Raw genomic sequence first — 144,179 nt, 5'->3', positions numbered from 1 at the left:
AGAGAGTGTCCTAGAAGACTTTAATTCATTGAATTGCTTCTTACAGCAGCTTTTCTATACAGAAATTAGTTGATCTATTTAAGCGTAGCGTGCGACTTGAGGAAAAAAGGGATTGAAAGACCAGTCAAGATGTTTGACAAGGTATCAACACATTTTGATATGTCCTGTTTTTCTGGTCACTGCTCCAGCGGCTGGGCTTATTTTAAACTTCGACTTCCGAGTGAGATACTTGGATTAGCCTGCTACAGGAATCAAACGAGATTGGCTGAAAAGTCTTGCTGTGTTTTTCTATGTTCTTACTTCTCCATTATAAATAGATAAGATTCCATGGTTGGATAATATTATGATCAGTAATCGGTAATGTTGAATAAAATCCGTTTCTACCTTTAAGTTTACCACTACCACTATAGACCATTCAGATTAAAGTTATAGTTGTGAGTTTCGCACGCAACATCATCTATAGAAGAGGTATTTGACATTCAAAAGATAAGCATTGGTTATATTAACACAACTACCCTGTGTAGCTGGGAAAAAAGGAATTTTTCATTACCAGCGAGACTGTTTTCCTAAAGTCGTCTGAACATATACAGTAGGTATGCTTTTTAAATATTTGGCCCTTTTTACCACAAAACTTGTAGCCTTCTTGTCATATTGTATTTGATAAATGCATTTTTTGAAGACAGAGAAAATGAATATAATACATTTATACTGAACAATACCCTCTCTTCCATGGCAAGGAACATCACAGTTTTTATACTCCTCAAGGGCTGAGCCATGTTCCATGAAGGTCTTTAACTGTAACCTTAGCAATTTTAAATGTTGCAGCTTATTAAGGTCCTTCCTGAAGCTTACCTCACTGCAGATAATTTTCTGCTAAAAAATAAAGTACATTAACAAGTACTAATTACTGAAAGTATTAATAAACACTGTCTATCATTTGGAAAAGTATTAATTGCAGAGTTCTTTTATAATGTAGTCATTTTTCTATACAGCTATTTGACTTGTAATATAGATTTTAGCAAGATGATTTAGAACTTTAGAAAGCCTAGAAATAGTTTTGCTTCGAGTTCACATGTTGTTGTAGGATTCACCATAGCTATTTTCTGTGCTCAGCATCATCAAGCTACACTTCCAAAAGGTCTCCGTAATTCTGAGATGATTCAAACATACTTCTCTGTTCCAGTCTGAAGCTATTTGTACTTGTATCCTGCTTTGAAGTGTCTATCAATGCACCCAGCAGCTAATTTATATGGAATGTCTTCAGCAGTGTAGAGTAGTTTGAATTGCTCAGAAGTACTCTCTCTGTCTTTTGCCTTTAGTCTTTTGTTTTTAACATGCTTTTAGACTACTTTTTTATCAGTCCAGGGCAATTATTTAAGTTTACGATTGGAGGGTCAGTGCTCTGACACTATTCAGTATTGGCTTTTAAAAATCAGGATGATTTACTTTGATATTTCATGATTTGTTTCGATTCTAGCTACATCCTGTGTTCGGATGTTTGATACCTACGTTAAGAGTATGCCTCCATCATCAACTATAAGCAAATTATAGCCATTTTGTTAAAAATGAATTAAAAGATTAGAAGAAAGCATTCTAAATTATATTTTTACATAGAAAGGTTGATTCCTTTTAGCTTCTCAGTGTATCTTTGGATGCATCTGAATGGATCTGGTTGCTCTTTTCTAGACTGATTGCAGAGCAGCAATATCTTTTCTACAACTCAGTGACCCAAAGTGGACACAGTATTTTAAAATCATAATCAATCCAGCACCACACAAAAGGAGTAGGGAGGATCTGTCAATGAACGAGAAGTGGCAAGGCATTTGTTTGGTCTGCTAAAATACAAACTTGATATGGCCAGCATGTGTAAAAGGAAAATTCTTCATAGAAGAACAGCTGTTCCATGTTACACCTTGCAACACACTTCCCACTACAGGAGAGACAGGAATCCAAAGAGATTCAAGAAGAATAAGAGAATCATTGCAGTTGCTTTGGTCCTATATTGCAGCAGGTACTGTAACTACTCCTTTTGGGGTGATGTTTAAAAAGATATTATAGGGGTATATTACCACTTTAGTTTATTAACCCCATTGTGCTACAGTTGACAATAGGTTATATATATATATATTTTTAAATACAGTACATACACAGGGACACTGCTAGTAATAAGTACCCTTTTGTTGTTACAGTCTCCTTTGAATGACTAAAAGACAAACAGCTCTGTTATTGAACTCAATTTCTCTGCTTTACGATTTTTATTTTGCACACATGCATACGAATCTGTAATGTCTTTGGCAAACACTCCCCAACATCTACTTTCTAAGCAGATATTAAGCATCTTTTATGTGTGAGCTTTGTAAAAGATTGTAAGAATGAATAATATAATTTCCTGTGGGTAACTTCAGTGTTAAGAAATATGTTTCTGCCAAGTGGCACTCCTCCATTCATGTGATAGTCTGTTGTGTTGGGGGGATCGTTATTACTGATAAACTAAATGCCTGGTGGCGTCGTGCAGCTGTATAAACATGAGCCTCAGGTTGAAGGAGAAGCTGAAGAGTAACCAGAACCACTGAATTCCTGAGTTGGACAATTTGGCAGTCTAAGGGCTGGCTGTTATTCCATCTGTAATTTTATAGATATAAACCATTAGCCTGAGAAGGAATTATAATTGTAATAGGCCTCCTGAGCCATAGAAAACAATCTGCCGCAGATGGTCACAAGCAAGGATGCTTTTTATATTTAGTGACTGGAAAATTCCACTTACTTTTGCTTCATATATATGAAATGCATGTAATTAGATTGTGAAAAAATACTGAAAGCTGTGGAACATCTCTGATACTTAATAATAACCAATAATAACTTCAGGCTTGTGATGTCTATGCGCACGGGGTGATGACAACAGTATTTTCCACCAGTTTTATGCCACCTTTATCATAATATTGACGCACAGTCCCACCCTTCATCCCCTCCAGCATTTGCCGGTGTTGGACACTCAAGGGAACAGAAACTAAAATCAAAGCCCATATTAAAAATGCAAACTGAGTAATCTGTTGAAGGTACAGGGACATCTTATCAAAGAGCTGGTGGAGGCACCTAATGAGAAAGAGCTGTAAGCAACTTCATCTGATAGAAGAGTGAACAGTGTCCAAACATTCATTGTTTTCTTATCCATTTGTAGAAATAAAACCGACATTTCATCAATACACTGCTGAACAATCATGTACAGTATGTGCAGCATTATGTCCCTGCTATTAATAGGATTTTTCATTTTTTTACGTTATTGTTTGTACACTTTGTACCTATTCGTCAAAATTTAAAATATTAAGTACCTTGACAATATGCAGAATATGCAATTTAGAGGTTACAAAACTGTTGTGAAACCTGTTGTGAATAGAGGTTTGTTTATAAGTTTGCATTTTCAATTGAAAGCCACCAAAATATATTTTATTGTCCTTCTCTTGAAAGAGCTGTGTTTCATTGTTTTGGAACCAAAAACATAACAACTTTCTTGTTTCTGCTTTTCTGAAATGTCTTCAGATTACAGTTTCTCCTCTGCCCCTTAACTTCCCTGCCCCTGGAGTTTTTGGTGTAACTTGTGTATCACTCTTATCTTATTTTATTGTTTGTTGTTCGGGTTATGTTGAATGTTGTAATGAAAACAAAATTGAAAATGAGTAGCTTACAAACTGGCATTCGTATTAATTTCTGCCTCCTTAATGTCATTGTTGGCCATGGTGATTTAACCTGAGAACTGCATTAAAAGGTTGTGCTGGTTCAGCAGACAGCACACTGCAATAGTGCAAGAGAGTTACAGTACAGTGAAAGTCTGGGGAGCTATGGCCAGCTTGATTGTTCTGGACATAACCCTCAAAGAAAAGTTAGACAGTAGCTCTTTATAAAAAAAATATTTTCTACATAACATATTTTCCAGCTGCAGAAGCCACTGCACTGGGACTGCATGACTAAAACAGGCATTCTTCATCTTCACAGGAGCCTTGTCCTGCCTGCACAGGGGTGGGGTGGCCAGTGTGGCAGTGCTGCTGCAGCCCTCACTGTCACCAGCCAGCCAGCCTCTCAGCATGTCTTGGAGATGGCAGAGAACCAGAGCCAAGCCACAGACCAGGAAGGCCATGCCTCCTTTCTGAATACGCAATGCTCGTCTGAAATGTGCTACAAAAGCTGTGAGTATCTGGGCTAGGAGATTCAGTCAGTGACCACAAATTATTCTACTAAGCTCCAGGTGCAGCACATGAGGTTATGCCCTTTTCAGTTTTCTTTGGAGAACTTTTTGGTTAGCTTTTGCTATTTGATTAGAGTTGTATTAGTAAAAGCTTCACATGATTAATTATATTATACCACAATTGTTGGCAACTGAGAACAAAACTCCAGTACCTCTACAGGCAGGATCCTGATTTTACAATCTGACATTTACTTTTCAAGGTGTGTAAATGTCAGATTGGGTCAGTGGGGTGTTGATGCAATGTGGATGTTATTTCGTGGTCTGGATACACCAGAGTGACTTCTCTGCTTGACCTTGTCTGCAGTCAAACAGCATGAGTGATGTTCACTAGGATATTAAATGTGAGTTGCATTGCTTATAAGTAATTGAGTGTGGTAACATTAGAGTATTAACTATTTATTATTTAAAATGTTGAAACGTATCTACTGTATTTCAGTTTTCTTGTTGAATAATATTATGGTAGTGCTTTGTTTGAAGGCTGCGTTATGTAGGCAGTCCTTTAGAAAAGTCACATATGATGCTATAATAACATTCAGAATCCCAAGGAAGGTATATCAAGTTCATAATTATTCATAATGTCCCTAAGCTGAACTGTAAGGCAAACTCAAAGTTCTGCTACGAAAAATTATATACATTATTACGACTGTTTATGAACCTGATAGATCTTTTGTGACAAAAGATATTATTTTAGCAGCATTTATAGCCTTCATGAATTTTTGATGTCTTATGCTGTCTATCTTTGCACTTAAGTATTCACATTTAAAATGTTTTGTGTGAACATAAGCCTATAAAAAGATATTAGAGAGATATACTTGTCCGTTAAAAAAAACAGCCATCATTTGGTAAATTAAAATTTCAAAAATATTTATTTTTGTTACTACTTTTAACAAAATATTCAAGATATTCAAGAAACAAGATATTCTTAAAACAAACACATTAAAACCTCATACAGATTATCCAAAAAATAAATGACCTTGGGTTGACCCAAATGAGTTGAGTCTCAAAGTATACTGGCTCCTTAATTCATGACTCCTTGAACACCAATATTTGAGACTAAGTGTCTTGGTATTCTTGTCTCCTATTCCTATTTGATAGTTTTCTTGATAGATAATGCCTTTTAAGTGCTAAGTTCCTTTCAAGGGGCATATCTGAGATACCCAAGGGTTTGACTGCTAATGTCTGTCTTGTTCGTCCCTGGCACCTATTGTCATCAGATATCAGCTCAGTGGAGTATTGGTGTGGTGCCAAAGGTCTCTTTTTACCTACATTTTTTTGGCATTTGTCTAAAACATTGACTGTGATTATATAACCCATTTCCAAGGGGGAATATGCTGAAGATTTATAAAGAAAAATTGGATAACTGTAGATGGTTGTCTGGGTATTTTTGTGTCAATGAGAAAATCAGTTTTACCTTTAGGCTAGCTCATGATAATCCCTGACTGATTCTTTCTCAAACAAAGGTGGGACCTTTTTCCTTTGTCTTTGAAGACTGGATGTCCATTGAAAAACATTTGAGTAGCCAAACAGTTAAGTTTTGTGTAGAACTAATTGAAGAGAAACAGTGCCATTCAGATTTTTACATTGAAATCTACATGTTAAATGTAGAAATGATGTCAGTGCAATAAGCCATAACAGTGAACGATATGCTTTTCTCCTATCACTTCTCAAACAAACTTAAAATTGTATTATTTAAAAAATCCAATGAGAAAGTAAAGTATGGAAGTCAGGGTATTGTCATTTTAAAACATTGTCTTTACTCTGATAATATATTGACAGAAAACATGGATATATAGTTATTGTTCAACTTAAAGGGCTTTGAAATATAATCTTTCATAGTTGATTCTGCTGCTGTATCAGTCATGAGAAACCATACATGCAGATTTAAACATGTTGATGTCTAGCCAACAAAAATTTTTAAAAATCTGAATTTAAACTTCAAAAACTTCTGTTGTAAAATTTAACATTAAATAAATCACAATCTTGTAACACATTTCCTCAGAAGCTAAGGCATTAATAAGGAAGCCAGTTCTAATAAATATAATGATTTCAAAAGGTTTTGTTTTCTTATATGTAAATTTACTACAAGTCGTCTTTTTGCACAGCAATTTGTAAATGCAAAAGCTGAGCATTACATCCATAGATATGTTTCCACAGAACTGTTCAAGTAAGTGGATTAATGTGAGGAAAAGAAGATCTCGTTCACAAAAAGACCAATTAGAATTCGCAGAGAGTCTGGGGCTCTCTAATCAGCCAGGAGATTTACAGTGCAGCTCTGATCCATGTAGTCAGTTGCCACTTTCAAATTCAAGCCTAAGGGCTGCACTTGAGAGAATTCAAGTTCAGCTTCATGAAAGGGACAGGGGCGATTGCCATAATAGTCTGACAGAAGAATACAAATCTGTACGGTCCATTGAGTCCATGTGACCCGGTGCTTTATGCATTAGGGGTAACAAGTCTAAGACCAGGCGAGAACAAATCCGTTTTAATAGTAGATGGTTTCGTCACATGATAGATAGAAACAAAGGTTGGGATCGGTTAACCACTAACCAGCCCAAAACTGTTTTACTCTCTTTATCTGCCTGAGGTGACCGTTGCCTGTTTTACAAGCCCTATCATCTTAGGTAAACAGATTATCAATATTCCTCAAAACCCTTCAGAAAGGCTAAGGTGCCAGGGTTTGTGGAGCCCTATTCAAAAGGGTAAATCATACATTTATAGATTATTAAGAAGAACACATTTTGTACATGCAGATTTCCTTGCTGGAGCTCCATGTAAATCTCATTGGCTTTATTTTACAACTCAAACAGCTGTTTAAGCTCAACGATTGTAGTTATTTTATTGAGTCCGTGAACTAATTGAATGAAAGCTAAATTAAGGCAAACTATATTTCAAGAAAAACTGACTTTGGTTAAGTTCTATACAGCCTGGCAGATACAGTATAATGTAGTGTAACTATTTCTCAAACAGAAATATTGGGCACTAATGCCTGAAAGATGATGCATGTAAAAATAGGTGTGATCTGTGCATCAAAAGAGAAGGAGACACTAAAGCCTGACATTTTGAATGGGATTGCATCTTGGGAGAGAATTATTATTATTGTCATCCTGAGTCCAGCTCTCACAGCAGTTTCACCCACAAGTCCTCTTCCTCTCTGAGGGCAGCGACGAGTATACAGGGATTGGGAATGCACCAACATTTTGGGGATCCTTTGTATGTTGGTTGAGGAGTCATAACAGCTTCTGGATTTACGAATGTTAAAGGTTTTTGTTATGCTTTTCTTTATGCTGCACATGTGTTAATTTGGTTCATTTAACCCACTAATTTCTTTCACTTTGTTTTTGTAAAGTTTGTGAACATTAGGCCTTAGCTATGGCACTGATCAGTGTCTTTGTTTATCCTTTAATCAGTATTTCACTGTTTTTGTGGAGGTGTGCTGGTAGTTTTGTCTGAGAATCATTTCTCTGTCCCTAAGAACATGCTTGCCCTTTAGCTTGTGCTCTCTGCAGATATGAAACTTGACAAACTTTCATTTTCAAGTATTATGTTTTTGCCCATTCTATATTTCTTTTCTTTAAATATCAGAATGACTAAAATACACAGTGTTCCTTTGCATGAAGGTCACAAGATTTATCTTCAATGTCATTTTAACTTGACACGATGGTAGTTTACCTGGAAAATGACTGGCTAAGACATGCATTACATCAATGTTGAATGCAATGCCCTAATTAGTTTTATGACTTGTCATCTTATCAAATGCCACAACGAAATCTCAATCTTGTAATAGATTATCATGTTTACAATGATATCAAAGGGCACTTTAGGATTATTTCATTCCATTTAACTCACTTTTAGTATGTTGTATATGCTTTACAATGAGTCATTTCCTCCAAAAGTAGAGACTGCAATATCAAAACAGACAAAAACAGACAAGAAGTTATCTCTTACTGAAGCTTCAATGAATACATAAAAAAGATTGTTTACTATCGGTGTTACTAAATTGAATGAAAAAGATGTATACAAAGTTCACATAAAGAAAACTGAAAGAAAAAGCTAAGGCTAATCCTTTCCAAACCAGCACACAACTATCTACCAATTATAATCCAGCGTCATATCTCTGCATGCCACAGGCTGCATTTAAGAGAGTGACTGATGGCAGATGTTGCACTTGCTCATAGTAGAAACCCTACAAACCAACATCTCAGTGCAAACCTACAAACCAAGGGATTGGTGAGCAATGCAACAGAAAACCAGAGTTACCGACAGGCAGAACAATTTTGGAACTTTCCTGTTCCACAAGAAATGTGAGACGAAAATCTGCTGAAAGATGTTGTTTGGAAGGTGGTCGCCTGAAGAAAGGTGTTGTTATATAAGAGCGCTGTCATTATTCAGCATCATAAATTACACACCTGTGAAATGAGGCCAAAGGCTTTTTGTCGCTTGATCTCTACCCGGAGACAACATGATGTACGGTACCTACATCAGAAACATTGAAAGTCCTGAGGAAGACCCGTGTCCCTGTCACACACCTCCTATGACCTCTGATATTAAACCTGTTTGTGTTGTAATTGGGTGATTATAGTACATAAGTGAAAAGAGAAAAAAGACTGCAAGCAGGTAGCATATGCTGTGGGAGATTAAATTGAATGTGCAAAGTAGACAGTGATGCACTGTTCTAGTTGTGTGACAGAAGGCCTAGAGAATGGAACTGTGGGCTGATTAAAAAGGGAGATGGGCTCATTAAAAAGTTTGCAACACATTTTACAAATTTAAAAAGTATCCAACTCTATGTTTTTATGTGTTTAGAAAAGAAGTATGAAGTTTAGATAAAAGTATGAGAGGATTCTCTAAATCAGTTAAAGGCTGGAAGCTTTCATGTCTGTTTGAGGTCACACAGCTGTAACTTGATCTGGCTGTGGTATTCATCAAGATTCCAGGCTCAGATGCTTTTGCTCTAGGAGTGGACCTGCAGTAGGTGTGTAAATATTCTGAGTTTCTCACTAATTCTGTGCAGAAAACACCATTTTATTTGTTGTAACAACCACAAATTTGTGCATTCATTTTGAAGCATTTATTAAATTATATGAATGCATTGAAACATGCTTTTTAAAGATTATTCTATTAGCTTCAACAAATATGTTAACTTGTCTTTTATGCATTCATCTTTTATCATTAATGCTTACTCCTGACCTCAGCACAATGACAAGATAAAACAAATGAAATAGGTCTGTAGAGGTCTGTTACATTTGTAATTGTAAATTCTCTTTGATTTTGTAGGATCCCTTTGAGAGGGATTAAATAGATTAAATATCAACGATTATGATACATAAAATCATTTGTTTTTCTTATTAGCAGGTTTTGGCAAGTAAATGGTTTGAGAAAACACATTCCAAAGAATAACACACATTTAAAGCATTTCTTCGGGGAAGCATGATTGCTGAACACCAATCCTATATTTTAAAACATGTATTTTGTATCTACAAATTAACCAAAAAAGAAAGAATTACATTAACAATGAGGTACCTTAGGAAAATCCATAATTGGCAACCAACAGTAAATTGCATATAATACTTGTTCCAAAATAATAAGCAGGATATATTCGAAGGAAAGAGAACAATTGTAAATAATTGTTTAAATCTAGAGATTGCATACTTTTGAGATAAAAAAATCAATAACTTTTTTGTTATGTGGTGACCAATATTGTACCCTAATAAGTTTAAATTCTAGACTTTTAATGATACATCCTAATATTCTGTTTAAAATGTTATTGCTTCCTCAATTTGCCTAGAAGATGTCTGTCTTCTTTATACAGTATGTAGCTGCTTCAGCTTCAGTGTCTTGTATCTTATATTTATAGCTTTTATAGGTACATGCTGACATGAATGATAAAATGAATAGTGCATCAGCTACACTAGAGAGGGCATCTGGATTTTTGCCCTGTCGCAGTGGTGAGGAATACATCAGATATCTCCTTTCTCTTTGTCATTTGTCGCTCATCTCCGGAAATTAATTAGAAAGTGAATATGAAACAACATGCAGTGATGTAGCTTTCCATTGCTCTTCACTCCTTGCTTTCCAAAACAATGGTTATAGAAATAATGTCAAGGTTGAAACTGAATTCTCCTTGAATTGCAGACAATCACGCTCAGGCCCAGTATTAATGAAAGAATTGAGTTATAAGGAGTAATAAATCGAATGATTCCTCTCTCACGACAGGTGGGGCTCTGCACTGAGCCACACTATCTGTGGTCTTACAGCATACAGATCCCCAGGTCCTCAGTTTCAGCTTCAAATTTTGCTGCATCCCGTGAAAGTGCAATTTCTTCATGTGATCTGCTATTTTTTTCTTTCTGTTCATTGCATTGCTGTCCTAGATCCTAGACCCCCCTCCTCAGTCAGAATGTCGGGGTCTGCATGTCCTTGCAGAGAGGAACGAGCTGAGAAAGGGATTCCAGGTGCTGTAGGCGTGGGGATCCCTCTGCACCAGATCGTCAGTAATGTGTTTTCATGCTTCCAGCCGCTGGGCACATTATACCTCATCTGTGGTAAGAAACTAGATCTCAGAAACAGGCAGAAAACATCATCGTGAATAATTCATGCCTTTCTCACCCACTACTAAGAGAGATTCTGACAGGTTCTGACGTCCCCTAAGCATTTCCACCCGTCTTCTGAAAAACGAGCCCCATTCTGTCACCCCGCCATCAGCCTGTGCGTTAATTTCCAGAACATGTCTCTTACAGTGTGCACCGTGCCGCTGCTCAGAGAGGGACCACACAAGAGCTCATGTTATCACATTCATTTGTACAGGTGACAACAGAGAGAGCTGAATCCTGGTGTCGCTTTCAGCTGCATCTTTTGCAGTTATAAAAGTTTAATGCAACATCTGTGACTTTATATTTTAAAGGGACTTTTTATAGTCAAAAACAAAAAATGAAACCTGGTTACCTTTTGCGATGAATGCATGTGACTCAAATAATGTGGATTAATGTGTACATCAAAACCTAGAGAAAGAAAATCATGTTTTACACTGAGATATTATATATAATTTATTGGTTATCTTGACAATAATGCTATGAATCATAGTGTAAAACAATTCCAATTATATGTTATGCATAATTACAATTCATGTTTTTATAATACATTATTCAGACAGGTGTTATTTTAAGGTGCTAAAAATAATTACTGTGCATGATTGTGAGTTAAGCTCTAATAAGGAATCTTGTCATTTGTTTTGGGGTCTCTACAAGGAATTGTTATATACAGTAGTTGTTTCTGAAGATTAGTTGATGCGGTCTGTTGTATAGAAAGAGCAATGTTTGAGATAATTAAACAGAGCATGTACACTATTTCACAGTATACCCACTTACCAATGGACTGCTGGGAAAAGCAAATAAAACCCAATATATAAAAAGCATCTTTGGGTTCTGCCTCTACACCAATTACCATAGACATACTGTACCGTAATAAAATAATTTAACTGCTTTCCAATCACACAATAATGTTTTCCCACAGTAAAATAAAATCTAAATATTGTACATAAGGTCTTAAAGATGGAGAGATCAAGAGTCAGTACGAATTGGCTTAAAGAGCAATATTGTGCCTATGAACATCAGGAGAATTGACAGGAGACAGGAGAATGTGCTCTCCGCACAGCAGCTCATTTAGATAAAACCCTGAAAAAGATACTGGCTTTGTAGATGGGTCTGACGAAACTGTTTAGACAGTGTAAATTTGGACCAAGTAAGATATAAAAATAAGAACACAGAGAAAAGTAAAATTAATTGAGTCATTATTATAGTTATCAAATATTATCCCTTTTTCCAGGGTTCCCGAGCGTTGTGTGTTTGGGGCAAGCTCAGGAACAGACACAGGAAAGGAGGGAGCAGTCATCAAACAAGTCTCTCCTCAAATTTGACAGCAGAGCTGGTGAAGAGCTTTAACAGCCACTCAGAAGGAGAAGTTAAAAGTAAAAGAAGATTCTTTTTTATTTTTATTTCATCTTTTACTTCTTGAGTGTTCTTGGTTATCTGCTTAGAATATTTTTGCAGGTCAGCTTTTCAAACTACTTTAAGTTTTAACATAGTTTGCTTTCCTTGTGAGTAACAGCAAAGCACAACAGGCAACAATTAAACACATCTTTTTACCCATCGAGATAATTTTCCAAAATGTTTCTGCTTTTTTGTTGCATTTTTAGATATTTAACCTATGTTGCATTTGACACTCCTAGCATTAATGTCTGTATTAATGTTGCATTTATGTTCTGACAGTATTTTTGTGGCGGTACTCAGTACTTTCATACATTTAATGAACAGTCAAATTCTGAAAGTAACATGACTGTGGGTTTATTTATCATAACCATCTGTAGATGTCCTGTCTTACAGAAGCCAGTCTGTTCAGAGCTGTTCTAATTGTTTCAGGTGAAAGACGGCAGTTGTTTCATTTTTGTAACACACTTCTATGAAGCGTTCAGAAAGTTTTGGAGAACAGAATGTTGAAGTTCACAGGAGGCTTCTGTCTTCATTTAAGTTTCTCATAACTTATTCCCAGCTGGATTTCAAAACTGCATGTGAAACCTTACTAAGAAACACTGCAGCTGCATGCCTTTCAGAACTACTGACGTTCAAACTTAATGTGTTAAACCTACTATAAAGCAAAAAGCAAAGTGAATACAGTATATATCCAGTGCAGTGCCTTGCAAAAGTATTCACTCCCTTCTCATTGATGTGTCATTTTTATGCCTATGGCCTCACAGTGGCCTCCCTTAACAGTGTCTTTGAATTCTTTTTACCCTTCTCCTCATCTGTACCTTTCTACAGCTTTATCCCTGAGCTGTAAGGTCTCCATAGTTTGATCTTTGCTGCAAATTCACTATTCACTGATTGGGGGACCTCTCAGAGACTGTATTTATTATGAAATCATATGACTCAATATTACTGCACACAGACTGAGGCCACTGAACTAATTGTGTGACTCTTACAAAGTAATTTTGTGCAACTTAAAGGGGAAATGCAACGCTATTTTCATATTACGGGGTTAGAAAGAATCAGCATTGAGTGCATTTCAACCTGCGATAAAAGTAAAATGTACACAGTAACTTGTAAAACCGCCAATTTACATCACAAGATAGACAAAATTTCAAGGTTCAGTATAGGCGGCACCATGTGCTGTGATTCATAATGAGGCAACAAAAGATCTTATGGAAAGAGGTTACCAGGAGAATGAATCCACTGTTAAAGATCGTGGAACAGAATGTCTTGAATCTCTGAAGCTGTGGTTGATGAAGAAGAAGTTAGGAATGAAAATTTATTAATAAATATTACAGCAAACTGTTGTATGTTAATGTATGTTCACACAACCGTATATGGGTTGTTCTGGCTCTTCCACTTACTGTATACAGTCAGATCGATTTCTTACAGAAACCTGAATAAGAACTGAGCTAGCAGATGCTGTTTAATCCATAATATCCATTCCCACAAGACTATGTTCTGTCCAGAGTACATTTTTTTTTTTACAAAAATGACTGTGTAAAAGGAATCTGATGTACGTTTTCTGTTACTGGTTGAAAACACGTGTCACTGTTGTCAAGCAGGAGAAACGTTATACAGCTGCTAATTGAATAATCCCTCTACAATCCTGGCTGGCAGCTACTGCAGAAATTGAGAACAATTAAAAAACATTTGAATGAGTTTCTTCCTTGTAAAAGATCTCAGCACGTACGCGCGAGAGTAAGAGTTTGTATGGTCTTAGAAGAATTTTCTTTATCGAATATTTCAGTTGTGACAATTCTATTTGAAATCAGTTACACATACAGGTTACTTGGGGTGAAATCTGATGCGTTTCTTTAATAATCATATTTCATTTTCACCTTGGTTTTGCTATCTGAAAAGAGAGGGGAGGGTAGGAGACTCATTAGATTTCCATCAGGGAATTGATGTCCCCCAGGGAAAGATATTTTCTCCCATAATTATATTACGATGATTTGTTTTGTATTGAAAATAATCTCCTCTTTTGAATGTACATTTAAAAACGTAATTATAGGTAATCATATAAACAATATATTTTAAAGCAATGAAACTCTTACTTTAGGCAAATAATTAGAGTGCTCACGATTATAGTGGTTGTCATTTCACAATATGGTAATTGTTTTTAGGAATGTATAAATGTACATTTTCCCTAATATTTCAAGCATTTCTTTCTGAAACAAAGAAAATTATAGTTATATTTTAGGTCTAATAACATACTTTATTTCTGGATAATTGTCACAATGCAAATACTAACGAACTAGAATTGCTTCTGCACCTTGAATGAAAAGGGTAACGAGCTGAAGAGAGTAGGGATCAGTCTGGAATCATAACACCTATGCTTATTGCAATTCAGGAGAAGGATGCCTTTCACTGCCATGATAATGGAAAATTGCAGTAAATGTCAAATCTAAGCTGTGAGTGTGATGCTCTAATATATAGAGGTGGGCTTAGTACTAAGTGGCCTAATTACATAATTTTTTCCTTTGAATCCAGGAGTCAGACTTCATATTAAATAAGATGTATTCAGCTGGTGTCTAATTGGTGTATTTCCCAGAGGAACAGTGAGTTGGTGGTCTACAATTTATTACCACTTGTATTCAGTGACGTAAATTTTGTGTTTGTCCCTTTTGTTTTCGAGCCATGAAATAAGCAAATGACCTTTGTTACAAGCTCTAGGAAATAATATATGATGTTGGCATAGCAGTATTTGGCGTGTTTAATTCGTTTCACAAATATTTCACAAATATGGAGATTGATAACCCCTGTTTAGAAGTGGTGGTACCACATGGTACCACATCCAGACGGTACCAAGGGGAACCTGGTCCCACGTACAAGGACAGTTCACTTTCAAGGGCACCCGTCCCATTATGAGGGCAATATGAAGGTGGATGGCATCGTGGAGCTTTGACAAGATAGCAGGCACTGCCCATTCGACAACAAACAGCATGAAGCGACATGGCAGGTCATAGGAGCCGGACCCATGGGAGTGGTCAAACGCGCATGGGCTCCACAGAGCCAATGATCCTCCAGTGAACTGACTCCTGAATCCACACGGCGCTGTCACCTTCGCAACGCCCGGTGGGTGGTTCTGTTGACCCTGTGGACTGTGGTCCTTCCAGATCTTGCAGTCGCAAGCTGGCCGTGAAATGTGAAGTGAAACTCAGCCACCCAGAAAGCCATCAGCCTAGATTTATATGACGATCTGTAGCAGAAAGCTTTACTGCGGCTGTTGGTTCCCAGGCAGCAGGTGCTTGTGACGTTTGTTTGTTTACAGGGATCCCTCAGCCCTCATCCTTCAGTTCAACAGGTTTTTGTCACCCTAAACCACCAATTTCTAAAGAAATAAAAAATTCCAAGGTTGTCCATTCAGCCAGTTATTTGTTAAATTCGGCTGATTAAAGATGACATTAGACTCAAACTTAAGTACTCTTCAGCCCTTAAGAACCACCGTTCCTTCAATTGAACAGTTCATGAGCTTGATGTATCAATAGTTAACCTGTTGTTTCTTGTCTTTAGAAACAAACAACCTACTGTACAACTGACTGAATTGGACTTCTGCAGGAAACCCCTGGTTATTGTATCACCTGCAGCACCTTGATCGACAGCAGTTTTCACATACTGTACGTTGCTGAGTATCTGCTGCAGGACAAATCATTGGTTTGTGCTACATTTTTTCCAATTTGTGCCGTGGAAACAAGCCATTTGTCAGTGATTTCACGCAAAACCTCTGAAAAACAATCCTCGATATCTCAGAAACAAAGCCACAAAAATGCTGGTTCAAACAGCACAAACCATCATAAAACACAGCAGAAATGAATGAGACTAGTTGGGGTCGCCTGTGCTTTTGAAAAGGTGCCGAGTGATGCCATCCTGATGTCATTCCTTAAAACAATATCCTTACTATTTTAGATATCAAAGCAGTATGGGTGCTGGTTTGAGCAGCACAGACAGAACAGTGCACAAAACTTCCCAGAGCTTAAATTTTCACTGACCCAGTCATCACATTATAATGAGACATACCATGCAGAGTAGCTGACATAATGGACAGTGTTTTTGCAATTGGAGATTGCCACGATTTTTATTTCTCAACCACTCGACTCCGCGGTTTTAATGCTTTGGATTGGGCTGAGTACTCCTGTTGCCACAAGATCAGTGTGCGAACATGAGTGAGAAGCAGCTGAGCTAAACCAAAGCTAGGATTCTGTTTAATAACTGAGTGAATAATTCTAACGGAATATTCATCACCAGAAAGCGCGTTCTTTTTCTCTGTGACAGTAAAAGCGATTCTCTGCCTGGGGGAGAGTGAGGGTGCTCTACGTGGAGTGAAGGTATTATGCCGATGCAGGCTGGGCAGGGATTGGTTAACCTGCAGTAATTTCCAGAGTGCTACAAGACAGGTCGCCCTGACTGCTGTGTGGAACAGAATATGTCAGGAGGTTCTCAATCTGCAGACAATTACATGTCATTATCCTGGTTGTCATTACTCTGTAACACTGTATTCCTTTACGGAGCATGTTGTATGAAGAGGACACTTTCATTTCAGGTGTAAAATTTAAAAAGTTTCTTATTTATTATAGCATATCTTTCTGTTATGGCAAAGATTATAATAGAGGAAAGAAACAAACTAGCTATTGTGTAATGCCTGCGAGCAATACTGCCATTCACATTGCACATCTGCTAATGCCAGGCTTGGGGGAGATGACATGGATTTTGGTTTTAAATTATTTTCTTCCTGACATTTTGGAAATGAGCTTTTTTTTTTTTTTCTAGTTGCTCCAATGTGATTACATTAAATTCATATGAAGTTTCTAAATAAATCTATCTTGAAATCCCATCTGAGAATCTTAAAAGTAAAAATTAGCTATACTGAAAATACATTTAATCTCCAGTTTTTTTCAAACTGGATTTCTGATCCTGACCTGTAATTACGAGAGGTGGAAAATTCTGAACTGTCAACTCACATCCAACCCATCGGAACTTGACATATCTTCAGGTTTTACACAACACTGGAAAAAGTATGGGTGCAGAGGACAATATGAGTACACAATACAAAGCACTCATGATAGAAATAATATATTTTGTCTAAAAATATCCTAATGTGATGATGTGTTAACATGGCATAACCTGATTTGTTTCATGACTCTTATTATACCAAACCAGCATGTGGCCTATATAATTATATGTAATGATACCATTTTAAGTTTTGAAATCTGTGGTGAACATGGTGGTGCCTGTGATTGATATCACCCATGACATGCATGTAGTAATTGAAGTTTTAGTTAAGCTAAACTACTGACAGACCACAGTCTGACTTCATAGCTGACCACCTCTGGAACTTAGACTTGATGGAATGTCTAAGCTCACTCTCAACAGACTTGTTAATGCATATCCATTTGTATTGAGCAAATCTGTTCAAAACACAACTGCTAGCTGATCGAGCCTGAATGAGTATCTCAACAGCTCTGCTCTTCAAATTCTTGATTGCTGTGTGTCCCCATGACAACATGAAAAGAGAAGAAAGAAAACAGAACGTTTTGGCCGTGGAGCCTTCTTCAGGTGTGAAGACACTGGTTAAACACAAAGACAGCCCTAGCGAAGAAGATGGTCAGGTACCAGGTGGTTCTGGTTGTAATGGACCAGTAGCTTCTTCCTGAGGGAACTGTCTGGAAAGGGGTGGTAATCTGGTGAAAGGGGTCTTCAGGAATCTATCCTGCTAGCTGCTTTGCTCTGGAATTGTACAGTTTGTGAGTAAAGCGCTGTGCAATTCCACAGCTCTTCAATGATAAGCTGTATGGGAGCAAGGGTTGTATACCAGATATTAATATTTTAAACGGTGTATTCTGTGTCTTTTAATTATCACTGTCATAATGAATTGTGCTCATGTTTGTATTTTTATCTTAATAGAACTCACTTTACCTGCATTGTCCTCTGATTTGATTTTTATTCCAGATGTTGTTATTGTGAAGAAAACAAGGAATTTTGCTGCAATTTAAATGGATGCAAATATGAATGTTTTTTATGTGCGTATTGTATAGCAACTGATTCATAGATTGTTTTTAGTATAGAAATATGTAAGGCTCATTTATGCGTAAAACAGTACGATATAATAAATTATCAGCACTGTGATGTCACTTTAATAAGCAGGTTAGTAAATTGCAAAACTTTTCATGTAAAAGCAGTAAATTAATTGACTTTTTCCAGCTGGAGTATTTTAAAATGCAAATTAAGTGTAATTTGTTTTACAAAATTCTGAATTACAATTCTGCTATTGTAATGCAGTTCTAATTAAACTGTGTAAATTTAGTGCAGAGAGACATTTAAAATGCAACAAATGAGCATTAGAAGTAGTGGAGTTTGTTGTGTTTTTATTCTACAGTATATCTCAGTATAAATACCTGTGTAACCTACATACAGTATATACTGTATTTTAACTTTGGTGACACCAAATTATTATACTACTTGACTTGAAATGTATAGTTAGTAGTTATGACTTTCTAAAAAACTTGTAGTTGATTAGTATGAGGTACATAATTTCCACGAAGTGTTTCCTAGTATGTAGAATAAATCAAATTTTCACAGAGATTAGTAAGAGAGCGTTAAAATAGACTCCGATTTTCTCTTATTGCAAGAAACTCATCTCGGGTTATTTCTTCAGGGATTTCATATAGGAAAACTTTAATATGGATGAGACTGAGCTCTTCAGCTGACTGGGGTAACCGATCCATGCACCACTGAATCTGACAGTCCTTGTGTTGTAATGAACTGTTTGTAAGAATTCATTTTCCATTAGAAGAGTGAGAACTTCAATTAATTTCAAGTGTCACTCTGGTACGGATTATCATTTATTTCCTATGAATGAGATTTAATTTGTATTTATTTGTTTCACGTTTCGTTAAAGGCTCAAATAATATCACTGAGAGCATTAGCTGCACATAGACCTTGGGGACAGGAATGGTCTTTCTGCTTCTCTTTAATGTTCTTGTGTCAGATAAGCATGAGTGGACCAAACCAAGGAATGAAGGGATCATTTTACATTTCCTGAAAATGAAAGAATTCTGCAGTGTATCCTCTTATTATTAATACATAGGATATATATTGGATCAGTCTGAGCCTGAATTAGAAATGTCCGCAATTAGAACACGAATGTTGTGATTTATTTTGTCCAGTAAGGGATGACACTGTATGTTTTTAATTTTGCAAACCAGGTCCAGCAGATCTTCTCTGTCTCTATTTCAGAATCAGTTTGGTCAATAGGCAGGACAAAGAATTTAAACAAGTTAAACAGGTAAAATTGGGAAGTGGTGCCAGATTTCCAGAGCAATGTCAACATCAGACATGTTCAATAACCACTTAGTCCAATACAGCGTCTTGGTGAGCAGATGAGATAATAATTAATAATTGAATTTGATAAATAATAAAATAGCTGTAGATGTCTGGAAGCTAAAAATAATTGCAGAATTCTCAATATCTCAAAGACTCAATTTTATTTTAAATATATTATCTTGTTTCTTGTTTTTTTATCTGTGTACTGCATAAAGAATTTTGTATCTTCTGCAATAAAACCAATCTTAATAGTTTATCTATCTTTAAATTAATTTTATCTCCATGCTTAAATTACTACTTAACTGAATTACAATCGTCTGTTCAGTTGTACCACTTGCGATCATTTGTGTGTCTCTAAGGAGAAAAACTATCAAATATGTAAGTACTTACACTGGGTTTGTGTCGGGGAGAAAGCAATTTTTTATAGAGTCTAATATTAAGAGACGGGTCTATGTACAGATACAGAGAGACGGTAGAAAGGGGGTTAAAACATTTCCGCTGACAGAGGTGGTTGCAGCTCATCATCCAGTCAACATCCTGGGTGTAGAAGGTCCCAGGAACATGCCACAGGAGTGCAGCTGTTGATTCATGATCTCTGCCTGACTCCTTCACTTCTCCCTCAGACACATCATGCACCCACCCAGCTCTGTCATGAGCAGCTATCTCCCTCCCTGGCCTCACAGCACTGAGCTCACAAGTCTGCTCTGCCTCCTCACAAATGCCTTTCCATGTTGGCAGTCACTCTGCGTTGGCATATGGCTGTTACTACTGAGGGCAGCAGGCTCATTCAGGTCCTTCCTGCTGCTGCGTGAGATCGCTGCTCAGTCTCGAGGGCGATACACAAGAGCTCAGTTTAAGTTAATTGCAAAACACTTCTACTACCACATAATTCTTGTTTACATTCGCTTGTTGAGCACTAAGACCTGTTAAAGACAGTTGTTCAGGGCTTCATGTAACAGAATATTTTTCCCCAGTTTTACACTGTGCTTGAAATATAGATATCTTGATTAATAATGCAAAGCACCCAAGTACATCGTGCTAGAATCACTATTCTTGTGGGGGAAAAGGAAATCAATTTATACAGCTGATAATTTAAGCAAAGTCTAAATGCTGTCTGGAGGTCTTGTTCCACCACTGCCTCCTAGAATGCAAATATTGGTCTGGGACGCTTCTCCAAAAAGACATTCCCAGTGAGGAGACGTCTTCTTCGGCCTGAAGGATAGGGAGTTAGGACACACAAATATCAAAGGAAAAAGAGTCCCCAGCTTCTCCTTTGAAGGGTTTTCATGCTGTTTCTGTCGCTGCTCTAGAGGCAAAACTGCAGCTGTCTCTTTAATCATTAGTTGCGCTGTACACTGTGTTTAATAATACATAGTCTGGATGGGAGGTCTCAGTGGAATCTGTGCGTCAAAGCCCCCACATACATTGCACAGTTTTGTGTCTTTCTATGTATTAAATATAAACAAATATGATCTGTGTACTATTATGTTCAATATAAGCAGGCACTGTAGAGATACTGGTTGTACTAATTGTAAAACAAATATATTTTTGTGTAAGCTAAGTTATTACATTTCTCTTCTCTGTGGCTGTTTCTTCAACCCAAATAACCACTGAACTCGTACAATAACAAAACAAGACCAGAAACGGTTTCTATTGGCAGAGTACCCTTAGCACACAGAGTTCAACGGCTAACACAGGCCCAGATAGCAGCTGTGGTAGTTCATTCATGTATGTTAATCAGTCTTTCCTTATCTGTAATGTTAGCCAAGTATTCTAAAATACAGTGCAGAATTTATTAAAATAAAATAAAAGAAAAACATTACATTTTGTAACAACACCTTTATATTTCCCAGTCCTGCACATTTTACAATAATAGTCCAGCCATGTTATTACCATGAATGGGGGTTTGAGAGTCCGCATCCTGCTTATGGTCCAGTGGCTATTCTTGATGATGTTGTCCCACCAGTATGCTCAGTTTTTTTTTTACTCCCCTCCCATGCGGGGGTCCATTTGTGGAGGTGGGTGTGTCCCTAAATTGGCTCTCTCTCTGTGGATTGGTTGAAGGCAGCGGTCCGGTTTTAAAATTCCGGTACGGGACGTCCAGAGAGAGGTAGAAGAGAGGTGTGGGATAAACTACGGCGAATTTTGGTGAGACTGATGTTGGTTTGTAGTTTTTGGTAAACGCAAGATCTGTCGGGTTTGTCTATTTGGCTGTGGTGGGGATTGGGACTGTTGTGGCTCCTGTGTGTTTTTTTTGTTTTCTGTTACAGCTCATATCAGTGTAATAAGTTAGCTTGCGGAAGACTTTTCTTTGGCTTTGCCTCTCCCTTTTCTCGGGAGACAGGTTTGGAGGGTATTGGGTTTTAGAAAAGTGTAGTTTTTTTTGTTTTGTTTGTTTGTGTATTTCCTTCTGAGGAATATGTTAGTCCCCCTTCGCCCCTAGACTGAGCCAAATCGGGGACGTAACACCCGCCTTCCAACTATTTCTGTGGTGTCACCTACAACCGCGGATGTCTGTTCAAAATTCTCTCCAGCCAGGTCAGGAGGTCAATGACCCCAGGCCAGAGCCAGATACCTCCAAATTAATTTCAGTAACAGGGTTTTTATCAGAGATGACAATTTTAATCTGAGTGCTGAGTGGCATATTGAGTACAAGCCTGATCAGCACTGCCTTCAACAGAGTTACAATGATGTCTTCTGCCTGTAACAGAGACAGGTCCTTAATTAATTCTAAAGGTCATTGCATACGTTCACTCTGTTATATATCTTCTGTTTGGTCCAAATGCCATTTGTCATGCGCATCAGATTCCCATCTTCTGCTCAGCGCTTTGCGTTGCTCAGTTGGACGCTATACAGTCATTGGATGTGATAGATTCCGTTTCATATTCCAGGCTCAGAGAATTAGAAGTGCTCTTCAGGAAATACCAAACAATGTTTAAACTGCCTCTCACACTGCAAGAACTGATTCTGAAATCCACAGATCAGATTTTGCATATTCATCAGGCTTCTTTTATTTTAATTGTCTTGTGTGGTTCAGGAAAAAAAAAACAAAGAAAAAAAACAGACCTCTCTGGTGGCAAAGAATTATAAAATGGAGGAGGAGGAGAAAAGGGAGTGGCTCTGTAAAATTGAGAGAAAAATGTACAACACATAGTACAAGATTTCAGAGACTTTTAATCATTTATTTAATAATAACTTCAGTGAGACCTTGTCAAAACTGTTGTGGACATTTCTCTCTGATCTCATGGATATTTACTAATATATTTACTGTCACACTAACTTTGCCTTTTGTTATTGTGTCGTTGGCCGTTCAAATTTCACACCTGAATGATTACGTCCTTGTATGTAGTGGGGTTACAACAGGTCACCTCATAATAATAAATCTACTATCAGGGATAAGAACCTCTTGCAAAAGAACACACTGTGATGTTACATTCGAATTTCACTTAATTGTATATCACTGTACATAAATTTTTCATTTATACTGAGCATCAAAAGGAACTTAATTGATAATTTATGACTGTGGATTCAGGCCTGGTGAAAGGTAAGAAAGAAAAACACAGAAAAGCACCTGTCTATTAAGAGAATAAGACCTCAGCGCTGTCAGTACAGTGGGATGAGGAGGTGGGAGCAGCACCTCAGCTGGACCCACCAGCAGTGTAGACAGTGGCTCTACATGTCACGGATGTTGGAATGGCCAGGAGAGCAATAAAGACCCTAGGCATGTGTAGCAGTAAAAGGGGCAACACGAAGGTTAGCCCAGGCTCAGGGGGTCAGACGATGTCGGTAAGAAACCTATGCCCTCAGGCCACGGAGTGACCTGGTGCTGCAGACATGCAGAACGGTGTTGTATTTGCTGTCTAGCTGACTTATTTATTTAGCTCTGCAAGTAAGGCAAGCACAGGTTTCCCCCTCCTGCTCAAGTACAAGTGGCTTTCTCGCGTGAGGAGAGTGCCACGCTAATGCCTCCGATGTCTGAGCCCCAGTGAGTGTGGCTGAGCTGGGATGATGTGGCCTCAGGGAGCTGTGAACGGACACATGAGTGTCCAGGGGCTACGAGAGCAACAGGGCAGAATCCCACAATACAGCGCCTGCCGCCCACGTGCTTCGCAGACGTCCACCTTGTACGGCATCACAGGGTGACTACCAGACCTGCCGTCTGAAGTGGACCGCAAACCCGTCTCCACCAGAGGGGCAACAGGAAAGAAGCGTCCACCCCCCGTGCGGGAGTTTTGGGCCATTAGGACCTGCTGTGAGAACGGTTTAGGAGAGAAACTTTGTTGCAGAAGATGTTTTTCAGGAGAGTCTCAGAGAAGGACTAGTGTTTTGGAGCCAGTAAGCAGCTCAGCTGCCTGGGCATTAGAGAGCAGGATGAAAAAAAAGGCTTTTTGTTTTGCACTGTGAGGTTTTGTTCCTCTGTGCTGTAAAAGAAAGAGCACTGTTTTTACCTTGAGGCCAGCTTTCCCACAGACCCACCTATTTACATTAGATCCCATTATAGCTCTTTGCCCCTGGTCATGCCACACTTTTTAATTCATGTGTCTGTGTCCTGTCTGTTCAATATACTGTCAGTGCACCTGCTACAGAAAGTTAATTTCCTTTATAACGACTTTGTGAACATCTTGCAGTAACAAATAATAAGTTTCTTTCGGTGCTCAGTATATAAAGGGTGGGAAGGAAGAGGACTTGCATTACAGGCCATTTACAGGTACTATATCACCAGGAAATGGTCAATGGTGTTTATCATAGTATGAAGAAAATGTTATCTCCATTTCCTGGGTCGGAAGCCAACGTCTGTGGCTACGATTTGCAGTGGGAGGTGGATACGAGATCGATGGGATACTCTACATTTTGGATGCAAATTAACATTGTTTCTAATGTCTTTTTTCTTCAATAAAAAAGCTATCCCTTGTGAAAACTGTGCTTTAATATAATATTTCTTGGATGTTTCAATTGTCCTGAAGTTTATTCAAAAATATAAGGGGAAATGCTTGGCATAGTGAAATATGATTCCATTTCAGCTTTCATCATACAAATCATACTTCCTAAAATAAGGTTGAGAGGCCGACACAGGTAAAGAAATGCTGTCATTTTGTGCAACTATTTTCAAGATAAACCAATTCAAACATATTAAAGAGAACTATATTCACCTTATATAAAAATGTGTATAGGTTTCCTGCATTTTTATTTGATAAAACCAGCTCAATTCAATATTTGAACTAGATCGTTTTGTATTCATAGGCAATGATTTTAAAAATGACTCGTAAAGTGGTATAAATTTCACTGGGATATTATGCATATTTAATGTTTGTGGATAAGTGCAAGTCAGACCTATTTAATTACACACACACTTCCCTGAAAACCTTTAATTTCCCTTATTGAAAGCATAGCTTTGTTTAGCTGTGTTTAAACTTAAGCTTAATGGATTTCAGAAATACATTTTTGGAAAAAAAAAGTTGCCAAGATGTATTTTTTCTACTTTTAAGACATAGCTGTGTATAAAAAAACAACCCTTAAGCCCACAAAGAAAAAATAAGTTACACTGGCCCCATAAGCAGACAGATTAAATGTGTCAGTGCACCTGCCAAATGATCATGCTCATTAAAACAATAGTCCTACTGAGAACACTTCACTGTTGGATATTCATCACAAAACATGTTTGCCAAAGTGTTGTTTTAAAAGGCTAAAGTTTGGGAAATGGTGGAACCAGAGTTCATTTTTTGTCATAACGTGCTTCATCATGGCTTTTGTCAGACCTCTGAGCACCACAGCTCTCCTGTCGACTAGACAGACGGTAGACGGTACAGTATGTACCTCTGTGCAGCGCCTGAAAGCTGGGGGCATCCACTGGAACTACGTACTGTACCGTTAGACTGTTCTCCTCTTGTCCAATGTCAATTCAGAGCAATACGAGCATTTGCTATCGCTATTTAAAATCCAATTTAAAAAGTAAAATTAAAAACACAAGAGGCGGACAAACAGCCCGCACTGCAGAAGGGAGCACATCTGTTGAGCTGCTCAGTATTAAAGACCCAGTGGCTCAGATAATTGAAAATGCTTGAGAGCTAGCAGCAGCGTCGCCCCCTTGTGGACCGGTCTCGCATGATCTCGGGAGCCGGACCAGCTGAGCCTGATCAGCATTTGAATGGGGGACCTTCAAGAAAAGCCAGATTCACCACTTAGCCACTAAAGCTCCCATGGAACTCCTACCTTGGAGTAGGAGTGTTGACCCCTGTGTCCTGGATAAATTGCACTCTGGGCTTGTAAGACCTTCCTGAAGTTCCCCACCAACCTGGCCAGTGAAGCAGCTTCTCAGCCTCCGCAGTGGGGCTGCAGGCACACAGTAACTCCTGACTGTTGCCACGGGGGCATTCTCACTCTCAGTCTTGCCACCAGCCGAGCGTGACCGGATTTGCTGAGCAGTCCTCCCAGCGGACGGCAGCTCAAGGGACGGCTGCAGGCTTGCCGTGACGTCAGTGGCAGATGTGCCTGTCCTCCAGTCAGTGTTGCACCTCCTGTCTGCTGGTGGGCCTGTCAGGGGAACGTGTCTGTGAGTCTCGGTGTCTCCCAAGAGCCGGCTCTCAGAAAAAAACAACTGGGGATTCCAAATAATAAAATAATAATAATAAAAAATAATCGGTGGGTCCAATTTTTCATTTAAAAAGATTCTTGCAGAAGTGTGATATTTATCATACTGCAAAGGAACAAGTAATAGGTTTATTCCATGCTGAAAAAAAGAAGAAAGAGAACACAACGTTTCGGCCGTGGAGCCTTCTTCAGGTGACAACTGAATAAAATGTAATTATTTTAGGTGTCACCTGAAGAAGGCTCCACGGCCGAAACGTTGTGTTTTCTTTCTTCTCTTTTCAGCATGGAATAAACCTGTTACTTGTTCCTTTGCAGCCTACGCATGCTGACGCAGCTCCCCACCTGAACTATTTATCATACTGTATGTAGTGACCAAATTGCCGCTCGTCACTAAAATCTTTATACAGACTTTTCGAAAGGAAAACCAAACTGGCACAGCCTCTATTTTCAAGAGCTCTGTGAACATGCCATTAAAGCTACAGTACATTAGCCTAAGTCATACTTTAACAGCTAATATAAAGTGACGTGGCTGATTGATGTAGCTTTTAACTATGGCAGCTCAAACCATAAAATATAAGTAATAAGAATAATCACAGTCTTCAACAAATTTTAAGCAGGGATTAAATAATTCAGTGCAAAAATTACAAGCAATGATTAAATACGTTTTGGATTTTTACTGACAAATGGAACGATTGTCATGATCGTAAGCCCCTCCTCTTAAGGAGGCTCCGGCTCTTTCTTGTTTCTCTTGATTTTTTTGCAGCTGCCTCCTGTTCCAGCCCCTCCCTACAAAAGCCAGACGCTCCCACCATTCCAGGCTCAGCTCTGGGAGAGGGACGCCCGGAAGCCCGCCTTCCAGCGCCTCCAGGAGAGGCTTGGAGTGCCTGGCCACGTTACCCCTTTTAATTCCCCCGACCCTTCGCCGGATCCCGCTCCGGCTTTTAACTCCTGTCTTGTCTGCCATGGATGGATTACCCGGCTCTGGACTTTTGCTCACCCTGGATTTGGACTTGTTCGCCTTGGCCACGCCCCCCCGAGCACCAGCGCACCGCCGACACGCCCCCCTGTTCTTCCAGCCCCGATCCCAGTCTTCTTTCCCGTGTTTGTGTCACTCCCTTCCGGATTCTGCCATCTGCACAGGGTCCTGAAAAACGCTTTGTGACGACGATTTCTATTCACAAAATTAATAGATAAACAATCTATGCAGTATGCATCCCTCCCTTAAGAGGAAAACGGGAAAAAATGAAATGTGTTAATTGCTCAGCTAAATTCAGTTCTCTGGCATTTTGTTCTGCTGTTTGCAAAGCAACTTATAGAGAAAAAATCTGCTTTTCCACTTCTTGCACAGAGAAATCTGACACTTACACAAAGCTGTAAACCTTTAAAAAGTCTGGAGATGGGGTCTATCAGTAATAAGAAACAGAATTGCATTTTATGTGTTAATTGAATCCCTTGTTATCATCCACACAACACAAATATGCCAGAATTATGTTTTCTTGTATTTGTGCTGACGTTGTTAAAGACAAGTGGTTTGCTTTGCTAATAGAGCAACACTGAAAACATTTAAGAAATCCGGGTATGGTACAGGTTTACCTTTGAATTTAGTAGCTCTGAACATCATAATGGTTACAAACAAGGGGAGTTCATTCAGCCCAATTAGATCATCTGGTGTTTAGGGTTCCTACCGTACTTTACAGAATGCATCACATCATTGCTCCTGAAAAATAACCAATGTTGCAATATACTCAATATTATGATTTTTATCCTGTTTTTTGAGAAATTGAGTAATTGTTCTGTATCTTCCTGAATAACTTTATCTGGTAATGCCTTTTTTAATCCATAATAACTGTGACTTTGTGTTACTTAAAATGCATTCTCCTGAGAACATACTTGAACATAAGATAACGAACTTATCTTTAAGAATAACTATTATGTAAGGATATCACTTTTTCACACCTCCTGATGTCACTGTATTTTGCCAAAAAGGAAATAGCCTATCAAGTTAATATATACTGAGAAGCATTAAAAATGGAAGCAAAAGCATCTGTTGTATTTTTAATACCCATCAATTTAAAATCCCTAGACCACATCACACTTGAGTGTAGTCTGGAAGCCAGGCATCTGAATATCTATGTTATCTATGCAACCAAAAGCTATGAAGCAGCTGGAAAATGAAAAATACAGCCCATAAGACTAAAAAAAAATCAAACAGCATAAGAAATCTGAAACACCAGCCATGAAATACTATTACATCTCTTCTAATATGTAAGTATTTTAAAAGTTAGTTCAGAAATAAATACTTTAAATTGTACAGTTTACATGTTTTTTTCCCACACATACACATCTCATCTTCTGGTTAACAAAAATTGCATAACAATCCTTGGTTCTGGCCTGTTTCATCTTGTGCTGCCTCTCATCTTCCACTATCTACTGTTCAGTGATTGACATTTTCCCCCTGAAACTTGTCTTCTGCCTCCTGAAAGCACTGGAAATGTATTGCGTAAGAAATTCAGAACTTGCGTCAAAGCTTTCCCATCTGTGTAAAGACACCCTGTTATTGACTGTGTTGTACAGATCTGCAGCTGCACTGCTGCTTGGAGTGATTTAGATTTTACAGAGCTGGGATGTTCAAACTCTGCTGTTTCTCCATTAGACAGGAGGCGATCAGATGTGTGAAGTATAATAAAGATAATATGTGACGCTGTCATAAAATTTAAGATGCTCTGCAGTACCACAGAAAGGTTTTTGCATTCAATCATAAAACAAAAGATTAAGGCCCTACTTAATGCTTTGTTTTTTATGGCCACAGCTTTTCACGTTAGTTTTTCATGCTTTTGTCCCAATTTGAATGACCAGTTTAGAAAAACTCACTATTACAGTAAACTGGGAGGAAATTACTGATTAAGGCATACTTTTTCCTTCATGGTCCTTGCCAATAGAATTGACATCAGTTACTTAGTTGAACTAATTAAGACCTTTTCACCTGCTCACTGCTCCTAAGTTTGCTGCCCTAATTTCCACATTTCTGTATATTTTTAGTTAATATTAATTGAAATATTTTAGTTAATTCTAATATCCCTTGCAGTTACAGAAAACACTCAAAACTGTTTGATTATTACATTATTTCTTAATTCTGAAATTTGATTTTATAATAAAGAGATCACCTGGATAAAAGCCAGTGGACACGGGGGGTTCTAAGACTTGGTTTGAAGAATTCCTTTTAAAATCCACTTTGCCAGTTTGGGGAGATGATAGGGGCTGATTTAGCCAATGGTCAAACACTGACATCCAATGGATAAAATAAAGTAATGCATTCTTATAACTGAAGTATCTCTTCAGGAACTCCAACTCATCAGGAGCAGATTAATTCTTTGTTTTTGCTGCAAATGCTAAAATGGCCTCATCTTCTCCAGGAGGCACACGGAGTCTGACTAGGGTTTGATTTATCACACAACACCAAGCTTCATTGTGTTGTGATTTAGCAATGTCCAGTGAGATCCTACAATTAATACACAGTATAATATGTGCTTTTGTATACTACTGTATACAGTATGTATGTATACTACTTGATCTATACTCTATATAGATACTTTTCATCTCATTAGTTCACATACGTATAGAAGGAAAGTCACTTCATCCACTACAGAAGTGCAGCGGCCTTTGTGAATTAAAGGGGCATGCTGGGCTCATGTTGGCCTGGTTGTGCCAGCACAAAGAGAAGGTCATACAGGACACCAGAATTCAGACTGCTACCCCTACGAGCAATGTCACAGGATCTATAGTGACCATGCACTCATGACCCCAGTTTCATATCTCACCTGAAAGATGACACCTCCTTCAAGACAGTGTGCCCAGTGACCACACTGAGCTGTTCGTGATTTTTTTTCACATTCAGATCCAGAAGGAAGAGTGCCGCCTACTGGTCCAGCAGCACGCAGGCCCAGCCTTCCTTAGCTCCTGACACCTGACAAGGTCCGGACACAAGACAGCAGCACTGCCGAGCCGTGGGTCCCCAGTGCCAGTTCTCCCTGCTGCAGTCTGAATTTGTGTCGTTTGCTACCTGCCTAGTGAACGGCTTTCATCGAGAGCTGGCACACTGCAGTAGCACTTCTTCTGAGAAGGGCCCCCAGCTGTGATTTATTCAGATTCTGAATGAAAAACATGAGCCCTTTTTTAAGTCATTGCTGGTATATTTCAGGGATTGATTATACAGGAACATTTGTATTGATACAACATCTGGTATAGATGACTGAAATTAAGAGGTTGCTAACTGGGAGGTGCTGTTAGGCATGCACCTTATTAGAAAAGGTATTACTCTGTTTTAGGGCTCCACGGTTTGTATTTGCATTGTTATTTTCAAAGACATTGATTTTTCTGTTTTTTTAAATACATCATTAACATATTTTGTAGCCGATTTCAACAGCTCATTTTACGATGTTACAAAGGAAAAGCATAAATTTACATTTTGAAACAGCTGTAATTGTTTGCATTTGTGGAACTAATAAAGAGACTCTGTTGATTAATCAGAGCACTATTTAGCTTGAGTGGCTGAGCCACATACAAATTGATTGTGTGACTGGTGTGGACTGAAGAAAATTGTTCAGTTACTGCAGAGTGTCTAAGCACTATGTTAGGCTCTACAGTCCATTGAATAATCTGTGCATGTCATATTGGAGTGCACACATACCAATTTAACATTTTACGGTTTCTACTGGGGAAAAATAAACTGCGCGGGCAGTTGGGTTATCTGGTGACAGGAAAAAATGTACTGTGAAAAAAAAAGAGTTTGGAGTGCTATTTTGTCTGCTGCATTGGCGGTTACAGGATGCATTTAACAAAACACAATAATACATTCTCATCCCCTTCAAGGACGTGCAAACCGAGGGGGAGTCAAGATCACAGTGCATTCGTTACTCGATGCTTAATTGGCCTTTTAATTGGACTTTTCAGCGTACTCCACGGCGACAGGCGTCGCTGTTGCGCTCCGCAGACAGACGACCCTGATGACGTAAATCTCTTGCGTCTGGGTGCGGGGGCGCTTGTGGGTAATTTTCATGGCGGACATCTGAGAGGGATTTGTGATTTGAAATTCCCTGACCGTCAAATCGCATCTCATTCCTCTTAAAGAAATTTTCTAAATGTATTTTGTGATTTAAAGGAAAGTAACATTTACAGTTTGCAAATTGGAACGCGTTTTGACTTGAAGACTTATAAACGCTCTGTAGCTTTGAGACGGTTATATTCTCAGAACGTAATAAGAATCCGTAATAGACAGCTGTCTGCACACTGGGTAAATAAACCGAGGAAATGACAGATAACACAACAGGTATATGTCTTACGACTTTGTATTAAAAGCACCTTTTTGCTCTATCGATAATGAAATATTTGAAGACATATTATGTTCAAAAGAACAGCTATTCTCTAGATGGGTAGATGAATGGTGATTTATGTGGAGTCAGTAATGAAGTGAAGCATATTTGTGTTTATCTTATGTTATGTATATCAATGTCTGTGGTCTTTTATTCAGGACATACTCTGTGTGTACAATTAACCAGCAAAAACGGATCTCGCTAAAACGTCTGGAAGATTCAGCTGCAAAGTCTGTTTAGGTTTTATACCCGGGAAGCATCTCCGTTGGCACAGCTATGCTTTAAATTTTCTCAGATTTTAAAATATTGCGTACAGCTGTGGAGATGACGGTAACGTTTGTGTCTTTCTCTCGTACCTTACTGCTCTGCGGTGGTCCCGCGCCGTCTAAAGTTTTTTTTAAGAGTTTAGATTAATTCTATAATTATGTGAATTGAGTTTGCACTTATGCGAAGAGCTATTTAAGGGATATCTTAAACGAACACGGGCAGATGTGCTGGTTCCTAAACTTAATCTTAAGAAAAGGGATAGGTACCGGCTCCTAGGCGACCTGTCGTGGAGAAAGCGGTTAGAAAATGTATGGATCATGAAGGTCATGAACAGAAGTGTGTTCTTTCTGCTGTGTTGCTGCTGTGGTGTTTGGTGAGAGAGAGCCCAGATGAAGTGCTGAAAACATGAAGGACATGATGGCCATGTACATCTCTAGATTTGCTGGGGGTTTATTTTCCAGAACCATGGATAAAATTATAGCTTATTTTTATTTAACGGTGCAGGTGAAACAAAATATTTTAAGTTAATCATAATTAACCCTTTTTGTCTTTTTTTTTTGTATAGAGCAAGGCAATGAGGCAAAACACGAGAACAATTCAGCTTCTTCTGGGATCACAGATCGGGAAAAAGAACTCGCTGCCAGTGCTTTTCAAGCATTTTCGGTAATGTGTGGTATTTGACAGAACTGTGTAATTGGTAAAAGAAGGGCTTAGGAAAAACTATTAGAAACAAATATTACATATTGCAGTGACTTTGATAAACGTTCAGTGCTCTTGCTCTCTTGATATATTGTTTAGATGTAACAGCATAATTTCACAGATTGTTACATGGATTTAGTTTTACATGCTGTATTGTGAAATTGTCCATAATTTGAAAATATAAACTGATGCTGAAGATATTAAGTGCATTGTGACTGAGCTATAGGCACGACCGCCCCTGAGTGTGTTGTTTAAGTGAGTTTGCAGTCATGTTTAATATGTTAACCTCCACTTGCTCCATGTTTAAACTATTTTCTGTGTTATACTAATACCGAGGTGGCTTCCTTATTGGCTGCCTTTTAGTTGTGAACATGTTCAGAGAGTTGTCACCTTTTCTGTAGATAAAATTAAAAGGTTTACAACGTTTCTTTATTTTTATCCAGCGCTGTTATTTGATTTCTACTTGACGGTCAATTTTTGCCTTTTCTTTTAGTCTGGAAGTTATGATGAATGCGTGAAACACCTTGAGCACCTTCAAGAATGGAACAAGGATGACTACAAAATTGCCATGAACAAGGCCATTGCTGAATTTTACAAAAGTGGCCAAACTACTACTGACACTTTAAAGCAGGCACTTGCCACAATGAAAAATCAGGTAATCTGCTGAAAGGAAACCCCTCTTCAACGGACTGTTTCCTCTGCACCTAAATTAAATTAAAGCACCTCTGTTTGACCTAGGTTCATGCTGCAGTAGAAGAAATGGACGGTTTGGATGATGTGGAAAACAGCATTCTTTACTACAATCAAGCCATTGTCCTATACCACATGCGTCAGTACTCAGAAGCTATTGCAGTAGGAGAAAAACTTTATCAGTTTTTGGAACCGTTTGGTATGTGTCTCGGTCGTTTTCTAAATGTGTGTATTTGTATGATATGAATATAACCTAGATTCAGAGGATGCAAATGGTTTTCATTTCACTTATATTATTCTTCAGGTATCATAGGAAAAGAGTACATAGAGTATTTTTTATATTTTATAAGAGTAAAAAAGAAACTTCTCACTGTTTTAATGCATGCATAGTTTTAGAAAATACCTTTTTGGTATAGATTATATGTTCAAAATTAAGATTAATTTGAATGGGCTCATGTGATGAGTTAATTTAACCTCAGGAATGTCAAGCCTAAAAGAAAAATATGGAAAGGAACCGATATACCTGCTAGCCTGTTAATTTTCCAGTAGAACTCAAGCTCAAGTTTATTTTCATATGTACCTATGTACAATGAAATGCTTACTTGTGTGTTTTCCTCACATGACAAATGGCATAACAGATGACATCACAATTCTTGGAGACGGGAACAGGAACAATCATTTTAACCAGCATTTAGATAGGAGCTTTATGCAAAATTCAGCAATGGCAGTATTTTCAGTTCCATGCAAAATACTACTGGTGGCAGTCTCCCACTGACAAATATAAATCATCCTATGTCAATTTTTTTCAATAACTGTCAGTGCATCTGCTTCAAATTATATCTGGAATTGTCTTTTGCCTAATATTAACTCTAAACTGTTTGCAGTTGTAAGTGATAAATATTCTGTTGATTCTAGGTATATGCATAATTCTAATATAACCTATTAAACACATGTATAATATGGATAGAAATGGAGTGCATGTAGTTAAACTGTTGTCTGTGTAGACAGTACATGTTTAAGCTTATAAATATGTATGCTGCTACAGGACTGCAACATTGTGATAGGTATCTTGACAATAAAATGGGTAATGCAGTAGTTTGGCTTGGCTTGATGGTGTTTCTTGTCCTAGAAGAGAAGTTTGCTCAGGCAGTTTGCTTCCTGCTCGTGGACCTGTATCTGCTGACATTCCAGCCCGAGAAAGCCTTGCACCTTCTTGCAGTACTGGAGAAACTTGCCGTTCAAGGAAACAACAAAAACGGCAAAACTGAGGTAGGCCTCTTAAAATTGGAATTTTAGACAGTAGAAAATCTTTGGTGTTTTTATATCGTTTCAAAATTCCTCCCTCTGGACCCGAATTTCCAAACCAGGGTCTCAGTAGTCTACCCTGTGCTGTAGCAGGTGCCATCCTTCAGAAAGATGAGACTTTAAATTGTGGCTGTGACTACTTGATCATTCATGATCCCCTGGCAGTATTGGAATGAGTAGACTACAGAGTCCTGGTTAACTTCAAACGTGCATAAAGTTACTCTTTAACTTCTGTAGCACTGTCTCATGTCTCCACCCAGTGCTGTTTGGTCAGACTGCTGGCATGTTATCGGTGTTGGGAATCACCCGTGCACCACCTGAGTGGTGGGAGTACTGGGCACACCCCACTGCACTTTGGGACCCCTGGGAATGAAAAGCCCTGTATAAGTGCAACTAATTTGTAAGACCTTGTTTAGAATTTTGTGTACCATTGAGATCAACACAATACAAATAAATGGCCCTTCTTGGGACTGAGTCCGCAGAAGAGCTACTGTCCTGCACTAACAAGCTAAAAAAAACCTGAATGTCACTAGTCTTGAGCAGAGAAGTCTGTGAGGGGACCTGATTAATGTATTAAAACCCTCACAGACATAAACAGTCAACACAGTGGACTTTTCCAAGCAAACATGATGCACAGAACATAAGCAGAAACACATTTGGAGCTGAGAACAAGCAGCAACTTTTTACATAGATCTGTTGGGAGTGCCGAACAAACCTCTCATGCATGCTGTCGAACCTGATATTGTTTAAAAACAGTGTCTGGTTGAGGTCCCTGGGACAAACCATAGGGCCCCGTCTGCTTTATAAGTCTTCTTATGTTCTTATCTCATTATGAAATTGTGTGTCCTGTCTGACACACGACCCTGGATTCTGTCAGACAGCGGTTCCCAAGCTATACCACACCTGCTATCAGTAGTACACAGATAACCTGCCAGTGGTGGTATGTTTGAAGTAATTCATTTTAGTCATAGAATGTGCATAGCTCTGCTTGATGTGCTTCCATTATAAACACACGTTTGCTCCTACATATTTTTCATGCTCATCTTCCCCCAAAGAATTTTGGCCTCATCTAGCAGTTGATTCAATTAATAGTAATTTAAAAGGTGGGTAGCAGTTCAGTGTACAATAACCACCACCATTTTATAAATCCCCTAGTTTGGGCCCTGCTGTTGTAGATTTGTGGAAAGCATGTTTTCATGAGACAGAATCATTGCATTTATTAGAGTTTCAGTACATGGGCTTTTGAACATGTTTGGTGTGCAAAGTAAGGAGACCATTTGGTTAGTTGCCAGTGTGTGAACAAGAGAATATAGCCAACCTCACATGTAGTGACTACGATTGTTTACATGGATTTCAATTTCATTCAAGCCTTCTTTTTATAGAAACAGCTAACTCTTTTAAGAAAACTACTTGTAATGTGTGCATAATGCCAGTATTACTTCCTCATTTATTTCCTTTTTAATTTATTTAATTTTATTTTATTCTATTTCCTTTTTAAAATCAATTTTGGTTACAGTTCACGAAGGATTTGAATTTCTTTGGAAGCTATCACCAGTCAACAATTTGCACATTAAAATTTGTGGTTAGTATCTGTTTAAACTGGAAGTCTTGTGCTACTGACATATCACATGCCTGGTTCTGCATCAGAAGCTGATAAGTCATCTTGTGTCAGGAACAGCAGCATCGGTATGTTAGTGCAAGTCAGAGACACTTCAACACTACATTGTATTTATCCATGTCCACAATGAATGTTGTGTTTCACTCGAGGTTTATGCAGGTTGTGGGGGTTGGTACTTTACAAGTATGGCCTATGTTATTAACCGTAATCAGCAGTGATATACAAATCTGGTTTCTTTCTGACAATCTAACAGGCTGCCAACAATGCAAACAAAGAAGGAGCAAACCAGAAGGCAGAATATATCGCTATGATTGAGGCAGCCAAGTCAAAAATTCACCAGGTAGGTGATATAAACATTTTTAAACACAGGGATTCAAAGGAATGTGATACACGAGTGTGGTTAAGCTGTCTTTAATGTAGTTCTGTGTGTGTGAACTACCTGACAGTCACAGTGAAGCATCTGCTGCCTCCACTTCTTAACAGGGAAAGTGCTCAGACTGTCACAGTGGCTAGAAATGGAGTCTTCTGTTATCTTAATGCTGTAAGTGTCAGCTGTGAGATGCAGTTTGATTTGACAGCTGAGCAGAGTAAATGGCAAAGCAGTTTGCTTAGTGTTGAGAGATGACCGCTGACTTTCTTTAGATGAGGAGTTGCTTAATCTGTTATGTTTTATTTTTCAGTATAAAGTAAGAGCTTATATTCAAATGAAGTCTTTGAAGGCCTGTAAAAGGGAGATCAAGTCAGTTATGAACACAGCTGGAAATGTAAGTTTATGCAGTGTTGTTTTTTCGTAATTGTTTTAACCCAAAACCTGAGCGTTTCATTTTGCTGTACAGAGGGGTGTATGAAGTGCACCTGTATTTTACTTCCTATTTTACTGCAGTAGCTAAGATTCCTTGATGGCGATAAGATTAGTTTACACAGTCTACATTTGTAAAGTGGTACGTAGTTCTCTGTTGATTTTTTTAACTGCGCAGATGCAGTGTCTTAAATGACCATTTTTGCACACTTTTGATATGAATGAAGAAAGGTTCCTGAAAAGAGCCATCCCCACTATAGAATAATACCCAGTTTTGCAGGTGAAGGTTTATTCCATGTTGAAAGATAAAAGGAAAGAAACACTGCTTTTTGACTGTGGGACCTTCTTTTTTAATCTACTGTGGTATGTTTTGGCCACCTTCAGGCTGAGTGCTTTTTACATTGATATTAACTGTTAAAACCTGTCTTTGATAACGTTTTTTCCCCTCCACCAGTCTTCCCCCTCCCTCTTTCTGAAGAGCAATTTTGAATATTTGAGGGGTAACTACAGGAAAGCAGTAAAGCTCTTAAATAGCTCCAACATTGCAGAACACCCTGGGGTCATGAAAACTGGTAACTGTTTCTTTCATTGACATATACTTTAATGCAGGTGAAATGTATAGATAAAGATGTTAGTATTATGTTGTATTTATTGTCATTAAGATGGTGTTAATTTGTCACACTTTGTTGACCATTGCTAAAACGTCTCATTTCATGTATTTTTCTATCCGCATGAAATCTGTTTGAATATTGAATTGAAAATGTTAAGACATTATTATGATATTAAGACACGTGAATGCTGCCTTTTCAGGGGAATGTGTTCGATGCATGTTTTGGAACAATCTCGGCTGCATACATTTTGCGATGGGAAAGCACAATTTGGGCATTTTCTACTTCAAGAAGGCCCTGCAGGAAAATGACCACACGTGTGCGCAGTTATCTGCCAGCAGCAATGGGCAGGGTATGTTTCTCCCAATTATTTTGCCGGCTGTATTTTTGAAAACCCGTGGCTTGTTTACAGAATAAATAATGGACTTTCCTCTCACTGGTCTTCTTTTATTTGCTTTCAGGTAAGAAGTTCTCCGGTATACCCATGTGCACTCTCCTGGCCAACAAACAGTACGAGCTGCTGTATAACTGCGGGATCCAGCTTCTGCACATCGGCAGGCCCTTGGCGGCCTTCGAGTGCCTGATTGAGGCCGTCCAGGTGTATCATTCTAATTCCCGGCTGTGGCTCCGACTGGCCGAGTGCTGTATCGCAGCCAACAAGGGGGTGAGAACACAGCGAGCGCGGTGGCGGCGCTTTGCTAACGTGCTGTTTGTTTTTACAAATCCAATAAAAGAAATAACAAAGCTTATCTAGTTTCTCAAAACGAATCCCCTTTAACATTGCTCCTTTCCTAGTCTTCCTGTGCTTCACACTTTCTGTCCTGTTTTCCTTTTCAGAATTCGGAACAGGAGACCAAGGGCCTTCCCAGCAAAAAGGGCATTGTGCAGTCGATTGTGGGGCAAGGGTATCATCGCAAGATTGTCCTGGCATCACAGTCTACACAGAACACCGTTTACAAGTAAAAAAAGTTTTGAAAAATCCTACTGTATGTTAAGAAAATCGGATCTTTATTTAAGTTAGCTTAAGGAACAGTTTAACTACAGTAAGCTGTCATTCTTTTGCTAGTGGGTGTAATATACTATTTTATATTTTCTTCTTTACTGACAGTCAAGGTGCTTTAATTTCCTGCCGTTATATAGCACATGAAAAGCTGTCTGAGTTGCTGTGACCCCCACAGTTTTAGTAACTATGATCAGAAAAGGTGGAAATTCTGCTTTATTGTGGTCAAGTAAGAGTCCTTTTCCCAGTTACGTTTTATTTCTCTGTTAGGACTTCGTCATAATTTTTACTCCTCCTTGTGCAAAGTACATGCACAGAAAATGTTTTGCAGGTCTAACTTAATCTTGATCGTTAGTATACGCCGACCAAGGTCACAATTTAAGTACAGTAGGTTAATACCAAAGAGCACTGGGCTGCATTTTGTCTTTTTGCCACTAGAGGGCGATTTAGCTCAATTTGGACTGGTTTCATTAACACTGATAAATGCTAATCCAGGGCTCGATTATCTGCGTTACAGATTATATAGTCCAAAACTCATGCTGAGCAGACAGTAGTTTCACAGAATCAGATGTTTAGTCTTTGTATGATTCCTATGTGAACCTGACATAATTTTGAAAATAAGCGACCTCTTATTCAGGACTCGGATCTCGAAAATAGAAGCAAGCTTGTATCTTGATTTCTATTTTCCTTTTTGGGAAGTGATGGTCAGTCTGCCGCGATTCCCGTGGCCAGCATGGAGTTCGCAGCGATCTGCCTGAGGAACGCTTTGCTTCTGCTGCCTGAGCACCAACAGGACGGCAAGTCTGATAACAGCTCCAAGAGTTCCAGCCAGTCGGGCAGTGTGGAGAGCAGCAGTGAGAGCAGCGAAGCCTGCAGGTTCGAGTGCTTTAAACCCTTCCCTCTGCTCGCCAGCCCCGGGCACCCGGCAGCCCTCTCGCGAGCCCTCAGGATCTCTCAGTGGTGTTGTTGGTGTACCGGACGTTGGGTTTAGCAGCTCGTAGAGCTACAGCCTCCTCGTTTGGGCAGAGCTGGGCAAGAGGATCCTCAGCCACGACGTGTTGGGGTTTTCAGATTCAGCTGGCAGCTGCAGTACCGCTCTGTCGTAGTCGGAGCTCGGACACTGAGCAAGGCTGGCACTGAGATATGAAGTACCAAGGAAAATTAGGCTCCTACCGCGGAGTGGTGCCTGGTGACCAGTAGGTGGCGATCTTCTCTCTGGGCCAGCATTTTCAAGGCCGATGTGGCAGTATAGTAACTGCAAAGAAAATTATAACCATCACCACATACTCTGCTGGCATTAGAAATAGCTCTTCTGTGAAGGAATGGTAGACTGTTTCAAAAGGTCTCCTCCGTAGACTTTTATCTGAGCGTTTGTAATCGAAAATATTTATGTTTGACGGGTAAAGCCTTTGTCACACTACAGGACTCGACACGACTTCTAGTCGGAGAGCATGTCAGATTTAACGACTGCAGTTGATGAATCTCGCAGCCTTTTCTGTCCTAGAGGGTGTCAAATTATAGGACCAGGAATCGCAGGGGGTGACTAATGACACGATTCCCTCACGACTTTTCATCACGGTTCCAATACTCATATTGCGCCACAAAAGTACTGCGAGGTCACCTCATAGTGGCAGCCAATGAATGTGGAGCACACCGGAATAAGAGGAGGAGCACCGCACGAAAGTAAACAAACGACAAACACTAAAGAACAAAACAGACAAACAGACATCTGTGCTGGCTCACCAGTTCGTCGAGCCGCTCCTCCATTTGCACAGTCCAAAAGACTCGCTTTCCTCCTTTCCTCGCAGCCGTGATGTACTTCCGGCTGAGCGCTCACTGGCTGTTGACTGTCGCAGACACAAGAGAAAATCAAACCTGCTTGATTTTGTTGTAGCGAGTCGCAGAGAGTCTTGTGGGCCGTTAAGATGGATAGAGATAGATACTTTATTGATCCCGTGAGGGAAATTGGAGGGGCGCTATGACTGAGTCGTTGGGGGTGTCACACTACACAACTGACGGTAACGGGCGCGCGCTGCGACTCTCTACAATCTCGCTGTGAATTTCTTACGATTATGTAAATTAATGTTACGAAATCCTAGGAAAAGTCGTGTAGTGTGACGCCGGCCTAAGGAACTGCACAGAAAACACTTCACCTGATGGTCCGAATTCTCTGGCTGATACCTCGTGTACAATCATGTCCGGTACCAAACATCACCGTGTGTTGTTTAAACAGGTATTTATCACATCCTGTCGGCAGCTATTTTTGTAAACCCTAATTTTCTTTCCTGCCCTCTTTTACAGCAGTAAAGGCCAGGAGGGAGATAAGTTCATTCCAGCTGCTCCATCTTCCCCACTCAGAAAGCAAGAGCTTGAAAACCTGAGGTGAGATGAGAACAGAAATAACTCTGTGAAGTGTAGTGACCTTTCCGCCATTGCAAGTCAGGCTGCTCGTTACAATGTCACAGCAAAACCACTGAGTCATAAGCTGATTTTAGGCCCCTTTATAATTAATATCATTAATACCACAAAACAATTCTCATCAGAATACTGATCATGCACCAGAGAGGTGTAAAAACCTCAACCTCGCCAGAATAAACAAAAATGTGTTTTTTTGTTGATTTAATATTTGTTTATAAACGTCACACCTTCCCCAGTTTCTAGCTGTTTTATAATGATACCATCACTTTCCTGGCTTGTGTTCGAATAGCTGTTTTCTGTAGATCGCCACATGCTGTTGAAGACAGAGTAGCGCGTCTCTAGTCATTGTCTTAATTGTTGAGATGATAGGCTTTCTCACTAGGTTCTAGATTTGAGAATAAAACAAAGTCATGTCTGAAAATCGTAAGATTATGTGAGACACTGCAAATGAGAGCAAGCCATTTGACATATCTAACTTATTTAGTGGCTTGTAGATGTGATGCTCGGACCAACCAGGCAGCCGCGTGTTGAAAGAAGCCAGGCTATCAGTTTTGGTCATGTGGCTGGTTCACTTATTCCATTTACTGTATGTAGACGTGTTTGCTGTTTCTCTTGTGTCTTACAGCCTGTCTTTGAGTGTTGATCCTGAAGAAGTTAATTAAGTAGACCACTCATGTCTTTTTGATTCAAAACTAAAAGAAGAAGATTTATTTTTGCCTGTTCATGTAGGACATTCCATTTAAGTCAGGAATGTATTTTGGTGCTCTTCTCTGGACTGGTCCTAGATTAGTTTTGTAACTAATTTTTGTAAACAGACTTTTGGAGCTCACCCCTCCTGCTTGAAAGGTGAAGAGCTGAAAATGGTTGAAGAGAATTTTGTTGCTGTTATATTGTAGCCATATGGTGATGGTGGCACGTTTTGGCATTCATACTGTGTTGAAGAAATAATCTATTCGTGTGTATTTGTTGGATATCTCACTAGCATATTGAGTGATGTAATGCATTTGCTGCATTTTTATAGGCATTGTGCAATGAAAAGAGTATCTGGGAAACGTTAGTAGAGATTTTCTCAGTGAACAGTCAAGTTTGGGCAATACTTACACAAGGAAAACGTATCGCACAGACTGCCTATTCTCTTTTTACCATGGCGTGCTTCCATGAAAGGAGTCTTTCCACACATCCTCGTGTAATTAAAAGATTTTTCTTAAACTTATTAAGAGAACAATTCGAATACTGTATGTGCAAGTGATGAATGCATTAAGCTGCGCGGACAGAGGAATTGAATCCTGTTTCATGGGCCCATTCGCATGCACATGACTTTAAAGACTTCCTCCGGGCCTAATGCATCAGGGAAGGAGGGTCAGCCTACCTGCTGGCACCCATTTAGTGATATGAGATCTTTAATAGTCCTCTCAAAGGAAGTGGTTTTAACTCGAATCTAAAGGCCACGCTTCAATCAGCATTGTCTCCACACAAATCCACCCACCCTGCTGAGACAATGATTGATTTAATGGGCTTATTATACCCCCAGGAAAGTTTTTTCACCTGGCAGATTTGGTCGGAGAACAGCCATTAATTGCAAATACTGGAAGATGTCCCACTTATCATTAGAAAAGGAGTTTGTCCTTTGTCTTTACAGTTCTTTATCTGTTGAATACCACTTGAAGCCGTTACTTACAGAATACAAAAACAAGCCTTGCAGTGTGCAAATGTAAATCTAGTTGACTGGAGCTTTGTTTAGAATAAATAAGAATGGTAATAAATAAGTGGAATATACAGTAACTGGTGTTTTGGGTTGTACAGGAGTCTTCTGTAGTGCGATCAGTGGAAGTTTTAATATTGCAATAACAATGATAAAATAAATGTAATAATAAAGAGTGTAATAATACACTCAAATCCACTTAGCATGTGTGGATGTCAAAGAAAATCTTGGCTTTTGCTTTGCTGTAAAATAGATAGATAGATAATACTTTATTAATCCCGTAGGGAAATTGATGAAAATACACATGTAAAGTTAAAATTTGTTTCTTTTTAGCTTGTATTGTTAAAAAGTATTAGTCGTTACACCTCCATTGTAACAATCTGTGCGCATTTACATTTACATTTACATACATAAAATGTATGTATTTAAATGTATTTAAAATTTTTTAGAACTTGTTTTCTGAGATTTTGTTTCTCTTTTAAAAGCTCAGTTCTCTTATTTCGCAGCCTTTAAACAGCCCCCCAGACATGCTTTATAGTGTAGTATAGTGTTTTATTGGGTATTTGTTACGGCCGGCTGTGGTTACCCAGTCACAGTGTTCTTTATCTTACACCTAGCGTTATGAAGTAATATTAAAACTCGCTTCAACCTGTAGCACAACAGCTTTTTTTTTTCCCCTTTCTCCTGTTTTGTTTCTATGTGAGCTTGATTGGAAAAAGGTTTCCCCCGCTGACAGTCTTAATTTCATCAGCCTCCTGTTGTAGTCGGCAGAGGTCTGGAATAAAGGGCTGACGTTTGGCCTGGCACCCTGCTCTGTGACAAGTTTATGAGGAGGCTGGTCCTTTGCTTCGGGTTGCTTTCCTGGAATTCCAGGGCCTGTTGTGTTACTGGCAGTGGGGGCTGTAGCTGCTGAGGCACCTTGTTTTCTACCTTTGAAAAAAAGGCTATTGTAGACCTTTGAGTTGTAAAACAAGAGCCTGTATAGCTGGGGGTTTCTGGTAATAGGGATTTCTGTGTTCTCGTTGGCGTAACATCTGTAGCCCTCTGAAAATGCTTTTCTAAGGTTTTCATTTTTTTTAACTGGAGTGTTTTTAGTATATTATATAACACTTTTAAAAAATAATAGCTGTTCATTTGCAGTCAATTATATATTTGTTTTTGTTGAACAAGATAAGGCGCACATTTATTTGCAGCATACAGTAGAGCCAAGTAAAAATATTGAATTTCTGACGTGTTGAATTGTAATGTGCTGGCAGTCTTTATGAATGGACTGATTGTGTGCATGTGTTATTTCAGAATTAAGGATATTCTGATTCATGTCCTTGATGGGGAAGAAAACAGAAATTACATTTTTTTAGATATAAAAAGAAAGGACTCATTGGTACTAGGACTGAGTCTTCTGCCTTCCATCAATAATGCATTAAATTTTGTTCCAGATTTTTAGCTTGATCTCCCTGTATCACATATAAAGAAAAGCTCACTCGTCTCACAACAGACAAGCAAAGTAAATTTCTTCTGGATTAATTTGGTTATTTTCCTGTAAAGACTAGGCTGTACTAATTATTTTTTTAATATAACAAATGCCAGTTTAAATGTGTAAATCTATAGTTTTAATTAATTAAAAAAATAATTGAATTGTAATTTTTTTGGTTTGTGATATCCAGAGCGATGGTGCCCATCTGTTGTGTCAAATGCTCAATCTTAAAACTCAACACTGCGAACCCCTCGTAACCCAGTTAGTTGTAAAAACTCGTACTCACTCCCTTTTTAAACAAACCAGGATTAAAGGACTAAAGATAACCCAGTTCTTCAGGACCTGAGATCCTGGAGCGGGAGTGACCTGCTCGGTCAGCACAGCTGCTGTGGCACGTCGGGCAGAAGCTTGTGAGACTTGCGAGGTGCCCGCCGGCCGGACTGGTGAGGCTGGCGCCAGCCGGGCGGACTGGTGAGGCTGGCGCCAGCCGGGCGGACTGGTGGCCGGACTGATCAGCTGCCACTGACCTGTGTTGTTGTTGGCAGGTGCTGCATCCTGGCCTGCAGTGCCTATGTTGCTCTGGCTCTGGGCGACAACCTGATGGCGCTGAATCACGCGGAGAAACTGCTGCAGCAGGCGAAGCTGTCGGGATCCTTGAAGTACGTTCATCCTGCGGTTGGTTTGTGCCTTATACGTATCCCTTTCTGTCTGTTCTTCTAATGGAGAGGGTGTTGTGAGACTTCCTGCCCCTGCCCCCATATCCCTGCTGTGATTGATGGGATACCAGCACACGCGGACGTCTTCTTAATGACTCGGGGATGATTTATTTGGTTTTACAAATTTACCCCTCCAGTGTCACCCCCTTGACCTATTATGTTATTAAGATGGGAGGCTGTTTCCCCCATTTCATGTAGGGAAGGAAAATGGTCCTTGATGTGCGCACTTTTGAAGTGGTGTCATTTTTTATAATTGCCTATGCAGATGTGATAAACATCTCATGTCACTCCCAATACTTGAACTCTTTTGATCATTTGAAGGGTTTGGTTATCTCTACCTTGAGCTTGCAGTGTTTCCTAAAACAGCTGTTCAGCTGTTTTACGCTGAAATTCTGTATTATTATGAATGCAAATTAGATATGTTTTGAAAAGCTGAACATATTTATTGGCTACATTTTTCTTAGTTTTGTCTTATTTCAGGTACTTGTTTCATTTGTGGGTTCTTTACTTAGCTCTCTTTTGGATTGACGTCCAACAGAAATAGCAAAGAAGCACAGAATGAGGATATTTTTAAAGTGTATTTTAATAACTTAATTCAGGGTTGAGAAGCACTTCTAAACTTCATTTTATTTTGTGTAGACAATTGAGGAAATAAAGTTAAATAAAGATGCATTTAAGTGCATTCATTTGGCTCTTCCAGACTCATATTGCATGTATAGTTATTATGTACAAAATATACACATATTGAAAACAGGACTTCAATATACGATTACAAAAATGAATTGTTAAAATCATTAGTAGCTGTAACAGTGGAACAGTAGTGAAATCTTAACTGTGAACAGATCCTTCGGCTGTTTGCGGGATGCATGCATTAGTGTGATACTAGACCCAGTCTTTGTCTGAAGAACTTGAAAGGGTCTCTTTAGTTGTTAGTGGGGATTTGCTGCCACATTTCTGTGTTGGCATAGGTTCCTGGGACACCTATATGCAGCAGAAGCGCTCATCTCCTTGGACAGGATCTCCGATGCCATCACTCACTTGAACCCCGAGAACGTCACCGACGTATCCCTGGGGATCTCTCCAAACGAGCAGGATCAAGGTTAATGAGTCGGCACTTGATTAAAACCGCTCGTGCTTCATACTACTTCCCTGACACAACCCTTAACTTACAGCACCTGCAGATTGTGAGCTTTGTTTGCCTCTATGTTTTTTCTCATTTTTTTAAAGAGATATCCGATTGTTGTTAAAGGTTTTATTTTTATTTCTTATCAAATTCTGCCCCATCACCCTTTGTCTATCAGATTTACAGACCTCTTCCTTTCATTGATCTACATCCCTTATAAGTATTTTAAACTTTGTGTGTTCAACACATCTGTTGTACTACGAGGAACTGTTTTTATCCATATTTAGTCAAGTTTTAATGTGTCAATATAAATAAAAGTTGAGGTTGTGATTACTTCAAACCACTATGAGAAACCATGTTAAATAATTACGCTGTTATATCCAGTATAAACTCTCATATAATAATAATATTTTAAAGTGTTTGTTACCCATTTTTAATGCACCTTTATACTGAGTTAGATATTATTAAAATTAAAAATAAATTCTAACACATTTAAAAATGCTTCTTGAAAGACCTAGATCAATTCATATCATAATTCAAATCATAAGTGCTACTTTCTTCCTGTAATAACAGAGCAGCTAGATTTTTTTTAACCTGATCTTCCCTGTGTTTTCCTGACGTTTTTATCAGTGAATTACACCTCATAATTAAAAATTACTCCTGCAAAATCTTCAGTGGTGGTGCGGAGATAAACCCTGTCGCTGAGGCTTTAAAATGTCCTGTTTTTATGATATTAATTTCTTTACAATTTAACTCTTGATCAGAGCATGTAATAAATGGGTTGAAAGGAAACTTATTAGTGAAACATTTATGAACTGATATTAAGAAAATATCAAGGTGGAGAACTTCTAGTAACGTGGAGCTGTTAAAGCAGATTTGATTTTTTTACTGTTAATTAACAGCTGCTGTTTTCTCGGTAGGGTCTGACAAAGGGGAAAATGAGCCAGTGGAGTCCTGTAAGTAATTCTCCATTCATTATTAGTTGCATTTGTACTGTATTCTCGTGCTTTAGTGAATTCCAACACTAACACAACATAACAGAATAAGCATATACAATGATTGGCAAAAGCATTCATCCCCTGCAGTGTTTCCAAGTTTTTGCTAAGATTATTTCTCTTTCAAATAAGGCTTAATATTTAGAATCTACTCTGAACAGATGAGGCCAAGAAGTGCTGATGATATGTACATTAGATTATTAAGGAAGACTAGAAGATACTGCATTGCTCAAGTATTCAACCCCTGTGCTACAGCAAGTTTACATCAGCTCAGATACAGAAGAGTAGTGTAAGTGGTTTAAACAGTGGACTGTTCTCTGTGTGTTTACTCTCAAGTGCCTGAACTTGATTTAAGAGTAAGCCATTACTTGAATCTTTGTGGCCAGGCTTGATAATTACAAACTGTACCCAGTACAATTGGAGCAATTGTTCTACGTTAAATATATAATTATACCATTCCATTGTGCAAAGCTAGTTAAGACCAAAAATACTGGCAGCACTTTTTGCTCCCAAAGGTGCTTAACCAAGTGCTGACTTGAGAGACTGAATACTTCAGCAGTTTGTGCATTTCGCTTGATTATTTTTGCAGGTTTTCCCACATGTTTCCATGTTCGTTTTTATCATTATAGTCTCAAAATTAATTTGAAAGTAATGATATATTGTAATTTATCAGAATGCAATATTCCTGTCAGGGAATGATTACTTTGGCGAGACACTGTAAACTGTTCAGGTGTTATAGGAGAATTTGTTACGTGCTTCATATTCCTTTAGAGAGCTACAGTTTCCACACAGACCACCGAGCAGCTCTGTAAGAATGTGAATCCTTCGCTCACGGAAAGAAGCCGTTCTCATGGCCGGCTTTGTGTTTTGCAGCAGGAAAGCAGACTCCGCTCTGCTATCCCAGCTCCGTGTCCTCCGCCAGAGCCATGGTGCTCTTCAATCTGGGCAGCGCCTATTGCTTGAGGAGCGAGTACGAGAAAGCCCGCAAGTGCCTCCACCAGGTACGGCCTCCCCTCCTGCTTCCAGTGTCGCTCTTACACCTGCAGTGCTGTTCACGTTGGGACCGCGTCCTAACGAGCTTCGCGAAATGAGCAAAGTCCACTGACGGATTACGGAGAAATGAATTGCAGGGCACCATGGTTTTGCAGTGACAATACATCAGCACATTAATAAAAGCCCATTTAAAACGAGCGGTTTTAGCTGGGATATAAGAATAGTGAGGGACGCTGGGTTTCTGATGCCATGAGGCAGTAAATTCCACAGGTCTGTTGTGTCTGTTGAGCAGCGCGTTGGTGCATCTTAGAGCTGTGGGTTCGATTCCCTCTTAAGGCACAAGTTTTATATCGCTAAGGATCCCGCCATCCTGGTTTCTCTCTGTTCTTCCCATTTCCCTCTGGTCAGCATTATAGGAGCATAAAGGCACGAACATCCAGATTCAGAGACAGTTTCTTGCCACAAGCTGTCAGATTACTGAACTCTACCCCTACCACTGGCTCACACTGATGTGTTTTTTAAAGTTTTGTTATTTAACTTGTTGCTGTTCTGTGTTTGTTTTTTCCTTAATGTCTTTGTATTGGAGCATACATGCAAGTAAGCATTTCATTGCACTAGTGCATATGGTAATAAACTGAACTGAACTGGTGTAGACCCTAAAAGTATTGTCACTCAGTGATTTATGGAGGACTTAAGAACACAAGTAGGTGCTGAAGGGACCAACGACTCTTCTATGCAAAGGTACAAAAATAAAATTCTACCCAGGAATGCACTGGAAGCCAGGGAAGAGAACACAGATGGGGGATGTGATGTTTCTATCTAGTATGATTGAGAAGTCTGCAGCTGCAGCCTTCTGAACTCATTACATCTTTCTGAGGGTTTTCTGTGGGTGTGCAGCTACATGCACAAGTCCACCAGTTAAGTCTACAAACAATAGGTTCGTTTGTGAAAAGGCACGCTGAGGTAGGAATGAAGGCAGGCCGCTGTGCACAGGTGGAAGGAAGGAGACTTCACCACCTGGTTGATCTGAGATTCCAGCAAGAGCCTGGAGTCTAATATAACCCCACTCTTCCATGCAGGTGGCATGGCTGAAATTGTTTTTAATTGCAAAAAGCTAATATCCTGCCGCTGCTTTTTATCAACTGGACGCGGCCTTCAAAAGCCATCTGCTCTGTATGAGGATTCAAAGGACGTCTAAAATTGTCAGCATGAAAATGAAAGGAGGTACTTGGTCCTGAAGAATATTAGCTAAAGGCTAGAAGGGCTTGGACAAAGAATAGATTCCTGTAGGAAGCCGGCCTTGATGGTGACAGAGGGAGAAAGTGTTTTACCTACAGAAGCAAAATAATGGTGATCAGCTCAAACCTAGACAGGGCTGCACTAGAAAGACCTAGGACAGATTACACTCAAGGCCAAGGTGTATGGTGCTAAACAATCTCAAAAGCTTTCATTAGGTAAAGAAGCCGTAAGCCAGATGAGAAGAGCAATAAGGAAAATTTAATCTGCGCAGTCTCCGTAATGTGGTTGTGCCTGGACCAAAGACAGCACAAGTGTTAAACTGCACCGTAAGGATGTGTACAGTGGCACAGTTTCAGTGATGTGCTCTAGAGATTTAGCAGTAAATGGTAATTAAACCAACAAGTTCATTTTTATTTTTCTCATTATATTATCTTAAGTCTTTCATGAACGATTTAATATGTGTTTAATGTTTTTTGCCCTGCAACAGGCAGCCTCACTGGTGCACACGAAGGAGATTCCTCCGGAGGCCATTTTACTCGCTGTGTACTTGGAGCTGCAGAACGGTAAATATGGACTATCATGGGGGGAAACCTCACTTAGGCATCACGCAGTATGCCAGTATATCTGCTGACGGCTAATGGCATGGTTAAAACAAAGTCTCGGTATAACGTGTTTCATTCCTTAAAATGATCTGTGTGCTATTGTAGTTTCTGTTGATGAATGTGGGGGTAAAAATGGTAGAGAAAATAACGTTAAATATCAACTAGTTCAAGTAGGGAGCTATGTACATGCGTAGGCTGCAAAGGAACAAGTAAAGGTTTATTCTTCAGGTGCGATACCTGAAGAAGACCCCACAGCCGAAACATTGTGTCTCTTCTCTTTCCAGCATGGAATAAACCTTTACTTGTTCTGTTAAATATTAACGTTAAGGAATTCTTGGGAGTTTGACGGCCTGGTATTAACAGGGTACATAAAAGTGGGATTTTCTTCTCAACAGAAGCTTTCCAAATTGAGGTACAGCAGATCCATTAGCACTTAAACCCACTGCCACAATGGTTTTGAGAGCTTCAAAGGTCCGGAAAAGTACAAGGTTGGAAAGGTTTGTGTCCAGTGCACCAGGCCTGTGTAGGCTCAAGCCTGAGTTGCTCCTTGGTTACAGGTTAAATAGTTCTTTGCGTTTTCCTCCGTGATGCTCAGCACAAAAAGACCACACAGGGGGGGTGTTTGCTCCTTGAAGGACACTTGATTTGTAGCGAACCCTGGCTGCAGTGCTGGCCCTCCCCTGCAGCGGGTCTCTCTCCCAGAGCCGGGGGTGGGAGTGCGGCTGGGGAGAGAGGCAGCTGTGCCTTTGTCCTCGACTCCCAACAGTGGGACGAGTCTGTTCACAATGAAGAAGTGTGACAGCCGCATGTGAATGAGGAGCCTAACAAGCTTTTTTTTTGGGGGGGGGGCTCTTTAAGGAAACACACAGCTGGCACTGCAGATAATAAAAAGGAATCAGCTCCTTCCCTCTGTCAAGACCCCGGCTCCTGATGTGCGGAAGAAACCCGGAGTCTTTCCGCAAATCCAGCCCCTTCAGATGCCAGCCTTCACCACCGTGCAGCGCAAATGAGAGCCTTCAGCCCTGCGGACTTGTGCTCCTAAGGAACAAGACTAGTACTTGTTTTTTAATTGCCCATTTAAATGGATTATTTATATGCTAATCCCCCCCCTCATAAAAAATGTAGTGGAATATTTAGATTTCCCACTCTGATGGAATTATTATGAATTGGATTATATGGTGAATAGATGTTTCTTCCCTGTGCAAAGAAAAAGGCATTAGAGTACTTTCACACAGACCTAAATGGTGTTGAAAATGATTTTTCTTTTTAGATAAACTTCTGAACATTTGACATCTGTTGAAAGAAGCTGTAACAAAAAAATTAAAAACATTTTACGTAGCATGCCTTTTTAATGACGAACTCCTATAATTCTACTGCAAGTTTCATTCAGCACAAGCAGCATCCATATGCCATTGAGGGAACACTTAAAAAGAACAAGATTTCAACCAGTGAAAGGTAGTGTAACTGTATAACGTGGGGCTGTACTGTGTTAGTGCACATTCAGCTCACCTGTTCACTTATAAAAGATATAAGCTTGATCTGATGATGTACGGGCTCTACAATTTCCATTCGTGCCTGTCTAAAGTGAAAAAAGAAATCATCAAGTCTTAAATGAGTTCAGCCATTCAAGGATAGATTGGACTCATTGCCACACAGGGACACAAATTTGAGTCTTGGGTGAAAGCATATAACCAGTTGTTGGTACCTAGAGAGTCCTCTTTTTTTCACGTTTTCAGTTCACATTTTGTCATAAAACAAACCAACTTGATTTTGTCCTTAAAAAGCGGAGTAATACAGGTGAAAGTCACCAGACAAGGCAGGCTGTGTGTGGCGCATGGAGATTAAAAGATCACCCAAGTCCAGTAAACGCCAAGTGGGAGAGGATGTATTTCTTGTGCTCAGGATGCGGGCTGTCTGGATTCAGCTGTCCGGCCGTGTGGTTGATGAGTCTTTGGTGGGATTTTCCCCCCCGAAAAAGGCTCCACAGCCGAAATGTGTATCTTTTCTTCTCTTTTCAGCATGGAATAAACCTTCACTTGTTCCTTTGAAAATTAGGGAGATGCAATTAGGGAAGTCCTGCAGGGATCTCTACTAGAGCCACTCTGCTCTTCTTAATTTGTGTCCACGAGCTAGATTCCTGACTGGTTAGTGAACTAGTCAAGTTTGCAGATGATGCCAAATGAGGAGGATTAGAAAATTTAATTTTAAAAGTTTAGGCAGCATTCAAGACTAGACTAGACCAGGCAGATGAGAGCTGGAAGACAGGGTGAGAACAAGGATGGATGGGCATGAATGTAGTAAAAAAAAGTCAGTTTGCAGATGTAAGTCCAATAGCGCTTGTGTTTAACTGAAGCCAGAGTAGCACCAGTGGGTACCAGGGTTGCCTACATACCACACTTGCAGTGTCTGTAACAAAAGACATGGCAGAGCATCCAGATGATTACAAAACAAAAAAAGGGGTTAGCTCAACACAAACTGCTTGACTTTAAAACAGATAAGTTAACGTTCTAAGCTTTAAGAATGTATTCATTAATGTAATTTTGTAAGCTTTTTTTGTTATTGGCCATGAACATAATTTAAATAGCTCCCTGACAAAGAAACACTATTACACCACATTCTGTTGAAATGCAACCTGATTCAGTGGGAAGTCGCCAGAGAATCGTCTCAACTCAGCAGGATTGTTGGACTCCCAGGCAGTGGCTATAGAGAAGGCAAGTTTACTGTTTCCAACCATCCATTTTCTAACGGCTTCACACAATACAGGATCGCTGGGGAGCCACAGCCTGTCTTGGCAGGCAACGGGCTATTTTCCAAACCCATACAATTCCAAATTAGATGACACACCTTTTCCCTCAGGTTTCCAATTCCACAGCCCCAGGGAGCACTATTGGGTAAAGAAATGTGTGAGTAGGTTGTCAAACTGTTAATAGTGCCTCAATGCATTGATGGATATGGTTCTCAGTTGTACTACCATATTGCTTAGTAGCAGGTAAGCACTTTATTGGATTAGCAGAGAGTTTTTTTTGTACACTGCCCTAATTACTAAGCAAATTTGTAAATAAATCTATAAACCCACCAATCACCTTAAGGACAGATAGAGGAACAGAATAAACAAATACTGTTTATGGAAATATGTTTCAACTGACGAATAATTACGAAACCAAATGAGCTCTTAAAGACTCCAGGGTATGATTCTATTGTACCAGCTTTGTTAAGTGTTTTATTTTACATTCCAGCCTTTGATTTTATTATTGTTAACTAAGATATGCATTTGATTTCAGTAATCGTGTTGGTTACTGCTTTTAATCAGGACTACTAGGCATTACAGATTAAAAAAATAACGTCTATATGCCAAAATAGCAGGAAGATGTGTATAATGAGATTAAATATTTAGAACTGAGTCTCTCGCACACACTTCCCATGCACACGAAAACATCATAACTGAAGTTTCAAAATACACAGAGCACTGCCCTTCATTAAAGACTTTTTCTTTTTAAGTCATCAGCCGAAAAGTATCATTATGTCCATACGCAGGCGTAAATACAAATTTAAATGTTTAACATGCATGAGCATTATAAGGTACATGATCCATTTTATTAAGACTAAAAATTACCAACAAATTTGAGACTAGAAATAACAAACCTTGAAACTGTTGGCAGAAAGCCAGTGATCAGCCATAAGTAGATTTTTTTTTTAATAGCAACATTTTGGCACAATGAACAAGACTGGAAGGAGATTGTTCATCCCATCTAAGCTTATTTGGTTGGGTTAAAAGTGTTGAAATTGACTTTTTGATTACATCCTGGAGAGGTTCTTCACAACTCAAGGAAAGGAAAAAAAACAGGTTGCTGTAAGATTTGTGTTCTTGTTGTCTGGCTGTAGATTTTTTTTACCAGGATTTCCCGACTCTCATCAAAGGAAACCCTGTGCCTGCGATGCCTCTTCTTCCGTGGCCTTGTCCAGGTCGCTTTTCACACCACCAACACCAGCGGCCAGTTCCTCAGACCGCAGGAGTTAACTCGCCTCGGTTGTGAAAATTGACATTTAAATAACTCCTGCTGGAAAATGCTCCATTACCGTAGGTAAACCATGCACTCCCATCAGAAGCTACCGATTTAAAAACGGGAACTTTGAAGTGTTTTTCTTATGAAACGGGATCTACTTACAGTGATCCCCATCTCCTCGCATGAAGGGAGACTTGTTTTGCCCCGTGATGAAGGTGCACCGTTTTGGGTTGCTCTGCTTCCCATTTAAAGCTGAATTATGCCCGTGCCCATCTTTGACTGAAGTGGGAGGAAAGAATGGTGGTTTAATACGGTCCTGTTACATTCTCTGTGTCAACAGGACCGCTTGACACACAACGTGCCGGAGATTTTGCATGAGAAAAGCCGCGTTCCTGGGAAAGTAGCCGACAGCTCTTGAGATGTCAAGACCACACAGTGAACAAAGAGAAGGCAGTGCGACCGCTGATCCCGAGAGCTTACTGGCAGGGCTCCGAAGGAAGTTCAGATGAGCTTTTTTCAACCCCTGAAAGCTGGGGAGCCTTTAGCTACAGTCAAATATCACACTCCTGCTTCAATAAAAAGGTTATAAGTCTGGAACATTTAAATACGATTGGACAGACTGATAACATACGTAAAGATTTAGTAGCTTGTACCAGTTTCCAGGCAGATAATAAAAGGGCTTTAAGGATTATTATCATGCTGTTAAACTCGCGCGTTTAGAGGATGACACGAGAAAACTCCATCACTTCACAACTTGTAGTTGCAGTTAAATTGCAAGTAGAACTTCATGCACACAAACTTAACACTTACATAAAAATTATTGAAAATCATTTAGTAAAAGGTAGAAATTCACTCTCACACACAGTGATTTTAATGGATTTCCTGTTGACGGAGAATATTATTTCAGCAACTACATGCAACTTGTTTTGCGACAATCTGGAAATTAACATCGGAAAGGGCCTTGCAGGAGCCCCGTCGGCCCACGAACGCTCGAGTCCTGAAGGATGAGTTCGCTTAAGCCGGGAGGGGAAGAGCAGAAACACAAATGAAGACACGAGGCCGAGATCCAAGAAATACAAGTTTTATTTAAGTGTAAACAAAAACAAAATCATAACTGCATAGGAAACGTTTAAAGTCCACAAAGACAACAAGTTTGTTTAAAGGCTGCAGGCAACCAATATATTAATGTCTCCTTAGCCTGATTTAGACAGTAGATGTGACACCAACTCTTAACAGGCAGCCCTCTGAGGCAGGACTGTGGCCCCCTGTGAGAACCCCCCTCGCTCCACAGACCCAGAGCTCAGAGCTGGACCTCCTCCACAGGACAGGGCAGCGACACCAGCCTCCATCTAAACTAAGCCAGTCACACAGGACAGCCTCTCTTCGTGGACTGTGACGAAAATACATTCAGTGAATATATGTTGAGCACCCAGCCACAAACAGAAAAGGAAGAAATGGGGAGGCACTCTGTCATGCATCGCCCTGTAAAGATTTACACAGCAGGAGTTTCCAAAAAAAACACAACAGGAAGATGGCTACATAAGCCAACCAACTTCTCCAGAAGAATCAAGGTGATGAAGGAATTCAGATTTTCTAGAGCTGTATCATTTAGCCACTGTGTATTACGCCTTCTTTTAACATGCGCATTATTAGACTTCAAGAGCGGGATTTAGCTTCTATAGAAATAGCGATCAATGTTTTTTCCTCATTCAACTTAAAATGACGAGTTAGAGGAACCAGGATTTCTACCAGTGATCGATAAGCATAGAACATTTGATCGCAGAGACCTTGGTCAGCACTGCGGCGTTTGAAGTTCACGGTCTTGATGGACAAAAATGAAAACTATTGTTAATCTAACAGACTATCAGGCCTGAGGAGATTTCTGGGTTTCACAGCCCAATAGGAACCACAAAGATACATTTTGTAAGAGCAAATTACCATCTTTCTAAAATCACTAGAGCTACTCTTCTTACTCTTTAGTAAATGTTGCTCAATTTTAGTTTTACACTGCGAAATCTATAGTATGGTTTATTCAGCTGTATTTTATGGGCAGTAAGCATATGGCTTTTCTTTAAAAAACGTGTTCTTTTGTGAACGCCAACATGACAGAACGCATCCCAATCCCCATTTGTGTCAGTTTGGGGGTGTCCTAAATAAACAGGAGAACTGTTCTCAAAATAAAACTTCCAAAAGGGTTGCCTTGAAACCTTCAGTTTTGCTGTTTGTTTTTTCAATGGACACAGGAACAAAAACAACAACAAAATAAACAGTAACCCCGCAGAATTTCAGAAAGCAACAATGTTCTTACACAGATCAAGAAGTATAGATGCTAATCAAAATCAAATACTAATCTTCTGAAGTTTTAACAGAAAGTCACTATTTCACTACAGGACACAACATTTAAGTTAAACAGGCTCCCAAAAACCAGGGCCCGTGAAAGCTACCTGAGTTTCTTTTTTTTCTTTTCTTTTTTTTTCAAGATTATACAATCATTAAAAGAGGTCTAAGACCATGCACTTAAGAACTGGTACACATTGCTTTTTTAACCATAAGAGGCAAAGCAAATGATGGAATACACCAAACTGGCTAGCAAACCCGTACAACAGGAAATCCGAGACCCACTCAAGGTAAAGCATAGCAAAAATAGCCACTGCCAACAACACATTCACTTGTTGACTTGTATCTTTTTTTACCTGAATTACATAAAGCATACAAAAAGGCTGGCATAATGTAATTTGGAGTGTGATCTGCAAAACAATATACAGCTGTCGAGACACTGCCCACACACTGAAGGTGCCTCCGATTCGTTAGGCATTCTCACTAAACTTTCATACTTAAATTAGCAGAGGGCAGAATGCGCAGGTCTCTGCTATGTAAATAATGATGAATAATTTGTTGCCTTTTTTCCCCTCTGTCGTTCTTTCCTCACAACATCTTCACTCCTCTCTGTACAGGTCATCAGACCACTTAAGACAGCTGTGTCTTTACCCCCAAAAGACATTATGCCATGTTTATTACATTCAACAGCGTTAAGACATAGGGCAGTCCCTTTCTTAGCAGCCTGAAATCCGCTATTTTTTCAAAACTATTTGTAAATCATCAGTGGACACCGAGAGAAAACCTTTTTGTTCTCGGGGATCAGGATCCCCAAGTCTTTGGTCCAGCCTGTCACCAGCACTGGCTGAGCAAGAGAGGAACACGTATATACTGCCCTGCAAGCGACTGCGCTTCCTGACTAACTGCCGGGGCCTCCGACATACTGTGACAGTCCATGTGTCCACAAAGCTTACTTCCATACACAGAGAACGCTGTATGCGCACTATTTTACACACCTCCGTGCATGTCCTTTAGCAAGAACGCAATGTTTTGATGCTAACAGTTCTTAAAAAACGGCAGCAGAAGCAGGGGACTCATTTTTAAACGCGTTCCAGAGTGACTTTGGCAGTTTAAATTGCGTATAAAGAAGTAAGCACTGGAAAGAAGTCAAACTACATTCCGATACAGCAGTGTTAAGGCATGTGGATTTCAACAACTATAATAATTGGATTACTGCAATACCTTGAATGGGACACATAAAGCTATTTAAAAAGGAGATACAATCTCATAGTCAAAGCCACTCACCGCAACCCACCAAACAAATATTTTGGTATAGCATAAAAATGGTAGAAGTTTCTTTTCAATACCAATCTCAAAGAAGCTTCTCTACTAGAACTTTTAAAGCATGCAAAAATTTTTAAAAAAACAAACATTTTTCTCTTATAGAGTTAAGACCTAAAGGTCTTAAAAGAGACAGAACTCTGCAACTTAATTTCAAATGATGTAAGCAGACTGAATGTTTTACATAATACTGAAACCAAAAGATCGTGTCGGTGTTGATAGTTTGTTTAAAGCAGCAGAAATACTGTTTCCATACTGGCTCACCCTTTTACACAATGTGCTAACAACTTGGTAAACAGGCTCTTTTTTAAATACTTTGTACTAAACTACAGTTTGAATTCTCAACACTTCTATTTGGATTTTTAAAATCAAGTTACGTCCTTCAGCCTTCCGAGTTGACACTAAATGCACATTTCTACAATCACTGCATTGAGGTAAAACGTGAGGTAATGAGGTAGGAAAGTGTATGACAGAGGGGCTAAGTGATTATTAGTCTTCCCTGTAAGGTTTATTTTAGGGCACAATCTGTAGTTAAGAAGAAAGGAGTTTAAATTGCAAAAACTATAATACGGGATACTAATGGTGCCAAAATTTTCAAGAAATGTTTCAAGATCTTCCTTCAGAAAACAATCGCGCATAAATCCCCCTATACTTCTTATTTTGGCACCCAGGTATTTTTACATATTTTTACAATATTTTTTGGCACATCTCTCAGACCTGTGCTGATCAATTTCCCAATATATAAAAAGGCACAATCATCGCATGATAAACTAAAAGAACTGCATCCCCTTCAAAGCTTAAAAAAAACAATCAACATGTTAGGATTTTCATGGGATTTATCTGTAGCACTTAAATCAAATAAATGATTGAATACTGCCAAAATAACCAATACATTTTGCACAGATAGCTGTGTTTCTACGAATTAGTAAACATGACTAAAATGAAGGAGAAAGGACATCAGAAACAATAGGCTATTCCAAGTGGATTCACCTGTGTGGAGCTTTTTTGCTTGTTTTAAGGTAAACTAAATTCAACAAAAGCATGCATTAATTTCTGTTACAACTAGAATGGTCAAGAAAAAATGTTTTTTAAGGGGATACAGTTCCTTTGTGTTCTTGTTAAATTTAGCATAACCCACAACTTGGTGTACATTTCTGACAGTGCAAAACCTGTCAAAACATTTTTCTTTTTGCTATGAGCTGTTTGCAGTCTTTGCACAGAGGCTTTGTTGAAACTCTTGCATATAGTTAGGAAGAGGGTCTTGCTAACTGCTTTTACAGACCTCTTTAATGGTGCCTCACTTACTGCTGAACACAACTCATAAAATGTGGTGTTGTTCAACAAGCTTCAACTCAACAGTCAGCTCGCCAGTCAGGAAATACTGCCCATTAATGAAACAAAACCCCAAAGGAAACAGGAATGTAATTAGACACTGCATTTAAACTGAGAAGAGTGGGGCTGAGAAAGGGTTTTTTTTTTAAGTTTTCTTTGATAAATCAAAAGGTGTTTTCTGGACTTAAAATTGCAGACCTTCAGATTCATAAAGAAAAGCCTTAAAGGACAATCTAATCTTCTTGTCATCTATTTACAGCTTTTTCTCATCTCTCCCCATTTCCTCCACTCTGCTCTCCGTCTCAGCAAAAGAAGCCTTATGTTTTGTAAACGGGACCTATTTGGAGTCGGAGCATTTGGGGGCCGATATCTGTTCATTGTGATGAAAATGAAGGAGTGCACACATGCATTTCGCAACTGTGGAACTTCATCTGCTTAAACTGCTATTGCACAGGGGCAGCCGCCTAAAGAGAACGGAACCAGACCGTTAAAACAGTAATCACAGAACTGTGTGAGAAACATTCCTAAATCCTATCAGGAAGAAAGCGTGTTTTCTGCAACATTCTGGTCACATCCTGCAGCGCTGGTAATAAGCGTCATTAAACAAGAATGTAAGTCCAAATCAAGTTCTAATTAAAGCTCTTGCTGAAGTCTCAAAACACAGCAAAAACGCAAATATGTGGGGGAGGTGATCAAAGGAAACAAACAGCACGCAAGCAGAACTGTCCGGATTCAATGCAGACTGGGTCCCTTCTTCTTGCTACTTCAAGTCCTGTGTTCAGAAAACAGGAAGAATCTTTACGATCAGATATGCAGATCTAATTTGGAAAAAAATGTTTTTGCATCACCTCTTATGGTAGATTGTGATATTTGTGGAGGCAAGATGACAGGAACCTGGAAACAGAACAGTAAAACTAATGTTTTTTTTCTGCTAACTTATAAAGGGGGGATTTTTGACAGCACAGACCAGCTAGCCTGCTTGGTGAGATCAGGTGAAGCGATTTGGCACATTTATTTTTTTTCAAGGGTTCTGGTGCAGAATCTTCTCCTGTCTTTCAATTACTTTCAAAGGACACATTAGAACCCGCAACAGGCACCATTAAAATTTCTCTAGAGAGAGATGTTGCGTCTACACTCTGTTAAGCGTCGTTTGCTTAATCAGTCCCTCGATCGAGACCGCAATGTGAGAGTTTTCAATGCTGTGTGACTTCGGGACTTGCCAGCAGTGACGATACAGACCAGAGACATCACTCCTGGTAAATTGTTCATGGTCTGCCATGTTAGTGAGGATTAAAGCAAGGACAGGGCTCCCGATCAAGGTGACAAGCTGCAGCACCCTTGGTATAAACAAGGATTTACTACAGCAGTAGCGCACTCTTTAAAAATCCTGCCACCCACCTGATGTAGACACACTGTTCACGTGTTAACCTACTGTGCTACAATCGTGACAGGCGTTGTGAAGCAATGTATAAATAAATGTCCAAGAAACGAATAATTGAATAAGAGACCAAATTCTACTGTGTTTGTGGAATTGTTGAGACATGAGGGGACTATTTATTCAGGTTGGTTCAGAATGCGAAAGCCGATTTTGATAAGTCACCAAGTAAGGGCAGGAAGGGAAAGCTGCTTTACCATCAAGACTGATGAGGACGCTGTCAGTACAACAAAACGGAAAAGCAAGATGGTAAAAAAACAATTTTAAAGGCCGAATTACTTTGCTCTGAGAGCGCTTCAGTCAGCAGAACCCTTCGTGATAAATGCCATACAGCACGGATGTCGCTTCTAGCATCTTTGGACCGGGCAATGAAATTGTAATCATTTAGTACTTTTTGTGGAAGATTTTCTAAAAAAGGCCCTAACAGACCAAACATGCTTTAAACATACAGCAGATGTTAGGAAGATGCGGAGAAAACTAGTGTCTGACACCCATTTTCAACGTTTGTCTGGGTCTACCCAAGACGTACAAACCATTTCAAGATTTAAATCCCAGTTTCAGTTTAACAGAATAACTAGTATGGTAAATGAACAAGGAATATCCTATTTTAAGAAGTCTGGGTTAACTGTATTCGTGTAATAGGTCTGTTACTGCACTAAAATGAAAACTCACAAATATGAAATAGACATGGAAGTGTTCTTACAGGATCAGTGCTAGGGTTTTAGGTTCTAAAGAGCTGTTTGTTTTACACAAAACAATTTGACCCCTAACCCTCTCCAGATTGTTTGGACAAACACTTAGCATAGACTCCTATCAGGACTTAAATAAAATAATAACAAATATATCTTCTCCTTCAAAAACCTATTCCAGTGAGTGAAGACTTAAATTGTTTTCTATCCTTGCCTAATTGAAAGCCAGATTACGCATCTCTATGATAACTATTGAATGTTTTCATTTTAAATTTTCATTTTAAGCTTGGCTCAGCTACAGTGCTTAGCTTTTAGGAAGTTTTAGACTTCAGAAAAAAATAAAGAGCCTTTTTTTACATATTGAAGTTATAAAGGTAACTGGACACCAAACAAAGGGCAATTTGTGCTCAAGTCATGGTTCCCTTCCTTTGCTGGCATTAGACCTTAATCTTTAAAAGGTTGGTCTACTTGCACCTACATTTTTTTGGACATTAAAAGGACGGCAACAATATAAACTGTCCCACAATGCTTGGATTTCATCCAATGCCTCAGTGTGGAGAAAACCGGTCTTGTGTAGTGACGGTGGGTTTGCGGTTGCCCATTTGCAAATGTAGCCCCTGTACTGTAAATATTTCACAGCCCACTTCACTCAACACGACACAAAAAGGTAAAAGAACAACGTTGGCCAGGCAACCTTGTAAGGAGGAACATCACCAAGGTTTGAAAACATTTTGGCAGGTCCCCAAACTTAACTTCTAAGACTCCAAACAAATGCATTTTTGCAGAACCACTACGTATTACTTAAAAATAATGCATTAAAAGTTTCAATAAAAAAAGGATTATCGGGGGTCTTATACTACCTTGTGACACACTAAAAATTACCATCATGCTTTATGAAGCCCGTTATTCTTTATTGAACATACATGCTCAAAGCCCGTAATACGTTCTATAGTCTCTTTTATACTCCATCATAATTGTAGCACTGTAATCCTAGGAGAGGAAATATCTATAAATGCTGCAATTACGGAAAATTGTCAAGCGTATTTATTGACTACTTCAAATTAATCTGTAATGCCTCGTATCCTTAATCCAATCGTAGTCTTAATCCAATTATTTCAAATTCACCCAAATTACCAAAAAGGTTAATAACAGCATTTATCTTCGAATCATATTGTTTTTGTCTATTTATTGTTTATGCTGCTGTTAACATACTATTTATGAACTGACCTGCTACTGTTATTCACCATATAGCCTATTTGTTCTAACTTACTATAGAAGCAAATAACTCTCTAAAATTTGCCATTATTTATATATCACAAAAGGCAAGCCTGCCTATTCAATTTCTACCTTTAAATTTGAAAAGGGGAGAAAGTGTAGAGTTTTGACTAGCCAAGACATGAAGCGAAATTGCCACAGTAACAACATGTAGCATTTGGTGGTTAAACGCCCCAAAAACTAACATTAAAAAAAGAACATCAAAAACAAACAGTAGATTCATCGAAAGGTCTCCACACTTTATCCTAAACATGTAGCCTTTGATTCTGAATATCGTTTCAGCAATATTCAGTATTTTAAATTGCTTAATGTGCACAGTAACAATCTAGAAAACTTGTGCGAGCTGTGCAAATATAAACCTAACTTTGTTTTCTTTTTTCTCTCTCTTAAATAAAAAAGCATTGAGGTAGACTTTTTTTTTCTTCTTATAAAACTTCACGGACTAAATCTCTGCACAACAAACACAAGTACATTCATATATGAACAAGATGAGGTAGGTATGATGCAGAGTGTAAAATATTTTCAAGAATGCAAGTAATTCCCTGAGATGATCAATAAAAGGGAATTTAAGATGCACATGAAGGCCAGCCAAGCCTTTCTGAGGGACTTGACCACATTGGCAACAGTTGTGACTGAGGCATGGGCCAATACTGCTCTATGGTTCATTGCCCACTGAGACAATAAGTCTAAATCAACATGTTATAAATACAGCATAAATCTTCTCTCAAATCCAACAGTATCTTTCGAGCGATATCTAATAATTACAACTATCGGAAATCTAATACGAGTTTATAGTACTTTCTAGATATCCCACATTACGTTGGTGACTACCCTGTTTGCTACGAGGAATCTAAAATGTTTGATCTACTTTTTTCTTTGTGGTCAGTGACACTCTGATTCCACTTCACAAAACAGCCATATAACCCAATATAGGAAAAACCCACTACAGCTAGGCAAGCTTTCTCTGAATTTATAAACCCTGATGACGGGAGTGTCGGTTGACCTTCAAAAGAAAGCTCGTTACACGTACGGGAAAAAAAAATCAAAATCCCTTTCATGGCCACCCTTTCCCTCATTCAACCTAAAGGCCGAACCCTCATGAAGTGTATCTTAAAATCTCTTTCTTCATTTTATTTTCTTTCCTCCTTCTTGTTCTCATTTCGAGAAGAAAGAGCTCTCTTGTTTTCAGAACACCAGGATTCTATTATTCCCGAAGTCGACGACAACGATCATGCCGTCGGGCGTAATGGCTATACCCGACGGGCGGTCCATCTGCCCAAAGCCATTACCCTGAGTCCCGAACTTGCATAAGAAGCTGCCATTGGGCTCAAACACCTGGACCCGATGGTTGCGGGAGTCGGCCACGATAATGCGGCCCTCCTGGTCTACCGCCACCCCCTGCGGCCGCAGGAACTGCCCGTTGCCCGTGCCCTCCGAGCCCAGGAAACGGGCGGACTGGCAGTCGGGCCGGATGACCAGCAGCCGGTGATTGTTGAAGTCCGTCACCACCAGGTGGCCCTCGTGGTTGAAAGCCACCCCCCGAGGGGAGTCGAAGTGCTTCCACAGGGCGCCCTCGAAGCCGTACTTGTTCAGGAACACCCCATCCGGACCGAAGAGCTGTATGCGGTGGTTCCGGGTGTCCGAGACCAGGATTTTGCCCTCAGAGTTGACCGCCACGTCCCAGGGATAGTTGAACTGCCCATTCTTTGTACCCTTCTCCCCAAACTTCAGGAGGAACTGCCCCTCGAATGTAAAGACCTGAATGCGGTGATTGTCCTTGTCGGCCACAATGATTCTCCTCTGGCTGTCGCAGGCCACGCCGGCAGGCCGGTCAAACTGACCGGGTCGAGAGCCCAGGGTGCCGAACTTGTGGTGGAAGGTGCCGCAGGGCTTGAAGATCTGCACCCGGTTGTTACTGCGGTCGGCCACGATCACGTAGCCCTCCTTGTCCACGCAGATGCCCCAGGGCCGACAGAGCTTACCGTCTCCGTCCCCTTCTCCGCCAAAGGAGGCCATGGGCAGCCCCACGCCCCCGTAGCTGCGGCCCGACTTCACGAGGACCTTGAAGGGACTGCCCTCGATGTGCTGGTTGCAGACAAGCACCGAGATGAGGTGCTCCCCCTCCATCTTGGGCAGGTAACTGACTGTGTACGTCCCGTTCTGATGGTCCGATACATCTGCCGCAAACAGGTTTCCGTCGGGGCCCATGGCCACCGCCGTGACCGCATCCCCCCCCGACAGCCGGGGCTCGCCATCGTGATCGTAGCCCACCACCGTGAAGGATGCCACTTTGCCCTGCAAGGCTCTCTTCAGACCCTCCCCCGTGGCTTTGGTGACGGGTGCGAAAGCGCCGCTGCTGATCAGCCCCATGGACTTGATCGCAATGTAAAGAGCCTGGTCCGGCGGCGTGAACATGATGCGGTCATCCTCCTGGGGCTGCAGCATGCCCCTGAGGGCTTTCAGCTCCTGGATCTGCGTCAGCATGCGCTCCCGGGCGAACAGGATGTCCATGTTCCTGCCTTCCTCCAGGACCTGCTGGACGGCGGTGATGGTGCTGTCCAGCTTGTTCAGGTTCTGGTGCAGCTTCTCCACCTGGAGGTAGAGGGACTTCGCTTTCACCTGGCGGATCTTCTCCACCTGCGGAGAGACGTCCGAGAGAGGGAGAGCGCAAGGTCAGAATCGTCAATTAAAAAAGGAGGAAGGTCGCCGGCAGCGATTTAGACACAACCGAGTGTCCTTTCTAACATAAGCCAAGAAGGCATTTTGGGGCTGGTAGGAATCTAGGCACGTTCTCGATGTTCGCAAATAAGATCACTAGCTTCCTCCCTGTTTGAAAGCTGCAGCTGGGCAAGAATCGGAAAGCTGCGCTTTCTAAATAAGGAGAAGCAGCAAGTTCTTAAAAAAACATGCTGCATGTAGAATTTAAATATAGTACAATAAAAGTTGTTTTATAAATACAATGGATAAAGTTCCTACCTTAAGTTTAAGGTGCTGCTTAGGAATAGGGGCGTGTATTCTTTAGAGATGTTTCATTCTAACATCCTGTTTTTAGCTGGTATAATCTGTGTGTTTTGAAGATGAAGCAACAGCTTTATTTCTGCTTGTGTAGCATTTCATAGCGTAATTTTAGCGGCTAATGCAATCTGTCAAATGCGAAGAAATCCAGTGTTATTACGCAACATGGACAACAAAATTTTAAGTTGGATTTTTTTAGCATTCCTTTTTAAGTCTTACGTGACAGAGCTCGGGCAACATCTGTATTTGCAGATTTATGCAGAAAGAAATTTAAAGGTTACTGAAATTAAAAAGATAAACTACACTCAAGTAATACACCAGCTTACAGCATCTATCTTGTCTGTATGTTTGTGGCTTGTAATATATTGTATGTGAAATGTGTGCATGTATATTCATAGGTATACATTTATTCACAAACATCTGCAATTTGGTAAAAAAAATAAATGACAAGACAGCTTACAAAAACACGTTACTGTTAACAATATTTTTAGTGCTGTTAACTTGAAAGAACAGGCATGTTGATCTGCAAAACATAGCACCAACAGCGCATAGTGGAGTTCGAGAGCGGCAGAGAAGGGCCCCCTCGGTCTCTCCCCACCATGTGCACTGCGCTCTGCGCTGCTGAACAGAGGAGGTCTCGACGTAGTGTGGGGCAGGGGGTAGGGAGCAAGAGACAGCCTTCACTCGCACAATAACTGAGGGCTGTGCTGTGCTTTGCGACAGGTGAAGGGGGACCTCTCCCCTTGATAGTCTGCAGCTCCAGACGGCTGTTGCTTCTGAAAGGGGAACCCTTTTTATTGCAACAGTTTCTGAGAAGCTAAAGGGTAAAAATTTACTTGACTGGCTGTCTGCTGAGTATCATATAAAATTCGGAGTCCTGCTCTGACATGTAAAACCATTCAGGCAATGTCCTTTGATTACCTGATGAAGCGGTCGGGTCAATCTCCCCTCCTACCCCCCGCCTGTAACCTGTGCTCATAACCCATTGAAAAATGGATGGGGCCTGAGTGTTATTAGAATAAACTAGGCTGCTGTGGGGAAGTTATTTGTCTAAGAGTATTCAAAGGAATCAAGGCTCCACCTTACACACCTGCAAACTGCAGCAGCAAAGAGCTTCTCATTTTTACTGAAACGCAATGTGCTGGATATTTGCATTCACACACATCTTCACAGGCTGCTCGTCTTGCAGTGGCACTACTGGTGCAAGCTGATGCACACGTTGTTGAAGCAGCTCCATTTATATTAATTTTATTCAGGTCACCTATTTAAAGTGCTCCCAAGACATCCGAGGTCAAACATATCAAACACTGCGGACGGCAGGGCCATTCAGACAAAAACACTCCCTTCGAAAGAACTTCAAACAATGATTTTTTTTGGTTGATTTGATTTTTTGTCTGCACACAGAAACAGTACGGATACGTGTAAACATCTCAAAACTCACAGTATGGAGGGATCGTACACAAAGTTTATTCCAACATTGAATCCTCCTTGGTCTTTACCTTCCACAGCAGCTCGCACTCCCTTTCTTCGAGGGCCTTCTTGTGCCGCGACGTGACAGCCTTGACCTCAGTTTGCACAAACTTGGCCTTTATCTCCACCTGCTCTGCAATAGCTTGGGCCTTCTCGATGCTGAGCTGTAACACACGGACGAGCAGATAGAGGTCTCTTAAAACGGCAGGAATAATAAAACACACTCAGGAATTTTTCTTGTAATTTTCAAGTCAAATATGTAGGCAGGATTCTTGGTAATCGGGTAACTCAGAATGACACGACGTGACCATACAGAAACATATGGAAAGACCACATTTGCAAAGTAAATTAGTGTATAGAATACACTACACACTAAATACGAAGAAGGGTTAATGTTGTACAACCCCAATACAAAGATATTATATAAATGGCTTTCAAGAGATTAAGTACCTTATTTATGTTGTTGTTGTTGTTGTTTGGGAAAATAACTCCCAACCCACATTTGTAAGTTATCAAGACTTTAAAAAAAATGGTCTTTAATTCAAATTGTCATCTTTATTTGACAAGATAGTGTGGGAACATGTGCCCAGCAGTTTGACTACAGTAAGAAAAGTGTCTCCCGCTGGCTGGCAGTATTAAATATTCCGAATCACTGGAATACCGATGTGATAAAAAAAGCTCTGCTGTATATTCAACACATGCAGTCAGAGAACCAGAGGTTTACGACCAAGGTCTTCAGTGTTAATGGTTCATTGAGGAACAGCAACAGTAAATCATTCATGATCCACATCTACAGAAAATCTAATCTCCTGTATAAATAACACCGGGGTTTCTTTAAAACATTACTTCAACACCTCACATAATTGCAATGAGTTATATTCAGAAGCATTATGATAGCAATTTAATCACACCTTTGTTATGCACCGTCATTACAAAACAGAAGACAACAGTTTTGACTGCAAAATGGCGCTCCTTTCCAACCTGCGGTTGTGACACCACATCAAGCCAGAAAAGGCTGAAGTTAAAGGTTACGACATTTGACCTCAGTAAAAACACACCCACAGGCAAACAAAAATGCAACAGATCAAATATTTATTCCTCTGCAAACATAAACGGGATGGGTTACAGAAGGCTAGAAAAATATGGGGCACATGCCATTTCTAGGACTGGATACTTGAATAAAGCAGATTTACCCTGCAACTCCTCTCTCTGCTTCAAGGATAATAAAGATGACAAAACATGAAAGTACACAGTACTCAAGAAGAGTGTCAAGCAGGAAATTTGAGGACATTTATCAGAATGTTCCCAATTTACATCTAAAATACCAACTCAAAGATCACCTCGATATCTTTGATCTTTGCCAGGTTTCGAAAAAAAATCTGGACTTCAGGGTCTGCAAAAACGGCACATTTGGTTTGACACAAAATGTATATATGCAAAAATATTTAATAGTTGATAATTCAGCATATTCGGTTGTCCCGATTTCTCCGTTTTAATATGGAACCTACCTGCATGTCTTAAAAGATGGGAAATATAACTACGCAATGGGCAAAAAGGCGGTCACCAATCAAAGAGACAGGATTTAGAACCTCTGGCAGTCCTGCAGGTCACAAGTTCAGGGTCAAAGTTCATTTGAGATAATACCTTGGGCAGTGGGCGGAAATTTGCTGACAGGGGAGCTAATCTGGTTTGTTTACATGCAGGGGCGGTTTACTCCATGGAGACCGATTCAAAAGGTTAAAATATTCTTCATGGTACAGCATCTGGCTGGGAGAAACCGCCTAAAACCTGTTCATCCTTCAAACCAAAGAGCACAGGGAATGGCATTCTCCAATTGAGAAGTGCTCCAGGCCTTACCTCATCCTGGCTCCATCATGGGAAACATGTTTTACATACGATTCTAAAACAAATTAGTGCCCTGTTCTCAGCTTCAAAACTATAAGGCTGGAAATCTTTGTTGCTCCAATACGCGTTACATGTGGAGTTAATCAGCCCCGCATTTTGAGACATTTTTCAAAACGCCATGTGCATGCTGTATACAGTCAGTCCTCAACTTCACAACATTCAAGTTAAAATGGAGGCAACTTATGACATTTATGAATTGACACCCACACAAATTCAACTATTAATTGACTTTTCACCACTGATTTTGACATCACACTGATCAATCAGATATGACACTACAGTAGGGAATGATTTCAAGCTTAAAAATCAAACTTCAGTAAAGTAGCTATAGTATTTATGCCTGCGCCCAGTCAACGTACCACTGATAAGGGATTTACTAGGAAACATAACCCACGATGACACTTCTGATCAAATCAGTGTGTTGTTCATTTACATTGTGATCTTGAGCGGCAATAGTGATGCTTTTGGACAGGACAGTATGATGCTAGGGCATTAATAACCAGTTTTCATACTGGTAAGGTTGAATTAGTCTTTGAATTGAAAGGCACTTTTGAAAGTGCAAGTCATACGGTCACAATATTTAGTGAAAACACAGTACTTTGCCTTGGTTCAGGAACCAATTATTTGTACCAAGGCATGAGAAAATTAGCTCCGAGTTATGACTTGTCAGCTTAAAAGATGATTTTCAAACTAGTTGCATCATAAGCCCAATGATTGCCTGTAGTTGGTTACGAGGCAGCTACAGCCTGACGCACAGCCTCATCGTCCTCCAATCAGGCAGCTGGGAAACGTTCTGTCATTGCTGCAGTGAAGCTGCGGTCAGCTGGGGAAGCTCGGCAGGCTGCAGTTGTCTCCTGTTGATCCAGCAGATGTTGTGCTACAGGTGGGCCCAGAGAGGAATCCAGCCACGGCAAGACCTTGACGCTGTGTCCTGCTGTCGTGCCACTGCGGCCCCTCGAACCGCGTGCTCCCGTATCGTCCTGCAGGGGGTCCGACACTCCTGGACCGGTGTGCAGGAAGCGAGAGGCTCGTTAACGTGCACTGGAGGAGATCTTGTGTTAAAGGAGCTCCCCAGACCATCACGCCTCCAGCACCCCAGCACCCCAGCACCCCTGTCTCTTTGATTGGAGCAACGCAGCTCTGCCCTCTGCTCACACCTGATCTCTCCGGCCGCAAAACACGCACTCTAGTGCCACAAGCCTGCGACTTTCACATCTCTTCATTCAGTAAAAAGTGTCTTTTTGAGTGGCTCTTTATACAGATGATTAACCCACTCATCACGCAAATTCAACCTAAATACCAAACACTGGACACATGGAGATTTTTTATGAAATCTCAGCACTTGGGCCGGGAATACTGTTCACCCACGGAACCAAATGATGAGCAAGTCCACTCACTGTTTAAAACAGAAATAATAATATGCATAAGCCCAATGAGCTGATCATGTAAACTCTACACTGCTGTGCTTTCATTGTGCATCAGTGTACAATGATCCGCTAATTTTAAATAGGTATGCCAGATCACTTGTCAAAGGTTAGAACAGGAGCAGAAAAGTACAAATGGCAGAACCTCTGCCATCCTACAAATGAGATTTGGTCATATAACGAGGCATTTATGGCTACATCTCTTAAGGGAATTGTTTTACAGTGGGACCCCTGGCATTGTTTAACTCCAGCATGTGTTTGCAAGCCAATAAACAGGGGGTCCTGGTCTCAGAGTAATGGTTTTGAACTGCGGGTCTGGTTCGCTGTTTAGCCCAGTGGAATAAAAGGATTAGCTAATTCCTTTGCTTTTCCAGCACAGGACCTCCGAGCATTAAGCCCTGTGTATCACTGTGTACCATCATTGTCCTATTCAGGAGCACCAGTGAACAGCTGGGGGTGATCACACACGCTCCACAACCTCGGAGCAATCTTTGTTCTTGGGTTTAATGTAATGTAATGTTTATGCTGGACTCGAAAAAGATGATACTCTATGGTCCAAATTAAGACCATGGACTCCTCTCTAAACGTTATTCAAGAATTATCACCGCTTCTCATGACTCCTGACTCTACCAAATAATAATCATTTGCTTCTGGTCCAGACTGCTGAGATTAAAACAAAATATTTTGAAGTCATATGCAAAAATGTCCCCCCCACCCACCCATTGTGAAATATGCAAAAAGACACTCAGCTCCAGGACAAACAGTTTCAGGGAGGTGTTCTGCCCCCTCTCAGTGGGGTGCCAGCGGTGTTGTGAAGGGTGTTTTCCCTTGAGTTTAGGATCTGGGGTGGAGTGATTGGGGGGGGGGGGGGAGGGGGTAACTTTTTGTGCTGCCACATGAGGAGCCGCCTTTCCCTCGAAATTCCTTTCAGTGGCGCCCCCTCCTCTCCAGCCCCTCTCCCCATTCACAGCTGGATGCTTCTTATCTCCTTGCCAACAGGCTTATGTGGGGCCTACCTTCTGCAGCTCTTATTCGAATGGGACAAATGGCCGGTTTCCAGCCACCACTGCCCCTCCTCTCTCCCCTCCCCAGGGCCTTTGAAGTTGGAAGAGGACAGAAACACTTCCTCTGTGTTCTGCTAATGATCCATCCTGCTCCAGCCATTGGCCTCCTGAATACGAGCTGTCAGGTCACACAGCAGCAGTCGGGGCCCTTTCTCCGCTGCCCAGGGAGGGAGGGGTGCCCACTGGGGTGCCATTTCCAACTGCCTCACTGGGACAGCTCTTTTCAAATGTAAATTTGAAAAACACTACACGCGCACACATCTCCACTCCCGTAAACTCTCTTCTTTTCCAAACGGAGACAACCCTACAACAGTGCAAGCCCAACAAAGGGTAAGGTTTTCTTACTGCATTCAGCACATATTTTCCCCGCCAAAGAGAAACATTTTAAATATTAATTCCCCTGACGAGTTCCCAACAGAGTTGAACAAAATGTCATCTTTCATCTGTTCGCTTCGATTCAAATGAACTCGTCGTGAGAAATCAAACCACACCAGACTGGGAGGAACACCCTCATGTGAAGGACAGAAAGACACTTTTTTTTTTTTTTACTTCTAGTGGCTTGTCAATTAAAACCTTGTATCTATCAATGAGGCAGCATAGTGTAGTGGTTGAGCAGTAGGGTCTGAGCTCCTGGTGCAGTAGAGAAACATTATCATGACTGAGAGGTTGTGGGTTCGAGTCCCTGCTACAGAGAGTGACCCTGAGTGAGGGACTGTACCCCAGTTCCCCCAGTCCGCCCAGCTGTGTAAGTGGGGATCAGCACAACTGGATGGGAGAGCCTGACCCTCTCCAGTGGATTGGGGTCCCAAATCCGTTTCCCACCACAGAAACCAGGATGAGCTCCAGTGCGGTCTTTACCCTTGCCTTCCATTTACCAATAAATCACAAGTTTTCTTTTTAGACCGGCATCACTTTCCGCCTGGCCTAAACAGGGTCTAAGATCCTGTGAATCGGACAAGACCCTGGGTCGGAGAAGTAGGGGGCATCCGGCCGCTGAAAGGGGGGCGAGTGCAGGAGGGAAAGGCGGGGTACCTGCACAGCCTGCCGGCCCTGCTGGGCGTCCGCCAGCAGCTGGATTGTGATGGCCCTGGAGTCCTGCACGGCGTCCTGGAGGTAGATAAAACTGTGGCCTACGTGTCTTCCCACGCTGCACTCCCGGCAGATAGGCACAGAGCAGGTGTCGCAGAAAAACCGGAACATCTACGAACAACACAAAGCAGGCATATAAATACAGGCGGCCTGCTGTCACAGGGCACTGGGGTGGTGCGAGAAGGATCCTAAAGGTCTGAAAAGCAGACCATCCACAACAGGGTTTTCTCTGCTCTGCAAGTTATTAGGAAAGGTATTTTTTAAACAACTCAACACACCCTTTCCCACAGGAGATGCAGCTTTAGATAAACCAAAAACACAAACATTTCACTTGAAATTCCAAAAAGATTGCTGATACAAACATCAGAGGGTTCGTACATACACAATCCCAAAATACATTGCACACAAAAGAATTGAGAACAACTGGCTCATTGCTTGCGAAAAGTAAGATTTTTTACTTGGCTCGGTTTGCCAAAAAGTGCAAACCTTGCAGGCTCAAAACAAACAAATCCCTCCACGACTCACCCCTACTTCTCTTGCAAAACAAATAAGAGCCAAGACTAAAAAATTAAAAGTTGCACACAGAGTTTATGACTCAGCAAAGATGCAGAGGGTTAAGCCTTCGGCTGCATGCTTTTAAATGTTCCTGCCACTGACAGACCCCTCTCATATACGATGAGTTCTAGTTCATCGCTTTGATGGAATTTTGGAATTTAGAGTGCATGGTTTAAGAAGAGTGGCACGCATCCTGACAATCAGTAAATCACTCCAAATCTCTTAATTAGCGTGAAGGCAAAGCCATTTAAAATATACCATTTTAAAATCAGGAATTCCAAGGTGCCCTTCAGTCTCCCTGTTTAAACCTGAAAGGGTTAAGTTACTGAGTGTTTTTTTAAAAATGGCCCCTTGGGAAACAGTGGCAATCAATCTATCGGCATAATGAACGGCTTCTCATGCGAAACTCTGATCTAATGATGGTGGTGAGCAGCCCTCCCCTCTCTCCCCCCCGCCTCCTGCTGAACACCAACCCCCCACCCTATCCTGCCCTGTCACACATTTCCAAAATTCCACGGTCAACCAGGAACAAAGGAAAGGAATGCAGATGCCATTTGGGAATGAAACAGCTGAAACAAAACATCACAGGAAGACAGAGCAGAAACAGTGCTTAATAATTATCTCGCCCCGTGTTCCAGGCACCCCACACGAGCCATTTCTCAGTCCAGATGGGATTCTGGAGCAGATAAAATCCACATGCAGAAAAAAATAAACCACCTTATTACCACTTGGCCTGCGCTACATTCTTAAGTGTTTTTTCCCCTCCGACTCATTTCAGACATGTCTGAATCAAGATTCCCGTTAATTTCTCCCCGACGGCTACAACATTTTGTTCCAGCTCTCGGCCGTAACCCCTGCAATGTGACACGCCGTGATGCCAAGAGTGAAGCTGGGATTAGGCCTCGACTCCTCCATGTGGAAAGACAGAAAAAGACCACTGCAGCTCGACGTGCGGCTGTACCAATACAGATGCCACATCAGATGAATAACCCAGGTCACAGCAGAGTAGGCCTGTGCAGGGTTAGACCTACCAGTTAGATTTTATCGAGCTGAAGCCTGTTAGCACCCAGGTCTACACATTTTTAACATTTCATCTGAATGGCGAGTATAACAAGGAAATTAAAACATTTTAAGCTTGCCCATATGTGATAACAGAAGCTGCTAAATAAATGGGATACAAAAGGCATACAGCAGAGTAACATACAGCAGTATTAAGAAAGACCTTAAAAAGTGTCTTTGATGTTTTGTCCCTCAAATATATAGGCAGGTTTTTTCTTTTGATTGTATATATTTGCTGTTTAGGAGTAGTTTTTTTTTAGTTATTCTTCCATTGTAGAAAAAAATTAAAATGTAAACACAAAAATGAAATGTTGAGAAAATATACACATCTTATTTTCTTACCACATGTATCACAAAAATTATTATAAAGGGCTCGTGTTGAATTTATCAGTGATATAAAAATATAATATTTTAAACAGACATGAATTGTACTGAATTTATCACACTGTTTTGTTTTGAAATAAGAATGTCGGATACTCCATACAAAGACAAGCAAGAAACATTCGAAGAGATTGCTCTCGTCAGAAGCATCTTGCCCTCGATCACACAGCTCTGCACCTATTCTTGGACATGCAGTTTACACTGCAAGCTGGCCACATGGATGAAAACTGCAGACTGATATAGTAAATCACCAACTACAGATGGCGGACTGCCACCCCCTTTACTGCATTCAGCTTTCAGTGAAAATAATGACAAAGTAGAGGCATTCCATTAGTGATCCTGAAACACCCCCTGGATCTGAGAGGGTAACTAGACTGTTGGACACAGTGCTAGGAAATATCTTATTTTGATCACTTCCAGTCTCTTTCAAAATATAAGGATGGAATAGATACTTAGGAACAAAACATGTAGTTGGTTTTTGGACCATGCAATACATTAAAAAAAAACTTATCTAGCTGGTGCAGCCCTTCCTGAAATGTTGGATTATAACCCTGTAAGTGCTATATTGCTGTGGTTTCTTAGGGCAACTTTCCAAAAACAAATGAATGTGGAATACTGCAATTCTTACTGCTGTGTCATTATCACAAGAGCTTTTACAGCTCTTTACAAATAAGTCGTCATCTGGAGACTTCCAAACTTTTAAGCTGGAGTTTTTGGCTTTAAAACGACGTCTTGAACTTGAAGTACCCATTCCCTCGAGGAAACGGAACAGGAATTACATTTTTGAATAGGTGGTGATAAACAAGAATGACTGAATTCCAACGTTCTTGATGGGGAAAAAAAAGTGGTTCATGCACTCTGTACTGTGTTTATTATGCAAATGAAAACTATTTGATACCAGTGAATAAATTCTGTGGAATGTATCTGGTTGTATTTTAAGCAGGGAAGAGTAGAGATGTGTTAATACACCAGACTCCTAGCCTGGGTGAAAAAACAACCTGAAACCGGGTTATTACACACGGTACCAGTCTGAAGAAAAGTGCCGTCTTGTAGCATTTTTTTTTTTAATCGGCCCTCAGGCATCTTAATCCCTCACGTTTTCACAACACGACCCATCTCCTTCTCTGCTGGGTCTCCTGAACGGGACCTTCCCTTTGTTTCAGCCCAGCTGTTGAGCCAGACAGCCATGTTGCCAGAGCCAGCAGCCCTGGCTTCTTTCAAGAAATGGCTGGCAAGATCCTCAGATCCATTGGCCACTGAACACTCAACACGCTGGGTAGTTCGAATGACCCAATCGTCTGCAATCCGTAAGTCCAGTAAAAACTAGTTTTGTCCTCTTTCCTCCTATTGTTTCCTTTGATTTTTTTTACTTTTAAATACCGGGTTAAGAAAAACATATTGTGTTCCAGCATTTGTTTTTCTTTCAAGAACAATATTTAAAACAAACTCGCTAAAGTAATCTGAGATTTTCCACATTAAAGAAAGTGTCCAAAAAAACTCATCTATACAGTCTATTTACTTTAAAGTTGTAATTACTTCATTAGCCTTAGCAACAGCTGTAGAGTACATACACAGACATGATATTGAATTCACGCTTTGGCATCACACGTCAGTGAGTTTGGTCTTATTCACAAAGGAGTTATTAAAGTCCAAACAGCCACATGTGTAATTATTTTTGTTTGATTTTTTTACTTGGTTGTCTTCAATACCTCTTCAATGCTTGCTTTAATAATCTTTTGCCTATGGCTATATCAAGAGCACTCATAACTAGAATTAAAGTATTTCAGAGTTGCAGACAGTATAATCTCTTACACTTTTAAGTTGAGAAGAGACAACACTTAAGTGTAAAAAGAGAATGTCTGAAAGTTGCCATTCAATGTAGGTCTGACTCATCGAAGACAAGCACAAACCATTCTTCCAGTGAATACTGTGTTCCCATATTAAAATCCTGTATCAGACTGTTTTCTATTCTATGTAAATATTTGCATTATTAAAAAGCATTATGTCCCATTATCCTTATCTTGCACCACAACATAAAACAGAATGAAACCGTTGCATAAATCATACTTATACACTAAACAAAACGTTGGCGATAAGAAACACGAACGGAGCACAAAAGAAAGAACATAACATTAAATTAATTTCTCTCAATTTATTAATTACAGATGAAGTATGGCTGTAAAAAGTCCCCTCCAGGGTACAAAGTCTAATTGTTCTATGGTAAATCTACCAGAACCTCATACTGTAGATAAAACTGCTCCAGTTAACCACAGCAGTCCAACCTAGTGAACTTTAGAGGGTCAACACCTTGTGGTGTCAAGAAACGAGGTCAACACAACAAGTGTCAGACACGCAAGTGCGATGGCCGATTCGAAACGGTTTAATCGACGCAACACGCGAGACAATTGTGGATGGAAGCAATTAATAGGACTGAATAATTAATAATTAACCATTAATAATCAATAATTAACAATTAACAGGACTGAAGCAGCCGCCATTATCAAAGACCACGAAGCAGAAGCAGTCCTTAAGCGGGTCACAGCCCTGGAGGACAGAGTGGATTAAGATTCCCCTCCCCAAACTGACGCAAAACAAGTATGAAAACGGGAGCGTTTTGAGAACAGGAACCTTTCTCAGAAGGGAAGACAGCACAGTGCAAGGCAGGTACAGAAACGGCTTTGTTTATACGTCACTGGGGAGGCTGAACTCTCCCTGACCCCTTGAAATATGAGGCACAGAGACGCCATTACTTGGCGACTTTGATTCAGATTTCCTGTCACGTTGTTTTCACAATGGTAACAGCCCTTTTTAATTTTGTCAAGCATTTTTGTAGCCAAGTCCACTGTTTGTTTTTTTTTTGTGGTTAAAATCAAGTTTCTCCCGTCTACATTCTACATCCCAGTCGGAAAGCATCTTCCTTGATTTCCTATCAAAGCTTCCACTTGCTCATTCAGGTATGAAAACTGGCTTCTTACAAGTCAATTTTTCTGACATTTCAGGAAAGAGAAGCACTAAAACACCATAAACATTACTGGTTCCAATACTTATTTGCAGTGTTTTAATACATTTTAAAAAAAAAAAACTTCTGGAAAGATCAAAAAGCCTTCTGTGGATACTTCATTAGAATAGAAGCTATGCCAATAATCAAGATGGAAAGGAACAAAGTAATCATATAGATTTTTCTTGTTTCTCATGTCAAGCCCTTATCTGTATTTGGCATTGAATGGTGACAGGGTAAATTAAGTAAAGAGCGTTTAAACAACCTACTCAGAGAACAGTTTGCTGCGGTGCCTCTGACTTGAGCACTATATTACGAAAGAAACCTTTGCTTTGTATTGTTCATTTGTTATCTTTAAGTCAGTTTTTTTTAACCCATCAGTTGGATAACTCTCCACTGCTGCTCTCTTTCCAAATCAAGTGTACAATTTTTTTTAAAAAAATTACAAGGTTCTAATACCAATGTGCATTTCAGGGACCTGTAAAATATACGACTTAAAATCAACTTTGTCAGTGACGTAAAACATGATGAGAGCATTAATTATCATTTTAAGTATCTCAGAGCCCAGTATGAGCAAAATCAGCAAGAAGCAGACACACGTCACCCACAACAGAACTGAAACACTGATGCAGGTCATCAACAACGAAATTAAAACTGGAATCCAAAAAGCTTACAAAACCTCCAAATCTTTTTTTATGCCTGCAAAAGGTAATTAACTCCTAACATGGCATCATTTTACTGAGATTAACATTTAACACAGTTATAACCTTTCCGTATAGCTCAGGATAACCTCTCAGCCGCCATTTAATTGTCTTGTACACACTTATTCCACATGACCCAAAGCTCATACCAACCAGTTAGCCAGTTAACTCCAAACTTGATAAAGTTTTGTTCTAGTGACAATATGACTAACATCACAGAAATGAACTTCCATCTTAACTAAAGATAGCTGCCTGACCACTACCTTGTTCTTAAACTTGAAACTACTGCTGTCCATTACAAGTGGATTTAATTGACTTAAAACCTGACAGCTGGCACTGTGCTAAAATATGCTGTAGTCTTGCAACAACACGTTTTGCACCCATAACAGGTTATTAGCTGCTTGGCAAAACACCGCAAACTGCTCTTCATAAACTTGTTACCTTCCAGCTCACTCACTCTGCAAGTCAACGGACAGCTACCTGGGTGCCGAGTCTTGCGGTTTCCTACCGTTTTCCATGAAACGCCGCTGTTTAGAAACTTTATTTTTTCCCGATAACATATAAGAGAATAACAATATTAAATTCAGGTCCTCCTGAAAATCCAAAGAAGATGCTCATCAAAGCCAAAATGCCAGGAAAATCATATTCCTCAACATGTTACTTTCACTTTTCATGCCAACATGCTGACAGTCCAGATTTGCATAATTACAGCCTGACTCAGATTTCAGGCAAGCTCCTCAATCCACTGCTGATACAACGCCTTAGATCTCCAGCCAGAATCTCCTTCTGGAAAATTATGTAAGCTGTTACATCTGGGACATGTATGTTTTGTGTTTGCACATGCACTGGCAACTCAAAACCAGTAGCGTTTCATCTGCTGAACTGTCCAAAAGACTACACAACCCACTTAGCGTTCAAGTCAAGTCAAAACTAAAGTCCAGAAACACAAGGCATATTGATAAAGATGAGTCACATCCTCAAACTAGAAAAAGGCAGTGCTTTTATGAAATCCCTTTACTAAATATTACAGATGACCATTCCAAACCAAATCCAAGCAAGGCTGATAAAAAATCACAACACCACAGCTCCCACTGCTAGTGCACAAACCCTCTAAAACAAGGTTATCAGCATGGATTCCTTTGGGTTGCATCAGACTTCGTGTGGAGGTTGTCTTCTAACTTCACATACCAAGACATCAAACGTCTCAGGTTTTCAACAAATGTTTGTCTAACCAGAATTCTGATCTCTGCAAAGGTATTTAAAATGCTTTTAAAATTTGTAAGAAAATGTTTTCAACATTTAGAACAGTGTTGGAAAAAATGATCAAATACATTTTTATTAGTCTGTTTTTTTCTCATGATAAATCAAATTTAAGTCAAAGTCATGCAACGTACAGAATCATATAATGATATAGTCGGCGCTTAAATGGTTTCTTTACCGCTACAGAAATATAAAAGCATGACTGCTAATAAAAGCAACATTAAAAAGAAAACTTCAAAAAGGGTCTTACAAATTCCAAATGTGTTACTCAGCCTACAGATATCAAAACATGCTGTTAAGAGCTTTAATGTTAATCCATACTATTCACCCTAGAAAAACCCTCAAAGACATCTCAAGATCTTGTTTTCCTATCCAGCTCTGCATTAATTTAATATCTGTTGGGGGGACAACAGGAATGATTTATATACACACAGATGACGTTGCCTTGAGAACATCACACATCCGAGATGTAGATGCAGTTCTCCAACGGGCAGCTCATCGGAGGCCCCTCTGTCTCTGTATCTCCAACATCTATCACTCCCAGTGCAGCCACTGGGTGAGCCAGCCTCAGACAGCTGTTACTCCAGCATATACAAAGGATACTGACAAACAACAGTAACATTTGTAACTAAAATATTATATATAAAGAGTATATTTGGAGGAATACAATAAAAACAACTGTCCATAATCTCTTTCTATATAATGCAGAAAGGTGGGGTTTTTTTCAGCTGGAGTCAAGGGAATGTAGCCTAATAATAACCACCTTAAAATGTACAATAAAAAAGCAAAACGGATACATTCAAAACCATTTGCCCCCAGGCTAGAAGCTGACTCAACTGGATGACTAAATGTCTGAAAAGGCAGCTGACCAGGACGATGGCGGCTTCCCTGACAAGCCATTAATTCTTCCTTTTGAAGAGGCAGAAAGCAGGGGGGACTGGAGTTTAACCACTTACCGGAATGGCAGAGCCTTGGGGAGGGTGGGCCTTACCAGCAGCTTAACCCCAGCAGGCAGAATTCACTCGCTCCTGGCCTGCGAACTGTCAGCAGGCCCTCATACGCACTGCCTTCGCTACTAAACCGATAAACACACTTTCTTTTATTTTCAAGAAAGTAGGGTCATGCCATGCACCTGGCTTTCTGAGAAAGGTGAACAAAGCTATTCGAAGCTCACACCCCTCATCAGTCTCCCTGCAGCGTCCAATATTCCAGGGGGATGAGGAAAATGTTAAGTATGTCTAGATTTCTGCAATGAATCTGAATAAGACCTAAATTTACTCAAGGCCACAGTCCCCTTAGTTCTCAATTAGCATAGACTGAAAATCTTGATTTGATCTGCTTCTATAATGTAAAACATAGCCACAGCTGTTCACAGACTTAAGAAAAAGGCTTAAAGAAAGCATAACAGACTATCCTGTATTTAGAACTGAAATGGTCTACTGTTAGATCAGATCGATTCACAGCTGACCGGTGGGTTTAGTCATTCTAACTTTATGGAGAAATGAAAAACACATGGAATACTTCCAAACCTCCAGAAAAAGAAAGAAAAATAGGCCTCTCTTTCCTTGAGTGCTTATGTACATCAATCACAATGTATTGTTAGTTAATGTGACATTAGTCACATTGAGCAACAAAAGCCAATATTACTAACAAGGTTGAAGCAGATAAAGGACAAAGATCAAATTAAGAACAGAATGCCAGTTGTCAAAAGGGTAAACGAAATATTTCACAAGTAAAGTCTCACAAGATAAGCAAAGCATTTTACTTTCTTTCAACCAGCAATACAATTTACAGGGCAAATATGTCATTGCAGCTTGTTTGCGATTTAAAATTAACTCGTAAGCCATAATTCATTAAGATTGTCTAAAGTCAAACGTCTATCTCTATTCAGTTTGGGGGAAAAAAAATAAAACCACATTAAACTGCTTTGTTTCTATCCCTCTCCTAAAGACAGCAAACAGCTTCCTGCAGCCAACACGGGGATCAGCTCCAAGGCTGCAGGCCTGCAGTGCACTGTGGACAGGTTTGCACAGTTGATGCCACTTTACTCAACCAGATGGCTTGTTCTGTCCTGAAAAGTCCAGCGCTTTCACGCTCTGCATCAGAGCAGATGAAAAGAGTTAAAAAGAAAACGAGTTGGGGATGAGGACAAGGGGGGCTGAAACGGTAATAAAATGCATCCTGAAAGGCTTTTCAGGTCATTTCGGAGATACCCCAGCACGAAAGCTCCCACTACCCAGAAAAGGCTTTATAGCCAACTGCGACTTTTATTGGATTAGTAGAAAGGACTGCTGTTTGCCTCCTGCCTCTGGGATCGAGAACATAAAAAGATAAACATTGTAAGGAACACAGATCATGAACAGTGATGACTGAATTACTTTGCTTCTTCTTAACATTTTTCATTGCGAGAGTTAGGATCATTGAAATACATCAGACAAAATACACTATGAAATACAAAGTCCACTACATAGTGGTTAAAAATGACAAAAATAGGCACGAAGCAGTCGAACTCCATGTCCATATGCTTCTGAACACAGCAGTTCCACAGCAAGCCGTTAGAAACCAGCTCCCTCTTGCACTGCTGTTGTACTCGTGGCCTTTTACTTTTAGGATAGAAATCCAACAACAAGACTTGTTGCAATACATGCTGCATTTCATTCTCTATATGTCCCTTTTGCTTGTGTCTCTACTCTTTTCCGTTCGGCAGGGAATGAACCTGTACTTGTTCCTTTGCAGCCTATGCAAGCTGCTGCAGGTCCACACTCATCTATCTCAGTGTGTCAGGGGCAGGTCTAGCAGTTAAGGGTGCAACTTTGGATATTATTTGTGAAACCTAAGAGAACCCTTAACAACAGTGCAGCCCTCTGCACCACAAGTGGTTCTTGTGTTAGCTGTACAATAGAATAACAAAGAAATCTACTTTCCCATGTAAAAAAGTAAGGGTAAAAACAGCTTGATTTATCTTAGTTGTTATGAACTGCAGGCTCTTATACGAACTGCATTATTAAAGCAAGTGTGAGGAAGCCAGCTGTTGGTATTGGAGCACACACAGCCCCTGTACCCTAGGAAATCTGAAAAGCATCGAACTGCTAAGCAATTGCAGACTCATTCGTCTCAAGGATTTTGACAGCAAAAGAACTACAAAGAACAGTTTCAAGTCTAAAATAGTATCATCATTACCAAACTATTCTCTTTCCTTCCCAGACCAAAGGAGCTTTCGCAGTTCCTCCATCAAACCGAGGAGTGGATAAACTAGACACGCCAAGAGTGAGCTTGTTTTCAACTGACAATTTCACGGCAGTTGTTAAATCATTGGACCATTACATATTATGCAAAAACTAAAAAATGCAACTTTCTAAATGGATACCAACTACTGAAGCAGGACAGACACCGATACTCCTACTGCTATTGAGATCAAGACTCTAAACCTCAACTTGTTTCAACATTTGGTCACTTTTCAAACAACCTTTGTCTAAAACTAGGCCCCAGGCAGTGTCCAGAGCCAGATTCCAGCTTGGAACACCTGTCTGTTCTGTGAGGAGTTTGTTTGTTTTTTTTTGGTTACTTCCTTGTTCCCAAAGGACACGTAGGTTAAGTGTGATCACCTCCTCCAAAGTGTCCCTTTTACAGTCCTGAACAGACATGGCTACAATGCGATCTGATACAAGGACTCAAAATCTGCAAAGACACTGACATAGTCAACCCAGTGGGCTTCTTCAAAACGGACAGAACACACAAATAGTGAGTAAGTGGAAGTGCATTTAAAACTGAGAACAGGAGGCACTTCTTTACCCAAAGGGTGGTGGGAGTATGGAACACGCTACTCCAGTTCCTATCGGGAAATGGGAACCTGGGATCAAATATGTACTGACTCCCAGATGGGTTAGAAGGGCTGCGTGGACTTCCTTCGATACTAAATATCCTGATGTTCTTTGCAGAAGAGGTTTCTAGAGGATTTCAGACTGGGGGTTTGTTCAGAGAATAAGCAGTACTGGTGGAAAAACTACAGAGAAACAGAACCAACCACATGTGATAGGACAAATGACTTCCTCTTTGTGGCCTCTGATCTAATACAACAGGCCCAGTGGGACTCTGGGGCCTTACCCGTGCTGCTGCTTGAGCTGTGCCTTGCCCAGTGCCGGGTAGCGCCGCTGTACTCGAGACCCGAAGTGCTCTTCAGGGGGACTGACATCGCCTCCCATCTCCACGCCAAAAGTCTGGATTCTGTTGTCAGCAGATTGCAAATGACAATGGGGCAAAAGGAGAAGCCTGGGTTCCAAAACCAGATTCTGTGTGTTCCCAACTAAATATTTTGTGGCATTCAGAATTTGCAGAGCAGATTATGCCTGATTGTCAGTAGGACACATATATTGAATGACAGATATTTAGAACCAATTTCATTCAGCAATAAGCTTAAAAAACATAAATGCTATACCTGTAGCCGCCTCTGAGAAGACAAATGTGTTCTCAGAGGCCTGGCTATATGGTGGGAAGAGAAGAATGAGGAAAATTACACTTTCTAGTAGAAAACCTAATATAAATTGAAAAACTGTCCAGCTGAAATCTCACAAAGAGTGTAATTTAAAGATGTTAGAAGATGTTAATGGTATCGCTAGAATGCTTTGTTGTCTGGCATCAGAGAGTATTTTAAATTTCAATTTTATCTTCAATTTGTCTACATATAAACAACATTTGAAAGATGGCAGGTTACCAAACTGAACAAACAAAAACTTCATGTTCATTCAGTAGCTGACATTTTCAAAAATATTTCATTGGACTGGCTTCCAAGAAGTCCTATTATCTTTACCACTGAAACAGGGCAACACCTGGACTGGACACCTGGACTCAAACACCTTCATTAATGCTGCGCAGTAAAAGGCACAAGAATACCTGGAAGCCAAATAAACAGGTTTAGAAGTAAAACAAAATACCAGAAGGATTTGCCTTCAGCATTTTTTTTCAAACCTAGCCAACAGTTGCAATAAGGTTGTCTCAACCACTGGCCACACTGACAAACCACTTTTCCCTTAAAATAAATACATCATCTGGAGTCCAGACACCTACGTTTGATACTTTTTTCCCCCCACAAGAGGAGCTTGTCGAAAATATGGCTACATCTCTACTTCTAATTTACTCTACCAACTACCAAATGTAGACACTATTGTACCATCTTAAACATTTTTGTTGAATTCATTTCTACGAAGCAATGCAGTATAATAATGCTGACAAAACACATTAAGCTCCTCTGCTTAGTTTCTGGATTGGCTGGGTGTCTAGAAAACAAGCCAACAGCATCTACAGCCCACACTGCCATTTTACTGAATTCCTATCTCTATTTACAAAACACTTGCAGAATTGACTGTTCGTGAGGTTTTAGCTGGAACACGTATGTTGTCTCTGACATAGGATTTCATTTTATGTTACATTTTAAATGATGATCTCATGATACAGATCATCTGAGAAACTTATCCGGATGATTTCTGCGTCAATACAACCAGGGTACCAGCTTCAACAACCCAGCTAGGTACCCTGTTCTACACTCCAAGAGCTATAAAAACCTGCCTACACCATTTATAGCATAGGCTGGATGGGTTTTTACATACCTATCTGGGAGAATCTTTGTTATGAAAAATAATCACATGATCTAATTTGAAATTGCAAAGATGTGCCCATCACTACTGCAAGCAACTGCTGACCTCCAATACTGTCCAGCTGTGGCAGATTGTAATTTAATACTGTAGCAACGACTGATGTTTGAGAGCTGGGCTTATCCAAACAAACCCACTTGTTAACTCAGTAGTATTAGACCTCAGGAGGTGAAGGGTGTGGTTACTAACCTTTCTACTAAAGGCTTGAGTTCTGAAAATGCAAGACAGAACTGCAGCACTTTTCAGAAAGTTTAAATACTGTAAACTTCGAACAAACAAGACAATGCAGAGGACTTCAAAATTTCACAAAAGCACAGGTGAAGCAAACGAAGAACAATGTGGCATGAATATTACATTTCTTCATACAGGAGTAATTCACTCTGAAGAAATCACAGCTACCTTGATTAGCAGTATTTGTTGACTTGCTTGCCTTAACACACATTTGGTAGTCCTGCAGTCTGGATAGTTCTGTAATAGTTAGACAACTAATCAGGTATGTTAATGTAAATATAAAATTAAATCTCTCAAATCAAACATACACATATTAAACTGCTTTTGTAAAAAAAAATAAACTCAGAAACCTTGAATGAAAACCGTTACACAAAATCGACCAAATTCTCGAAACCTCCGAAACTCAAGGGTGATATGTTAATGACTAATCTGGTATTATAAGTCAAATTGCGCTAGTGTTTAGAATACCTTACAAAGATCAATTCAACCCAAATCAATAAAGTACTCGATAGCTACTTAACTTGACAAGGACTCCATTTATCTCAAGAAGCACTGACTTAAAAAGATTAATCCACTTGAAAGCCTTGCATTCCCACTTTTAAAACGTTAGTATCTCTTAAGTCAAAGTTTGGGGAAATTTCATGTCTTCTGGAGTTCAGATCTTTTGAGGTATAAAATGAAACTTTCTCTTTCATGAATATTTAAGAAAATCTGCTCCTTTTCACAAGCTAAACAGTTTTAATAGGGATTCAAACAACATTAAGATGGGACATCTGATACAGTTGTATGCAAAGGTTTGGGCACCCCTGGCCAAATTACATGTTTTGTTGATTTTCTAAGTGAAAAGAAGTTAACACAACCTCTGCAAAAAACAAACTTAAACTTGACATATTTCTGCATATTTTAATGCACGGTTACTATTTATTTGCTGAATTTGCTTTACAATTTTTTTCCCCCACTCTTCCTTGCAGAACGCTTCTAGTTCAGAAATATTCTTAGGTCGTCTTGAATGCACTGCATGTTTGAGATCTACCCACAGTCTGGGGACTGTGAAGGCCATTCCAAAACCATCTTTCCTATCTGAAAGTAGTCCATGGTTGATTTTGAGGTTATGTTTTGGATCATTGCCTTCTTGTAATATCCAACCTCTTTTCAGCTTCTTCAATGACTGTGGGACTTTAGCTTCCAGGATTTGTTGATGCGTAGTAGAATCCATTCTTCCCTCTGCCCACACAATATTTCCTGTGCCACTGGCTGCCACACAACCCTAAAGCATAATAGATCCACCCCCATGCTTAACAGTTGGCAAGGTGTCCTTTTCTTCAAATGCTTCTTCTTTTTTCTCCAAACGTACCTTTGGTGATTGTAGCCAGAGTTCAATTTTTACTTTATCAGACCACAGCACTTGGTTCCAAAACGCCTCTGGCTTATCTAAGTGTTGTGTTGCATGCTTCAGACGTTGACTTTTGTGATGAGTTCGCATCTGGACATGATCTCAATCAGGTGGACAATGAAGAAGCTGGTCAGGCAAGTCCCAGTGAGGACAGTGAGGACCCCATCAAAAATCCCACATAGGATTTGCAGAACAGGACCTAAGTGATACTGCAGGCACGTGGCAAAAGATTGGAGATGGAATGGAATATGACATTAACAAATGTATTTACTGTAATTTATCTTCCCCTCTGAAGTTCCCCGTTTTCACATTCAGGTTTTGAATGAAAATAATAAAATACTGATGTTTAAAATATTAAATGTTTTCAAATAAAATATTAAGTTTTAAAAAAGTGCAGGCATTGTTTTGTAACTTCGCAAAATCAGGTAAATTAGGAAGTGACTGAATACCTTTGCAAGACACCAAGACAACAAAACCAGATTTCTCCACAAGGAAAAAGGGCTTTTCATCTCAGCTATGTCTTTCAAGGCTGTGTAATTCAAGGTTGGCTGAATGACCCACTTTCATTTGTTATCATTCTTCTGAAAAAACAACACCGCAAACCCACACTACAGTGGTAAACCACACAAGACTATTGTCAATGTTCCATTCATCTGCCCCGTTTTCCAACCACTGGTTGCAGTTCAGGGTCGTGGGGGACGTGGGGGAGCAGGAGCCTATCCCCGCCGGCCAAGGAAGGACACACCCTGGATGGGACACCAGTCCATGGCAGGGCGCACACCAACAGACACGCACCCTCTCACACCAGGGCCAGTTCTCCCAGAAGCCAATTAACCCTCTTTGGACTGCAGGAGGAAGCTGGAGCACCTGGAGGAAACCCAGACGGATCTGTCCCAGCGCGCCGCCACTGTTAATGTTCCTTTTATGGTAAATTAGGATATTTGTTTGATATTTGATTGCTTCTTGACTGGAGATGTAACGCAGGAAATCCTATGCAAGTTGAAACAGTTCCTACTTACCTACTTTTCTACATATAATACAAAGAATCTGATCACAATTTACCTAGATGATTGCGAATTTTCAATATTCACTGAAAAATTAAGATTTGATTAAAGGTATTTATAAAGTGCATGAATCGTATTAAAGATAATTTTTTGAATTGGGCAGAAGGATTAATTAATGGTCCTACTTTTAATAACTGTCAACCTAATAAACCTAGACTTTCACTTCCGGTTAATTTTGAAATCAGAATTGAATCTGTGTTTTCTCAACTTAATTTCAGCTGCTGCAAGTTTTGTGCTTTTTTAGACATGACTTGTGTATGAATATAACCTTTGCTACACAGAAGTGAAACCAGCCGACAGATTAGTACTGTCGAGTGTTATTTTAGACTTTTTCATTTCTCTGCAACAAAATCAATCGCTACCAGCATTAAAGATCAGACAGGTTTAAAACACAAGAAATTGCTATATAAAACGATAAGACTAATAGCCATCAATATAAATTAATAAATTATGTTCTTAATCAGATTTAACACATCATCTCAAATGATAGCTCAATAATTAAATTAGCTTCAATTATTACGAAAACATGCATAAAGAAAACGGATATCAACATAAAGAATTTATCCAGTCGTTTACACATTTAGATGATTTCTCCAAGATTCATTAACTCCATTAAACAGCCATTAGCTGCTAGAAGGTAATAAAAGCTGTTTTAGGTATGGTAGAACCACATACTTTATACGCTTCACTGCCAAACTATGATTAAGAAAGGTAAATGAAGTGTACATTGTATTTGAAATACGGGATCACATTACCACATTACCACAGCTGGGACACATTTCAATTAGAGTCCACTGTTCAGGATTTTTAAGGCTACTGCTTATTAACATTGCATAACAAAAAGCATCAGTAGGTGATTCCATTGAGTTGAATGTTACTGAAGTCAACTGAAGTTATAATACAAACAAAGGGCTGTTATTACTTCTCTTATTTAATCTTTTCACCCATTTCTCAGAATCATCCAGTCCTCGGATCAATTAGCTATTAAATACCTAACAGACCATGGACTGAATGATCTCTCATTTGTTAACACTCTAAGGTTTTCATTTCCAACAGTATTATGGCAAACCATTTTAAAATTACCCTATTTGACTTATGAAGAGCTTGGGATGATTAACACAATTATGAAAAATAAAAGCAAGAGTAAGTAAGGATAGAGGATGCCCTTTTCGTGCAAAAACTGAGATGTGACTATTACTGTATAGGAAGACAATAATGCAAGACACACTACCCCTCATCTGGAAGCCTTTGACCCTCAAATCGACACGAGAGCAGAGTAATTCAGCAGTGTGGGGTTTTTCACGAAGACTCAGGATGCCGTGCGCGTTGCCATGGAGAAAGCACACTCCCACAAGTCAGTCCAGCGTGCCACTCTCTTAATGGATTGACAAAACTAACCTTCTGGTTTCTCCCACCATGATTTTATAAGCAGAAAATGAGCATTACCCGACTAAAAGAAAAGCAGCCCCCCCCCTCCATGTTCGGAAACGAGAGTTGGAGGGAGATATTTCATTCACTTCATGTACTGAAAACAATATAAAATCCTTGTGGGCATCAATAAAGAAAATTTAGAGCATCCAAAATGATCTTTTCAACCTACTGGTTTCTACAGCCACCAGTTTGGAGCTGCCAATGGGACATTAGCTCATTCAGCACAGGAAGGATGAGGACTTTGCAGCTCCTTCCCCTTCCTCATGTTGGAGCCATCTGCCGTTTTGCCTGCTGGAAGACCCAGAGTGCCCAGACTGCATCAAAGACAGGACGCAGGTCTACCCAGTGATGCCACAAGCTACAAGGGGCTTCAGCCGGCCCAGTGCACATGACCAAGTGAGCTTTACTTCTTCAGGAACTAACCTCCATGACAGTTGGTCTAGACCACCTGGGAGCACCTCAACAGCGTGTCTCAAGCTGCATGATAAACGCGTGCCTTTACTGATTGAGCCAGTCAGGAGGCTCCTCAAATACACGTGTTTTCAGCCATCTGTTGTAAATGTACTGCATGGACAACCCACTCAAGCCCTGGATGTCATATTACGTCAAGGGGTTTGTATGATTATGACATTTTCATAGCCAGTAGTGTTACATGTTCTGGACTTAGGCCTTTTTATGTCTTATGTCCATCCTACACTTTACTGAATAAATTCTCACCTGGTTTAACACTACAAAATGCATGAATAATGTCAGACCATGCTTGTAATGGTCTAAACCAAACAAGCTTGTATTTGTTCGGGTTAAAAAAAAAATCCACTAAGAGCAAGAAAACATTTTAAATTAATGCAATAACTAAGAAGTGCTCACACCTTAACATAACTGGAAATATGTCACCAAAATTCTCAGAGAAACAACCAAACAAGAAACAAGAACACTCAAAACTCAGTCCTAAACTACAGATGCATACATTTGCTGCACAGTTCATTATAAAGGAATGTGTTTGTTTCAACCACTCTTATTTTAAAACCCCTCCAATGTGGGGACAAAAGACTGGACCAAAACCGAGACCTAAAAATGGGTACAGAGACAGGAAGGCGAGATTTGCTCTGTCAGAAACCATTATACTTTCAAAAGGGGTGTGGAGCTGTGGTGAGACCTCCTGGTCACAAATGCTATTGTCTGACCTTTCACATGCAGAATTTCCTATCCCTACACCCCCCAGCTGGGCAAGAATTCGAAATCACCCAGCAATGTGGTATGTTTGTGGACCCTCTCCTGCAGATGGGAAGGATATCCTAGGTTACACATCAATCCACAGCTCTTCTTTTATGGGAAACCAACAATAGCAGTGGCTACTCAAACCCAGCAACACATTCTTTGTTTTATAGCACTCATTTAAAGTCCATGACTCAATAAGGAATAGGCTTCGTGGTTTTTGTCTTAAGCCTGGATTTTACTCATTCATACATCCAAAGGAGGAGGAAAACAGAGAAAAATGTATTGTGCGTGAGAGTCATATCAGTTTTTTTTTTTCAGTCCACAAGTGTGGCAACCTAACTCACTAGTCAAACTCTGACATCATGGCATTCCAGAAGCCTTCTGCCTGTGCGAAGACTTCCTGTACATTCCCTAATAAACGGAGGGCAAGAATGAGTCACAGAAACAGGAGGCTGTAAAACCAGCACTGCGGGCTTCTGTTCTGCCTTCTACAATGCATGCATTTCACTGTATAGTATCTATAGATATTCACTGTGTGGAACCCTGCTGTGCATCCTAAACCCTCTCCCAAGTCAATCGTGTGCATTAAACAGAGAAACAGTCAGAGGACAAACCCAGGAGAAGGAAGTAAATTCACTGCCTGGTGCGAATCAGCAGCTGCTCTGAGGCGTAGTCTTCAAAGGCTTAGCTCAGTGCGAGAACAGTTTAATTTTGTTGTTGTGAATCACATCAATGCTATTAATAAACTGCAAATATTAACAGGCAATTCACAAAAATGCTTATAAAGCAGAAAACATGAGACTGGTGTGACAATTGTGCGTAGCTTCAGTGTTCCGATTTGTAACTTTACTGTACATTAAAACATTTTTCACAATGGTATCATTGGAGCAAGCTTATTAACATGTTCAGCTTTAGTCACAATGTTCCGATTCTCTCATAAGTCTCAGAGAACGCTGTAGACAAGAAGGCATACAAAAACACAGGAATTAAATGGAAATTCATCTCATCTACATTTCCTTCTACTTATGAACTATCAAGGAACTCCCTGTCAAGAACTACAGCACAGCACAAGCTGCAGCATCCTCTGGACATACAGAGAACAACCTGCTGGAAAGGCAACAGCATCACTTATTCGGTTGGAATTATTTTACCATGGACGTAGCCTAATTTAACTAGTCTTGTGCAGAGGCGACATCTCAGAACCCAGATGCCACAAGCACCAACCACATTTTAAATACGGTCTTATCCACGCCATCACTGAAGCCCATTTTATGCCACAGCTGCCCATACAATATCCTCAGGAAACAACTACTATGCTCTCTGGTTACTGGGGGAGGGGCAGCTTTGGACAGAAAATATGCAAAGAGATGCAAACATTAAAAATACAGGTAATGTAGAACTTTGCTTCAATGAATTGAAGTGGTTTTGAAGAGCTTACTAAATATTACTCTGGTTATATTGAAATTCAAGACTCTTAAAGAACTAAATTGCAAATACCAGATACTGGATAATAGCAATTTATCCACTAAGGAAATAGCTTTAGCTTCACAGCGAGCTTTGAGACTAAAAATGGCAGTGTCAAATAGTTTCAGTAAGAAGGAAGCTCTACTGTACATAGAAATGTGTAGTACTAAACAATAATTAGGTAGACATTATAGCAAAGTTTCAAGAAACAAGTAATTGATTCTGGTTTATTTGAAACGGGTGAAAATGCCTTAAAAGAGGAGTTTCATCTAATATACTATATATTCGTTTTCAGGTTATTCCAAATTCTGAAACGAAAATTAAAAATCTCAGTTCTCTTTAATTAAGACCAATAAATAAAGTTGAGGAGCACAATTTAAAAAAAAATCATTTTCTTTCTTTCCAGGTAAATAAATGACTTTCTTTAATTGATCCGATGAGTCAGAAATGCAGAAGAGACTGAGGAAGGGATTGTTTTTTTCCAAGGCATAATTCAGGAGCACCATATGTATAACTTCAACCAGCGACATGATATACTTAATATTATACAAGCATAGACAAAACTGTGCTATCATTAGATGTCTGCTTACAATAGTCAAGTGCAAAGGAGACGTTTTATTATATTTGACAAAAAGCATTAATCACAAAACTGGAGCTATGAAAATTCTTTAATCACTTAAAACTGCAACCAGACTACAAAAGATTGAAGGAGGATTTCTCTTTATCACTTTCTTAATGCTTTTGGACTTTTCAAAGCTGGCTTAATTTCTCTTACATTATCTCCAGCGATACCACTCGCAACTCAACACCCATATGGGCTCTCCACTGTACCCGCCTCGCAGACTTTAAAAATAACTACTGTTTGCATTACATAATTTGTCGCTTCGAACCGACAGGAAAGCATTCGGCATTATTCCTATTATTAGATTATAATCAAAGATGGAAACATATATTGATCTCTGCTATTCAAATACTTCCAAGTAAAAATGTTAAGTGAAACATTTCGTTTTAGCAAAAGACGCTACAGTAGCACTTCCACAATGAACGAAATCCAGTGAGTGGTCTGTTCTCGATTGCCTTACCACCTTATACATGAAAATTAACATTTTTACGGAAGAACAAAAACTACACAGATACATTTGTTGTGTTTAATTTGAAATTTTGATCTAAGCAGGCTCTTCTCACCATTTTTAGCAATGTTTCTTTTAATCAAAACAACATACTCCAAATTAAAGAGTTATTTAGAAATGTAACGCATGAAACGATCGCGTTACGATGCCGTTGAAAGAATCAATTGTGAATCCACTGAAACAATTATCCTGTTAATCTTGGGTGCTTTGATAATCTACCTTTCTTAATGGTTGGATGTCTCTGTTGATACATTTTGGGGAATGAATTCAAAAAAATATTTACAGCCGTTAATAAAAAAAACCGAAACGCAATACTCGCTGTAGTAAAATTACAAATATTTGTGATATTTCGTAAATTTATAAAACATACATAGCGAAACGGAAAAGTATTGTGTATTTTGTATATTTCTACAAGTCGACAGATATTTAAGTATAATTTATACTTGAATGTTTTAAAATTCGGTTCTGGAATTTACACACAACACTATTTTTGAAGCCACCTCTATCGTCCACATGATCAGATTGCAAATGGTCTGTGTTTCTGCACCTAGAGTGTGTACCAAGGCATACGACCCGCTGTGGGGTTTTACATCTCACTTTAATTTTTGACTTATTTTTAAATTTATTTTATGCTCTTCTCCTTTAATTCTTCTATTATTTTGCGCTGACCACAGAGTTATTGGATTTCCTAATAAAGGGTCTTTCCTAACACTCATGAATTCGGTAAAATTATGATCACCAACACCCTAGAGACATCGCGCTTCAGCCGCGTCCTCTGTCTCTGTGGGCGCCCAACCCAGGGCTCCCAATGTCGGCAATACTGGTGGGTTAAAACACCCTGTCGTGGACCCAAGAAATGCTCATTCACGAAGCCGAGTAGAAAATCAACGTTGTGTCGCACCCCACCCTTCCTAGGAAAGTGGGGCTGTGGTATCACTTTCAACACCCTTCGTCTTTGCCCACAGAGAGCCCATTATGCGATATGGCTTCTTCTAAGAATTCCTCCCGTTTGCAGGGTTTTATCGTCTGGGCTGGGGGCCATTCATGCCCCTTCCCAGAAAACGCAATCAAAACAGTCAAAGGAACGGTTCACGCGGTTCGACACAACAACTGGTCAAAAACAGTTTTCAGAAAAGCCAGTCCGTTTAAACACTCAAGCGCACCGCTTTCTGCAACTCGTTAATTGAACGTGCGACAATAGTAAACCTTTTCTATAAACAAAAAATCTCTTATCTTAAAGACCCCCCCTCATTACCAGTTTACCGGTCACCGTTTAGAAGACAAAAAAAACAAACGAATGAGAACAAAAATAAATATAATGAATACAAAAATAGGAATCCGTTATAATAACTCCGTACATATTTATAGCGTGTTCATCCCAAACGATCACAGACAGATTTACACCAAATGGTATCCGTTTCCTCCAGCCGTGACGTGCCAGCGCGGCCTCAGCTCACGACAGGCATGGCCGGGAACAGCGAACCAGCTCCACCAGCTCAATGAAGTAGGAAATCGAGGGAACCCCAGCAGGGTTAAATCCAAAGTGGACTCCCAGGTTACCACATGCCAGTGCCAGGGGAGGGTTCATGACCAGGCAGTCAGGACCTCAGTTTAAACAGCTGGTGTGGCATCTCCTCCTCCACCTGGGTCACTCAGTCGGGCACCTCTGCCTTGGCTTGGAGGTTCTGACCCAGAGGCAAGAGCTCTCCCTGCTGGTCACCCAGCTCCTGTGTCCATTTCCTCGCAGGACGCCCATCCCGGTACCGACAGCCATCCCTTATTCACCCCCAGAGATCCGACAAGATCAGGCTGCAGGGTGGCAATTCTGAAGGCAGCAACGCTACTGGAGCTTACAGTACATCACACCACAGTTTCCATTACATGAACTACAAAAACTGTGTAACAGTCAGCATCTGACCAGCCCATGAATCCCTTATACTGCATTTAACACTTATGCCTAATATCCAAAGTAAGGGCAGGAGAAAATGACTGGTCAACACTCGAAAAGTATTGGGCCCACGTAATGTTTGTCTCTTCGCCTGGTATATTTAAATAGCACCGAAACAGTTTCAAAAGAATGCTGCCGCCCTGAAGTACCACGTGCCAGCTGAGAGACAGACACTAATGTCATACAGACAGACACACCTGAGAGTCGAAACGCAAAACAACCCTCAAACAAACAGCTGAAACTACGCCTGAGAGAAGCTGCAAGAAGTGAACCCTGGACAAGCAGAGCTGAGGTCACTGCTGGATGAGACTTGTTGTGGATTTCCAGGCCGAATATATGGGGATTACAAGATGGTGGACCTAGTGTCCTTCACTGTCATGTGACTCATTGTTTTTAACTGACTGTGTCCACAGTTTATATCAGACAAACAATCACATCACCAGTGGGCTTTCTGCTAAGCAATTCACCACCGGAGATGAATGTTAAATTTTCCCTTTTCCCCTTCCTTGAAGATCTCGTATTTTAAGGAGGCGATATTTCTGCAGCAGAGCAGGTTAAATGGAAGCAGGGAGAAAATGCGAAAACAGAGCACCATCTGGTGTGCCGGGCACTCGGCCCTCTGCACCAGGGGGTCAAACACACACGATCACTGGGCATGCTCTCTATCACACGGCCACTCCCCCTGCTGCTGACCAGCCATTGTCCCCAGGGCAAAGGTGGAGAAGCTCTGGCAGTTTGAAGTGGCCCAGGTGGGGGAAGGGACATGAGGCTGCTAGTGCAGAGAAAACCCAAGAGATCCAGTGGTGTCCTGAACGCTTGCTTTTGATTTTAAAGAGGGGTTTAAAAGAGAAAAGGCAGTTTAACTACCCTATCACATATATATACATAGCAGCATGAGAAGCTACCTTTTCATCACAACAAAAATAATTGTGCTCATTAGTACTTTATATTCTATGGTTGATATGTGATAGTCTGCATTGTCCATTTACTGGTCTTCTGCTGGTGCTGTGTGGTGCTCCGGTGGAGCTGCCCAGAAGGAACACAGTGCTTCTGTAGCGATGACCTTCTAAAGGCACGGTGAACCAGACCCCACTCCTCCTGCAGCTGTAAAGGAGGATTCTGCACATTACCAGACCAACCAACATCACGTCATCTTACAACACAAAAACAAACGCAACACCTGTGTTACAAAGGATCTACGTAGCTGCACAAAATGTCTATGACATTTATAACTCTCAATGTCTACAACCCTTCTGGTTATTTAAAGGTTTTGCATGTACTCCAAAACACGTATCCACATTGTAACAGGCATGCAAACCAACTAGGACACTCCTTCTTTTTACATGATCATTCTTACTTAATTTATGCACACTAGAGCACTTGAGCTCATGTTGGAGCTGTCCTGAGTGTTTTCCCATTTCAGTGGCTGGAGGAGGAGGTTCTGAAAGAGCTAACCAAACCAAAAGCATCACAGGCTCTAGGGCAGACAGATAAAGCCAATCCGAACGGGACTTTTATGCAAAACAACAGATTTTACAATTTTAGCATGACACCAGACCTGTGGAGACCACAGTAGCATGTGTAAATGCTCATTTCAATCCTTCACGAACAGGATATCTATTTTCTCAAATCCAGAAACAATGGGGCTAAATTAAACCCTTTCTTCTTTTCACAGCGAAACAAGAGCTCTAAACAATAAAAGGAGTTCTACAATTCCAGTTACCCTGTTTACTGGCTTAGAAGAAACACTAACAATTTCTTCCAAAGGGATGCTCATGATATGCTGTACGGATTTAAGTTCTGAGCATGCTCCATTTCCCTCACATCAAAACAGAATTATTTCCTCAAACACAGGTCTGTTTTTCACAGGACACCATGGTCTTATAGGAATTTAGGTTTCAACAAAAACATTAAGTTTACTCAGGAAACCTCAAAGTCAGAAAATGAACTGCAGTGTATAACTTGTACTTGACATCAGCCTCTCTTTCTTGTAAAAAAACAGAACCAACACATTTTGACCCGAAGGAACATAAGGACTTCTCAGAAACAACAGTTATTACGTTGCCATCACAATACTGACTGTGCTGATCAAACACACACTGGGAGAGGATCATGAGATTTGACAGCATACAAAACCCTGGATGATTTTTCAGTAAATTTTAACATAAACATCCCTACAAATTGACCAGAAACATTACTACTTACAACTCATTGATTTTTTTCCCAATTCCTAAGCGTTAGGATCCCAACCTTCAGAAAGTCAAACTAGAGAGTGTAATATAAATTGTCATTCTCTATGCAATGTTGTAAGCTTGTGCTGTCTCTAATAATGTTGTGTTTTTGCCTCATGAAACATCTTTTCAGATTAAATGAATTAAAAGCTTCAGTTATGACTCTCAAAACTCTGTAAAGCTCTAGGATTTTTACAGAAGACACCCTTTCATTAAAAAATGAGTCAATTAGTCGTGGAAAAAACAAGTTTGCAGTTAAAACTGATTGAATATCAAATAAGGATAAAAGGGTGTTTGCCAGTTATGTAACCATCAGAATCTGTTTTTGTTTCGGTACAAAAAAAATCATTTTTTGTTAAATCAAAGGACCGTGAAGTTGGTTAAAAAAAAACAAGCGACTAAATTGCTCTACCAAACAGGCGCCAAAAAAGCTGGAAAACAAGGTTTTAGTGACATAACATGGAATAGTAAACCAACACTTGCTGTGATAAACATGCTTTATTCAAAACGTGCTTCTTCCAGGCATGTTTTGATTCTGAGCCAGTCCGGATTTGGTTGCGTTAACATGTATGTCACTGAAGACTCATATTTGAAGACATGATTCTGCTATTATACAATGTACCGTGAACATAAACCCTGCGCTGCTGCACAGGTCTGATTAATTTTGTGCCTTATTCGGAACAATCGAGGTCTTAAAAGCGCAATATGACTTGCAATACGCAACTTCTGAAGTCAGAGCGCTCTGACACTAAGGTTTATTACCAGTTAAGCGTTCAGCGCCTTGCTGTTCTTTTTTAGAAACCACGCATTTTTAAATACGGGGCTTAGACAGGTACTCGGTGCTTGCGCTAACTGAAATGATACAGCAACCTGACATTCAACACAGAAGAAACTATTAAACTGAAACCTTTCTACAATTTCTGACTATAGCAAAAGCATATGAGAACATTAAAAACCATTCTAAACTTCATATTATGAACTGCCGGAATACTGCTAAAGTCCTCTGACGCACGGACACTCTTCACCGAAAGCCGCGTCTGTTAGGCATCTCTGAAGGAAGGCAGTGGCCACAGGAGATCAGACCACAGCCCCTGGTACAAGTAAACGGGGAGCCACACGGCTCATCGAAGGCCAAAGCTTTGGAAAGACTCACGTTGTGAGTAAAGGACTCAAATCATTGCTGTGAAACGAATCGCGACTGTACGCCCTGAAGGCGAATTCTGTTCCAAATCCCAAACACGGCCAGTTCCGCTCCATCTTTGCCTCCAGTTACATTTATTGGAGCAGGGAGAGTCGCTGGCTTCTGTTCATTTTAATCTACTGACAGTACACACGGAAATACAAATGAGGTCCCTCGCCTCTTTCCCCAACACCTCAGTTTGGTCTTTTGCAAGTGAAGCATCGCGTTGCGCCACGCTAACGGAAGAAAACACACACACACACGGAAAGCCGCACAACTGGGGAAACGCGAACGCGCCGGGGCTCACCTCGTTGTCATGCTGCTGGCAAAAGCTCATCCTGTCCTGAAAGACCGGCAGCAGCGAGTAGCTGGAGTGGAAGGACTGGGAGATGGTGACGGGCGCGTTGGAGTTGTTGGTGCGGCTGGCCAGGTGCACGGTCTCCATCAGCCGCTCGATGAAGTGGTCTTTGGTCAGGCGGACCCGCTGGTGGGCCCGGACGCAGTTGTCGCAGAGGTACTCCTGGCAGTCCAGGCAGTGTGAGGTAGCAGGGTTGCCCTCGTCGCAGGAGCTGCACTGGGGCTCCCCAAGGTGGTGGGGCCGCATAAGGCCGTGGGAGTGGTTGTTGCTCCTGCAGCTGTGTTTGTTGTCCTCCGAGGAGACCACCACGTCCAACAGATTGCTGAACAGGAAGTTCGACGACGGCAGCGCGTCCACCCCGGACTCGGAGATGGAGACCTTCTGGTCACACGTCGGGCACCGGAGCTTGGAGGGGTCGCCGGGGCTCCGCTGCCCTTCCAGGCACTGGCGACAGAAGGCATGGAGGCAGGGCAGGACGTGGAGCCTCCTGGAGGATGAGGTAGAAGAAGTGGAGGTCTGAGATGAGGAAGATGAGGTAGATGAGTTGGAGGAGATCGGAGCCGAGGAGCCGCACAGTTCCTTACACAAGGGACATGTCTGCAGATCGGAATCTGGAAATGAAGCCATTTGCAACACAGCCAATGTAAAGCAGGATCAAATTAAAACGTTACATTGAGGCGTGCGTGTGCCTCCCCCTCTGTTTGTAAACCTTGTTTCCTGTCGTTTAATCGTTTAACGTTCCAGGTTGTGTTTTAAAGCGAAAGACCCAGATCATACCATTGCGTATACATACACACGCGTTCACGGAGGTTTCAGCTTGCCTTTTACATATCGGAATCGTCAGCTAAGTCTTTGGGAAATGTAATTGTCCAGGTAGGGTTAAAAAAAAACGACGCTTCTCCGATAACTTGTCTACGGTCGAATTCAATTCAAAAAGGCGTGCGAATTACGGAAATCTCGAGCGAATTGTTAAAAATTAAAAGTAGCCTGCTCGTTTTGAATTAAGAGAAATGAGATTAAAAAATCAGTTACTGTGTATTAGTCCCCCGCTGTGTTTTTTTTGTTTTCAGATCGCTAGATAGTGCAAATCTATGTTATTTATTGATCTGTTATCATTGTTATCGGTTTATTTTATAATCCTGCGAGATGCAGCGGCAACATTGTTGCGAAACACGAAATCCGCTGTGTGGTTTCTGCTCCGATCCTCCCCCGCCACCGCATGACGACAAGGTTACACACTCAATACGGTAGCAATTTCTTAATCCACAACATATATTTCTTCGCAAGAAATTGTTTGTTTTTTTTCCCTGCCTAGTCCACCATCGGGTCCTCCTGCGCTGCGCCAAGTACGTTAAACAACAGTGAAGTCCGCCTAGGAGCAATTAAATAATTCATCAAAGCATTTAATCAGAAGTAACACGATCTTCTACAGTTTCTTCGTATCGATTTTCTTTTAATATGCGCAACTCTTCGTTTCCATGTCGTCTTCTTTTTTTTCTTCTCAGTCCATCGCCGGACCGAGGTCGGGATTGATTGAAGCAAACATGTAATTACAGAACAGCCCGTTCCTTCACCAAAATTGCACTGTATTTTTCCACTGGCTTTCCTGGAACACCCGAAGGAAAACGCACACGCCGATTCCCCCACCAGTGAGACGGTGTGATACAAGCCGCCGGGAGGGGGGAAAATTTCCTGAACCTTCTCCTTGCATAAATACGCTGTGGTACCATTAATGTGTGTGCAGTACGCTTAGGACGCGTGTTGTTGAAACTGACCAGAATCCCTTTAATCCCGAAAGGAGTGAACACACTTCCGCTTGATCAGCGAGGGGCCGGCCAAGGCGAGGAGGAGCCTGGAGGGGCGGAGAAGCGCACACTCGCACAGCCCTCACGGGCAGATGGGTCCTCGGCAGAGCTAACTAACCAAGCGCACGATTAAACCCGACATACTTTGCATTCCTCCGAAGAAAAACCCAACACAAACACCTCAGCCAGCCAGGCGTTGTGGGCGCAGTTTCGGGCAGCTGCCCCGGACCTGGAGTCGCTACAGGATTGCAGTGAATGTGGTCGCCCTGTTTTTATTTAACGCCGTCGTATGCTGGCAACATTTCGAAGTCCCCCAAAACAGCGCAGAAAGAAGAGGTTGCCAACATATTACAGGGCAAAAGACCGCTTAATTTAATCCTGATGAGTAATGATAAAAAATTACACTCCAGGTATTAAATCTGCTGAAGGGGGCGGCACTCGCACATGTTTACAGAGCGGTTTTATTGTGGCTCCACAGTTACTTTTGTTTAGAACCAATGTTATTACGCGCGATGCATGTATACAAAACACTAAAGAAACCAAGTTAGTTTAATCCCTCACATCAAATTATTTTGGGTTTTTTTTTAAAGGGTGAGATTGTGGTTGTTACTGGAAACAATCTGGACTGAGGAGCGCATTGATGCTGGCTTGTTTTGAAATCACAATTTTCAATCAAAATTCATATCATCTGCGACATTTGCGGAAATGTTTACAGAAGACATTTTGGTGCCACGGCATGATTTTCATTCGTGTAATTTGCTTTAAGTGTGCATGTGCACTATAATAAAGATACATTGAAAATGATTTTGCTACTACAGATTTCCTGCCTGTGCTATTTCATGCCAGTAATTGGTCTTCGCCATTCTCCCACGGCGTCTCCAGTCACGCCCTCGGTGTATCCATTTCCTGCGGGCTCAGCTCCGGCCGTGACGTGACCGCGTCCGTGTAGGCCTGTCCCCCCTCAGCCAGCCCTGTCTCGGAGCGACCCACGCATGGCCACTCGGTTCCTCTTATCTTGTCCTGAGGAAGGGAGTCTGCTCACTTGACCACTTCCGCACCTTCCTTTCCCGAGGAGTGAACACGGTAGATTTTTGTTTCTTGTGTGTCTCATGCATGAGGGACAGCTCTTCAGCTACAGCCTCAGGCGACAGTCAGGAGGATGTTCTGATTAGTCAAATGTAAGAACACAACAAGGCTGGCGAGCTCAGGGAGTCCATTAAGCCCAACCAGCTCGTTTGATTGCCAGTAACCAATTGAACCCAGGATCTCATTCCGGCTTTTCTCAAAAAAAGGTGGGTATTGTCTTCAACAACATGGCTGAGTAAATTGTTCCAGACTCCCAGAACTGTCTGTGTAAAGGTATGCCTTCGTTTCCCAGTTTTACATTCCTGGGAATTCTGTAATCCTTGTGTCCCCTGGTTCACATCTCGCTGTTGAAGATACACAACTCTGTAGGGTTGTCTTAGACAATGCTCGTGTCCGTTTTGACTGCTTGAATCCGATCCTTTCGTAGTCTTCTCTGTTCAAGACTAAAAATGTCTTGTTTTTTTTACCCTTCAAGGTAGGGTGTTCTGTTGAGACTGGGAATCTCTTCTCTGGACTGATTCAGAAACGGCAATATCTTTCTTTTGAAAACGAGAAAGGGACAGATTCCTGTGGTACCCCCTTCACCCCTTATCTACACTCTGTTTCTATCCATTAGCCAGTTCTTAATCCAAAGGTACGCATTTCTACAAATGTTTTCCATAAATCCTGTCTTATTCCTTCATGATCTTCTTTCCTAAAATTATTTAAAAATATAATGAAAAATTCCCAAATAGAACTTACAGGAGAACCCATGTTAAAATACATGACTGAATTTCTTGATTGATTTACACTCTAATGCCTTTTAACATTTTGAATTACCAAACTTAATTTTGAGCTTTTTTAGGGACACAATACATTGCTTGCATTCATCTGAAAAGGGGTACAAAACTCCTGGTAAGACTCTCAAAAGACATATTAAAGATATTGTTAAAGATCATACACATTGCATCCTCTTTGTTTTTATGTTCCTTGAAAAAAACAAACCATGTACCTACTGTACATCAGGGTAGATTCCACAAATCCTGTCACTTTTTAACTTCAAATCTGAATTCAGACAAGGCATAGTAACAATGTTTAATCTATTAGTGAACGTCAACAATTACTTTGTGACTAGTGTGTATTTTTTAAGTCTATTTTCTTGCATGTTCACACTTTTTCAAAGTTCATTGATCAATTGAGACATGTGAGTCCCTGATGACTGTCTATATTGGAATTTCAGTAAATACCCTGACCTAAGGCTAAGGGAAGGCCTTCTCAGCTTGTAAACTGAGCGCTTGCTACCATTTAAACCTTATACAGTAAAAGCCTTTTCAATAGTAGTACTGAAGATGGTTTTCTTTGCGAAGAAATGAGACAAATGTTGCCTGTGTGTAGTAAAACATTTAGGATCCACGACACAGCTGACACGCTGTGAATTTTTCTAAAATATGATTATGAAATGATTAGAAAATGGACATTTTCCTTATGTACAATATTTCTAGGTTTGTTTCTGTTCATCTAACGGGAGGAATTTCACTCCTCAGCCTTTTTGAGGGGAAAAAACACAGAACTTAAAAATGTTTCCAGAGTTCATATTGCATTAAGTGTTTCAAAATGCGGAATATTTTGTGTGCCTGTAATCATCATTTTTTTAATCATATGATATGAAGCTGTTTTATTTATCTGTCCAAATAAACAGTATGCAATAAAAAAGATATTCAGCATTTGAAAAGTATTTCAAAATATTTTGTCACCATATTCAGTGATGTTAGGTTTATGAGAAGTTATATAGTAACATTTCAGTCTGAGGTAGCTGTGGTTTTGTTAATTATAGGTTAAATCATTGAATATGAAATACAGATCTAAACCTCTGAGCTCTAGCCACATATATTAAGTGGTTTGGCAAAAGTACCTATTTTTTCTAGGAATATTCCGTTCAATGTTTTATTTATGTATTTCTATTTTTCAACTGACTATTTTAACTTACTAATAGCTGCAACCAAAATGAAATGGGTTAGAACAGAAAAACCTACATATGAGTGAAGAGATTTGAATGGCATTAATTTTCCAGGAGAAATTACTTACTGCTAAATTATATGGTTGTGCTGTGAAACGTATTTGTCTTCCAGCTATAAAACTGAGATTAACTATGATACTCTAAGTGATCAATACAATTCTGTTTTATGTGTTCTGAACCGAAGGTCTTACTATTTTCAAGAGTGTAAAATTGAAAGATGTGTAATTATTTATTCTGTAAAAGGTCCATATACTGTGCAAAGTCAATTTCTTTCAAAATGTAATTGTTTTTGAATTCCTTTTATGTATAATTTTTCTGGTTTTTTGTATAAACATTTTGGCTGTGACTGACACCCAAAGAAGGCTCCACAATCGAAACGTGGTGTCTCTCTTCTCTTTTCAGCATGGAATAAACCTTTACTTGTTCATTTGCATCTTATGGTGTTATTTATTTGTTAGGCCATATTGTTTGATGTTTGACAAAATCATAATATACAGAAATATATTTCATATGTAGTACTGACCATGAAGTTCCCAGAAGCAAGGTATGCATTGGAACCGCAGCTGTGGAGGGGAGGAGTAAGCAAGAGGCAGCCTTCAGGAGTCACACGTTCACTCTTCCATCAGGCGGTTAGGAGACACGCCTCACGTGGGCAGGCTCTGCCCAAGCCTTCACAGACTTTCTGCTGCAGAGTGAACTTTAAGATTGCACATAGCGCTGTAAGAGCAGCTGGAAAGGTTGCCCCCGTTTCTATAAGCTGGTAAATAACACCAGAGCGATCCAATTCTGTCCCTGGCGGCAGGTACTGTGGGAGAGTGTTGGGAGGCCACTGCAGCATTTCAGAATGATACCTGGGAATACAGCCCCTCCTGTCTGAGAGCATCATTTGTCTTCATGCCACAGTTGTCTCCAGCAGCTTCCCAGATGATGTTTCGCACTGCAGAGCTCCAGTTGTCATTCCCATGCTCAAGGGAAAAGAACACAATGGTTGCTTTGGGTTAATAACTCACATATTGATTCACACGGATTGGCAGCTTCAAAGCAGTTTTTTTTGTACATCACAATTTCAAAGAGCAACACAAAATGCTTTAGAAGCACAAGCACAAGTAGAAAGGTGTCAGCAAGCACAAAAAAGTGCTAGGAAATGATTAAATGTGCAGCAGTGTTATGACTATGCTGATGAATTAATGGAATATAAAAAGAAGACATTTATGGAACATTTGGAAGTAAGCATACAGTATTAAATATCACACAAAATTGTATATTTTCTGAAATCCGTTAGGCCACATTGATTCCTGTGAAATATAGTCTGTTTTGAATAGCAATCAACAAAATATGTCCCATGTCATTCAGTGTCTTGATCACATACCACAAAAATGTTCCAAAATATTATTGAGTGTGGTATGCCTTCTTTCTTCACTGGATGAAATCACATCGGATGACTTAAGAGCAAGGATTAGGAAAGTAAAAGGTAAAAAGGTATGCCATGACCTCGCTGGAGCATGCCTCACTCCTGTTGGGAAATGGCACCACTGCAGGGTGAGGTGAGATGCATACAGAGCAGGGCAATAGGTTCTGCTTCCAGACTCAAGCTGGAGAAAAGAAACACTGCCTGGAAGCATGATGGATCAACCTCACACAGTATTAACTCCCAGGTTAATAACTCGTTATCATTATGATTATTAATTCTAAACAACTGCTCCATTGCCTGTGTTGACAAACTGTTCCATGTAAACCTTAAAGGAGCAAAACCTGCACTCATCAGCATGACATTACATTAGATTTCCATAAAACACTCAATATGTGTTCTAATTTCCAAATGCAGGTCATGAATCTTTTTTGCTTCTGACAGTATAGAACATACTTTCTGCATTACGGATATTGACAAAGCTATTACTAGGCTTGCTTGCATTTCAGTTAGTCTTTACCAGCAATAATCCCAACTCTGGAGCAAGTCTTTGTGACTAGTGAGATAATCAAGTGGCCATGTAGAGTATATAAGCTTCATGCTGTAATAAAATATTTTATGGAGACTGAAAATTGAACCTAACGAGCATCAGCCTGGGTGAGGATAAGCTCTGCTACCAACCTTTTCCTCACTTTTGCACCAAAAATAAATAGGAAAGAATTTCAGGAAGGAAAATAGTTTTTTTGGTCACCCCGAAATAAATGCCATTTCAGCTCTCCTGTCTTGCCCCAGTCTGTGCTTCAGCTGAGCCAGGAGTCCTGCCACGTCCGGGCACAGACTTGCTTCCAGAAAGCCACAGACCTCCAAGGCAATGTGCTTAAGTGGAGACTCAGACTCCCGGAAAGATATAAATCTGTCACAACCACGACGGAAGGAAAGGCTGTGCTTCAAAAAGAAATGAGAGCCAGGCGTCCGCCTTATCTGTTTTGAACAAAAGAAAAAAAATGATATACACACACATTGCGTTACAGTAGCTGACAGCTGCTTTTGGTCTCTGCTTCAAAGTGGAATACAGCTCTCTTTTTCAGGCCAATAAGTCTACTTTCCCAAAAAGTGATTTTCTTACGGGATTTAATATCAAAATTTGTCTCTAGCATAGCAGCTCCACAACTTTCAGCATACAGGGCTTGAAGTGGTGCTGCAACACAATGTTTATGTTTCGGGATTAGAAAAAATCAGTATTGATGAGGGCATTTCAAACCACAACGAAAGTACAATGTGCAGAGTAACTTGTAAAACCTCCAATTTATATCACAAAATAGATGACATTTCCAGGTACGCACAGCACCATATTGGCATCATCTGCGATTCGAAACGAGGCAACAAAACTTATGGTGACATGAAATGGCCTTATTACATTGTAAACAAGCAAGCTTGTGAACACATCTCTTTTAATCCAATAGAAATATTGCTCTTGAATTCGAGACGGTTTTTCTAAGAAATACATGTTGATAACTCTGCATGCAGATCACTTTGGAACATTTCTGCGGTGAAGCGTCTGCGGCACAACCTGTACTTATTCACTAGTGCATTGCATTACATTAGTCATCACAGTTACTAGTGAGCAGGAAGGGCTGCTTCACGTCACAATTCGTGGGAACTCTCACTCTCGCCCATGGAAAGACCAGCAGTTTTCGACAACATGGCGACCACAGAGTACTTTCACAAAGTTCACAATTTTGTGCTTAATTCGGAATTTGTAAAATTTTGCGATAGCATAAATTAATTTATTTTGTTACCGAGATTTAATAACCAGTCTGAGAAATTGGAACTACAGTTCCCGTTTGACTCTCTGAGAGAAATGTTTGGAGGGCAATGGGACACTGCAGTCAGGAGTACAGTACATGCTTTCTGCATGAAAGTTATTCAATCAAGGTTTATTTATCAATGCACACACAGAACAGCATACAGCTGTGTTTTGTTGGCAATGAAATGCTTTATCCACAAGCTCGTTAAGAGGGGTAGAAGAGTAGAAGGATAGACGTTTATAGGGATTAGGATAAGATTACAATTCAACAAATTATACAATTGCTATTTACAATACAATTACAGATTATACAATTCCTGTTAACACCAATTAAGCATTTGTCAGGCTTTCTCTACCTTCTACCCCAATAATTTTGTTTCTGAACAGGAATGGTGGCACACTGACCTTTGGTGTAGCACTGCCATATACACCAAACTAATGCTCAAATACCATTCTGTAGAAACACGTCTGAAGTGTGTCTTGGGCTTGCCGAAGTAGAGTTTTATTTTTTGGAAATGCAGTCCTTTTACACAAGGCTTGTGGAGGTCTAAAATAAAACTTCAGAGGATCTGTTTAGGGGGCTTAAACATACCATCTATCCCATTGAAGCCAATACACTGGTTTTAGGAAACAGCTGGATGAGATCCTCAGATCAATTCCTAGTGACCCAATCAACTAATTGGGTTGAATAACCGCCTCTACTTTGCAACCTCTCTTGTGGCCTTATGTTCCAATAATCGTTTGCCCATATTCTGGGAGGTGTGTCAGTGCTGATGAAGAGAAGGCGACTTAGCGGCAAGACTCATAGGAGAGCATCGCGGATAAATGTGTCATTATAAAATTAATAGAATTTCTGCTGTAAAAACGAAACATCGCTCAGGGGAATGTCCTGAACTGCCAGCTCAGATGATTGAGGAGTAAACAATACCTGGCATACTGTCTGCTACCTTTTTTGAAACGAATTACAAACAATCCTCAGAGCTAAATGTGGTCATAACATAAGTGTTTTGTCACATATAAATCTGAGCTTACACCAAATGCTTTAGTTTAAGTATATTTTGATTTACAACAAAAGCCTGAAGCGTGGACTGAGGCTCTCTGCAATCTGTACAGCACAGGCCTGTCCTTTATTATTTAGGAATATCCTGCAGAATGAAGGGTCTCTAAGATTTACACCACTTTTTCTGGACCCCAAGGGAAAACACATAGCTGTTATTCTCTTGAGACATGAATCTGCTTAAAGGTGTCAAACACTCTACAATTTGAAATGTTTTGTTTGTTTTATTCCACTTGGTGTTTTAGAAACTGGGCACTCCCTGAAAGAACAAAAAGCCTCTTGTATCTAAGCCATAAAGAACAACACTAGAGACGAAGACAGATCTGGAAAGTCAGAGAGAATCAAGCAGGTTTTGATGAGACAAACCTAGTTATAACCCTATCTTGAGCTATATTCAAGTGAAGACAGGTCAAAACTCTGGCTTTCCATGATATTACATTGCTGCATTTTATTAGAGCGCATGCCTTATTTATTTTACTGAGCTCATTATATAGATATGACATTCAGACCGATCTATGGTAATTGTAACCTTCTTCAGATTACAGATAAATTACATCTGCAAAGTGACTTTTCTCCACATATTATTAGCTTTTCAGTACAATAATATACTCACCAAAGCGGCACAGAGGCACTGAATTTAGTTCTGCTGCCTCACAGCTCTCTGTTCCTGAGCTCAGTTCTGACCTGGAGCGTTTGTATGTTCTTCCTTTGTGTGGTTCTCACCAAGGTCCCTATTAATGCTTAAAATCTGTTTTTAAAGACCAGCTTCACTGAGACCTTCCTCTTCAAAATCACAGCCAGGATTCCAGTCAAACAGGACAAGTGGGTTTTCAACACTATTGTTACAGTCAAGCCTCATTCTTTAGAGATGCTATAATGATGACTGGAGACCCTCCTTATTGTAAGTAGCCATGATTCTGAATCTGCAGTATCGACCTGTTCTTGAAAGATGAATTTAAATACTATCACTATCAATCCTGAATGTTTTGATGACCTTTTGACAATAGTACAGTGTTAAACTACAAATATTCTTTAACACTCACATTAAATATTAAAAAATACAAATAATAATTTAATTTGCACCTCTCCAGTATTTTCTGAGGTTGGATTTTTTTTCTTAATAAATAAATGCAACCTTTCGTGAATGTAAGCATTCTAATATTTGTGGTGTTTCTTGCTTGAAAATACAATGATTTTTGAATAAATAAATCGATTCAATTATATGAATGAAATTCAAATCAATGAAATAAGCTATCATGTATGTAGGAAACGTAAAGGATGATTAACAAGACATTTTGTACAACTTATTTTTATTTTTGTGTTATTGTTCTATTCCTTTGTAGATCAAGGTACAATAACATTTTCAGATTTATATTTTGAGTGACATTTAAAAATATTGACTTTGGTCTTTGTTTCCTCTGTTGCATAGTTGCTATACAGTAAATCAGTTAATATAATTATATTATATTAATTATATATAATATAATACAACCAGATAAAAACATAAAAAGCATTAAAATCCAGGATATTAAAAATAAGGATAGCTTCCACTCCTACAAATTAAGTGTGTTTTCCAACGGATAGTTTATCAATTATTTGTATGAGCAAAGGAACTAAACAGCTGGTGTTAAAACTTGTCCTTTTCATTTTTATGCAGATACTGACCTGAACCACCATTTTTTAAACATTTATTTAAATAATCTTTTTAAATGCTCACACCCAAAGAAGGCTCCACAGCCGAAACGTTGAAACAATGTTTGTATTAACAATGGAGCCATCTAATTCATTAGGCACGGAGTGTGTCACTTGCCAACAAGAAGAAAGCTAATGAGGAAAATACATATCGGGTGTATGCACACCTCTACTTAATGACTGTGAACTGTACAGACAAATTTCATGGGAAAAGACAATTATTCCAGCAAGGAACCCTACATAAATGAATGTGCCCTCAACACCTTCCTCGTATTTCTAATCATGGATCTTCATCGTTCAGACGGCAGTGAGAGTGTCCTGGTGCATTTCACCAGTTCTTCACTGTGCGGTACAATGAATCTAACGAAAGGTACCTTGAAATAAAGGTTAATACATGGATGTTGTCAGATTACTCAAGTCCATACTAATTTAAATACAAAAATCTTGATAAGCAGAAAATTGTAAGCAGTTTTGAAATCTTCAAAGCACGTTAGTACCTACTTTAGCAGTGCGAGTGGATAAAAGGGCAACCAGAATCCTACCAAGTCTGGAGTTCGCTGACCCAACTGTTTGTGATAAAGAGCAGTTTGTGGTATGAGGTGTGGTTCACTAAGCAGGAACCTGTTATTGTCATAGAAATTGTCTCTACAGAGTGAGAAGTGCAAATCTGGATGATCTGTTTTTTGTGAATTTAATTTCAAGCAGTCGCAAGCCCAAGACAACTGCAGTTTGAATTTTGCCAAAACAATTGTGCTCAGTAACCACTTTGCCTAACGCAGTAATCGCATTTCTCTATGTTTTAACCGTATTGTCACTGGAAGAATACGACCATGTTTGGAATAAATAAGCAGTTTGAGTTGGGGAAAATAAATGTTAATCAGGCCTACACGGGAATAACAATGCTTCAAAATTTAGAAAGCTCTGGCTGTTGCTATAACAAGAATTTCAAATATAGGGTTGACACAAGAGCTCAGCTTGTATCACAAAAATTAATAGTTTTTCTGTCCCGGTGCACCTGCTTAATATTAAGGTGCTTGGCTGCCTGGGTTGAAAAGAGAAAGAGCTCCCCCTAGAGGAGCTCGCATCAAACTGAAACGAGTGTTCACACAGCTGCCTCAGCACTTGCACCCCGAGGTGCTTTCTGTGTTTGCAGGGGTTTTCAAACTCACTCCAGTTTATACCTTCTCTCAGAGACAATCAATCAGAAAATAATGTCTGGTTATGAACTGACCTTCTGTCATCTGAAATGGCTTGGTGTCTTTTCTCCACAGAGCAACTTTCGGATAACAGATTGCTTGAAATATTCTGTGATTGAGGAAAACTGTACACAGTCAAATATATTTTTTTTTATAGAATCAGGTAGACTGATTGATGAGGCATCTCCAAAGCAACATATATTAAACTACTTACAGAAGGTAAGAAGAAATTGTGTCTAAAAACACCTCATTACATATATTAACATGTGATCATTGTTTACTTTAAGAGGTTGCAGGAATGCCAGGAATAGTTGCTTCTTTGTAAATAAAAAAAAATTAAAATGTATTCTCCCTCACTGCACCCCTGTATCTTTAGTGTGCACAGAGCTTTAACTGCCACAATAAAATGAGTCAGGCCACTCAATTTATTATAACAATGATATTGCAAAATCATGAAACCCAAAAAGGGTTGTTTCACAATGCTTTCAAAGGGCATTTTCTGAAAACACTGGTATGAGCACAGTATACTCTATATGGGTTTTACTTTGTTCTTTGGGATGCACTATTTTAAGTGTCCAGAAAATCAAATGGTGTTTAAAATGCTGCGTAGCATCTATCACAATTTGACGCCCACAGGCAGGAGTGGAAAAGCTGCTTGCTTTAGTAACGTCATCATTCTATCAATACACAGTCCAACCCCGTTGGAAACCATGCCTCTAGAAAGGATGAAAGAGTGACTCTATTCTTTCTTCCTTCCACGCTGTAGTGTTTTAAACCAAACTATGCATATCAATTATATAAAAATGCAAACGTCGGTAAGGCTTCCAAGCCACAACGTTGCTTCTTTACTGTCATAGTCCCACAAAAAATATTTCTCTGCATATTTCTACCATTTTCCTCTTTGCATTGGTGTGATCACTGTTGGTTTTTTTCCTTTTCCCCCACACAGTAACAGAACCGTCCTCTCAGCAGCTCGTGGTAAAGTGCTCCGGAGCCGGCGGTGGCAGGTTCCTCACGGCTCAGCGCCGCCAGTCCCACGGGATGCACAGGTCCCCGTCCTGGAGCACGGAGTAGAAGTGCGAGACGCACAGGCGGAGCCCCGGCGCACAGCGGGGGGGGTCCTCCATCAGCCTCCGGCAGCAGGGGATCATCTGGGTGCTGGACACGCTGGGCTCCTTGTACAGTCGCCCCAGAGACAGCCTCTCCAGGCAGGCCAGCACCAGGCCCCTCTCCTCGGCCTCCAGCCTGCGGGACAGGAGAGCCGGTCTTCACACCGAGGGCCGAACTCGTCCGAACCGTTAAGGCCTGACGCAAATGCAGAGCTCGCGGCTCGGAATCGGACCGGCTCGGTTCTCCCATGCGGTTGGAGGGGGGCTGAGTGACGCCACACCCTGGAAAAAGAGGGCAGCTGGGAAGCTTCTTTCAGCGGCACAAACCGGCATGAATGACAGCGGTGGGTTTCAGCGTTTGTGCTGGTTTGGAAGGGGGGCCAGCTTCACAGAGCTCACGTCTCAGCACTAGCACTCTCTGACACTGAGCACTTCTTCCTCAGGACTGAAGTGAGTGAAGTACGCTTCAGCATCGAGAGTTAATACCCAGTGCCCCAGCTGGCCCACTTCCAGGCCATTAGCCCTGTGCCTTATCCATGCACTGCTCCAGGAGCTGTACTAAAGCATCTTCCCCCACCACATGCCAGGACGAGTCATGTGAACAATCCCACACTCACTCTTCCTGTCTCCTCATTCGGCGCCGCGCCTCTTGTGCGTTCGTGCGGATGAACCAGTGCAGCGCCAAGGGCTCGCAGGCGGTGGGCAGGACGAAGTGGCCCAGCTGGTGCAGAGCAGGGCTGGACCGGTCGCTGCCAGGGGAGAGAGCTCAGGTATCAGGGCTCAACCCACATTGGAGACTTCGCTTCAGAGCACAGGACATTCTCCCCCTCTGAATATCTTACCACTTTTCAAATCGTTTAAACTTTTAACTTTAAAGCACATATAGTCCGAACATGTAGGGAAATTTCTCCTCTTGCTTGGTTTACACCTGTTCTACAGATCATGGAGCACTCTTTTGTCCCTCAACTGCTAGTCCTCAAATTCAAACCAATGTATCTACTCTCCCTCAGAGTTGGCCTTTTTCAATCTTCGAAAGCCTCTTCAGTGCAATCGAGGAACTACTCTATTTCATGTTACTCCACCGCAAAATGAACCCGTGTTGCATTTAATTGTCCTCCTTACAGTCATGTCAATCCAATCCAGGCCAAGAAAATAAAACCCTGCAGAACGTCACATTACCACAGGCTACTCCCTTAACCGCCGAAGGTCATGGGTCTGCGCTCACTACTCCAACTTTCCCTCAAGTCTAATTCTTCTTTAAACGTCAAGGCAACTGTTTCTTACACACACGAGATAAAGCTCTTAACATGAAAGATAACTCGGAGGCTGTCACTCCACAAACTCAGTGAGGACTCAGGGGAAGGCAGGCGGACAGACAGACCCAGCCAGAGGCAAGCGTACTTCTCCAGCATGGCCCGGAGCCCCTGCAGGCTGTGGGGGTGGAAGAGGGTCCTGCTGGAGTGCAGGCTCTTCTGCAGGGCGCTCAGGGTGCTGTGGTGCTCCTCCAGGGTCAGCACAGGCTGCAGCCTCTCCACGTAGATCACCTGCATCCCCCCGAGCAGCTGGCCCACGCGCTCACTCAGGCTCTGCACCCTCAGCAGCAGGCCGCTGTACCCGGGCAGCCGCTCGAACAGCTGTTGGAAGACAAGCAACTCCTCAAAACCGAGGCGCCCTGCGGCAGCCTTGCAAACGAGCTCGCTCATCTCTGTGGCACCGCTTTCATCGCCAAAGGTCCTCTCTGCCAGTCGCTCAAGAGCCCATCCACCACCCTGTTTTTCAGGAAACGTCTGCATCACTTCCCCTAATAACACCATGCAGGAAAGGTTCGGACTCCAGGAGGCAATCGCATCTCCTTTGGAAAGATGTCAGATCGGATGAATCCACCTAGACCTGTCTGAACAAGCCCAAGCCCAAAGGCGCTTCCAGGCTGGTCTTCCCCCCACCTCCCAGGAAGAGGAAAAACAAGCCTGGATCAGACTGACTAGCTGAAAATTGGACTGGAACAGATTTACTCTTTAACTCTGAAAAACAATGTGAAAGAAATACATTTTACAGCATTGGACCTTTGCTTCTCCTACTCATGGCTTTGAGTTCACACATGGAACCATTGCTTACAAAACACTAAATTAGTACAAAAGGTTACATTCATTTGAAAATTGAATTGGAAAATCCTAGCCTTTATTTTTTCTGTGGAATTGAATTCCCATTTGAAGAAAACCAATCCTTTTATTATCGAGTGATTGTAAAGGAAAATAAGTGTCTTACTTTGGCCCACTGGTGATGGACATCCATTGTTCCTAGCATCACATGGCCAGCAGCACTCATTCCTGACCGGTCAGTAAATATTAATATTTGCCCTAAGGAAAGTAACGTGAGAGATTAAACCAGTCGCTCAAGGACCCGAACTGCTTTGTAACCATTATCAAATTTCTGTCACAAGCAAGAATGTGAGAGTTAAAAGCACTGAAGGACAGAATATAATTCTCGTTTTGCCCCCTTTGATCTGTAACACAAACCTACAACTGAATACACCCAGCCACGCTCTTAAGACAACTGCCCCCTGTTCCAAAGGGGAACAGAACCTAGCTGCACGGTTTTGACTGACGTCCCATTTAAAAAGACAGGGTCCATCACGATAGGGGTTCAAACCCGAGGATGCAGAGGCACGGCCGGCGTGTTTGGGAGGAGCTGGAGGGGCGGCCGTACCACGGGCGTGGCGGAGGACGTCTGGGCTCTGCTGGGACAGGCGACTCAGGCTCTGCAACAGGCTGCACCTGTGAGCAACACCCCAGCTGCGCTGCCACCTGGAGAGAGCAGGACTCAGGTCTAATCATTCCCTCTCTTGAACCGCTCGCTCACTAACTCGCTTGAAGGATTTCTGCCTGAGATATTTTGCTATGCATTTTGTCTGCACTGTTTTTTCCCCCCATTTCTCCTTCAGTCAAACCTTCTCCAGTTCACTCGGCTGGTGTGGAACGTTTCTATTTTTTACTGGCATCCAGTCTTTATAATGATTCTCCAGCTGCGACTGGGCTGCGGAACAGCAGCAGATACTGTCCATGTCTTAAGATACTGAGTATTAACACTGAACTACAATACTTATCACCATACCAAGCAGTTCACATTACACATACTCAACAGAAAAAAAACTCAATCCACAAGAGAAAGTAACGTTTAAAGTCACAACACGGGTATTATGGCTACCATCCGAAGAATTGAAATACCAATACTTATCATTTTAACTGTAAATATAAACATATTCAGATTTTCTATCTCCAATTTTGCCGGTGTACTCGTTGATGCCAAGTTTATAAATAATCAAACCAGGCTCTGTACAATCATACAGGGACACAGGTGTTGAGAATACAGAGAGAATGTGGGTAAACGTCACTGCACTCACTCCACACAGTCAGGGCACTATCACTGTGTCATGTGTAAGCAGCGCGAGGCTCATGGAACCTGGCCAGTTTCGTGTCCACTGGTGCAGTGCTTGCCAAGACAGAGGCAGTCTGAGCTGTGAGACAAACAGGCAGTAGGCCGGTCGTCTTCGTACACACAGGAAGAACACTGTGCCAGATGTTAACTGTACACTTACAGGTAATTAGGAGTTAACTGGCCTAACACTGTTTGGGCAGGTGCAGCTGGAGTACTGGGACACTTTCTCAGACCAGTTTACGACCCCTTGCATGTGTTCAAATCCTTGTAGCAACTTTCCAGGTGCAAAATCTAAATAGTTATGGCTACTGGTGAAATCTCCAAAGCATCAACTCAAATCAGCAAACTGGTGCAGAAGATTTTGTAAGGGCTTTCAAAGACGCAGGTCAGGCTGCCATCTTGGCTGGTGAAGGACACAAATGTAATCATTGATTTGACCCTGTACGCTGGCCTAGATGAGATTACTAGACGGCATAGTCTAAGAAAGAAAAGAAAAGGAAAGAAAAGAAATCCCTACCTAAGCTTACAATACTTGGAAGTCTAATGACTCAAAGTGCTGCGAGTTATGACTTCAGTATTTTGTGGAACTGAAGAAACAGTTCTTCCAGAAGACTGAACTATAGCCTCTGCACTGATGCTTGTGTGGTAGAGGTTAAACTTTTAAATGTTAAGATGTGCTATTAGATATAGAAAAAGAAAAATTAGTCACTTCTACACACCCAGCAACATGTGGGACACATAAAGCAACAGTTTCAGAAGCCATGATAGTGATCTTTTTAAAAACATTGAGCTAGAATAGAACAGTTTGCAACATTGTTGCTTTTTCTGTTTTTTCCAGATAACTCTCTGACCCAGGAATTGTCAAATAATTTTATTCTTTTGCTAATGTAGTAAGATTTGTGGATGAAGGAATGAATAAGCAAACTCCTAAGGGTTTTATGGTTGTTTTTATAATTTAAGTCAGAAAACTCCCACATAATCATTTTCTAGTGAGAGTCAAGATATTTCACCTGAAGGAAGGAGGGTCATTTATCAAATAGCTTAACACTAAAGAGGCGTAATTACTGTTGCTAAACACAGAATATTTCTATTTAGTATAATTTCTTTGATAGCTCCAAATTACAATGGCTTGAAAGGCATTTTAAAACAAGCTTTTCTTTTTAAGATCTTGGAATGAGGAAAGTACCGTATGTCTGCGAGTCCCAGTGTCTGGCAGAGCTCTTTTTTCAGCCTCTTCAGCTCAGCTCTTCGAGGAAGGCTGTCTTTCAGCTTCTTTGTTGCTGTTGCTTCATTGCTGCTCAACCATGAGCTGTTGAAGATGCAAAGCACAATAAAGTAACGAACTTCAATAGTTCAATTCCACCCAAAACATGCGAGCAGAAATCAACTAAACAAACTTTGACTCAAAAGAAAAATTAATCAAGGAATTCTCAGAACGATGGCCATGAAGGATGTTTTGCTAGAGCAATCCCCTGGTCAGGGGTGCAAGGGTAGTGCCCCACCCATGCTTTGAAAGCATTTTGTGAACTTGGCTTTCTTGCAGGTTTGAAAAACCGACGTCAAGTGTTTTGGCATTGCATCGTTTCTACCATTGGAAGAACACTGACAAAGCTTAGGTGGCTGGACATGATCTAAATCAAATAGTAAATTAAACGGCTAACAAAGTCCCACTTTATTGTGTCATAATCTGTTTTGGAGGGTTGATATTAACTGAATAATGGTTCATTCAGTCAAATATATCTTACGGTATCCCTATCCCAGAGGTCTGAAGAGCACGGTACCTCAACGTAGGTGCTGCTTTCCTGGCTCTGTCCAGCTGCTGCTCTGGATCCTGGGATCCTGTAAATGAATAGAAAGTCTTGTCCCACTTGATGGGTCTATAGAATGGAATTCTGCCTCCATGCATCTGGGTGTCTGGGCAAACACTGGCTTTCACGTCCTGCATGTGCTCCGTGGACAAGCTGCAAGACCTCAGGACGTCCAACACTGCGCTCCGCATATCCCTCGACTGCAAGGTGAAGCTAACTGCTCGAAACCCTGTGAAAGAAAAGCGTTCGAGACCAAATGAAGTGGCATGGCGTTCATCTAATTTTATTAAATGTACAAAAATATACAGAAAAAGGTAAAATCCTGACTTTGAAAGCTAACAGCTTTAGAAACTTTGTCCTAATAATAAGTTTCTTACATTTACTGCTTTGCAGGTTATCAGAGGTCTGCGCATCTGACTTAACAAGCCAGCATGATGCATGCAGTAAAATGACAAACCAGCCCCGACAACCTCACTGCAGTATAAACCTTTCAATTTACATAGTGACACAAGTGACACCTGTTGTGTACATCATAATTTGTCAGAACTTGAGCATTCAGACAGATAATATAATATATGATACAGATGTATGGTATATGGTACTACAGAGTACCTGAAGGAAGGATTTCATGTTGAGCAGCATCTTTTTCTGCTGTTGTGTCTCGAACATAAAATGTTAGTCGTGTTGGTTTGAGGGACTGGACACCTGGCTTCTGAAGATTTTCTAAATATCCATTTAGCCGCTTGAGTGAGTTTTCATTCACCTCCTGCGAGACAAAACACTCAAATTTCCAACACCACACAGTTATAACATATAATGCACTGTACTACCTTAAAAGGCAATTGAACATTGCAATAAAAAAATCAAGAAAATGAAAAATGCTGAAAATGTAACTCTTTTCACAGAAAGCACACTCTGTTTCTGCTCACGATGCAAGCAGGCAGCTGTTGCATCTTGAAGCAAGACATCACTACCACCCACAATGCATTACGTCTTGAGAAGCAAGTGTAGGCCCCCTCCTGTAATTAAGTCTCTTCTCTGAAGTGGACTGCATTTAAATTGGCTTCCAGGAAACACAAAATTCTGAAATTTGTGTGCCGTCTTAAGATATTAAAGAACTAAAAGATGATGGCATATACTGTACCATAATTATAGTTTTTCCTGCAAATTTGTTTGGTGTATCAAATTGTTTTGATACCTGAAGCCACAACAACACGACACAAAACATTTCTTTCTTTAACAAACTAAAGTTTCAAGAAAATGGAAGGAAAATATGGCATAAAATGTAAGACTGAAGATAACAGCTGATGGGTCTTGCGTGACTCTCAGCGGCTTTTGAACAGGGATCTGGCAACTTTCCACACGGACATCAGGCGACAAGGACAACAGTACAGCCCTGCTTCGTCTGAAGGAGCTGCTCACCCTCTCCCTTGGATACTGGCCAAAGAAATCTGGGTGCACCGCGAAGTAGAAGGGCCGGAGCGCGTTGACGGCTTCTGCCCCCGACAGGAGTCTTTTCTGCAGGAGCTGTGCAGCCCCACGCCTGCTGCAGTCAGCTCTGTGGAAAAGGGAAACGCCTGTCACAAGACTCCAGAACAGGACAGGAAGAGCGCCTGAGACCCTGCAAACACGTCTACTCCTTTCTTCTTAAACACACGCTCCTCTTCATCCAGCGGTCAAGACCAGTGCAAAAAGAGTTAAGTGCTCTGTAAACACTAATAATAAGGCACAACAAACAGAACAGTACATAATGTGCACCTGTCATATCTATCCATCCGCTTACCACATGATATTTGCAAGAATGACAAATAAATGCATGGATAAAATGCAAATATGAATACTTCAGATTGGTGTCAAACAGACCAGAGGGCTCTGATGCACTTTGTCATTCCTTTCTGTTTTCGTAGACACCCACAGAAACCATTTCATGCAGTTTAATTAATTCAGAATTCTGTCACTAAAACCATTTTCAATTTAAAACATTTTGCCTTAAAATGTAAAATGATGGTGCCAGAACACAGATACCATATGACTGTGCAGGTCAATGACTGCAATATTTTAGAACTGCCCTGTGTCTATGCACCTGCACAGGCTCGTGCACTTGCTCTGCTGCACTGTCTGAAGTGGAAGAGTCTGTTCACATCCATCCCAACAGAAAAGGGGGCTCACATTAACAGCTCTACAAAAACGGTGCCTGCGGGATAAATATTGCAACCACGGCCCAGTGAGAACATTTTAGTCTGTCTTAGAGTATCTGTGTTTTATATCAGAAATTCAGAAAATTTGAACAAGACAACACGAACTGAAAAACAACGTAAAAACACAAAATACCTAAAAACACACACAAAGAACAAACAGCTAAATCTTGGTTATGGCTTTTTTTAAAAAAGTTTTCTTGCTGAGATAAGAAGAGAGATTAAATCTAAGACAGAAATGGTCACAGACTGTTTAGATGTGTGAAATGGTCAGGGACCTGTCCCAAACTCAAGTCTTTTTCACAACATTCAGGAAAGGAACCCTGTATCACTCCACAGTGCCTGATCTATAGAAACAAATCCTCTCTACTGTAATAGCAGAGATCATCTCACTGAACCAGGGTCCAATCACACATCTCCACTCTATAAGAATATTTTTTTTTGGCCAGAACTATTCTGAACACCAGCGCTGACTGTTCTTCCTTTGTTAGTCTGAGTGTTGCCCCTGAACCACTGAAGAGAACTAGCTCAGGGTCCAGGGGGAATATTTTTCCCAAAACACTTTTGACAACCAGTGAAGAATTTCTCCCTAAAGCGTTTATTATACCTTGGGAGACAGCCAGAAGAGGTGTGGGAGTGCCTTCAGAAGATCTGCAGCTGTCACATGAAGGAGAGACTGAAGGACGGCCTAATTTTTAAGTCTGTAGAGAATCACTTGACTTGGTCTTATAGCTACAAGACAGCACGCGCTCCTCCCACTGCTATGCCACAGCTCCATGGGCTGTACCAGCCCACAGGATTACTGCCTTCTTCAACACCTGATCTGGAGCACATTGAAAAGCCTGCAGCTGCCTGTTCCCCTCACAAACGCACTGTACTATGAACTGCAGAGTCACAGGAGAAGGAACTGTGCCAGCTGCCAGCTCAGGCTGGGCACAATTCAACCTACTGTATGTTAAATCAGTAAAATGACTGCAAACAGTCAAACCCCAGGACAGAAATCTGGCTTGTCACCACCACGAGGAGCTATAACAAGGTTTACCACCTGGAACCAGGTACGTATTTTAGGACCGACATTTAACAGGTTAAAGCTAAACCTCTAGGCTGGTATTTTAAGAGTATAAAACATTTTACAATCGGAGGCAGCCATTTCACCACTCTTAACAGCTTGGCTTGTGTGCGCTTGAAAGAAGACTGAAGAAAAAGCAAATTCACAAAAAAGAAGGTATATTTCTGAAGAGAGGATTGATGTGAAGTACCAGCCATGCCTGTTACATTTCACTGGAAAAATCAATAGTATGTTCTACTTTTTTAGTGCAGTTTGGTAAAATGTCAAGTGGCTCCATCGTTTGGCTGCCTGTTTAGGTCCATTCCTGCACTTCTGCATATACAGACACAATTAATTATTAATCTAAGGAGCAATCCAAAAGCATCTGTTAACTTCACGCCATGCAAATAAATCAGAATGCACTAAATATCCCATACAAGAGGCTAACATGTACAGCGGTTATGCATAGTGTTACAGTAGTCTTACATACCTCGTCAGAAACCGCAGAAAGCAGGTTACAGACATCTCACTGGAAACAGTTCTTGAAATCCACAGGTGCAGAGATTCTTCTTAACCGGCAAAAAGAAATGGGCTTTTTTACGGAGTTAACTTATCGTATGAAGAGGATGCAATTGGTAATTTGGTAAAACGAGTTGTTTTCACAGAAGACATCTTTCATAAAGCGCTACGACACATCCAGAAAACGCGACGACGCAAAGGAAGAAAACACAATGGGAGATTCTCGAGATATTTTAGACGCATTATAAGGAGGAGCAGCTGTAATTCTAATCGCAATCGTTAAACCCCACCTGGCAATATACGACACATTCACAAAACGACACACACAGTGCAACGACAAGACCAGCACGCCTGTAACACATCACCCGCTGAACACAAACACACCGACACCGAGGAGCGCTTAAGTCGGCAGAAACAAGTCTAGCAGCGTTTCACGCGTTTTCGGTTTTCGTAACGGTACCTCTCCGGGTGCACATTCATCATCTGAAGCTGCGAAACTATATATAACCCCAGAGCAGCAAGAGGACCAGGCTGTCACCCCCGCATCTCCATTTAAAAACAACGAGCGTCGCCAGACAGAAGCAGTCGCTCACCCATCCAGCCCTTCACTCAGACGTGACGCAGGACCGGCTGCAACCAGCGCCGCCTTCGGGTGAACCGGAGTCACACAGAGACGACTTGCGTCTCAAAGCAAGGTCCGTCAGTACTTGTGTGATTTTTTTCTCTCTCAACAAGAAGCAGATAACCATCGGTTATTTCTTATAAGATGTAATGTTGACATAAAATTGAAAAACACTAACCCAAATTGGGTTCTTTGTGAAATTCACGAGGCGTTACAATTTCACATTACAGAGTCCCACCACCATATTAAATCACCGATACGAGGCTCCTGCTGTGCTTATTCAACTTCTTTATAATGGAAGCAGAATCACTCCACAGTAGCTGGTAACTGTCGAGAACTGGAACTGCCAAATGTATTTAAATGTAGTTTTTAAGTCTATTCGGTTTGGTTCACTAAGGACACATACAAAGCAATGCCAACACTGAAAAGCTGATTGCTCACAAACCTTTTTATTTTCAGATGTACCTGTACAAAAAATATAAATCACATGCAACTCCCATTGTTAACTTATCTTAAATATTTAAGACTCAGCAAAACGCAATTTATTTACAGAAAGAAACCCTATAACTAGAATTACATAAATTGAAGCATTTTCTTTCCTATTCCCTACACAAGTCAATGCAGTAGTGGTGCAACAAGATATCGCAGTTTTATGCAGAATGTAGTTTAATATGTGAAATTAATACTCATTGGCATAAACCAACTCTTCTGTCTGGCCAAATGCAAGCGCCATCAAAACGGGACTGTTTAAGTCAAAGGTCTTGTGCAAAATCTATTTTCCAAGAAATTGCTCTGTTCCTTTAGAAACCTTAAGAACGTCTAAGTTAAAGAATACAGCTGCCCCCATCTACCAGTGGAATTGTACAGGTATAAATCTTGGAAGGCTCATCAGTATACATAATTATGGTAACAAATACAGAACACTATCAATAATAAGTACAACCTGGCCACAAAATGCCATGAATTATGTAAAAGATGCCTTTTATTCAATAACTTCCAGCAGATTCAATGATTCACAAGGAAAATCTGCTCAATAAAAGCAAACTTTGGTTCAGCTATTCATCGTTATATTTGCTATATTCAGTGGAAGTGTTTGTTTTAACTTAATATACTTGGTTACTTCCTAAATGACCACAATGCAAAACAAAAACGATATCCTTCTCCAGATACTTTTGTAACATAAAAAACTATACAGTAAGCTGGAGAAGGTACCTCATCTCAGGTATCCAATTCACAGACATCACATCGACTCATTTGGAAAAGGACCCAACTGTAAAACTGACAAGCAGGAGAGGGAAGGGAATCTCTTGAAATGCTGGAAACAAGGTGCTGTGAAGATGCACAAGCTTGAACGCAGTGATAAAACTCAACTTAAAATAAAGCAAATGTTTTGAGTATGATCTGAAAAATCTGTCTTCATCTTTATTATGCACCATACATTAATGATTAATGTACAATGTTGTACAATCTTTGACGGACTCCTTGAAGACCTCAGGAAACCAGCCAGGCCTTCCCAGCCCACTCCATGTTCTGGCTCAGCCACTTCAGAGCCGACAGAGGGTCCAGTGTGAACACCTGCTCTCCGCAGACGTTGACGGTGGCATATTTAATCACCAGCTTTGGCCTGGTGATCTGGGCAGCTGACACGAGTCTGCTCACAGCTGCATGGTAGTCACATTCACTGATCGACCCATCTTCCTCTTTCCTGGGAAGGAAATGACTGCACTTCAATTAAAAGCAGACACGTTTAATGAAGCCACGTTTAGCATTTCTGTCAATGTACAGCGAAATGAATTTAAGTACTTATATAAAAATATTCTTCAGCAAAGACTGTGAACCCAATAGAAATGATCCCTAATTGGTTCACAAACTGACAAAACTGCATTTTTGATTACACTGTTCACTAAAGCCTACGCAAGTGTCATTTCTTTATCTAAATAAACTTTACAAACATTAAAAACAGTTCAAATATCTTTGCTGGAAGCACTTTGGATCGCTCCAAGAAAAAAAAAAGAGTAACCTATTAAGCAACATGAACGTATCCTCTCTCAGATTTTAATACATTCAATTTACAGAAGTTTGTAAATGGTCTGTTATAAATGTGCTTTTAATTCAGAAAGCTACAAAACATACCTTTTCAGTACAATCTGTAGAGCGTATGTACAAGTACTTGGATTCTGAATGCTGTTTGCATTTGAAACCATGAACATTTCGAAGGCCAGTGTCATCTCGATCTCGGTCAGGGAGCAGGGGACGGAGAGAAGCCTACAGTACGTGTTTTCTTTGACAGGGGGGTAGCAGCCCAGATGCAGCGCACCTGACGACACAGAAGAGCAGGCTAGGAACGAGGAAGGCTGTGCTGCTCACCGAGCCTGATGTCCTTATTGTGATCTACAGGTATACACTGTCTTCAATCATTGAACAACCTTTTTTTTATAACCATCTGCGATTCATGTTCACCATGCATCCAGTTTTCAATGACAGTCCTGTGTATTTTACTGTATTCATGTTTTTGAGAGTGCTCCACGGTATGTGTGAAACACGTCTGTAAAATGTCTACGCCTTTAAAAGCTATTTTCATCAAATCAAGTGCTTTACTATATTTGTAAACTTGTTTGTTAAATCTTACTTGCTCCTGTGCAAGCATCTGCCTACAACTTTATTTCCTATAAGAATAATCACTGCACTTTATCATATATTATTTTTACAATACCTCATGATTTTCTGAACCACATCCAAAATGTTAAGCAAGATGCACTGCATTAAGATCCAGAAGAAAACAACAATGCCAATTCTTCAGTACATAACTGGATTTTGCTTGTAGAACAATTCTGGTAAACCAGGGATGGGCTCTCTGGTCGTAGAGGGCTGTGGTGTCTGAAGGTTTTTAATCCATTTAATCCAAGTCAGCTCTCAAAGGAGAGCTCATTCAGTGGCTGAATAAGTACCACCACAGTTCAAATCAGGTGCTTTGAAGGGATCTAGAAAACTTACAGCCACACCAACTTCCCAGAACCAGGAATGTCCATTTCTGCGTTGCACAATGGAAAATATCCAGCAGTCTTAAGTTTATAGTTTACAGTGCTTGCTGAGTAAACCTCATACTGGTTCAAAATGGCATGTGAATTCAACTTCCTGAAAAAAGGGTAGAGGAGGAAAAAGTGAGCACTTACATTTGTATAAGGATCTTGCCTTCACCCACGAAGACTGTCTTCCCAATCTGTCAATTAACTTCCTGAGCAGGCCAAAGTTCACAGGTATCTTCTTGCACACCATGAAGTCCACAGCGTTGGACGACACTGTCAAATTGTGCTTCTCAATGCAACACTTTAATAGTCTGTTGAAAACTGGAACACACTGGGAAACAGACGATGCATCTGAAACTGAAAAAAAGACTTTCATGAACAGAGGACAGTAAGTCATGGCCCTGCCCTCCTTCAAAATGCACCTTGGCTTTCAAGGATAAGCCAATGGCACCAAAAGAGGCTGGAAACTATGCCGCCTAAAACTGGCAACTATGATTAAATAATGTTTATGAAAGACTCTCCACTTCTGTGGCACTACATGAGATGCAGGAGGATGTCCAACTGTTAAAGACATGGGACCGCTGAGATTCTCCCAAAGTGACACTGGGAACACTGGAACACACACAGCACCGGTATTCCCAGCCCCCGAGCAGGTAGAGGACAGCCAGCCCCCGGCGGAGACGGCCTCGCTCACTCACGGCCGAGTCAAAGACAGCGCCCCCAGCAGGCGGCCGTGACCTGCGCTCTCCAGGTCAGGGGGCCCAACCCCTACGGGCAGGAGTCACCGCCGTGGCTACATACCGTACCTGGGAAGTCCTGGAGCCCGGGGAGCTTCGTCAGGGCCTCCAGGGCGTCTCCGAGCAGGCCCTTCCCCGCCGCCTCGTCCGCCAGCTGGCACAGCAGACCGCTGCGGCTCCCAGCGTCCCCGGGGCTGCACGGCCACAGCGCGGAGCTGCTGACCCACTCGGACGCTGGGGCCGGGGGGAGAGAAAACAGAACCGACGTTTTCACTCATTCCGCATTAGGAAAAGTATCTGCGGCCGTGAACTTGCGGAGCCCACCGATTCCGAGACGACCAAATCTGTTTTTTACACTTGGTCAGAAGAGTACAAATAGGGCCTACACACACTGCCCATCAAACCCCCTGGAGCGCACAGAATCGGTAAACAGGTCTACCGCACGATCGATCGGCCAGTTTACTAAAGGGGGCGTCCTTCAGAGCGACAGGTGATGCCAACTGCGTTACACTGAAATCAGCAGCCAGCCCTAAATGGATGCATTTACTAGGAAAGCCAGCAGTTTCTTTTACCCTCTTGTGCAGGTAAAAAAAAAAATCATTTGGCTTGAACTTGTTCTTGTTTTGTTGTTTCAGCATCCACTTCCACACAACGAGAATACAGTGACACCAGAACACACACAGTTCGCCTCTCATGCAGTGGTGTAAGAAGCCGCTTTAAAGACCCTGCCGTCCACAGTGCAGGGTCTCTACAGGCTCACACTTCCTGGAGCAGGCTGGCGGCCGCCCCGGTACTAACACGGCCCGGCTGGCTGCTTAGCATCCGAGATTTGACAAAATTGGCCTACAAGGAGTTTGCACGGCTGCCAGAATTAGTCACGGTTAATACATGAATGCATCAGCAGAAGCACCACCTTTCAATACGTTTATGGCGCCTTCCACGCTCCCAGTGTTGAGGTAGATATCTGCTGCAACGTTCACAACCTGGCACAGGGACACGTGGCGCTCGTGCCCCAGGAGTCCTTTGAGCGTAAAAAAGTTGATCTTCATTCCGTTTAAGGCTTCCAACAATTTCCGACCCTGTTGAACAGAGCATTACTGTCACCCGTCCTATTCCAACAGTTCCTACATCCCCAGGAAAAGAAAACTTCTCAGCGGGAAAGAAAATAAATCAGTACCAATCTCTCATGCCGAATCATGAAAGAGAGAAGTTCGCCAAAGACATTTTCTTACAGACACCGAGCTCATTATAAACAAGAAACACAAACATGGATAAGTCAATATGTACTGTGTGAGATCTAATCAAGTTTTTAAAACTCCCCCTAAAAGAGACCGTCATCTTTACTGTTCACCAGCAGGAGAATATGAATAAAAAAGTGCTCAAGTATGAAAACTGTTCACATGCCCAACTGAGCAGACAAACTACTGTAGTTACACCTTCTAGTGCCTAATCTCGACTCGCCTAATCAAACAAAGGCCTACATGAGGTCAATCCTTCAATCCACTTGCCTGGTGGCACTTGATGGACACCAAGAGGCCCTACCTGTGGCAGTGCTCTTACCACTCTGCTTAGCCTACCTTTGTCCACTGCTGTGTTTTGTGGTACCCAAACATCACAGAAATTCCAATTCTTCCAAGCAAAGTTCTGCCCAGCTCATTTATTCGGCCTTCTTGACAAACTGGAAAGACCATTTTGAAAACAATTGATAAATTATTCCCTTTACGTAAAAGCTCCTGTCACTATAAAAGAACAAGCGCAACATAATTGGTAAATAAAACAACAAACATGGCAACAAAAACCTTAAAAACTAAGTAACTACTACTCAAAGGAGATTATACAGTATACAGACGAGAAACATTTTTACATAAATAAATAAAACCAACACACCTGTCTCGACAAATTTACAGAAAGGAACCAGTGGAGTTCTCTCAAGGTCTTTCAAAAGTGCAGAAGCAACAGAAGCACAGAATCTGTTGAGACTGGCGAGACTCCCGCTGGTACCGCACACGCTGTTGAAGACGCTTCCCAGCGTAGCCCAGTCTTCCTGCTCTTTACATCGCTGAAGACAAAGACAGAAATCAAAGATCAAAATTCAAGTCCATCCCCTGCGGCCTGGGCGTCATGGGTTCGAGCCCCGGTCACTGACTGACCGCGACGCACCCTCCGGGCAGCACTGAAGAAACACAGAGGCTGGGCATTAGCCAGGCAGCTTTCTCTTGTGACTCCTCAGCTCTGCCTTCGCTAGAGAAGACTGGTGCGTCTCAGCTGCTGTTTCAGCTCGGCCTTTTTTTTTCTTTGTTTTTCTGACATTCTTTCCCAGTCCCCTTTGTGCATTTCACCGAACGCATCACCGTTTTCTTTGCTACATTTTTAGCTCGGGCCTGCAACTGTGTCGGTGGAAACCTGCGCAACAGAAGACTTCAGACCCCCGGAGACACAGTTTTACACTCTGAGAAGTTGAATATTTTTTTTTTTTATATATAGTGCACTTGTATCTGATGTTTCAATACAAGCTGGTTTCATTACTTATTCCAAAAGCTTGATTTCCTCTGAAATTAAAACTTGAGCACAAAAAGAAACAGTGACCTTGCTTTTTTTAAATGCAGTATTACCTAAGAAATGCTATTCAAAGGTATATAACAACTCTTTAAACACTCTTAAAGCAGGTGCAGCACCCATTTTTAATGAGCTGACAATCTATACAAAGGGTAACAAAACTGAACCAAATAATAATATAGCAGTAAGTCTTCTATTCCATTTAAGGTTTGAAAACAAAAGTGGAAAATCATTTATACAGTATGTAAAGAAGAAACAGTCAATATGGTTTCAGAAAGGGTTGGTATTGTTAAACTAGCAAGTAACAGATCCACACGTAATGTGATATGGTATAACTGGATAACACAGGAATATCCACTAGGACCACCGTTCCTCATAATTTGTATTAATAACGCAGATTGTGGTAAATCTGTGTTGGGTCCTCTGCTCTCCCCCATACAGTTAATACCAGTGATCGCGATTCTGGTAGAGGCGCTGAAATTGATTTACAGACGATACCAAAATATCAAACAGGAGAGCAGCAAACGCTGTAGAAGCAGCAGAAGAAATTCAAGGAGACAACATTCAGGACTAAGCAGATACCTTAATAATAGATATATTAAGATTAAACTTAACGTGGAGATGTGGGGTGTCACATGCACAAAACCAAACCGGATGCAAGATGGGCGAAACACAATGAGAGTAAATAAGTTCCAACTCATGAGGAAACTTGTCAAGTTCGCAGACCGCACCCAGACAGAAGGATTAGCAAGAAAAAGGAAGCAGCAGCAAACGGAAATTCAAACAGATTTAGGTTCCGTACAATCTAGACAGTAAATGCATGGCAGATGACCTTAAAACGCAGACAAGTGCAGAGTGCTATATGCACATACCGAAAACAAACTAAAGATGTAAAAAGGGAAACACTGAGCATGAAAAGTATACTTACAAAAAAAACTTAGGTATTTATGTTGACGCATCATTTACGTCTTCTAGATACAGTAGGGAAGCAATAAAAAAAGGCAGACAAAGTGTTAGTGTATACAATTCAAAGCGTAGAATTTAACTCAAGTGATGTTATAATAAAACTGCATTACGCACTAAAAACACTTGATTGAGAATAGTGAGTTATGAGTCTGGCGAGGCTGTCAAAGATACTGCTGCTCTGGAATCAATCTGATTGAAATGAAAGCCCCAACACTGGAGGGCTGAGCTGAAGCCACTGAAATCCTCCACCCCAGTGAGGCACGAGTCCCAGGCTACGCGTGGGTACCGTGAGGACGTTCACTGAAACCCGAGACCAGGAGGCCACATGCAGTGGGAGGAGGGAGCTGAGGCAAGAGCACGCTCAATTCCCCACCTCTGTGCTCTGGGCCTCTATCAGCTCGACTGGGAATTGACCAATCCTCTCCGAACTTTCGCACCTTGGTTTCTGGTTTAGAATGTGGCCAGAAGGCATTTCCAGATGTTCCAATAAGCTGCGTGAATCATTTCAGCCCAGTTGCCAATTGATTTATAGTTATGACACAGCTCTTCAGGGCAGTTAATGATTTAATGATGAATATTTACTTGGTTTTCCTATTTATATTTGTTTCATAAGATCCCAGTTCTTCTTTTGCAACTGCAGAGACACTCCAGTATAGACCAGCAAGTGTTTCTAGTGTTATTAGAGCTGCTTTTTCATGTTTGGGTAGCAATGGACAGAAAATGCCTATATTGGGTACTGCTCATCCACGATCGACCAAAAGGCTCAGCTTGAAACTCACTTGGGCCTTATTTTCTCAGCATTTATAAGCTGCTAAAAAGTCGGACTCCCGTAGATCATTTTACACTGCTGAAAATAATGATACACAAAATGTCCAGGCAGTGGCTAGAATCGCATTTCCATTGTTAACTTTTTTTTGGTACTTTTGAAATGGCTCATGTTCAAATCTCAGGTAGCCTGGGAATGTTATATTATAGACAGGTGCACCAGGAAAGATAAGACAGAAATTTGGGTCTTGAGCTACCAAGTGGGCAGTCTGGCCTGAAAAACTTTTTCAAAGTCTTCTAAGGAACTGTCACACCGATTAAACTGAAACTTGGCAGACTACTTACAGCTGAAGTTCTGAGATTTTCACACATGAAAAGTTGGTGCATTAATTTTTACGCCTCTAAAGCATAATAAACCGTTCTGAGCAACACAGACCATCTTTCACTGCTTGAAAATGTTGACCAATTAACTCAAAACCTTAGAGGTTCAATTCCAGCACCAGCAGGGAGGATATATTTGAAAACAGTGTTCCTGTATAAATCAAGCTGATAGTGCTGCTGCTGCCACTTCCACCACCATTGTCAGTACAGTCTGTGACATTAACCCCTGCTGTTTAATACTGCTTGACCAGTTAACTCCAAACCTGGCATCTTCCTAGCTTGTACACCATTAACACTCAAAGACACCATTTTGTGTTGCCAGCTACAATAACAATTTAATAAAAACCTGCTAGATTGTATGTACAGCTCAAGCTGCCTCTGACCTGCACCTCAAAAGCTGCTTCAACCAAATTTGTCCTCTTACACAAAGCGCTCCTGCTCAAAGATGGCTCGGTCAATCGACCCAAAACATACAAGGTATCATCCTAGATGATCTAACACATGGGAATAGGGCTGTTGCTTAAGCTCAGAAGGTTGACAGAGTAAGATAACTTTTTGGCAAACTCCAAACTACAGGCGTCGCAGGAAAAGCCGCACCTGCTGACTTGAAATTTGGCCGATTTCAGACAAAATGTTACTAAAATATTAACTCCTTGCATTTGTGTAGTAAATTTATCCAAAAGGCCAAAAGGACAAGGAAGCAGTTTAAACATAGCAGGAGTCTATGTTTAGCGCAGTACCCACCTGAACAAGGCCTGTTGGCCAGTTTGAACACAGAGAAGTGACAAGCAGCGCCATCTGAATTCAGGGAGATATTCAGGGAGGCCAGATTTTGGGATTGCATAGTTATATTTAGTCAAGACACCAGAGTTACACCCTTACATAATGGCTTTAAGATTAAGTCTAATCTAAGTTGGATTCAGACTAAAAAATCTGAACTATCTGGAGATCATGAAGAAACATTTCTGTTTAATTGCAGTACAGCTATGTACAGTGCTGGTGTACAACTGCAACACTCTTTCAGCGTTAAAGAATTACACCGATATTTACATGTTAGTTTGAACACTACTGGTTTGAGAACTGATGCACTACAATTTGAAGATGTTGGTGAGCTGGCCGTTTTAGTTAGTGCTGAACAAATTATGTCATATTTTACATTGTCACTAATATGATAATTACCTAGTTGACATGCGGTATGGGCTGTGTATCTAAAAGATTATAATGGCCATAGTCAAAACACAGTCTACAACATGACCTCCTGCTGCTAATGACAATCAAAAATATCCTAGAAACCTCAGGTGAAAAACTGTAGCAGGCTGGGGTGTTGATGGAATCTGCCAAGTTTTAATTTCAGCTTTCAGGGTAGCAGGTCTCAAGAAGCACATTAAGAAATACTTCAAAGATGTGGATCAGGTCTCTACTTGATTAACACGTGTTTCGTCACGTGTCATTTGTGATGCCTCTGCCACTATACCTGCCAAGGTGAGCTGATCCGCTGCACGGCGTCCGACCAGGGTCGCTTTGAAATACCATACGGAAAACTTCAAACAAGAGCAAAATGAAAACTCCTACCATCACCAGACGTCTTCCATGTTTGGAACATACAATCTACATACAATTAAATCAATTTCAGCATCTCCATTACCACAAATAAACAAGCGTAGTGATGCAAAGCAGCACTTTCAACAATCTGGAAATACATGCTCTCTGTTGATGCACACTATGTACATCTGTTTTAAAATTATGGTAAGAAAACTAAAATCAAATGCAGTCATAACAAAAAAAAGTCCTCCAGTAACGTAGAAATCACAATTTTGGGGCAGCTTGTACAGACATTGAACAGTGTGAAGATCTGTCCTTCAGTGTCCACTGTACCTTAGAAGCTTACCTCTAAGTCAGCGATGGCCTCGTCGATCTCAAACTGCTCTCCTTCTTCCTGTTCTTTCTTCAGTGCCCTGCAAAACACATGATCACAACTTCGCAAAGGGTACCGACAGATTAAGCACCTTAGACAACTGAACAGCATCATGAATGATACCTGAACAGCAAAGAAACTGTTATAAGCTCTGTTACAAGTTCTGACTGCAATGTTAAAAATCAATCGAAACTGACTCAGAGTAAGTGATGTCAAGTCATTAAAAAAAAAATACTGATTCCTAGGCTTGTTTACCAAAACACACGAGAAGAAGCCATTGGGACCACCGCACTGATTTAGTTATAACTCTCTAGTGCCAGGACTGGCCATAATATACGCAACATCACTCCTGAGTAAGAAATCCCCCCAGAAAGGGAATCGGTCTCCAGCTCCGTGTCTTTGAGAGGCGGGAGGGAAACGGAGCTCCTGGTGAAGACCTGGAGTACCCAAGCTGCAATCGAACCCTGGACACAGGAGCTGCAGGAGAGCAGGGTCGACCCCCTGCCAGCGGGACGGCCTGTAGCTCCACCCTCGTGGGGCAAAACAGAGCGTCTCTCGTCGATGTCACACACCCACCTGGATTTCATGGACATGATGACATCTATGTGCTGCCTGGGCGCTTGAAGGAGCTCGAGCTGGCGCTGCATGAAGGAGAGGTTGTCCTCAGAGAGTTCCAAACCTGCCTCGACGCACTTCAGGAACAAAGGGACACAAAATAAAAACACCACTGACTGCACAGCAACTGCCCAAACACAGCCCTTCAACAACAACACAGTGAACTGAGGATGGAGATCAGAACTCTAGAGAACCCTCACGTGTTAGGGATAAGGGCTCCTAATTCACTCACAGAAAATAGTTAAGCACTTCCCAAAGACATACCTTAGAAGTCACTTCTAAAAGAAATGGAACTGCCTCCTGGTGGCCGAACCTTTTCACTTTTTTATACACCTGAAGGAGGAGGCCGGTGGACGGCTGCCGAGGCAGAAACATGGTATCAGGCTGGTTAAATGAACATCTCTTGTTACAGGCAAGACACATCCATGACATGGATCAAGGATCAAGTCAAGTTAATACCATCTACAAAACACTGGATTGCAGTTAACTAATTTGTAATTTGCCCAATTCTCAAGTGCCTCATTGGTAGTTACTGATGACTGCAAAAAGGGTTAACTAGTTGCTGAAAAAGCTATGAATGTTTGACACAACTTAATCATTAATGCATGTTTTAATATTTTCCTGGAACCAAGACCATGCAAGCTCTTAATAAGCTTTATTTAATCTGACATATTTCTTTAAAAAGTCAGTGTTAATTGCAATACCTTGTACTTCTGCATACCAACATAATGGAATTTCTCGTCATTACTCAACACAACCTAGAGTACAAATCTGAGTGTTTAATATACATAAAAAATGCTGATAATACAGGGAAAAAAAATCTACTTTTCAGTGTAAATATCTTACCAAGATTCCAAACGTTGTGGTAACTTGTATCACAGCAAATAAACCTCCAAAGAGACCTTTCCTTAACAGTGTTGACAGCAGGACTTGCAAGACATCGGATTTAAAATAAACTCCGGGGTAAGAATTCTGATAGTACCTTGTAAAAACAACAACTGAGGAAAAAAAAGTATAAAAAAAGTAAAACACAATCATCAGTCTTTAGGATTACAATGTGATGATGTGATGCGATGACACACACTTCAACCACTATACATAATTTGCTTATGACAGCAAAAACGATAGTCTTAAAAATAACTGGTCAAGTAAACTATCCATCTATACATGCAAACTCCTCACTAACACGATCGATCCATAAAGGCAAAGGAAACAATCCCTATGCAAGGAGAAAAACAGTCCTGTCTCTGCAGTTCCTACATAATTGCTCCTTAATTCACCCTAAAATAAATCTGTAATGTAACATGAGTACTACGTTGGCTTTAAGGATAATCCAAGACACAGGAAAAAATCCATTAAATTAGCATGCAGGTGTTACCCCCACCTGCACGTTGTAAATAATCTGGATTACAAGTGTTCAAGAACATCTCAACAGCTTCCATGCAAAACTGAAAGACAAAAACAATTACCCAATAACTGTCTTAGTGAAAGAAAACTCTGCACTACGCCATCACGAAATAATTTCTACTTAGGCAATAAAATAAACATAGTAATAATTCAAAGCTAAATGGGCCGAACACCCTTTTCTGGCGTAACCTCTGTGTTAATGGTTTTAGGCCTTTATCTTTAAACCACCCCAGTGATCCTTCTGGTGTGGACAAAAACCCTGATCAGGAATTTAACTTGACACGTTTTATGCAGTTAATCAAACATTTACTCCTCACACTGACTCCCAAAAGTAGGAAGAATCATGTCAAATTATTTCCCAAATTCCAGTGGCAACAATCGAAAAGCAATGTTTCATCATTTCGGCATTCCTTGTTTAAAAAAAAAAGGCAATTTTAAACTTGTACTTATATCTAAAGTATTTCTAAAATAATTTTACACAGAAAAACAAAAACATCAGTAACCGATATGCATGTTTAAGTATCCAGTAAAAATAAAAACTCAGTTTGGAACTTTTTAAAAACCTCCAGTGACAGTTAATATTCAACAAGGATGAGATTTTAACATCTACTTCTACCAAGCAACATGTAACTAGAACACACCCTAGAGAACTGTTTCAGATAAGACGAACCTTTTGCCTTTCATCAATAATTCAGAAAAGTATTTGCCTCGTCAGAGACAGAATACAGGAAGATAAAAACGCCACCTAGTGACATACTGTGACCAGCAGGGGGAGCTCTTTCACACACAAATATTCCATAAAAACCTCATATTCATGCCCAAATAATCCAGAATTCAGGGTTCTGGCTAAACTGCAGTTAAAATAGCTCAGAACAGCATAGTTCTTTCCATTTTTTAAAAGCCAGTTTAGGGGATTTCCTTCCTGTACCATCCAACTCATTACAATGGCAGAGCAAAAAAACAGACGCCGCTGTGGGGCTCCCGGCTCACCTTCTCGTCTCCCTGCAGCGGCACGTGCAGGAACCGACAAGGCTTCCGGTAACAGCTCATGGTGGCGCTGAAGAAGAACTTGCAGTATTTCGACCTGTTGAAGCCGTCCTCCGCGGCTCCGCTGCCCTAGAGAGAAGCCACACACCACCACTCAGCAGGCCGAAATCATTTCAAAACCGTGCTTCACGCACGACATTCGTTTTGCGTCTTTAACCTGAAACTCACTGACGAGAGTAAACGTACTGAGCTGGGCATCACTGGGCCTGGCTGCTGCTTCTCGCTGTCGGGTGCCTCCTCGCTCTCCTCACTTCCAGCCTCGGAGCCTTCACAGGGAAACAACACCACGGTCTCGTCTTTCTCAGAATAAAGAGCTTTCCTCTAGCTCCAGCGCACAGACCTCACCTTCATCACATCCACATCACAGGAGCGGTATTGCATTGAAACAAAAGACAAATACATTTTTCATGGTGCGACTTCCCGTCACGCTTTTTAAAATCAGAGACGGAAGACGGCGAAGCTTGTACCAATGCAGCCCTCGCGTTGCTGGGTATCATCATTTCCTACAACAGAAAGCACTTGAAGGGCTGGACGATGAGTAAGTAATCAACCAGCTCAGGTTCAATTCCGACACGACTGCGGGACACTTCTAGAAACCGCGGCGAAGGCTGGGACCCACCGGGAGCAGCTGCAACAAGCTCCTGTCCAGATCTTGCCTCCACTGTCCCCAGGAGCCTGCTGGCACTGTAAAACAGAGCAAGCGCAAGCGTCTTATTTCACCAATAACGAAAATACAGGAGTCTTCATGAGAAGGAGCAAATAAAGGCGGTATTTCCCCCCTATTTCAAACTAGGCGTTAAAATGACATGAAACCACCCTATGTCACATTAAAAGCCATATTAAAAGTGCATTTTATTTGCTTACTTTACATCACCACGTTACATCACTAACCAGAAACATTATCATAAGTTTCATCAAGAGAGACTTTCGCCTTTTCTGTTGTGCAGAATGTTTCCAAAAACTGTGATTCGGTGGTTAAGAAAAAGAAAGGTCAGGTAAAAACAGGCCCTGCAGTCTTACTTTGTCTCGAGATCGTCACACTGTCCCTCAGCTCCGGCAGCCTGTAAGAAAGAGAAGCAGCCTTCACTTGCACTGTGGGCCGCAGCCCCTATTAGCACATCGCACACCTGCAGCCTTGTGAACATTTCTGTCCATAACTGTCCGCCGTGCACATTCTCACATCTGATCATAAGACAGAGGCAACCGTGACCGCTCTTAAGAAAGGGCGCATGAAATTCCACATTAAATTGTGTTTACACACACAAGACAAGGTACAGATCCAAACAGTGAGCCACCGTGCACAGGTACCAGTTCCTGGGTTCAGACAGTGTTTGGCATCTTCCCTTTGAACAGGCCGAGACGGGAAAAGAGCGTTCAGCCCCTCCGGACCTTCCTGAAGGGCCTGGATCGAACTCTCAGGGACTTAACTACACAGCGGTCATACTTCCTCCCAGGATCTGACTCCCTTTAACAGGGAAATGTACTTTCAGGGATGTGCACGGTGTGAATCATCTGTAAATGGCATTAAGAAAAATCTCGTGTGTAACTTAGAAATTAAGTAAATTAAGTAAATTCCCCTGCTGGGAAAAACAAACAAACAGAAGGAACTAGGTCCCCCACGAACTAGTTTGAGACTGTATTGTTAATTATCCATCTCCTTTGCTGGTTTTTATTAAACAAATGGCCTTAATCACAGCAAAACTGTCCCCAGCAGTCCAGGGACACAGTGCTTTGCAAAAGTATTCAGACCCTCACACACCCTCACACAGTTTTCACGGTGTTGCTTTAAATCTTGAAGGCATGCACCCTGAGGTAGACATTGGTATCAGTTACAGCTCATCCACAAAGTACAGAGTCGGGGATAAAGCTGTACACAGAGGCACACATCAGGAGGCGGGTATAAAGAACTCAAAAGACCCTTGTCATCTCTTTGAGCACGCCGACACCGCCTGGCAGCTCAGACTGCCCCTCCCGGCCGAGCCGCCAGGCAAGGAGGAGGCTGGGGAGGGTCAGGGGCTGTGAGGGGAGAAATGCGCATGAGTCTGTAATACCCTGGTCACGCTACACAGGCGCCAAAAACCCCCACCTCAAACCCTGGAATGTGTCTGCAACAAAGCACCTAACTGAAGCTGCAAAGTGTCTCAAAAGCTTCCGTGGTCAGACAAGACAACAGTGAAACTGCCTGGACCTAAAGCGAAGCGTTACATCTGAAGCAAACCCATCCTTACTGTCCCGCACGGTGGTGGGAGCAGTACGGAACTGCAAAGCTTTCCCAGTCCCTGCTAATGAGAAGCAGGTCCTAGACTGATGGGAACAAAGATGGAGCAAAGCGCCAACAAATCTTAGAGGGAAAAACGGCTTCGAGCCTGAAACCCAAACAGAACTCCACCCCTCTCAGAAGGACAAGGCCCCAAAGCACACGCCCAAACCCATACCGGAGTGGCTCAAGACTACGAAAAACCCTTATCGTGCGCAGTCTCGACTCGAATCTTACGGAGAATCTAAGGAAAGACTCAACGCCGGCTGTGCCCCTAGCATCGTGAGAGAACTTCAACAGCTCTGCCAAGAACAACCATCAAAACAAAAACCACCCTGAGCTGCTGCACCAAGTCGGAAACCTACCCAAAAACAACCAGCTGTAAGAGCTGCCGCAAGCGTTTCCGACATATACCGAGCTTATGGGTCTGAGTACTTATTCCAGCATCCTTTCAGTTCGTTAGAAGTCTTCAGTTTGAGCATTTCTGATTCTGAATATTAAGTTTAAAAAAACTAGACGCATCGTTTCATAGCTTCATAAAATGGGACACCATAGGATGGGTCATACTTCTGCATGGCACAGAGTGCTGAGCAATATTTAACTGCACTGACTGGAGCTAATCCCAGGGAAGTTTTAAGGAAATACACCCAGCACCCACATAGAAAATTGGTCACTACAGTAACATGGTACTGCACAGAAGCTTGACATAAATTACAACACAGACGTGCACATTGCATTAAAGCAGAATTTGTATTTTAATGAGTAAACAGACAATATGTGATGCACAGTGTGTAGTAAACAGCTGACAACATCAAAAAGATACTGTACCCAACAGACTCTACAGTTCTTTGAGACAGAAGGGACCACTTACATACATTTATACAAAACTTTGATTCTCCAATAATCTGGATGCTGGCGAGTCCACTGTTGTCTTTGGCAAATGAGCAGTTTTTCCTTGTATTTGTTTCTATCACAAGACTGTGTGGGTGCAAACATGCCTCCTGCACAAGATTTACTGATCACTCCAAAGCAGACAGTCGTGCTAATCTACAGAACTCGGTGTTTGCTTTTACTCACTATCTTAACCTTGCGCACCATTCTTCGTATTTTAAAGATGAAAAAATAAAAGCTCTTGGCTTTGTGTGGTTGAGTGGACATGTAGCGGCATAACTCTTTATTAATAAAGTTCTCATGTAATTTATGAAGGCCACATTTCCCCCAAAACAGCATGTATGTTTAAACTATTGTAAGACAGAAATAAAGCATTACAATATTTCTGATACTGTACCAGCTGACTCACCGCCTCTTTCAAAGTTGAGCAGTCTGCATGTGCTGATGAGCCAGTAACTGTTTCAGAAGGATCCCCACCATTAGAGGATGAAATGTTAGTACCAACACCTGTAATGTAAAAGTAGAAGTTTGGAGGGGGGTGGCAACATCAATGATTTGTTCCATAGATACTTTAACTTTTGATAAACTTCAAACACTGCAGCCTAATCCTTGCCCAAAAATAAGCAAATCACGGGCATAATTCATACATAAGATTTAAATCTACATGAAGAAATCACTGTGTTAATCAACTTTAAAATAATTAAAAACTGCGTTTTTATTGAAATGAATGTAGGTTCAAAAATTTACAGTTTACGTCTCCCAGAACAATTTAGGACAACATTAAAAAAAAACTGTTTAAAAACATTCTAAAAATAATTTTTATTGTGAGCGCCATACCTTTCAGAGTGGGCACCGAGTTTCCCTGTATCTGCTTCTTTGGGCTTTTCAGTCCAGTGTGAAACCCATCACTAGAACACAGAACACTTAAGAACCAACACACCAGTATTGAGCCAAAGCTCTTCAAGTGTTACAGTGCAGTAGTACTTGAATGTGGTTATTAATAGCATAGTATAATAGTATAATTAAAACCACAATTCAATACTGAAATTAGCCACCCCAGCCTTTTCAATTAAACAATCAAAAATGCTTCTGAAAATACTTTATTTCCTAAACTCACTTAACTCTTATAAAATTTGAAATGTTTAGAGCTTGCACAGATGAGCATCTGGCAGATGTGGCTACTTTCATTTAGAAAATAATTTGGAGGCCATGATGACAAACAAATTTTATAGAGAAGATGGACTTTCAAACTCCTCTTCCTACAACGTGATGAGATCTCCAAATGAAGCAACTGAACAGACTTTTTTCTTTTACAGAAACACATACCTCAGTCTGTTACCTGCTGAAATCTTGTAATCAGACCCTGTCTGGGGTGCTTTTGTAGGCCTGAGTTTACGAATCCCCAAGCTTTTCTTTTCACATCTTGGCCTCTCTACAGCCTCAATCACTTCTCCTAGGCTTCCAAACAAATCTGGATCGTCCTGGATCACATCAAGAACGATGGCATCCTGCTCGTATGCTCTGACCACGTCCATAATGTGCTCAGATGGCTCTCCATCACTCGTGCTCGATGGGTTACTGGTTACTGAAGAGTGGGGGCCAACTGGACAAGCATCCTGTATTTCACACATGATCTCTCCAGAATACAAAGTGGCAAAATCCTCGAAACCATCTTCATCTTCAGAAGAAGATCTACTTACATCAGGAACAGATGCTGAATGGTTTGCTTTGAAAGCTGAGCATGTCCTCGGCCCTTTAATTTTCTGGTCTGCACTGGGCAGAGGCTCAGAAGTCAAGGTACAGGGATCCACAGCTGGTCTCCATATTGTCCACTGCTGGAGAGCTTCAGACCCACCATTAAGAGGGTGTCCACCTACGCGTGCGGATGTCTCGCATTCTTCCAGTGGTGCAGAAACACAGTTCCTTTGAAAGGGAATACTGAACTGATGCAATTCTTGCTTTTTAGAGTCGTCGCTGCCTGGCAATACCTCCTTTTCACCATGGCTACATTCCTGGACAGTCTGTTCTCTGTCTGGTGTGCTCGGGTTGCTGGGAGCCGCGCTGCACACTGTGCCAGCGCCCTGATGCCCTTCTGGTGTCATCAACAGAGATCTTGAATCCTGCACAGTGCTTTCCTGGGATGCCTGGGGGGGCGTGTTGGAACCCAATGAACTGCAAGAGCCCAGGCGCCCTTTCAGAGCGTCGTCTTCCTGTTGTAGGGACTGACAATCTGCGCTCAGACGTATGCTTGCTTCACATTCGGCGGCTGTCATCTGCACTGCAGCACCGCCTGCTACATTAGAATCGACTGAGGTGTCAAGGCAACAAGGCGTCCGATCTAAAGACCTGCTGAATTCAGAAAACCCAGGCGCTGGTGCTGCCCATGGCTGACCTTTCAGCCCAGGCCAGGCAGCATACGTCCGCGCGCACGAGAGCTGCTGCCACGCCAGATAGGGCACAGCTCGTTGACAGCTCGACGGATTCCGGCTTTCGCAAGCATCTCTGGGCTCTTCCTCCTGAGGGTCATCGGAATAATCTTCTGTTGGGAGACCGTCCCCAGCAGCCTCCGATTTCTCAGAGTTCCACCTTTCTGCGTACCCACTCCTTTTGAGTTCATTTTCTGCCGGGCAGCTCCGCAAACCGCCAGACAGGTTTCCTAACGTGACTTCTCCCAAACAAAGGTAAGGGCTTTCAGCACCCGGAAGCAGCTTCACCTCACCGTTTGTCAATACAAACGCAGATGCTCCAGGCTCTGCGGCACCAGTACACTGTTCCGGTTGTTTTTTCCGTCTTGTATTTAAGGACTTAGCTGGATCTTCAGCTTTTCCACTGGACACCTTGCTTCTCTTAACGCTGGGCTCCTCATGTACACCACACCCAGCCTTGCTGCCTTGGCTCCGTTTCTCACAGGATCTGACACGGGCTTTTTGAAGGAGCCCACTTACCACATCTGGTAACTCCTGTGTTGTCTTCTTTGGGACGGTGCAGTTTGTCGTGGGAGAGATGGAGCCACTGGTCTGGGAGTAGAAGGTGATACCCTCTGCGCAGCGCTCGTCACCACGTTTCAACCAGATCGGTTTCCTGCGTTCTTTTTTGAAACATTTTATATTTTTTCTTTTCAGTTCCGCGGGCAAAACACACCGATAAGCAGCAATATCAACAGGAATCTCAAGCACTTTAGCTATATCACACAGTTCAAGAATGGGATACTTATTTATCCCAAAGTCACTGATTCTGGGCGGTTTTCCGATGGCTTCTGACAGGGCTGTGCATGGCTTGGGCTTCACCCTGGACTTGGAAGTTTCAGATTCTGTATTGATCTTCACCGAAGGACCTTTAACTGGTGTACTAACTTTTGGATTCTCGTACTTTATTTTAGTACACTCCAGACAGCACGGTGGCTTGATCGCTCTTCTTTTGTGCGTCCTTTCAGAGGAAACACTCACAGCTTGTTTTGGCGGCTGACGTAGGAAACCGGAGGACAGCGGAGAACGTCCATCCTTTTCTGGAAGCAGAAAAAAAATGTTGACAGTTGAAAAGTCAAAATCTCATAATGACTATAAAGAAAAGAGATAAAACAGATCTCCTTGTACTCTCTCACATTAACTCTCTCAATAACTTGCACACCACTTCTCTACTATAGACAAAATTGAAACAAATTTTAATGAAAATTTTGCATGACGTACAGTGTCGATATTTATGTTTTGCAGATATTTTCAACATTATTGTGGAGGCACTGATTGTTTTTAAATCATACTGCAAGGTGAAACAGCATACACTACAAGCGCTAGTATAAAGAAAAAACCTTAGATTTCATCTCTTAAAACTTCACAGAAATGTCCATGTTATTCTTTAACCATGACACTAAAAGCTTAAAAGGACATGAAACCAATCCGCTTCAATGGGCTCTTTTCCTGAAGGCTGTCTTCCAACTATTTCTTCCTATGAAGGAGAAACTAGCTAAATTGCAATTCACATGATCTATTATATATCTCAGAACCATTTGCGAATGCCAATGCTATTATTTCATCATGTTTAGCCATAAAAGTCTATTTGTATAAAAAATATTAAAATATAAATGTGAATTACAGCAAATATTGAGACTAGCCCTTTTCACTTCAGCTATGAATGAATGAGCATGTACTGTGACTACAGTGTAACATGACTCAGGAATCTGACAAAGTATTATCACATAGATGCAATAAATAGTTTATATGAGTGATATTCTACAGCAGTTACTTTAACCCTGAAAGAAGCATATTTTTCATTCAGACATTTTTAACGCAGCACTAAATATACTGTCAAATCAGAACAAATAACAGTTTCCACTTAAAGGACATAACACGACAAATAGCAAAATTCATTCCAACCAAATCTCGGGCACTTCATGAGTGAGCTATGCATAAGTTTTGTTCAGTGCTGACTTTGGACACATTTAACTGTTAAAGGTCAAGCAGTAAAAATAATAAACACCTGATGGGTAACATCAAATGCACACAGTGGCTTATGCTACACTGTAAAACTTATTTACATGCTACAATCAGGAGTGTTACAGTTCTCTGCACAGCACTCTCACAACCACCACCCAGGTGGGGCTGCACATTGGTGGAGGGGAGTCCCCATTACCTGTAGAGCACTTCAAGTCTAGTTTCCAGGAAACCCCTATATAAGCACAAGGATTATTCATTATTATCATGATTATTACTATTATTAGTCACTATTATTATTATTACTACTACTATACTTCCAACTGATCGATAAACAGCAGTTCCTGAGTGGTCCAGGGAGAGTACTTGACATGTAGGACACTGAACACTCACAACCAGCTTCTTTCTCCTCATCCCAGACTGGAGTCCTCCTACCTCAAGCTGGTAAGGACATGTCACTCCTGATGTTCACACCAGAACTACAGTCCAGTCATGTATGTGGCACAAAGGTAATTACTGTAACACCCTGCAGCGCCCAATGAGTGAGCTACTGCAATAACAGGGCTGTTGAGCTGATTTTTAAAAATCACCATCAGGAATCTTCACCCTTCCCTTGACTATACATCATCTTAACATACGCGATCCTGAATGGTTTAGTTGGGGGTTTTTTTTAAAGGCAAGACGCGTAGGAGAGACTGGACAAACCAATTCCCAATCTCACAACGTACAGGCTACGTAGGTGTCATTTGGAGAGGCGGGACTCCTATGACCCGAGTCTCGGCATGCTTTTCTCGGACTGCTCAACTCTCTCACACACTGACGTTTCAGACACCCCACTAATGACTGCCTCGGTTACGAGTTAAAGCCAGACATTAGGTGGGTGTTTTAAAGTGATGGCTTGAGAAACATCTGCTCCTGAGACCCACTGGGAAAGCCGTGTTTGCACAGGGACCACCGCTCCGGGTCTGCCACAAACGTTTTGAAGGCTGTCTGCGTGGTCTTTCTGCTACAGTTCCTCACCTGGCACAATCTGCCCACACGCTTCTCCGTGGGAGACTCCCTTATTCGCCTTCCAAGGCGCCCCTGTGCTCCCTTGGTCTCCCGAGGGCCCGGCGGACCCGGCCCGCGAATCCGGCTCCGGGGAGGCCGAGAGCGGCCGGGGCGTCGGACTGGGAATCGCGGCCGCGCCGCTCGGCGCTTGGCGAGGCCGCTTCCGTCCACCCGTCAGCCTGGCCGGTCTTTTTTTCTTTTTCCTGGTCCCACCCTCGCTGCTCGGTGACCGTGGCTCCCCGGCCCTCTCGATCGGCGCTTCATCCTCGGCGGTTTCGTCGCGCTGGCCGGCGTCGGACCGGCCGTTCACGGGCAAGGCGGCGGCGGCGGCGGCAACTCCTCCCCTCTCCCCACTCGGTGGCGCTGCCGCGTCGGGCTCGGCACGGCTTTCCCGTCCGGACCCCCCGTTTTCACCAGCTCTCTCTCTCCTTAGACCCCGGCCCCACCTCGACTGACCGTCCCGTAAGCCAGCAGCGTCACTCCCTGACAGCCCAGTACCTGTGCCGCACTCCTCGGCCGTCACGTCTGTCTGCTCCTCTGTCTCCTGCTGCTGCTTCCCCGCCGTGAGGGCGGGTTCAGCGGCGAGGGCGCTAGGGCCTCCGGCATCACACCCTCCGGCCACAGACCTGGAGCCACTCGGGGCTGCGGGTGGTCCAGCACCGCCGGCCAGCCACCTCCTCCGGCTCGGGCAGCCATCGCCGGCTTTGCTGGGCGGCGTCCTGTTGATTTTCACTCGGCCGCAGACGGGGTGCGGCATTTCTGCGGGTTTCTGCACGGACGCACACGCAACCTACGGTAGAAAACCGCTTTCTGGTATCCCGTCACAACGGGATTGAACACCCACCTGCATGCAACTAAACTCAACCTCGCCCAGGTGTTTTTTTGCATGCACTCTCCCCAAGAGGAGAGCCAGGCAAATCATTCCAGGAAAGGAAATCAACCTGACCCCGCTGAGCCT

General features: G+C 41.1%; 4 protein-coding genes across 7 annotated transcripts; 1 reads left to right on the top strand and 3 right to left on the bottom strand.

The window, feature by feature from the left end:
• Positions 1-31,215: 31,215 nt before the first annotated feature.
• On the top strand, positions 31,216-51,128 carry cnot10 (CCR4-NOT transcription complex, subunit 10). 3 transcript variants are annotated; one of them, XM_088929543.1, is made up of 19 exons: positions 31,216-31,498; positions 32,374-32,471; positions 33,001-33,162; positions 33,246-33,396; positions 34,330-34,466; positions 36,374-36,460; positions 36,801-36,884; positions 37,374-37,491; positions 37,730-37,879; positions 37,989-38,191; positions 38,365-38,486; positions 39,227-39,403; positions 40,829-40,909; positions 44,667-44,780; positions 45,806-45,936; positions 46,881-46,916; positions 47,829-47,956; positions 49,675-49,750; positions 50,648-51,128. In XM_088929543.1, the coding sequence occupies exons 1-19, from the start codon at positions 31,480-31,482 to the stop codon at positions 50,797-50,799; spliced, it is 2,226 nt and encodes a 741-aa protein (XP_088785669.1). In that variant the 5' UTR covers positions 31,216-31,479; the 3' UTR covers positions 50,800-51,128. The 3 variants fall into 3 exon arrangements, with proteins under 3 accessions (XP_088785669.1, XP_088785670.1, XP_088785668.1); XM_088929544.1 differs by having other exon boundaries at positions 34,327-34,466; positions 40,832-40,909; XM_088929542.1 differs by having other exon boundaries at positions 34,327-34,466.
• An 11,417-nt stretch (positions 51,129-62,545) lies between these two features.
• Positions 62,546-99,106, bottom strand: trim71 (tripartite motif containing 71, E3 ubiquitin protein ligase). The gene is made up of 4 exons (XM_088929708.1): positions 98,348-99,106; positions 72,092-72,259; positions 66,696-66,830; positions 62,546-64,818 (listed from the first exon to the last, which is right to left on the bottom strand). Exons 1-4 carry the CDS (start codon positions 99,023-99,025, stop codon positions 63,367-63,369), a joined length of 2,433 nt encoding a protein of 810 aa, XP_088785834.1. The 5' UTR covers positions 99,026-99,106; the 3' UTR covers positions 62,546-63,366.
• A 9,744-nt stretch (positions 99,107-108,850) lies between these two features.
• Positions 108,851-121,103, bottom strand: tcaim (T cell activation inhibitor, mitochondrial). Of its 2 annotated transcripts, none has more exons than XM_088929539.1 (11): positions 121,020-121,103; positions 120,531-120,609; positions 118,220-118,355; positions 117,410-117,563; positions 116,771-117,026; positions 116,176-116,298; positions 114,261-114,358; positions 113,820-113,911; positions 112,956-113,188; positions 112,172-112,303; positions 108,851-111,690 (listed from the first exon to the last, which is right to left on the bottom strand). In XM_088929539.1, exons 1-11 carry the CDS (start codon positions 121,033-121,035, stop codon positions 111,465-111,467), a joined length of 1,545 nt encoding a protein of 514 aa, XP_088785665.1. In that variant the 5' UTR covers positions 121,036-121,103; the 3' UTR covers positions 108,851-111,464. The 2 variants fall into 2 exon arrangements, with proteins under 2 accessions (XP_088785665.1, XP_088785666.1); XM_088929540.1 differs by having other exon boundaries at positions 120,531-120,606; positions 121,020-121,096.
• A 1,551-nt stretch (positions 121,104-122,654) lies between these two features.
• Positions 122,655-143,978, bottom strand: topaz1 (testis and ovary specific TOPAZ 1). The gene is made up of 20 exons (XM_088929538.1): positions 143,192-143,978; positions 139,071-141,249; positions 138,582-138,652; positions 138,154-138,251; positions 135,617-135,657; positions 135,216-135,280; positions 134,783-134,862; positions 134,540-134,665; positions 133,527-133,590; positions 132,989-133,140; positions 132,407-132,499; positions 132,104-132,219; positions 131,501-131,567; positions 126,832-127,003; positions 126,522-126,622; positions 125,858-126,023; positions 125,014-125,178; positions 124,355-124,564; positions 123,315-123,498; positions 122,655-122,901 (listed from the first exon to the last, which is right to left on the bottom strand). The coding sequence occupies exons 1-20, from the start codon at positions 143,976-143,978 to the stop codon at positions 122,673-122,675; spliced, it is 5,166 nt and encodes a 1,721-aa protein (XP_088785664.1). The 3' UTR covers positions 122,655-122,672.
• Between the last annotated feature and the right edge of the window lie 201 nt (positions 143,979-144,179).

Source organism: Atractosteus spatula, chromosome 12, assembly GCF_055471065.1.
Source record: "Atractosteus spatula isolate fAtrSpa1 chromosome 12, fAtrSpa1.hap1, whole genome shotgun sequence".
Classification (NCBI taxonomy): domain Eukaryota; kingdom Metazoa; phylum Chordata; class Actinopteri; order Semionotiformes; family Lepisosteidae; genus Atractosteus; species Atractosteus spatula.
This window is presented reverse-complemented; position numbering and strand designations above follow the sequence as displayed.

Coding starts and splice junctions, on each gene's coding strand:
- cnot10 (XM_088929542.1), top strand. Junction 34,467..36,373: donor ACAAAAACGGCAAAACTGAG/GTAGGCCTCTTA, acceptor ACAATCTAACAG/GCTGCCAACAATGCAAACAA. Junction 36,885..37,373: donor TTATGAACACAGCTGGAAAT/GTAAGTTTATGC, acceptor CCCCTCCACCAG/TCTTCCCCCTCCCTCTTTCT.
- tcaim (XM_088929539.1), bottom strand. Junction 117,564..118,219: donor GCCAGTATCCAAGGGAGAGG/GTGAGCAGCTCC, acceptor TTTGTCTCGCAG/GAGGTGAATGAAAACTCACT. Junction 112,304..112,955: donor CTCCGGGCCATGCTGGAGAA/GTACGCTTGCCT, acceptor CTCCCCTGGCAG/CGACCGGTCCAGCCCTGCTC.
- trim71 (XM_088929708.1), bottom strand. CDS start 99,025: ATGGCTTCATTTCCAGATTCCGATCTGCAGACATGTCCCTTGTGTAAG. Junction 72,260..98,347: donor GCCAGCAGCATGACAACGAG/GTGAGCCCCGGC, acceptor TGTTGTTCGTAG/ATGTTCCGGTTTTTCTGCGA. Junction 64,819..66,695: donor AGTGCGAGCTGCTGTGGAAG/GTAAAGACCAAG, acceptor GTCTCTCCGCAG/GTGGAGAAGATCCGCCAGGT.
- topaz1 (XM_088929538.1), bottom strand. CDS start 143,978: ATGCCGCACCCCGTCTGCGGCCGAGTGAAAATCAACAGGACGCCGCCC. Junction 138,252..138,581: donor CTCGGTGCCCACTCTGAAAG/GTATGGCGCTCA, acceptor TTTACATTACAG/GTGTTGGTACTAACATTTCA. Junction 134,666..134,782: donor GCCCAGTGATGCCCAGCTCA/GTACGTTTACTC, acceptor GCTTCTCTCTAG/GGCAGCGGAGCCGCGGAGGA.